Consider the following 121,896-nt stretch of genomic DNA (forward strand, 5'->3'; position numbering starts at 1 on the left):
TAATAAATCGCTTAAAGAAAATTACTTATGAAGCAGCAGAAAAAACAACCATGCCGCCGGTGGGATCCGAACCCACGACCTCCGAATATCGCGTCCGGTGCTCTTACCAACTGAGCTACGGCGACGGCTGTCCAATCTGCTGCTCTCGTGGGTATTTATGTTTACTGGGTGTACGCGAACCTTGAGAGTGTTCACCAGCGCCACCCTCGGGTCTCGGTTCTGGCAGTCTTGATGCCATAGGTAGCATAAGAGGGCTCTCGCACAGTTTCCGCCCTCGCCGTTAGATGACGTTCTACGTCACGCTCGCGGTATTACAGGACGTGCTACGTCCGCCGCTATGGTCGAGGGTGGCGCTGGTGAACACTCTCAAGGTTCGCGTACACCCAGTAAACATAAATACCCACGAGAGCAGCAGATTGGACAGCCGTCGCCGTAGCTCAGTTGGTAAGAGCACCGGACGCGATATTCGGAGGTCGTGGGTTCGGATCCCACCGGCGGCATGGTTGTTTTTTCTGCTGCTTCATAAGTAATTTTCTTTAAGCGATTTATTAACCTAAGTATTATTATCCCACTGATAAGAGTAACACATTAAAAAAAAAAATAACGTTCCCCTATGCACCTTGGTTTCGGTGACTGTTGGCTCCCTTCATAAATTTGTAAAACGGGCCCCTCATTTCCTTTAACTTGTCTGCTAATAGCTTAACGAGGGTCTCGGTTCTGGCAGTCTTGATGCCATAGGTAGCATAAGAGGGCTCTCGCACAGTTTCCGCCCTCGCCGTTAGATGACGTTCTACGTCACGCTCGCGGTATTACAGGACGTGCTACGTCCGCCGCTATGGTCGAGGGTGGCGCTGGTGAACACTCTCAAGGTTCGCGTACACCCAGTAAACATAAATACCCACGAGAGCAGCAGATTGGACAGCCGTCGCCGTAGCTCAGTTGGTAAGAGCACCGGACGCGATATTCGGAGGTCGTGGGTTCGGATCCCACCGGCGGCATGGTTGTTTTTTCTGCTGCTTCATAAGTAATTTTCTTTAAGCGATTTATTAACCTAAGTATTATTATCCCACTGATAAGAGTAACACATTAAAAAAAAAAAATTAACGTTCCCCTATGCACCTTGGTTTCGGTGACTGTTGGCTCCCTTCATAAATATATATATATATATATATATATATATATATTTATATATATATATATATATATATATATATATATTTATATATATATATGTATATATAAATTTTGATGGCCTCGATTACAACAAAAGCGGACGAAATCACAATTTGAACGCGTTCATGTTTACTCACCACGCAAGTGTCGACCATTTTTCCGTCGCTTTCCTTTCCTCGATTAGAGCCTCCTCAGCACACTGCACCTGCTGCACTTGCCAGTGATAGACATGCATGCGCCCAGCATTATGGAAAAAGATGCCGATGCTCAATGACTTCGAAGTTTCAATTTTTCGAACAAAAGCTTTTATACGTATTGTCGCGTCATGGAAGATCATGAGGCCTTGCTGAAAAAAGGCATGCGATGAACAAGGCCGGTCTGAAAAGTATGATATTTCGCGCATCAATACCATTTTCTTGCACATGCGAAATAATGTTTCCTTCGAGAGACGAGAAATTGTAACCAGGCTCGGCGGCGGCTCAGAGATCCACGTCTCCTCCGTAGCGGCTTGTCAAACATTTCAAGTGGTTGAACATGAGGAGCGCAAAATGTTTGATGCCTTGTACGTTATCTCACCGCATGTGGTACGCAATAAATGTACCGGATAGATCGTGGTGGACGCTTGAACAGCGATTGAAGTCCAGAATCCATCAAAGACTCAAAGAAGTTGCTAACAGTTTTTTTGGAATGGGAAAGGAATATACAAAATGTTGGATTGCAAATGCGAAGCACTGATGAAAATCCAAGTAGCTCAGGTCAAAAATGTTGTGGCATCAATAGTGCGACACGTAAAGAGGGCGCAACGGATTTGCCTTTCACCTGCGGTTTATGTCTTCCTTGAAGATACGGTTTGAGGCTCCATTGCCGGGGTTATTGGCTGGGATAAAATTTCATATTTTGGGACAAGTAGCACTCTTAAGCAATCAAAGAGCTTACGCCGAACGCCCATGGTATTCGCAGTCTCCACTTTATTGGTCTCGAGTTTTGCCACAATGCACGCCACCTGGCTGTTCGGCAAAAAAATCGTAGCACTTGATGCGCTGTGTCTGCTGCTAAAATAACCCGCATTACTAAGACTTCGGTGACTTGAACCTACAAAGCTCTAGCTTCCGCCGCCTCATGGTAAGAAATTTGCTCAAAAATGGTGATATAAACTGTACATAGGATCTATTACATGTCGCCTGTGTATGTAACCTAATACGTCTCGTGTGTCTGCAAACAATAGATAATTATTTCTGTGGAGGGGCTATGCCACAGTTCAGCGTCATTATCACACGCGCGTATATATGAAGAATTCAATCCCCGTGTCCGCAGATGTGGTGTTTGAGGCTCTCATCGCTTGAACACACGAATGAACATAAAGTACAGTGAAAGCCCTCAGCTCTTCGATGCGTACGCATGTGACGGTCCAAATGGTATTTCTTTATCGCCCTATAGGAACACACTTCATATTTGAAGCGTTTTTCTCCTGTGTGCGTACGCCTGTGCTGAGATAGGGTGTCACTTCTAGCCGCTGCATAAACACACTTGTCACACTTGTACGGCTTTTCACCTGTGTGAGTATGCTTGTGTTGAGCTAGGGTGTCACATCTAGCCGCTGCATAAAGGCACTTGTCACACTTGTAGGGTTTTTCACCTGTGTGCGTAAGCTTGAGCATTTCTAGGTTGCGACGTGTAATCGCTGCATAAATGCACTCGTCGCACTTGTAAGGTCTTTCTCCAGTGTGGGAACGCTTGTGCTCATCTACCTTGCTACGTGAAACAGCTGCAAAGGGGCACTGGTCACACTTGAATCTTTTCTCCCGAGCGTGACATGACATATGCATTTCAAGGTCGTGGGACGTCTCAAACGCCGTTGTGCACAGGTGGCATTCAAATTTCGCTATTGAGTCGTGCCATTCTATGTGCCTCACAAATTCGTCATAATTCGTAGAAGTGTAGGGACAGAAGACGCATCTGAACGGCTTTTCTGTCAAGTCAGGGCTCATATACCCGACAGAAGTTTCATCATTGGTAGCCAGCGAATGTGCCATTTGCTCCCAATTTCTGTGGTTTACATTTCCGAGTTCAGTGGTCGACGGCGATGGTAGAACAGAATGAACGGGAATGTCCTCGGGACTGGATACAGCCTCTGGAATGAAAGTTGATAACAAAAGCACGTTAGAGAAAATCAGATATTCTGGTTCCTCCGCGTTCGGCAAAATTTTCGTGCATCGGTTCACAAATGCCATACCTTTATGGACATTTCCCTAGAGCAAACTGATGCTAAATAACAAACAGTACATGGAAAATGAGCACATTCACCACATCCATGACTATTTAAACTAACAGAACACTTTTTAATCGAGGACATTGAACCATAAGACGTAGTGTGCGCACGGTCATTGCTGCAATTTGTGCTGCCTTTCTGTCTGACAGCACTCCGAAGCGGCCAGCGGTTTTCGCTACCACGTGTGAAATGGAAACTACCATGTCTGCGGCGGTGTCTGATGTTTGTGATGTTTTTGAATCTGTATGCAGCAGATATGTCCACCACAGCGCTCTAATCCTGTTCTGTGGCCACCCTTAGCTTTAGACCGCACACTATCTACATTGTTTTGAAGCACATCAGTTTTGTTTTGTTCTATGAGGCCTACGTTTCGAACCAAGTCGCGTAATGAGGAACGCCGTAGAGGTAGGCTCCGGATAATGGCGATCGCATGGGCTTCTTTACTCTTTATCGTGCACTGACATCGCGCAATCCAAGGGCCACCATTATTCTGGAACCGTCGAAATCACACCGCCACCGCCGAGATGGAAGCCGCAGCCGATCACCCTAACTAATATGCAAGCGAGGCGGCTTACTTAAGAGAAAGACACTCGCACTTCAGTCTTCTTGAACACTTCAGTTATCAGAGCACCACTTTCTATTTAAATAATGAAATCAGAATGGTATCTGAGCAGATCCATACTTCTAGGCACTTCACACAAAACTAAGGGACGTCCGAAATTCGTATGAAATCCGACGAATACACTAGAGGAAGAAATGGTTTTAAGCTGTGCTTGTAATGCGATCGAAAGATAGCCGCTGCTCTTTAAGGGCAACAGAGTGGATTCTAAGAGAAGGCAAGCGGCAGAGGGGGCGGCTATAATTTAGGTGAACGAATGAGATTAAAAATCTTGCAAGCATTGGGTGGCCGCAGTTGCCAAAGGGTTAATTTGGGAAGCACGAGAGAGAATTTATCCTCCAGTTGGCATAGTCAGGCTGATTATGCTGATAAACATACAACGTCAAAAACATAAAAAAATCATTGGCAGTCAAGGCCCCGTAAAAGCAAACTTGCACGCTGTCAATATGAGTAATATTCAGAATAATAGAGTTTGTGTAGATTTAAATACTATGCAAATCATCACCAATCATACAAGGAAAAGTAAAGACAAGAGTACAGAAAGAATACAGGCGATTTATGTGAGTTCCAAATATACATCCGCCTCATTTAAGTGTCAAATAACAAAGGGTGTGCAAGCTAAACGGCAAGCGTAAGTTTTCTGCGTAAACAGGATAATTAAATTTATTGTATTCTGACAACGTAATTTGCAGATACAACTTTTCTGAAATTTGTGTTTTGTCGGCAAATGCAGGCCTCAATCGAGAACGTAAGCGAGGATGGCGTGGCTGGTTCAACTTAACTGGATGAACGTACATGTCTGATCTGTAATTTTCGTAAATCAAGGATATGACCACAGAAGATATAATATCAGTGGCCGTCATTTCGGATCAGTGAAACTTTCTATTAAAATTGGTTTTTAAGAGAAATGAAGGAATGACTGTCTCACACACCTTGGTGGATACTCTAACCACGCCGTAAAGGAAGGCAATAAATAAGCCAGTGAATGAGCAAAAGAAGGAAGATGTGCCATAGTGGAGGCCTCTGGAATATATGCCTCCACCTGGGGATCTTTAACTTGCACTGACATCTGCTCCACGTTGAGTACAACCGATTCTCTAGGCTCGTAACGGCAATAGATCTGCCTCTCCCCCATCTAACTTCTCACCGTTTGTCACTTGGAGGTCGCAGTCCAGCTGATAGTGCATGGCGTTTCTCTTCTCACACCTGAGGGTCACTATTCCGGTGAAGGGCGGTTGGTTATGTACGCCACCAGTGCGTATGATGGAATTCGGCTATGATCCGTTGTATCCTGGTTATGCGTAGGGGACACCTACAAACAGCCGAAATCACACCAGCAAGAAACGCCATCAGGCCCTCACATGTAGCCTCCACACTCTCCAGTTTTTCACAGTAGTGCTGGTGGTGAATCCTGACAAACAAGTTTTTCAGAAAACAAACACAGCCTTTTGACGGATATACGAACAAAGATTAAAAAAAATAGTTAGCACCTGCATAGGTAATTACAACCGGTTCTGCTAATCTGAATTTGTCTTTAGATACCATTATTTCTGTTCTCTCCCTGGAAGCTCGTAAGTTTTATCATTAGTTTAGAGCCAGATTTTTCCCCTCGGATTTGTTACAGAGGCCTTTTTCCAACTCAGGTCTGCGCTGCGCAGCTAAGAAATGGCTCAGTCTAATGCACCGCCGGAACGCACTTCTGTTCCAGAGCATTCCCCCACAAAAATGCAATCAAAATGTATATAGTCAGCATGAACGCTTATCTCGGGACAGGAGTACTTCCGTAGAGACGTTTAGGATGAGACAACGGCGGATAAGAATAAGAACGAGGAGCTTATAAAAGCCGGCTCTTCTAGCGAGTAGTCTTCACAAGACTGCTGCCGTCGTTTGGGTGTGTGTTCCAACCAGCTCAATTGCTGCTTTTTGATTTCAAAACAAATGCAATATTTCGCTTCCATTTCGCCAACAGCCGCTGTTATTATCTGTATATTATTATATACGATCTCTGTGTTGAACGGCGCACATTATCAATAAAATTGAAGATTTAGGAAAATAAAGAAAATATATTCTCTTTTGTTCCAAATTTAAGTAGCATATATTAGATCAGGTAGGATATTTTGCAAAAGGATCAGGAGGAAGAAATGAATTTGTTCCGAAGCGCTGCCCCACATAAAACTCCTTACAATGCGTTCAGCTATGATTTGAGCTCGTAAACATTTTGTTTGCCAACTAATTACATGGCTGGAAACAATTTTGATAAGATCAATCATCATTCCTTACTGCATTAACCGGAAATAAATGATCATGTCCTCTCATGCCTTGCCGAAATAGGGTAGACGAAGCAGACGTCAAGTCCTGTTGTTACGCTCTGTCTACAGAGTGCACACCCTGGGGGGAAAAAAATGCCGGCGCTTGAAGAAACACTTATAGGTTATGCTGATTGCGAATTTTTTGTGGCGTAAGGATTTTGTGGCCAATGATCGCCAATGATACCCAGTTTTTTTCTTTGTACTCTAGGTGGGGTCAAAGGACTATTTCTCAAGCATTTCAAGCTAAAGGACCCGGGCATCAGACAGGCGAAAGCTTGTACCAGTTCTATTACCAAAAGGTACCCACCGGCATTGGGTACCCATTAGGGATCTCGGGGGTGCGCAAATGTATTGGTACTTGCCATTTTCATGCGTGCTGTTCATCGCCAGTTATAAATTCTTTCTGCTAAGAAGTACCTCATATCTGATGTACGTCACTGCTCATATTACCGACTTTCGGTGCCGATTGGATGGGCAATGTTTCTAAATTTCGGCGAACTATTTATTAGATAACAGTAATGATATGAATATTTTGTATAATTTATTAATGCGCCACGCCGGTTTACTGAAGGTCAATTGGGGCCGACTTAGATATTTTTTTAGCAGCAGTTGGAAGAAGACGAAATAAAAAGACATGACTGTACTCTTGTCAAGCCCCGCTATAGCATCGCACCCGTGTCTTGGAATAAGTGTACGCGCTGACTGTGTCGAAATGAGCAGCCGATACCATAAGCACCGGCATCAAAGTGTTTCCGAACCTCCGTGAGGAACAGTGAGAACGCGTAATATCGTCTCTGATAAGTGATAAACAGGCAACCGAAAAATTTGAACCCAGTAAATTCAAGGTGGGCAAAAAGAGGCGCTCTTTTTGTCGTTATTGTATTTCCTGCGATCGGGATTTCCGCTGTTTAAATTTATAGCTTGAAGAATCGACCTCTGCAGCAAGAATTATTTAAAATCAACCTAAACCCAGTTGAAACATAGATTTTGTTCTGCCTTCCAAAATGCAAAAAAAAATACGAAAGAGGAAGGTAAATTAGTTATGTGAAATTAATCAAGGCTGCCATGGTAATTTTCAGTTGTGTATAGCACCGCGCACATCTTCAAAGTCGGTGGCGCCCGCTGATATTGATGCGGTCAGCAAAAATGATTTGTTTATTGAAATCTCAGTTGGGATGGTTACAATACTGTAGCGCAGAGTGCACGAGATTTATTTCGTATTTTGAAAGCTTTCTGAAATTTCTGTGAACAAAAAACCATAAAGTTTTTTGCCATCGTAAATACTGAATCGATCGTTTCGAAAACACTTCTACAAATTCAATGAACACACTTGGGCATAAAGAAAATACGCTTGGACTTTGTTACAGCAAAGTTGAAGGGAACCAGAAGTTCTGTCTTTTCTTTGTTATATAATTTCGTGGTAAGCTGTTACGTTACATGAGGATCGACTGTAGTACTATCCTCGCGCAGGTATCCTAAGGTAAAGGTACGAACAGGTGGTATTTAAAATTATCTTGGATTGCGTAAGTGGAAGGAATACCGCAACCAGAGACAGCGTATCTCATTTTCTAACACCAGTTCAAGTGACCTGTTAACACGACACATTTGGTACTGAGTCCTATGTGTGTAAACATTTATTGGCACACTGCTAAGCTGTCACGCTTTTGCTGAATCACTTGGCTTTGGATCTGCCAATGCTAGCAGCCCACCGAGTGTTTACGTACCCATTAACACCATTCTCCTCTAATCGTGGTTTGTTTCAGTACAATTTAGGCAAAAGACAGGTCTACATAGCATGAAATTCGCACCTGTCCATCCGCAGCCAGAAGAAAAAAGCACGCGCGTTTATCAAAGGGGAAAAAAATTCGTCGCTTGATGCAGATCACTGAACACCAGCGTCATTAAATGTAATACAAACACTCTTTTTTTTTACTTTCACACTTTGAAACAATGCTGTTGTCAGGTCCACATTGATCACTTATGTTAGAGTGACTGGTCCACTACAAAAATGTAGGCGTTCTTCTCAATCCGTTTTTTTTTGAACAAGACTTAAATTTGTCAGCTTTTAAATCTGGTCGCACACTATTCCCGAAAGATGAAATGATTCAGACAGAAAATTGCTCACGTATCTCACTTGCGAATTACGCGCTTCACAATAGTGGGCGAGCTTTTACTAGTTTGGACGTTGGGAGAGGGCGGTTTGAGCTTTCTAATAATAGCGTGTGCACGCGAAAAATCATAAAGATTTTTTTTTTCACTTGCCACTGCAGGTACAAAGTATGCACGCCTAGGAACCTGCATGCATGCATAGGTCTGGCGGCAGAATACCTCGAACACGAATCAGAACCTCAAACGGGCCGAAATTTTCAGGAGGCTTCCACCGTTTTGTGCAGCCTTTGTCAAGAGCTGTTGCACAGAAATCTTAAATGTGGATGAAATTTCTTGGCACACCAGTGCGGAGCAAAAAGAATGTAGTCAGCCGCAAGTGGAACACGAACGACGCGAAGGATGTGAGCTGTGAATAGCTGCGTTACTCACACGTGGGCTCCTCAAAATTTCTTCCTTGGTGTCCTGATGCCGCCTGGTCCTTAAACTACAAATGAGCGCTGCACGACACGTAAAAGCTGCGCGAGTACGTAATGGCTATTGAGCGGATGGACACTGCTGCAAAAGCGAACGGTTCGAATATGCCACCCTCCCGACATGGCAAGGTCACGCCCATGCGGCGTTGCATTTCATGTGTCGCCACTTAGTGGGGTCTATGTAAACCGAAAGGCGGCGCTGCATGTAAGCCAATTGTGGTTTATCGACGCTGTGGGAAAAGTAGATTTAAGCGGGTAGAAGTAACCCGGCGAAGTTTATCCGATTGGTTGCTGAAATGAAGACAAGAGTAAAATTTCACAAGTCGTGGCTAGGTGGCTTGAACCACCGACCGATTGGAAGTGTGCAGCCGTTTCCGTCCATGCATTCATCCATCTGAATCACACTATTTCCGAAATTCAACAAATGGCCCATCTCTAAAAATCCAGCGCCTCAGTGTGTTCAAAAGACATACATTAGCGGCGTCCGTATTGTTAGCAAAGTTATTTTACATGCTGAGACGTGAATTCTGCCGAGAAATAGTTGACAACATTAGCCTTGAAATTCAGAGTTGATTGCGATTGGGCTGTGCTCTAAATTTGTTTGAACGAAAAAGCTTGTGGCGTTGCATCTTCCACAGAAAAAAAACTTTAAGGTAAATCGCTTTTATAAGCTAGAGTAACGTGGTGTATTCAAACGATTATATTGATTTCTTCAACAATAATGGAAACCAATTTCCGGGCAACTCTTACACAACTAGCTTCATATTCCTAGTGTGAGTGATTTCTTTTCATATACCTGCGGTATTCTCTCGATGTATCTTCTAAATGCCTTGGGTCAAGTGCAAATAATCTCTTTCTTGATAAAATACGCGGCTTGCGATGATTTTATGTAGCACACGTATACCTTGAGTGCAATGCTTAGCACTATACATCAGAAAAACTGCTTTCAATACCATCAGGCGATCCCATAAAGAATTGTATTCCTGATAAAGACTTAAGCTGCTAACGAAAAGATACTCGAGACTGTAGCGTGCATGTATTTATACGTAATTGAATTCATCGATATTAATATCACTGGTAACATCGTTACCTAAGTGCGAACCCCGAGAGAGATCCTTACTTAATAACATTAAACCCAAAGCTTTTCATAAATGTTTTCGTTTCTTGCTGCAGAATTTAGTCGGCTGCCTCTGCATTTGTCCTCTACTAAATGGTAGAAGCTAATGCGGTTTGGAGAGCCAGTTATTTTGCAAGCACAGAGATTAACAGGACGTTTGAAACTGAACTTGCTGCGTTCGAAGCTGGAAGATATCCATCAAAACAGGAGGTGTTAGTTTTCATTAAACTGAAATAACCTTGATGATGATTTTTATTTTAATCTGACCTTTTCAAGACTATATTAAGTAACAGCACGCATTGAAACCCCTGGTCCAGAAGAGGCACGCGATACGGCCGCGTATCAGCGAAGCTGCTAACAAGAGCCCTACAACAGGAGCTGTCGAGCAGGTGGACCTGTTGCCTTTCTTGGCGGTGCATTTTCCAAAAGAATTAGAATGAAGCATTGCTGAGACGGATCGAGGATCTTGCGAAGTGGATTTGCTCTAGTGCCTCATGAGAATAGCTTGTACTTCAGCAGTATCGCAGTGCTTTTTCCGCTCTAACATGTGGTTCAACGCAAGAAGAGGCCGCTATGTACTGGGCGAATTTTTACAGCTTTTCTCGCGCGTGAGTGCGGCCATCCTTCGTAACGTCTGAAAAGGAGGCTGACGAGCAGAGTTTCCAGGCGAACGGCTGTAGGTTCCTTGGGTGGTCTGCTGGCGACGGCCAGTCTGGTACTCTTCAGATAATAAGGATGGCATTTGGTAGTTCAATTATCTTCTGTGCTACGCCCGTCTTCTTCCGTCTGCTTCATGAAATGCAATGGCATAGTGTTGGCCTCCTCACACACAGCGACAGTTCTCTTTGTGAACAGCTTTTCCGGATTACATAGCTTCAGCGTCCGTGTCCTCTCGCGTACTTCTATTGCAAATGACAATTTCAGGGGCAGCAATGGTTAATCAAAGCTGACAAATTGCGACTAAGGAGAGCAAGTGAGGGATATGCTAAAAATAGTGTCGTACGTCATTCAGTGTTCCTAAGTGGTGTCTTGACTGTTGGTCCTTGAAACCTGCACAAAGCTGCCTCTTCCTGCAGATACTCTTATCGCTGGCGAAACGTCGTCTGCGTGGACAGGCGGCAGACTTTGCTCCCAAAATGACTAAAACTGCTTGGGGTAGAGCAACAGCTCAAGCATACCTCCATTTCAGCTGCGAACGTTCACCTATTATTCTTGCATTGCCGCTGTGATAAGAAATTCATTTAGCTTCGTGTGCATCTGCAGTAGTATGGCATGCTTGCAACGATGACATGAACGCTTCATATCGAGCGATAAGATACCGTCGTCGATCAAGCATCATGGCAGCTACTTTCAAAACTGTGCATACAAATGGTAGTAGCCTCGAAGCCCTTTACCGTATATGGCACGGCAGCCAATGTGTCGAGGACAGCCAGTTCGAGTTTGCACACGAAAACATATATACGGCTCAGTCTTGCACTGGAGGGAGCTCCTCTGTAGAGAGCCAGGTTTTTATATAAATTAAAAAAAACGGCGTATGTTTGAATTGTTTATTTTATAATATTCAAGCACATTTTATGAAACCGCTCCTTATCCTTCCAACCAGGCTACAACACCAGATAACAGGATGAACAGTTAGAAATATGCGACGAACGAAAGGGGCTGTAGAACAAGGTGTAGTTGGAGATTAAACTGGCAAGGATCGGGTGTCGAAAGTGGGAGGCTGGGGTATAACAGCGGACGCTGGAGCGTTTTCGACTGTGTTTAACCGCTCCGATCTATTCGATTCGTATGCAGGCGATGGAGGAGTGTGGAGAGGGGAAACAAAATATAGGTTGCAGATGATGATTTTCTTTTTTTATGACGAAAGTGCATCTGCAAGCAAATAGCACCATGATACAAGGTATTTTTGTTTGCTCTAGGTGGGGTCGAAGACTCAATTTCGAAGCAGTTCGCCCTGGTCAAGCCGAGCACCAGGCCAGGGGAAGCTTGCACCCATTGTATCACTGGTGGGTACCCGGCGAGACTGGGGATCGAACCACGCACCTCCGGCATGAAAGGCGGAGGCTCAGCCACTAGGCCGCCGCTGCGGTGCAAGCGATATGTCGCTGGTGGGCCGTCTATCTACTTGATGATGATGATGATGTCCTCAGGCTGAATCTTATCATGCATATGCGTTCTTCTTCGTCCTCTTAAGACATGGCACATACCCATATGGGGGGATTGGCCAAGGAATTGCCTGCTTCTTTTTTCTTCTTATCATTTACATTTTTTCTCATCTGGTACCTGCAACATTTGTGCTTCGCTAGACTGTGTTGTTCAAAGCACACTATGATTGTTTCGCTTACCCAGCCTGCCAAGCGCAATGTCGGGGTTATAAGTTAGGTTTCACACTTATGCATTGGCTGCGAGATCGCGGAACATTCGTTCAAAGATCGTAAAAGTGCACCTTGTGATATCTATATACGCTGATGGCCTGCATTACAAAGAAGCGGCCAAATTGACAATTTTCAGGAGTCCGTGTTCACAACCCGCATAATTTTCCTCCATTTTTCTGTCGCATTCAATCGCTTGATTAGTCACATCAGCACGCAGTGCACCTGCTGCACTCGTCAATGATGCGCATGCACGCGTGCAGCAATTTGAAAAAAGGTGCCGAGGATCGATGACTTGCAAGTTTTAACTGCTTGTCAAAAGTTTTACACGTGTTGTCTCGTGAGGGAAGATCAGGGGGCCTTGCTGAAGAAAGGGATGCGATAAGGAAGGCTGGTCGGACAAGTAGGACATTTAGCGCAGCATTACATTCTTAAGCATTTGCTAAATAATTTTACTCTGATAGATGGAAAAATCTAACGAGGATCTGCGTTGGCTCAAATATGCACGTCTACTCCGCAGCGGATTGCCAAATGTTTCATCTGGTTCAACATCAGGCGAGCGAAATGTTTGATGTGTTGCTGTTAAAATTTGTTACCTCACCGCATGTGGCACGAAATAAATACGCCAGATAGACCGTGCTGGATGCTTGAAGAACGGGGATTGAAATCCGAATTCCAGGAATGATTGATAGAAGTTGCTAAGACGTTCTTTGGATGCGAAAGGAATATACAAAATGTTAAGCTGTAAATGCGAAGCACTGTTGTAAATCTATGTAGCTCAGGTCGAAAATGTTGTGGAATCTTTAGTGCGACATGCAAAGCGGACGCAACGAATTTGCCTTTTACCTTCGGCTTATAAAATGTCGTCTATGAAGGATCGGTTGGAGGCACCCCTGCCGGAGTTTTTTTGGCGAGGATGAACTCCCATGCTTTGCGACAAGTTGCACTCTGCACCAATGGTATGACCAGTCTGCACTTTATTCGTACCAACTCTTGCCAAAATGCACCCTGTCTGCCTGTTCTGGAAAAAAAAAACCGAAGCACGTGATGCGCTGTGTCTACGGCTAAAATTACATGCACTAATATTACGTCAACGACTCGAACCTACAAAGCTCTTGCTTCCAACGCCTCGTGGTAAGAAGGTTGTACAAAAATGCCGGACGTAAACCGTCGATATAATCAAATACATCTCGTGTGTCCACAAAGAATGGATAATTATTTCTGTGGAGCGGCATATGGCAGTGATCAGAGTCATTATCACTCGCGCGTATTTATGAATAATTCACTTCTCGTGTCCGGAGATGGGCTGTTTGAGGCTCTCAGTGCTTGAACACACGAATTAACAGAGTTTATTGAAAGCTCTCAGGCCTTGGATGCGTAAGCAAGTGACGGTCTAAGGTTTCCTTCCGAGCCGCCGAGTAAGAACACACTTCACATTTGTGGGGCCTTTCGCCTGTGTGCGTACGCATGTGCCGAGCTAGGTGGCCGCTTTTAGCCGCTGCCTAAATGCACTTGTCGTACTTGTAGGGTGTTTCGCCTGTCTGTGTACGCTTGTGCTCATATAACTTGCTAAGTGAAACAGCTGCAAAAGGACACAGGTCACACTTGTAGTGTTTTTCACCTGTTCGCGCATCCTTGTGCTGGACTAGGCTGCAAAGTCAAACAGATGCAAAAGAGCAATTTTCGCACTCGTAGGGTTTTTCTCCTTTGTGGGTGGACATATGCCTATTAAGGTTGAAGGACGTAGCAAACGAAGCACAGGAAGCATTAGAATTTCTCTCCAGGGGCGTGCGATTTAATGTGTCTCTTAACATCGGCCCGTTTAGTAGAAGTGACAACCATACTGCTATGTCAGGGTTCTGATACGGAACACAATTTTCTTCATCAGTAGCCAGTGAAGGCTGCTGGACATCCCAGTTTCTAAGGATCAGACATCCCAGCCTTGAGGTCAACGGTGATTGTTGAACAGAACTCGCAGGAGTGTATTTGGGACCGGATACAACATCTGGAATCAAAGTTGATAAAAAGTGTACTTTAGGGAATATCAGTTATGTGCAAACCTCCACATTCGGCAACGTTTGCTAGGAATGGTTGAAAAATGCCACACCATTTGGCACATTTCATTTAAACAAACTGGTGCTAAATTACAAACGTTATTTAGACACACTGAGAAAATGCACCACATCGACGAGTACTCAAACTATCACAAGAATTTTCAAGCGAGGACATTGAATCTTAAGCTTTGCTATGCGCACAATCGATAATGTGGTTTGGGCTGCCCAGCTTTTATATGCAGCTCTGATAACACTGGGAAGTTTAAAGCTTTTTTCGTCCCATTGCGCATAACGCAAAATGGATAGCATTTGGCGTCTGATATTAGCGCACTGTATGTAGCCCCAGGCTATATATTTCCCCTTTAGAATGCGCTAAGTACTTTCTGGCCTCCCTTTAAATATAGACCATACACTGGTTGCGTCGTATGGAAGGCAGTAGTTTTCTTTAGTTTCATCGGGTTTACATGCCGATGCGACTCGGGTGATGAGGGATGACGTAGTGAGGGGTCAGGATAAATTAAATCACCCGGGGGTCATTAACGTGCCCTGCCGTCACACAATCCAATAGCTGGAACCGTTCGCCTACATCGAAACGCAACCGGCGCCGCCGTCATCGAAGCCGCAGCCGAGCTCCACAACTACTGCGCAACCGCCGTGGCACACTTGCATGATAACATTGACCTTCATTCTTATTAAACAGCACATAATTTAGATTGATACTTCCCAAATCAGTATTGTACCTGAGCAGATCAATATGTCTAGGTACTTTGCACAAAACCTAGAGAAGTCAGAAATTCCTATGAAATACTGTAATATACGATCTCAGAAAAAAAAGTACAGCCAAGGCATTCATATACAAATATCTGTACACTCTAAATATAAGTGACAGCCAAAAAATACAGTGTAGTAGTCGTTATAAGAAATATGCATATTGTCACCAATTATGCAAGGAAAAATGAGGACAAAACCGCATACGCAAAGAATACACGTGATTTATATGATTTCGAAATCACACGAGTTTCAGCGAACACTTTCAAAAAGTTTCAGAAACAGGCTTTTCGTAGTAAAATACTGCTTTTCGGGTATATTATTACTAGTATTGGCAGACGCGGGAAAACTGCTCAGTTGTCTTAAGTACTGAGGTGGTTAACTAATTGTTAATAATGAACTTTCTAACTAGTAGAGTTAGGCTCTCATTTCAATTAGATAATTTTTGCCGGTCGTTAGTAGAAGCCATATCAGTTTTTAGAATTTTGAAAACGTGGTTACGCCCACCGCTGTGGCTCTACAAATTTTGGCTGCATCGAACTAGAATACATGTGCTTTCGAAAGCATGCAGGCAAAGCAACCCCTCCAGTGCGCGTAACTGTTTGAAAAAGCCGATTTTTGTCTTCGCGGTACTTCATGGGAGTCCCATGAAGAGAAAAAGCACAGCGCCAAGTGTAATCGCGTTTTAGAAAATCTAAAAACTGATATGGCTCTAATTAGCCACCGGCTAAAAATCTCAAATTGCAACTAGGCGATAGACTACTAGTGAAAAAGGTAATTATTAAAAATTTGTGATCCACCTTCCTGCCTAAAACGACTGTCCAGTTTTCTGGTTTTCGCCAACACTGGTAATACTAGGCTGCAAAAGCCAAATTTTGCGCCAAACAGTCGATTTTTGAAAATATTTGAATTTGTTCGCTGAAGCACACGGTATACATATACATCATTTGAGTGTCAACGAGCGAATGAAGTACGAGCATAAGAGAAAGGTTATGTTTTCTGCGTAAACAGGAGAGCTGCTTTATAGTATTTACACAACAGCATCTCACAAAACAACTGCTCTCAAGTTTGCGTTTTATCAACAAATGCAGGCCTCTGCTTCGTATACATATGTACGAATCGACGACGCCATGGCGAATGGTGTGGCTGATTGGACTGAACTGCATGGACGTATATATACCCGATGTCTAATCTTCGAGAAAGTACGATATGGCCAGAGAAGCTATATTACCCATGGTAGCAATTTCTCGTGAGGTTATGAACATTCTTAAGACTTTTATACAAAGCACCGAAGGCACCGCACAAAAGCACATTCAAGAGTGACTAATTCAGAGACAACATTTTGTATAATATTGCAGAACAGCATCCACAGCTCAGATGGTTGAATGATGGCAAAAAACCCGCTTTATATTCATAAAAAAACCACGGCGCAACATTCCCAAATGGGATCAGAGCAAGAGTTTCCAAGCCAGATGTTGCTGTGATTTTCCTGTGACGGAGATAAAAATTATAACTCTAAGAAAAATCATGATATACACATAAGCTCAGTATACACGTAGTTGGTGCTTAGAACAAAACTCTACCGCACGACTTCCACAGCGACAACGCTGTTCGCGAGCCACGAATGAGCAAGGGAACAGAAGCTAGTCTTCGGGACGGTCACTTCCGCGAACTTTCGGTAGTCGGAATGTCGCAGAGCGCGGTTAAAAAAATTTTGTCCTTTCTTTCTACGCCTCTCTGATTTACTTGTGCAATGTTGATATCTCGTTGTGCTCTACTTTTTCTGAAGTACTGCTTTGCGTGCGTCGCTCTGTTTTGCAGTAATACGAGGAATTTGTAATATCTCTGAATCGCGTCCCTTTTTTAAGAAGTGCCGTTCAGTGAACTTTTCGTTCACTGCGATCGATTATCAAGGTCGGAAGCGGCGAAAGCGACTTCGCCCCAAATTTCTCCTCACCGTTTATACTTGGGGGTTAGTTTCGGGTTGATAGTCCATGGTAGCTCCTGTTAGGGCTTATGGGGGGCTTATGGGAGCCCAAGGGTTACTGGTTAGTTACACCACCCATGCGTATGATGAAAATCAGCGATGATCCCTTGTCTTCAGGTTGCGGCCCGTGAATACCTGCAAAAAATGAAAATGGAATATTCTCAAAGATGCAATTTTCGCGAAGTACATTTGGCGCGAAATGTTTACGCTTAACACGAGTGGGTGAACAACATTTCCTCGCGTTGCCTATGAGGCAGCTTGAAAGACAGCTGGTCGTGTTCCCCCGTTTATGTCTGAGAAGGCGGTTTTTTTTCATGCTTACACGCGAGAGTAGAGATAAAATAATCAATTTCAGGTCTGGCGTGCCCGTACATTTGTGACACCTGGTGTACTTAGTCACAAGAAAACACAACTCCGTTTTCACGTGAGCAACTTTCTCTATTCTTAACGCCATACCATGGGTCCAGCGCAACCGTAGCAGAGCAGTTGTCATTGTACTGTTCAACTGTTGAAAGGCTTTGAAAATAGTGCGCCATTGTTCAACAGTGAAGCCTACCGGTGTAGGCAAATTATAAACGCTCTTTCATGAACTGCAAGTGGCACCGCTTTGAAAGCATCCACAGGGGCACTCTTGCCGAGAAAGCCCATGAACGTATCCAAAAGATACAAATGCCACCAGTCTCTCACAAGTAGCCTCCATATTCTCCACCTCTACACAGTTGCGCTGGTGGCGAATCGCGTCAATAACTATTTTCAGAGAATGGCGAATAGCCTTATCACTGAGCAGCAGTGGGAAGAATAAAATAGTCAGGCACTAGCATAGCGAATTAACATTCTAACCTAGAACTGATTATGTTGGAGGTTACCATTGCTGCCGTTCTCTTTGAAAACGGTCAAAAGTTTTAGCATTATTTTAGAGCCAGGTTTTTCTAATGCGGATTTCTTGCAGTGGCCGTTTTCAGAAAGATCTACTTCGGGCATGTAAGGCACTGCCCACTCCAAGGTATATTTGCAAGGCACTCCTTAATCAACCAATAAATTTTTTTTCTTTTTGCATATAGTTAGCTATGGCGGTTTTGTCGGGACAACAGTACTTCCGTAATGGATTAAGGTCTGAGAACGAGGGATAAACATAGGTAGCAAAAGTTTATATTAGCCGGATCTCCTCGAGAGTGGGCCTCATAAGACTGCAGTCGTGGTTTCGGAGCTTCAACAGCCAAGTCAGTGGCTTTCCCTTGATTTGAAATGGGATGTAATAATTCACCTCTATTGCAACAACTGCCACGCTTTTGCACATTTTTTTATATAAGATTCATTTCTGTTCAACGGCGCACAAAAATTTCAATCTAATATCAGACTTGCGAAATGACACGAAACGTGCCCTCTTTCGCTTCAAGTTTAGGGTTCCGGATATTAGTGCTGGAGGACTTATGGCTGATTACGTCAGGAGGAACAAGTTATCTTGCTCCGAAGCGCTGCGCCACATTCAATTCCCTGTAATGCACCCACCTACAATATGAGTATGCAAGGCGTATACCTCGTGTTCAGTGTTTTTTTTGCGAGCTATAGAAGATGGTTGATAAAGTGGTATCTCAAAATATCAACCATCATTAATCTAGGTACCAACGGCAAAGGAATCAAAATCTGCACTCATGAATCCCAGAAATAGGGTGGGCGCTTGAAAGGGCATGTGCTAGGGTTACCCCCCCTTTTAACAAATGCCACACTCTCAAACAAAGATGGCGCCGCTAGATGAATTATATGAAGGTGATCATACAGTGACGATTCTGTGATGCTGAGAAATACCCACTGCAAAGTGCAAGCAGGTCGTTCGATGTGACCTTCTAATGAGATGAGCGCATCTCACCAGATTCGCTCCTGGACAAAAAATGAGATGCTACCGGCGCTCCGTATGTTCCACTAAATACACCATATTCCATAGGGCCTGGAATCATAGAATAGTGCTGAAAGCGATGTGTCGGAAAAACTAAGGACGAAAGAGAATGAAAGGAGCGAACTAAGAAGTGCTATTTCATCGCCTTCCGCACTTGCCAAGATATAGGCACGAAATGATTTTGCCACAGAAAACGTGTGGAACGATTTCTGCGTGCAGAAAGATGCATGCTGGTCGTAAGAAAGATGAGCTCATACCAAGCTTATGTTTTATTTTGCAGTGCGATGGTATACCTTGACCTGCTTAAAGGCCTTACCGGAATGGCATTATGTGACGCCGAACAGGAATTATCAAGGACACACCAGCTGCAGAATCTTTTGACATCGCAGAAATTTTTTCGGCACTCTCCTACTCTCGACGCCTTAGACTACCTGTAGGCGTGTGCGTCTCTACGAAGCCCGGCGTTGACAGAACGGGCATCTATGTGGACGTGTATTTTGTTTTCATGGGCCACGTGCTTTTCCTCATCTGACAGTTTCGTGCGAGCTGTTCATTGCCGGTTACATTTTGCTTCTGCTAAAAGAAACTCCTCCTTGATATCCTTGACTCCTCATATCTCTGATATTTGAGGCGGATCGGCTGGGCAGCCTTTGAATACCTGGCAAGGTGTCTCATGAAAGAGGAGCGGACCTGTTACTGATGCTTATGAAGTACGATAAGTTAGCTTCTATAATAAATTAGTATGTCTAAATATCGGACACGAAAATACGTTTTTAGACATCGTCATGTTACACAAGCGGAGAAGGGTGTGTTTATGCGCGGGAAAATTTTTGGCATCTGGAGATAAGCTGGAATGTACGGATACTTGATTCCACAGCCGCCAAGCCTCAGCAACATTGGATATTTCCCGTTACGTGAACCATGGTTTATTAAGTTCCTGAAGGTCGTATTGCGCAATACATAATGTTGTTCAATTTCAGGCAATTACTTACTAGCTAAGAATAATCATGCACATATTGTGTCACTTATTTTTGCGCCACGCGCGTTTAGTGAAGTTCTAGTGGGTTATTTAGATGTATTGAGCTTAATGGCGCCGTAGCAACTAAGGCTGTCATACGACCAATTAAAGGTTAGAGATTTCTGTTAAAGGGGAAGCTTTTTTTATACCTAGAGTTTGTTTAAAACATGCCTTTTCCGAGAAACTGAGAATGTATGACAAATCAACAAGTGCTTGATCACCTAAAAAGCAACTTGGTATGTGTACTGAAGTTCTAGACGGGATCCACTCAGTTTGTTTGCTTTTGCTGCAGTTAGATGAACATTCAAAAGTATTGTTGCGGGAAAGAATATATTTACAGCTATGTACACCAGCGAAGGAACAGCTACGAGCGGCACTGAGAACAGAGTCAGAACTTCGTTGTCTTCGTCTTCGTCCACCCGTTCACTTGTTCAGTCTCGTCGTCGTCTTCCCGCTTCAGGACCCCCGGCTGATGAGACGCCGTCTCGGCGTTAGAGTGGCGACGTATGAACGTCGTGATAAGATTTTAGGCGGCAGACATGAACGACGTCGGTGGAGGGGCCGGAGGACGATGGCCAGCTCGCAAGGGGTGCAATTTCATAGTTGACGTCGCTGACACGGCGCACCACACGGTAAGGGCCCCGGTAGTGAGAAAGGAGCTTCTCGGAGAGACCGACGCTGCGTGACGACGTCCAGAGAAGGACGAGTGATCCGGGTTCATATTCGACCGCCCGGTGATGGCGGTCGTAGTCGGACTTCTGGGAAGCTTGTGAGGCACGGAGCCGACTATGGGCTATTTGGCGCGCCAGCGAGGTCTGGGCGATGGCGTCCTGAGCGTAAGCAGTGGCGGCGACTGAAGAAGACGGCATGAGTGCGTCCAAAAGCAAGAGGGGGTGCCGACAAAACAAAAGGTAGAAAGGGGAATAGCCGGTTGTGTCATACCGTGAAGAGTTATACGCAAAAGTCACATAAGGCAAGGCAGCGTCCCAATCTCGGTGGTCTGGCGAGGCGTACATTGCTAACATGCCGGTGAGCGTGCGGTTGAACCGTTCCGTGAGCTCGTTGGTTTGTGGATGGTAAGCTGTCGCGAGCTGGTGCTGCGTGGCACACGAACGAAGAATGTCATTAATTACTCGGGCCAGAAAATAACGACCACGGTCGGTGAGCAGTTGACGAGGGGTGCCATGCTGAAGAATGACGTTTTGGAGAAGAACATCGGCGACATCGGTAGCGCAGCTGGTAGGCAAAGCACGCGTGATAGAGTAACGAGTTGTATAATCAGCTGCGACCGCGATCCACTTGTTGCCGGAGAGGGACGTGGGAAAAGGGCCAAGAAGGTCGAGGCCAACCGAGCGTACCTTCCGGTTCTGAACTTTGGCTCGTCTATCCAACCGCTCCCGCAAGGCATCTCACTCGTCCCGCTCTGCCCGGCTGCCGAATGTGTCATATCAGTCGTTTACACCTGCTTACCTCCTACTCATCAAAGCCTGTTGCCTGCGGCCACATCAACCGAGAAACCAACGGACGACTACGCCGACCTGATCTCTTCTGACCTACCGCCGATGCAAGCTCACGATCTTAGGTGCCTTTTATCATCTTTTCGCGACATCTTCGACTTTGATGCCCGTGTTTTGGCTCGTACCTCCGTAGTGACGCATCGCATAAACACTGCTGATGCCGCTCCTATCCACAGACGTCCGCACCGCGTGTCCAGCGCTGAACGCACCGTCATCAATCACGAGGTGGACAAGATGCTCGCAAAAGACATCATCGAGCCCTCGTCAAGCCCTTGGGCTTCACCAGTTGTCCTGGTAAAAAGGAAGGACGGCAGCTAGCGCTTCTGCGTTGATTACCGGCACCTAAAGCGCATCACTAAAAAGGACGTATATCCTCTCCCGAGGATCGATGATGCATTAGATTGCCTCCACGGCGCCAAATATTTCTCTTCAATTGATCTTCGATCGGGGTACAGGCAAATTGCCGTTGATGAAAAGGACCGCGAAAAGACCGCATTCGTGACGCCCGATGGCTTATACCAATTTAAAGTCATGCCATGCGGACTCTGTAACGCGCCGGCTACCTTTGAACGAATGATGGACTCCCTTCTTCGCGGCTTTAAGTGGTCGACCTGCCTCTGCTACCTTGACGATGTTGTGGTTTTCTCGCATACGTTTACCCCGCACCTCCACCAAATATGTTGCGGGAAAGAATATATTTACAGCTATGTACACCAGCGAAGGAACAGCTACGAGCGGCACTCAGAACACAGTCAGAACTTCGTTGTCGTCTTCGTCCACCCGTTCACTCGCTCAGTCTCGTCGTCGTCTTCCCGCTTCAGTATGAAGAAAAAAAAGCAGAAGTCCATAGCCTCTAGTCCAGGACCGTTACGATGCTGTCAACCGTATCTTTGAAATGCACGCGCTGCGCCAGAATGAGCCGCGGATACTATAAGCATAGCTATCAATGTGTTTCAGCAGCTTCCTCACGTACAATGACAACGCGTGCCGTCGCTACTGATTAGTGATAAGTAGGAGACCTGAAATTTTGAATCCAGGAAACGCAAGTTTCTGGAGAAAATGCAGCCGCTTTTTATCGTCTTTGTATTTCCTGTTATCGTGTCCTTCACTCCGTTCAAATTTATGGCATGAACCAGCTATCCCTACAGCAACAAATACTGCGAGGCAATCTAAAGCCGGCTGAAATAAGATTTTATTCGGTCATCACATATAAAAGAAAGACAGAAGTTAAATGGGTAAAGTGAAGTTGTTCAAGGTAGCCTTAGCAATTCTTTTTGGGTACACCACTGCGCAAATCTTCGAATTGGTGGCGGCCGCTCACAACGACGCGGTTAGCCCACTAGCTTGGTTCGGTTAAAAAGTCAATTGTCCTGGATAGAATACTGCAACGCCGACAACATGTGACTTCCTCCCTATTTTGCAAGCTTTTCTTTAAATTCCAGCGAAAAGAACAGACAGAGTGCGTTACCGCGAGATGTTTCGGTAGCGACCATATTTTCAGTACGTATGCACAGGTAAGCATTGTTCTCCTGTTGGTGAGGGTCGGTTCATTTGCTTCTACGTGAAGGCTATTTATGGGTGATGTTCTGTAAGCACCAGTTGAAAGGCGCAACCCGAGGTTTTGTACTGGATCTAGCTTTTTAAGGTATGATGGCCTCGCAGACCCATACACTATGGATCCATAGTCTAACGAAGAGCGTACTAGAAAGCGATAGATGTGCAATAGGCACCTCCTATCGGATCCCCAACGCTTCCGTGAAAGTACTTTGAGTATATTCAGGGATTGGGTGGCTTTCTTTTTTAGGGTGTTTATATGTGGTAGAAACGTTAGCTTTTTGTCAAAAGTTAAGCCTAAAAATTAGTGTTCTTGTTTTACTGGAAGTGTGGTGTCGTTCAAGCGGAGGGTGGGATCAATCTGCAGTCCTCTCTGCAGCGAGAAAAGAACCGCAACAGTTTTCTGTGGAGAAAACCTAAATCCATTTCTGTCTGCCCAAAGTGCTAATTTGTTTATTGTGAGTTGTAGTTGTCTCTCACAAGTTGCCAGGCTAGAAGATGTGCATGCAATTTGAAGGTCATCAACGTAGACCGAGTACATAATGGACTGTGCAATTATACTGATTAAAGAATTCATTTTTACTATGAACAATCTAGTACTTGAAATGCATCCCTGAGGAACGCCGTTTTCCTGAGTAAAATTATTTGAGAGGGTTGCGCCGAGACGAACTTGCAAAGAACGGTTGGATAAAAAGTCGCTCAAATATTTCAGCATCCTCCCGCGAATACCAAGCTCTGCCAGGTCGCGAAGTATCCCGAACCTCCAGGTCATGTCATATGCCTTCTCCATATCGAAAAAAACTGAAAGGCAGTGTTGCCTGTGTATAAAGGCCTCTCGGATTGTGTTTTCCAGGCGGACTAAATGGCCGACTGTGGAACATGTTTTTTTTTAAACCACATTGGTGGACATCAAGAAGCTCTCGGGATTCTAGAATAAACATTAATCTAATATTTATAACACTCTCAAAAGATTTGGCAAGACAGCTTGTAAGGGTTATAGGCCTGTAAATGTTAGGGGAGGTTGGTGGCTTTCCTGGTTTTAGAAATGGAACAATAACGGCTTTTTTCCAAGCAGCTGGTACTTTCCCTACTACCCATATTTTGTTAAAAAATTTTAACAGAACTTCTACAGATTGCTCAGATAGATGGGACAGCATTTCATAATGAATTTCGTCGGGGCCTGGTGCAGTTTGTTTACCTATAGACAGTACTCTCTGTATTTCTTGAAGTGTAATCAAATTATTGTAAGGCTCGTTTGTGCTGCCTGCCGTAGGGAGCCTTTGTTTTTCGGTTGTGTTTTTTATTTTAAGAATGACTGTGTATAGTGGGAAGAACTAGAAACTATAAAAAAATGTTGCCCCAAAATGTCTGCTTGTTCTTTAATACTTGTCTGAATACCAGGATCCGTTAGTATAGGAAGGGTTAATGGGGAATAGCTGCCATTTACTTTTCTGACCTGCTCCCACAGTTTTTTTTATGTTACCGAGCTGTTTATTGAAGACATATAATTTTGCCAAGGCATTTTTTCCGCGTTCCGCCGTATATATCGGGCTTTAGCTTTTGCCTTTTTGAAAACTATTAGATTTTCGTGAGTAGGATACCTACGAAATACACCCCAGGCCTTATTTTGTCGTTTTTTGGCTTCCCAACATTCTCGCGTCCACCATACCTTGTGGTACTGGCGCACCACGCCTGTGGACAGGGGAATAGCTAGCCGTGCAGCATCAATGATACAATTTGTGAGAATTTCATTGATTTCATCTATGCTAAGTGTTTCTGAGTAAATGTCTTCTAATCTGGCCTTTTCTCTAAACGCCCAATTAGCTAAATGTAGCTTCCATCGCCGTGGTTTGGTTAGGATGACTGCAGGTGAGGATGATAGGCTTATAAAAACTGGTAGGTGATCACTCCCAAAGGGGTTGTCTAAAACGTCCCACTTGAAATCGCTAAAAACAGAAAGTGAACAAAAAGACAGGTCTAAACTGCTCATTTTCCCAGACGTTGGGGAACAGTATGTGGCCTTTTTCGTATTTAAAAGACATACATTATTCGTCAGGATAAAATCTTCGATTATTTGACCTCTAGCGTCACAGCGTTCGCTTCCCCACAGGGTGGAGTGAGCATTAAAATCCCCAAGTAACAGATATGGCTGGAAGTTCTCTGATCAGTTGCAGTAGATCATGTAGTGTTAACGTAAAATGCGGAGGAATGTATACGGAACAGATTGTTAGTGTTTTGTAGCTTACGATACTGACTGCAACCGCCTCAAGTTTTGTTTTGAGTTTAATTTCTTGAGCAGGGACGCAGCTTTGAACGACTATCGCGACGCCTCCTGATAGCCGATTTGCCTGCCCTCGATCGCGCCTAAAAGTTTTATAATGTTTCAGGATATGTACATGTTGTGGACCAAGATTGGTCTCCTGAAGACATAAAGCTGCGCGTAACATTGACCCTAAAATATGTGTTATGTCACTATAATTCCGCATAAGTCCTCTGCAATTCCATTGAATTAAAAAAGCCATGTTTGTGTTTTTGAGAGGAAATGAAAGGGGATTTACTTATGTCGTGGGCCCGTTATGAGGGGCCTGTCTTTTTTTCGCTCAAGAGAGCTGTTCCGCCGCTGTAATGGAGGCGGAGTGGGTGTTGTATCCATCACCTCGACAGAGGTGCTGGAGGACCGCGCAGCCGCGGTTGTGTTAGTTTCAGGTTTCTCCCGACGGGAGGAGGTCCTGCGGGATGCCGACCCATGGATCGGCGGTCCCTGTTTTGGCAATGACAGGGCAGCTTTCGCTGACCCTGCCTGGGGAGTGGATGGCCCTGCCATAGGCTCGGTGGGAGCGGCCTTGGCAGGTGCCGGAGTGCTGTATGGTGCTACGCCCCTGCGCACCACATCAGCGAAGTTTTGTTTTGCTGTGAAGGAGAATGTGTTTGTAAGCGCAAAACGCCTTCTTGCTTCTTTAAAAGAAATGTTTTCTTTTGTCTTTATGGTGATTATCTCTTTTTCTTTCTTCCAGGACGGACACGCCTTGGAGTATGCAGCATGTTCTCCTTCACAGTTTGCACAGCACAGGGCTGCGTCACATACTTCAGACTGGTGATCGTTCGAGGCACATTTTGCGCAAGTTTTGCGACCGCGGTAGCTCTGTGAGCCGTGGCCGAACCTTTGGCAGTTGAAACATCTGCGAGGGTTTGGTATGTATGGTCTTACATTGATTTTCAAATATCCCACGTCGATTGTGTCGGGCAGGGTGCTGGTGTTGAACGTCAGGATCATGTGTTTTGTGTCTATTTCCTTGTTGTCCTTCCGGATTTTGATTCGGTGGACATCTATGACGTCTTGGTCGATGAGCCCTTCCAGCATTTCTTTTTCAGTTATGTGAAGAAAATCATTTTCCGATATTACGCCTCGGATAGTGTTAAGTGAGCGAAGAGGAGTCACGGAGATAGGGATTTCACCTATGGACGTTAGGTTGGAGAGCTTAGATTGTTGGACATTGTCACAGAGCTCGAGCAATAAGTCACCGCTGGCCATTTTTGACAGCTTATAGCCAATGCCTAAGGTTTCAGTCAAGCACTTTGACACAAGGAAGGGGGATATTATTCTTGCCTGTTTATCTTGTTGATCACTTTGGATCACATGATATTTGGGGAAAGTTACTTTTCTTTTTTTGAAAGAAGTTGTCTGCCTCGTTCCGCCCTCTTTTGAGAGAGCGATCTGGTTTTGAAAGTTGGGGAGCCATAAAAAAATTTTGTTTGTCGGTCATGGTGCCAGCCACGCACCACGGAGTCCAACAAGGGGACGGGACAGGAACTTGATAGCAAGTCCTGCCCACGCCAGCTGTACACCTCAACTATAACCAAATATGACGCAACTCAGGGTAGTTGGTCACACAAAGTTAACCCTCGCCGCCAGGAAAAAAGGAAAAACCAAGAAGCGAGTAGGAATTATAGGAGAGTTGTGAGACAGAGATAGGAAACTTAAAGATGGAGAGGAGGATAGGAAAAGGCGACTGCCGATTCCCCCCGGTCGGGTCAGGCCGAAGGTGCCGTCTGCAGGAAGCTGGGGCCAAATTGGTGTGTTGCCTCCGCCAAGGGGTCTTAAGGGTCCAAACGCTCGGCATCGGCTCAACCACCAGGATCCCCTTTTCCCCGGACACGGCGATGCCACGCACGGCGAGGCGCGGGTGCTCGGGTCCGTGGTGATGCACAGTTCACCATCATCCCCTTGCGGGGATGTCCCTGCGGATGCTCGGGAACCCGCGGTGTCGCCACTCACCGTCGCGACGCCTGCAAGCTGCAGGCGCACCCCTGCGGGGTCATTGTCTCACGTTTAACGAAAATATTTTCAAATAATGTTTTGTAATTACAGTTGGCAATTTTCATCTATATTCTAGTGCATTTTTATGGTGTTTGTATTGCCTTCAGTATTGTATATATCTATTGCATATTTATAGAGTAACGTGTATAACGATGACTGCAGTCTGATGCTTGAATTTTAATAACGAATGTTTTGGATACAACCATGCGTCTCCTAACAGGACTAAACTTAGTGATGCAAACAAAGCCTAGCTCCAGAAGGATCGACATCTGAGCTGTGTTGTCTTTTCTACATTCTTGTTCGTCTTGAGTGCACTAAAATTTTCCTTAAAGCCTAGCTTTTGCTGAAAACAGAATGCAGATTAATCACAAAGTGAACATATGTGTTGGTGTTTACAACAGCATGCGTTTCAAACAAGTTTTGTTGTTTTCCTTATAATAATAACAATAATATTAAATACGTTGATCGCACTTCGTTCTTTTTAATTTGGTGGAATTAAAATGAAACATGGCATATTTCCAGTAGCCTAGAAGGTGACGGGGGGTCAGTATAGGAAAAGGGGGCCTGCATGCGCATTAGACCAGGGCCCTCCTTGTTCTTAATCCGGCCCTGTATGGCACATCCAAGAAATGCGTAACGAACGATGCCGAACGTTGACTTGTCTACCCTTTCAACGCGCTCTATTTGTTTCAAAGGCGCTTTTGTTTGGAAATACGAAATTGAAGTTTATAGAAGCAGTAAATGTTGCATACTGAGAGGTTGCAGAATTTACGCAGTAATTTTTTTCTTCTAAATTGGTCTTTTATACGTCTTTCGTAACACTCGACGCTGGCATTTCCCTAACAACCCCCGCCGTGACAGCTTGAACGCCAGCTGATCTTCAATTTGATACAAACAAAAGCTATCCGATATTGCAAGGAAAAAAGAAAGCCTATATGCAAAACGAATCAAACAAAAAACTTAGAAACTGTGCAGAGAGTTCTAAAGAAACTATTTTTCCTGCGTTGATTCAGTCATTTTGTTTGGGAGCTGCTAGAAAGAACCTGCGTGATAGCTGGTCATATTCTGACTCCGGGAGTGTTCGATTTTCTTTGAGCGTAAAGTTACTTTTCTAACTGTTTAGCCGCAGGAATCCAATGAAGCTCCTCGTGGCTCTCAATGGCTCTGGCGAAGCTGTCGGTGACCTCTACTGGGATGATGGCGAAACTATGGGCGAGCTGTTGTTGCATGCATCTCCCTGCAACCAGTCTGTGGAACACATCCCGCAATACGCACTTGAGATAATCATATTCTCATTTGGATTTCTTTCCTGCCGCCTGTTTCTACAGATGCGCAGCTCCGGGATGAATACGTTTACCTAAGTTCCGTGCAGCCAACGTGAGTTCATCTCCTGGGTGCTTTAGTTTCTTTCGCAGAAAGTTTCCGTTTCTTTTTTTCTTCAGGTCTTATGCTCATAGCAATGCAACCTGACGTTTCAGAGCATCTCCCACATCTTTTCCCCTTTTCACATGTTCTTCTGGTGCTCTCGCAGAACTCTCTGGAGATCTGGAGCTACCAGTACAAGAAGCTGTTCAACTCGACCTCCGTCGAGCTGGCCATCATGTCCGTGCGAGTGCTGGGCATCCGCTGGAGGCCCGCCCGCGTCGAACTGGACGGCTACTACCACATCTCACGCATGCAGTAGCGCTGGCACCACAACAAGGTACAGAGTTTACTTCCATAAATGCGGAGGGGGCCTATAAAAAAAATAGAGAAAGACCACCATTGTTCGAACATACCGGGTGGCCCTTTGTCGTCGCATGTTGCTTTCACAAACACGATTAAACGAACCATCCCCGTGACATGTGAAGACGATCACTGAGCTGATACGCTGCGCTTATATTTTTTCACCACCACCTTTTCCTACTCGCAGGTCATGGACTTGAAGCATATCCTAATGCCTCTCAGGAAACACACTACGGTGCGATGGTTTCTGTCCTGACCCAAAGCTTCGTCGCGGCTGACCAAACACACGACGACCGCGTCTGTTGAGAGATGGCGAGGCAGGAGCGGTGCTGCGACATGTGCGTGGTGCGCTGACTCCTCTGGCAGCACCAGGAAGTACGAGTGCACCACGATTGTTCTGTCAAACTTGCAAACTTCAAGTGCTGTGAGAAGGCTGCCCATGCGGGTGGTTAATGTTAACCACTGCTACGAGACAGTGAGGCTGTTGTGTACGATGTATAGAATTGAGGCTGGCTGAATTTGTCCTTCTGGAACCATGACCGCTCACAGGAATGCCAATGCGACAGCGTAGCTTTCGAGCACGAATGCCGCATGGGAGGATATTGTTCCAGATATTCCTGCATGTTGTCCTGGGGGATCTGTCCTGCATTGAGCTGTCCCTTGCGAGTTCTTCTCATCGCATCAAGATTTGCCATGTTTGGTTCGGAATGCTGACCGCCCACTTATGTCGTAACGAAGGAAATTTTTGTTACGCATCGATGCTGCAGGACCGCCTTCTTGTATATGTTTAAGCTTATGTGCGGTAGCATGATGCATCTATAGTTTACAGTACAGAAGAGCGAGGAATACAGACAGTGAATAGCTGAAAGCTAGGACAAGCCAGGAAGCTAACATATTTTGTTCCTTGTTAGCTACCCTGTACTGCACCAGAAGAAAGGGACAGCTCCTAGTTTTTTTCTCTTTATGAGGACTTCATTGATGCATGCCAAGTTGCCAAGGTTGCTGCACAATTTGTCGTGCGAATCAGGCGTTACTGAAGATGCGTCAATGCCCCGACGAGAGCATCACTCATCACGCGGTGGCTGCCGACGAACGGCTTACGGACCTCTCTCTGGTGTGCTCCTCCTTCGCGGGTGACCTGCTCCGAAACGTTGTTTCAGAGCATCTGAGTGGCAAGAATCTGAGTGTAGGCAAACAAAGTGAAGCCCATCACACTAAAGAGTGACATTCATTTCTTTTTTCATTTATTTCCCAGAAAGATTCTGGCAGGTTTACAGGCAAAAAGCTGTTCCAGGCAGCTTGACAGAGCCCATAAAACCAACAGGAAGAAATTGTCCGACAAGTCATTATCATCAGCTGTCATTACCTTGTATGATTCATCTAGCCGGTCCTGTTTAGAAAAGCAACGATGCGTGCAGATGCATGGCAAAAATGAAGTCCAGTGCTGCGAAATGGCTAAGTCACAGCTATTGTTGTAGTGCACTTGAGTGATGCGCACTTGTGTTGATATCGACACGCCTATAAACGCAGGCAGTCACTGCACGCTTACACAACTGCTTCCCCATTTTGCTGATTAGAGATGAGTTATTGAAGAAGGTATTAAGAGTAGAATTATCTGAAAAAATCGAAAGGGGATCAAAGTACTAATATGTGATGGATAACATATGTCCTGTCATTCCCAGAAATTCTGGAGAAGTGAAGTTTTTCAAAGCCGTATATGAATGCCATTTTTTTCGCATTTCGTAAAAATGCACCATAACAATCAATGTAACCACAGATACCTCCTCGGGACGGTTGTAGTTTTCTGTTATTTATTGTCAAAAACACACTTAACTTGTTTTCTATAGAGGCATAACTACTGGGTGCCAGTGAAGAACAAACTTTAAAAGCAAGGTTTTGTCGGAAGATTAAAAACCAGTCGGGTCACTACGTTGATAAGTAATATCCCAAAGTTTCCTCATGGTTATTACCCAAACCCACCCATTGGTTTTCTGTCGTAGTCTTAACTACTCGGTGCGAACACCGGACCTAAGTTGAAAAGCCAGTCTTTGTTACGCATTGGAAGGTTAGACTGTTCTAATCGATGTGTTCATATATTACAATATCCCACAACGGCCTCACATTTAAAATTTTTGACCATGAAAGGTGGACTCGGTTGCATCTGATGAATGTACAATGCATTACCAGCTCTAAGACGAGTGAAATTTCAAGAGTCATGTCTAGGTGGCATCAGCCACCACCCCCGATTTAAAGGGTTCGCCTTTATCCATCAATCCATATACCACATAAAGTTATTGATATATGCCGGTGACATCACTCTTCTAGCAATAGGCGCGAAAGGCCTTCAAGACTTGACAGACATTTGTGGAAAAGAGGCGGAGGCTCTATGACCGACATTTAGGACTGAAAAATTGGGAGACATGGCTTACAATGATGAGCCTGGTACATCAACGCTACGAAACTTGTCTACAGTTAAGGCGTACAAGTACCTTGCTATATGAATAAATGATGGCAGAAAGGGAGAAAATTATAAAGCAAGAAAACGCAGCTGCAGTGAAGAATCGTGCGATCTGGGGATATAACAAATATGAAGTCATTCGGGGAATCTGGAAAGGTGCAATGGTACTGGGCTTGCATTTGCAAAACGCTGTGGAGTGCTTGGTATCTGCCACAAATTCAGCACTTGAAATAAAGCAGAGGTTAGAGAGTATAGGCTTGCCTTCAGGGCACATGGAAACACTGCTAATGAAGCAGCTCAGGTGATACGGGGTGGTCAACAATCGAAGCGCGTGACGCAAAAAGTAAGGTGCAGTATGAAGAACGGTTGAGGCATATGAACAATAAGCGATGGGTGGAATTTTTCAGGTACTTATACCGATGCAGTATCGATACTATCAATACTACACAAAGGCAAAGACCTAAGCGGCTTGCTGATGACTGCAAGTGTCAAAGGGAAGTAACCGGTAGTATAGGACAACTTCAAAACAAAGTACAATCCTCAGAAAGTGCTCACCAGCAAATGATAATGCTGGATAAGCCGACGTTGGACACCTAGAGCCGGGAGGTGACTTGACCACACGTCTTCCAGAGAAAGTCTGGCACTGAGAACGGCCTTTGAAGATCGTGGCGACAAAGGACTCCCCAATAACTGATAGCAGTGACCAGTTTCTTATGCTTCTCTTTGTTCGGTATGACCAGCTGCTTACTGGAACTCCTCATCAAGGCAGAGAAAAAAATAAGAAGTCGAGAGTTGTGTATGATCTGCCACGTATCTGAAGCCCACTGATGAGCTAAATCATTCCTCGTACTTAAAAAGCAGTATACAACACGGGTAGCAAATGAAAAATTGTCGCCTTTGCTGCAGTTCATATCATTTCTGAAATAACCAGACACGGCGTACTCCCAGCCGTGCAGCGATTATGCGACATCGCCATCACTGCTTTCCACTCACCGTGGCCGGATACAGCCTGCAATTTGAGTAGTCGGTTACAGAGAACACGACTTGCAAGCACTGAGATTTGTCATGCCACCTCTGCGTGTCCTCCGTCGCACTACGCGTTGTTTTCTAATCAAATTTATCATTCGGCCGGCAGCCAAAATGTCTTGACGCGGCTGGTGAGGACGTGGTTTTATGCTGCCAATAAATGCAGTCGTCAATTCCATACTGACAATAAAAGGTTGTACAGCGTCAATCAGTAACCATTTGCACTGCCAATGCTTATTTCGGTGTTTTCTTTACATTCTTAACGCAGCAAGATATTTTTTTAATACAAACTCTGCATCCTGCTGCATGGTGCCCGTTGGCTGCATACGAAGTGGGCGGATACGCGAGAGGCTGGGAACCACCGCTGAGGGGTTGCACTGTACGTAGCAAGATATATAGATCTTTCGAGGCAGATAATATGTTCAATACCTGAATACTTTGAAATATAATGAGGAGCGATGCTGACAGCATTACCATACCAGAGTTTATGCAACCAATAAGCAAAATAAGCAAAGTGTGCATGTGCTCACTGTTGGTTCCCAGGCATATGCGAGCAGCTGACGACACTTTAGTGATGATATATTTTATTCAGCCACATTGTAGGATACGGCTTGGCTTAAGCAAATCGGGCCTAAACAATAAAAATACGTGATAAACATAAAACAATAAAATATCTAATACAGGCATAACAAATAAAGGACCGTGCCACAGACTTTGGCGGGCAAAAACAATGACGTGTATGGGCCGCTCACTCGCCCCTGTGCGTCTTCTGGTGCCTCAGCAAGTTATCATTGCGGGAGAAGGTGCGCCCACACCACTCGCACAGGTACAGTCTTTCCCCAGTGTGCTTGCGGTAGTGCCTCGTCAGCGCATCGGAGCGGGCGAACTTCCGGCCGCAGTTTGCCCAGCCGCACTCGTACGGCTTCTCGCCGGTGTGCGAGCGCAGGTGCGCCTCGAAGTGCCTGCGCTTGGTGTGACGCCTGCCGCAATCAGGGTACGGGCAGATGTGGACGGCACCCCCTTTCACGCGTGTCGTCCCCTGCTGTCCACCGGGCTCTTTTCCTTCAGGCACAGCGAGAACTGAGGAGCTGCACCGGGGGCCTGTTTCCAGGTTGGCGGAGCCTATTGCAGTGCTGGCAGACTGGCCCTCTGTAGATGAGCAAAAACGTGTCACCGTGTCCACGTGAGGAGGAGTCTGCTGTTTGATGTGATGCTGCTGGTCTCCATGGAGGTCCCGACACTCCCGATTCTCACACTGGATGGGGTCCAGGCCCTCAGCTGGCTGACGCTGGTCCGAGAACTGCAGGCAGTTTTTTTTATTAGGACACTTTAATGTTTACCAGCGCGCTGATTGAATTATGTAAAAATGTGAAAATTCCAGTGCTCCTTATCTCGCCTCTACTAAGAGGTGTACACTGTCATTCTTTATGACCAAGGAAACACGTGTGGGGATATTTTTTGCAAAATATGCTCCGGCGTGCTCCATAGGTGCATCGTAGTAATTCCTAACAAGGCCGCGCCGAAGGTGTCTATTGGATTAACAAAGTACCCAAGTTTCAAAAGAAATTGCTCCAAAATCGTCGGACATCGCCAAAGCCTTCTGTAGATGTATTGATTCAGCGAGGACGAAATTAGGTTGGCGATGTCGGAGTGCATTACAGAACCCCCATCCGGGTACATCTGTCTTTCGCATGTGTAAGACAGCTTGCTTTAAAGTGATAATTGCTTCGTGAAGTATTATGATGCAGTTTACTGATGAAAAAGTCTGAAAAGCTCGACGATGTGAAAAAAATTTTTCCAAAAACTTGCACTCGAACAACTGCACACCCGCACTTGCAAAAACATACAAGACAGAAGATAAAAGCACACCGAATGGTTTGCTTGGTGGTTCGGTAGCAATCGGCATGCAATAACATATGCTACGCAGGCACACCGTTTTTCATTTGCAGGCACTTCACGTAAGCGGGACATGTATCACGTTGCCCTATCAAGGGTCAAGAACAACATTTTGCTATGCATCGGGAGGTTAGATAATTCGATTAATATGCTCAAACAGTATCTTACAATAAAATTGCCCCACAATCAAAAGTGATGTCCAAGGAAACTGGGCCTGCATTATTTGTCACAGTACATTCAAGGCACTCCTTCTGAAATCATGACAACCACATAACAAACAGCATACTATTTTAGGTGCTCGTAAATTGTGGCTTGTAACGAAGGGAAATCTCGCGAGCTCTGGCTTTTTAATAAAGCCGGGCAAAGAGGAGGCAGTCAAGTTGCGCTCGGCAAGAACACCCACCTGCCCGCTGGTTTCCTGATTCCCCTGTTTGATGAGATGCTGCTGGTCTCCCTGGAGGTCCCGACACTCCCGATTCTCACACTGGATGAGGTCATGCTCGGTATTCATAGGCAACAATTGAGTGGCCGGGACGTTGGCCTCGTGCTGGCTGCCATCGACGATGGAGTCCAGGCCCTCAGCCGGCTGACGCTGGTCCTGCAACTGCAGGCAGTGTTTTTATTAGGATATTTTACTGCTGCACCAGCGCGCCGACTGAATTATGTAAGAATGTGAAAATTCCACAGCTCGTTACCTGACCGCTCCTAAGAGGTGTACACTGAGTCATTATTTCTGACCAAGGAAACAAGTGCGAGGATATTTTTTGCAAATTATGATCTGGCGTGCTCCAAGCAGAATAGGCGCATCGTAGTAATTCCTAACAAAACCACTCCGAAGTTGTCTATTGGATTAACAAAGTGCCCAAGTTTCAAAAGAATTTTCTCCAAAATCGTCGGACATTGCCAAAGCCTTCTTTAGATGTATTGATTCAGCGAAGACGAAATTAGGTTGGCGATAGCGGAGCACGTTACACAACACCCACGCCTCTTGGTACATCAGTCTTTCGCATGTGTAAGCCAACTTGCTTTAGTTTTAATTGTTTGATGAAGTATTATGGTGCAGTTTACAGATGAAAAAGTCTCAAAAGCTTGACAATGTCGAGAAATCTTTTTTTTTCCAAAAAGCTGGGCCTCGTACAACTGCACACCAGTGCTTGTAAAAACATACAAGACAGAAGATAAAAGCACACCGAATGGTTTATTTGGTGGTTCAGTAGCTATCGGCATGCAATAACATATGCTACGCAGGCACACCGTTTTTCATTTGCAGGCACTTCACGTAAGCGGGACATGTATCACGTTGCCCTATCAAGGGTCAAGAACAAGATTTTGCTATGCATCGGAAGGTTAGACAATTCGGTTAATATGCTCAAACAGTATCTTACAATAAAATTGCCTCACAATTAAAAGTGATGTCCAAGGAAGCTGGACCTGCATTATTTGCCACAGTACATTCAAGGCACTCCTTCTGAAATCATGACAACCACATAACAGCACACTATTTTAGGTGCTCGTAAATTGCGGCTTGTAACAAGGGAAATCTCGTGAGCTCTGGCTTTTTAATAAAGCCGGGCAAAGAGGAGGTAGTCAAGTTGCGCTCGGCAAGAACACCCACCTGCCCGCTGGTTTCCTGATTACCCTGTGTAATGTGATGCTGCTGGTCTCCCTGGAGGTCCCGATACTCCCGATTCTCACACTGGATGAGGTCATGCTTGGTATTCATAGGCAACAATTGAGTGGCCGGGACATTGGCCTCGTGCTGGCTGCCATCGACGATGGAGTCCAGGCCCTCAGCCAGCTGACGCTGGTCCTGCAACTGCAGGCAGTGTTTTTATTAGGATATTTTACTGCTGCACCAGCGCCGACTGAATTATGTAAGAATGTGAAAATTCCACAGCTCGTTACCTGACCGCTCCTAAGAGGTGCATACTGTGTCATTATTTCTGACCAAGGAAACACGTGCGAGGATATTTTTTGCAAATTATGATCTGGCGTGCTCCAAGCAGAATAGGCGCATCGTAGTGATTCCTAACAAAACCACTCCGAAGTTGTCTATTAGATTAACAAAGTGCCCAAGTTTCAAAAGAATTTTCTCCAAAATCGTCGGAAATCGCCAAAGCCTTCTTTAGATGTATTGATTCAGTGAAGACAAAATTAGGTTGGCGACGGCAGAGCACATTACACAACACCCCCGCCCCCTTGGTACATCAGTCTTTCGCATGTGTAAGCCAACTTGCTTTAGTTTTAATTGCTTGATGAAGTATGATGCAGTTTACTGATGGAAAAGTCTCAAAAGCTCGATAATGTCGCGAAATCTTTTTTTTTTTACAAAAAGCTGGGCCTCGTACAACTGCTCACCTGCGCTTGTAAAAACATACAAGACAGAAGATAAAAGCACACCGAATGGTTTGTTTGGTGGTTCGGTAGCAATCGGCATGTAACATATGCTACGCAGGCACACCGTTTTTCGTTTTCAGGCACTTGACGTTAGCGGGACATGTATCACGTTGCCCTATCAAGGGTCAAGAACAAGATTTTGCTATGCACCGGAAGGTTACACCATTCCATCCATATGCTCAAACAGTATCTTACAATAAAATTGCCTCACAATTAAAAGTGATGTCCAAGGAAGCTGGACTTGCATTTGCCACAGTGCATTCTAGGCACTCCTTCCGAAATCATCACAACTCCATAACAAACAGCAGACTATTTTAGGTGCCCGGAAATTGCAATGAAGGGAAGTCTTCTCGCGAGCTCTTGCGTTTCGACGAAGCCAGCCAAAGAGAGAGGCAGTCAAGCTGTGCTCAGAAAGAACACCCACCTGCCCGCTGGTTTCCCAATTCTGCGCACACAGGGCGCAGCCACGAGCAGAAACCTTTAGGCTGGCCCCCTAAAGCGAGCCATATGGTCTGCAGCAAGCAACTGCAATGTTCTTAACCTTGGTCTAAGCAGATGGCGTGTAAAAATTGAATAGTAGCATGCCCAACTTTATGGCTTCAACCTGGTAAGAAAAATCAAATTCCTGGTTAAACATAACACTAGTGCATGCCATGAAAACTGCAAATTGCTGTCGGCCACTAATAATTGCACAAAATAAGTCCTGTTTCGTCGTTACTTTTCAGAAATACTAAAATATAAGAGGAACCAGTGGTAAATTACTGAAATACCGGGTGTGTAAGCGAACGCTTCCAAAAATTCCTGAAATATTGTCCAAGGAAGCTGGACTTGCATTTGCCACAGTGCATTCAAGGCATCCCTTCCGAAATCATGACAACCTTCCTCCTCCTTAAAAATGGTGTGCGTATGTATGCGCATTAACCACCGTGACGTGGTTTTCTGCGCATGTTACTGCCCCCCTGCTGCCCCTTCCTCAGTTTGCAGCGGTCTTCATGATGTATTAATTAATATCGCCGTCAGATTCCCAAATTCACCTATATTCCTGCTGGGTGATTTCAACTACTCTAATATAAGTTGGTCCGCCCTCATTCCGTTTGCCTCAGACCAGTCATCTGAAAACCGCAGCGTTTCTAAACGTGTGCGCTGATTGCAACTTCTCCCAAATCATAACGCAACCAACACGAACCACGCCGACTAGTTCCAATATCCTAGACTTGATTCTGACTACTTTCCGCTATGCTGTTCATTCACTCACTTTTATACCGGGTCTCAGTGACCACAGTATTATTCCATTCTCATTTGCAGGAACCGTGAGTCACTCTGCCCAAGCACCAAAGTTATAAGAAATTACAAGAAAGCAAACTTTGCTTCGATAAATAGAGAACTCGGAACATTTTAGGATGAATACCTACCAAATTTTTTTTTGCACGTAACTCGATGAAAACTGGTCTTTGTTAAAAAAAGATTTCGTTAACAGATAATTACATGCCCTGACGTGTCATATCGGGCAGGCAGCGATCCCCGTGGTTCAACATTACCTAAAATGGCTACTAAATAAAAAGAAAAGATTGTTTCGCAAGGCAAAATTTAGCAGTAGGCACGATGACTGGATTGTCTATCAAATAGCTAACTCTCAATACAAAATAGCAATGAAGAGCGCTAAACAAGAATTTTTTTCAAGAGACCCTGCCTTCTTTGCTGATTACAGACTTAAAAATTCTGGAACATTATTAGTGGCTCGAAATACAACATAACTTTATCCAATGAAAATGGCATTGTTATTCTCAGGGAAAAAAGTTGCGTTGCACCTAATGAAGTATTTTCAAGCATCCTTTTGCGACTGCAGTCTGTTTCCTTGCCTGTTATTGATGACATGAATTTTCTTCCAATGGACACTGTACTCATTGACTCAGTCGGTGTGCAAACTTGAGAACTTAAAGCTGTCTTAGTCCTCGGGCATAGATGGTATTAATTCGAAGTTTTTGAAGAGTATGGTTGTATACTCATCCATAATCCTCTCTAACCTGTTTACTCAATCTTTAATTCTTCAGTGTTACCAAACAATTCGAAGGTGGGCTAGGTGGTACCATTGTTCAAGTCTGGTGATGCCCTTTCACCGACTAAATATAGACCAATTTCCTTAAGTAGCGTTCCATGCAAAATACTCGAACATATTGTCACCGAAAAACGTAGCAAGAAGCGGGAAACGCAGCCGTATACTGGGGCGAGGCTTGCCGAACCGCCGCTCTCGTTCGAGACAAAAGACGTTCGGACACGCGCTGGGAGACAGGTTCGGCTACCAGGTGGCGCCGGCAGAATGTCAGCAGTGTGGCATTGCCCCCCTCCCTTCCAAGAGTCATCGACTCGATGCTGCACGCAAGGGGGAAAATACGAAAGGTGGAAGGTAGCAGCGCGAGTGTCTTCACGGAAAGGGGCTAACGGGAGTAATATGGCTTTATTCGCGCCACGTGGACTACTTCGGACGTCTGTTGTCGAGATGACCGGACAGCTCCTTGAGGGAGCACCTCGTAGGTCACCACGCTGAGGCGGCGTAACACCTGGTATGGACCAAAGTAACGGCGAAGAAGCTTCTGAGAGCGGCCTCGCAAACGGATCGGACTCCATACCCAGACTTGGTCACTTGGTGTGTAAATCACCTCCCTGCGGCGGAGGTTGTAGCGCTCGGCGTCGCATTATTGTTGGCACCGGATTCGTTGTCGAGCAACTTGGCAAGCGGCTTCGGCGTCACGAACAAATTGTTAAGCGTCCACGACAGAGGAGGGAGTAGGATCCGGAAACATGGCGTCCAGCATGGTCAAGGCTTCACAACCGTGCACCAAATGGAATCGAGTGAATCGCATCGTTTCGCGAAGCACACTGTTGTACGTGAACGTGATGTAAAGCAGTATCCGGTCCCAGTACGCATGGTCATCGTCGACATACATAGAAAGCATATCGGCAATTGTCTTGTTAAGCACAATAGCCAAACGGGCGAGTTGGTGGTACATATTGGTGGAAAACAGCACAACGACGCGGACAGAGTGGAAGAAAATACAGGACAAGCGCTGACTCACAACTGAAATTTATTTAAGGGAAGCAGTACATCTTATAGAAAAAGTGGCCAACTTATCAGCTATTACATAGACAAAACCCAAGTTTCTACGTGGCATCGAGGAATGCAACCTCACTGTCATATAATGAAATAGATGGCTTACTGACACATAACTTTGTTTTCTTCTTCATGTGATATGCTTCTATAATCTCACGCGTTAATCCAGACGGGTGTTTGTAAAGGATATCACAGTAAGGCAATGAAGGAAAACAAAATTGGCAGTCTCGAACATGGTCAACTAGATGATTAGATTTGTTAGCTTCAAGATTATTTGCATGCTCTTTCAAACGTGTATTGATGCAAAGCCCCGTCTGCCCGATATATATTTGTCCGCATGACATTGGGATTTTGTACACAGCCTCTTCTGCGCATGGCACATACATTGTTTCGTGCTTAACCCCACAAGTTGTTTCAGATTCTTTTCGTTGCTCAGCCTTTCTTTCCAAAACAGCACAAACCCTTTTAAGTTTCTTGGGTGCTGAAAAAACCACCCCTACGCCATACCTTTTTGCCACATTTTTAAGATTATGTGACATATGGTGTACGTATGGGAGGATGGCAAACATTTTCCTTTCCTTCTCTTTTCCCGGACTAGGGACCAAAGATGGATTCCTAAGCTTTTTGGCTACCTTGTTACAGCCCAATAACATAACACCATCCAAGTATCCAGCTTCCTTCAACCTTTTAATTTGTTCGTTGAAGCTGTTGGTTGCCATATGGATACAAGATTTTGATAATGAGGACAAAAGAGATGAGACCACAATTCCTGTTTTAACTGTTTTGGAATGATGCGATTTATAATTTAACAGCGGTTTTCCCGGCCGCTCAGTCAGTCCGTTTGTTTGCGGATGGTAAGCTTTAGTCTTGCGATGGCTGGTGCCACCGAGTCGAAGTACCTCGCTCGTAAGTGCCGACGTAAATGCAGTGCCCTTGTCAGTTAATACGACTGTTGGGGCTCCGTGACGAAGCAGGATGTTGTGAATGAAAAAAATGTGCAACTTCGGTGGCGGTGCCACGGGGAAGGGCCTTAGTCTCACAGTAGCGGTGGCTAAGATAGTGGCAACAGCAATATCTCGGTTACCCATGGAAGACTCCGGAAATGGGCCGAGTAAGTCCATGCCGACTTCTTGAAATGGGAGGCGTGGGGGATCGATAGGCTGCAGGAGCCTGGCTGGTTTAGTCGGCGGCGTCTTACGGCGCTGACACTCATGACAGGTTCGCATGTAGCGGTGGACAACAGCAGCAAGCCTGGGCCAGTAGTACTTGTGGCATATGCGTGCTAACGTGCGGGAAAACTTGAGGTGACCCGAGGGAAGGTAGTCATGGCATGCATGCAGAACTTCGTCATGAAGCGTTGTAGGCACTACAAGCAGACAGACAGTGTCCGTTGGGCCGTAGTTCTTTTTGTAGAGGACACCACCGCGCAAGCAAAACGATGACAGTCCGCACTTGAAGAGTCGAGGTGGTGATAGAGCGGTTACCTCGAGGTACTCAATGAAAGGCAGCAGTTCGGAGTCGTCCCTCTGTTGGCGGGCAAGAGTGGGTGTGGTGACAGCACCGAAAAAGTGGAATTGTCATCAGACTCGTCCGCGGGGCAGGGAATAGGAGCACGGGAGAGACAGTCAGCATCACTGTGTTTCTGGCCGGACTTGTGCACGATGGTGACATCAAATTCTTGTAAGCGAATGCTCCATCGAGCAAGCCGCCCCCGAGGGATCTTTCAGGTTCTCCAGCCAACACAGTGAATGATGGTCGCTCACGACCCGAAACGGGCGGCCATACAAGTACGGTCAAAATTTTGTAACTGCCCACAGCACAGCCAGACATTCCTTTTTCGTGGTGGAATAATTGACTTCGTAACAGGATAAAGTGCGACTGGCGAAAGCGATCACGCGTTCTAGAGCATCCTGCCGCTGAGCAAGGACCGCACAGAGACCAATGTTACTGGCATCAGTGTGCAGTTCTGTGTCGGCCTCTTCGTCGAAGTGACCAAGCATAGGCGCACATTGGAGACGGGATTTGAGTTCCGTGAAGGCTCTATCCTGGTCCTCGCCCCAGAAGGCGGGTCAGAGGCTCTGCTAGCTTGGAGAAATTTGTGAACAAACCGGCGATAGTATGCACAGAGGCCCAAGAAACGATGCAGGCTCCGTTTGTCTGTTGTCTTGGGGAAGGCAGCTACAGCGGCCGTCTTTTCGGGGTCTGGACTAACACCTCGAGCGCTGACAATGTGACCAAGAAACTTCAGCTCATGAAACGCAAAGTGACATTTTTCTGGCTTGAGAGAGAGACCAGCGGAATGCAGTGACACCAATCGGCGTCTGCACCTGTCGCATCCGGACCCGCAGTCTCTTTTACTGGTTCTTTTGCCGTATTACGTGACTGTACGAAATGTCTCATCCTGGGCATAGATTTCCTTCAAGAGTATGGTGCGGTGATCGACCTTAGAGAGCCCATGGTATCTTTTTCGGCACAACGAGCCGTTGACACCAACACCGAGCCCAGCAGAGTAATTTTGCGTGTATATGACGATCGCATAACGATCCCTCCGAGAGCCAGAAAGTTCGTCACAGTCGACTGTAATGACAGCACCGGCACTCTTGGCATCGCTGAAGCGAACGTGTCACTGCTACTCGCTCAGCAAGTTTGTGTCGCTCTAGGCCTAGTAGAACTTGCCAACGGTCGCACCGACATCTTAATCACCAACTTAACCCGTGAACCACAGCATTTTACCAAGACAGCGGTCATCGCTTATTTTGACGAGCTTGGAGAGTGTACCAGGCAGTGCTCTTTGTCGACCACGTCCGACCTCGACGAGACGACGGCTACAGCCATTCCGACTGACATAAACCCGCACCTCTCGGCCAGTCAGAAACGCGTGGAAAACCTCATCTCTTCCTTCCGCGACAGTTTTGCATCGACTTCCAAGGTACAACAGACGCCGCTCACCCAGCACCTCCACCAAATGTCACCGACAAACGTAGCAAGAAGTGGAAAACACAGCCGTTTACTGGGGCGAGGCTTGCCGAACCACCGCGCTCATTCGAGACAAAAAAAGACGTTCGGCCACGCGCTGGGAGACAGGTTCGGCCACCAGGTGACGCCGGCAGAATGTCAGCAGTGTGGCATTATAATCTATTCCAACCTGGTTAATTTTCTTGAAATAACTCATTCTTTACGCCACATCAGCATGAGTTTCGCAAATCTTTTCGTATGAGACACAGCTCACATCTTTCACTGATGACGTTCTTGCTGCCATAGACACTGGATCCTACATCGACTGCATATATATAGATTGCTCCACAACGTTTGATCTTGTTAACCATCAATTACTTTGTTTGAAGCTTAGCAGGCTTAACATTGATCCCAGCCTTTTATCACGGATCGAAAATTTTCTCAACAGAACAGTTCGTATATGCCAATAACTCTGATTCTTCTCCTTCTCCAGTTTACTCCAGCATACCCAAGGGTTCTGTGCTGGGACCATTACTTTTCTTTTTCTACATCAATGACTTGCCTGACCATATTAACTCTTCTATTAGATTGTTCGCCGATGACTGCGTAAATTACAGAGCGATTTCTTCTATCTCTTACTCCGCCCAACTTCAGTCCGACGTTAACAGCATATCCGACTGATGTAACACCTGGAACATGCGCCTTAAAGGGACAGTGAAGAGAACTCTATCAATTTTTTTTGTTAGAAAAATCTGATAGTTCGGCATTTTATAGCTTTGTTGCCGCTTGTCCGGGAGCGAAAGATGCATTTATTTCAAAGAAACTTGGATTCGATGTTGAAAAAGTTCTTCCCGCCGCTCCGATTCAAACTCGAGAACTCTTATGACGTCACAGGACGGAGTGACGTGAAAGGTGACGTAAACGGAGACTCCGTGATTTCTGGCGGCTAGCGGTGCGGTCTAGCAGCTGCCGAAATGAAAGCTAGCGCTGCCGCACGTTGAAGGCATCTATCGGGGGTCGCTACTGTCGCTTCGTTTACGTTTGCATCGGCGTCTTGCCAGCGTTACGATGGATCCCGCTCCCGAAACCGACGACGTAGTTCTCGCAAAAACTCCTGCCTGCATCTCAGCGACCTCAGCCCCACACAGCGTGTGATGCTTTTGAGGGAGCACGGTTAGGTTAGGCGCAGGCGGGTCGTTTCCCCCTTCCTCAGTGAGCAGCCGTTGCAAACCAAATATCATAACCCCAGTGCGGGGAGTCGCGAGGGGCCAGGACAAAGGCCGGCGTCTTGCGCCCATCGGAGGCTGGCCAGGGCTTTGGGGCCAACGGATTGCGATTTCTTGGAACTGCGCGGTTGCACGGTGCAGCAGGCGGTGTCGAGGTCTCCCACGGTTGCAAGGGCCAAGTTATTTTTTGCCACAAAAAAACGGATGGGTGCTCTAGGGCGGCCGCGTTTAAAGTCGGCGGCTTGAAACTAAAGCCGGCGCACGACGCTTCAACGGCTTCCGCTAGATCCAACGGGTCCACTGGATCGGACTCTCTCACCCACTTGCATGTACCTTCAGATATGTACTGTGAATGGATTAAATTAGCTGAGCTCGAAAAGAACAGCTCCGCCCAACTGCCGAAGCTATTGAATTACGTCACAACGCGCACCTCGCCGCGGAGCCGAAGCAGTCTGGCCGGGCCGTTGGCAGCTGGCCAACTCGGTGCGAAATAGAGACATGCTCCAAGTCTCTGCCAGTGCAGTCAGAGTGCGTCGAAGCCGCTGAACGCGTTGGCGGTCAAGTGCAGTTGAAGTATAGAGGGTCTCGGTTTGGCCGATGTGACGTTGCCGTGCAGCGTGCACGCGCGCGTTACGCCGGAGTATAAACATGCCTTAACAGAGCCTGCGCTTAACCACTACTCAACATATTCGGTGGCAGCATCTATGGCGGCACTGAAACCCCCACCCACTCATTGAATAAAAAAAAAACACTGTGCCGAGACTGAATCGCCAGGGCGTGGCACACCGCCACGACGGCTCAAGGTACAATTGTCAATAAAGGCGCATCTAGTGAATGCACTCTTCTGATACAGCAGTCTCCGCACTTTCGCTACCTATATCCTCGCCTAACAATGCTATAGGCCATCTCAGCAATTTTTCTTCACTGCCTTGTACCTTGTCTCCCGTCCCTAATAAACGATTTCCGTTAAGTAGTTTGTGGCACAGCCGGGAAGGTTTCACCGGGCGAGCGTGCAAAGACACAAGTGCTCTTTATACTGCGAACTACCTTGTACGATCACTGACCATCGTGTCATCATAGTTTTTCATCGACCATGGCGGCCATCTGACCAGCATTAACAGGCTCCTTCAAAGGTTGACTAGCACTTGAAGTGGCACTTGAGGAGTTCCTCTGCTGTTCGGCGCTTGTAAATCGAGGCGCGTCAAAAACAAAATCACGGCGGTACGCAAAGCTCATAGACGCGAAGCGCCATAACAAATCGAAACTCACCTGGCCGCCTGTGGCGCCGCCAGGCATCAGTTTTCTTTGCTTCCAACATTCAGGTTGTCTTTTGTCTGTCTTCCTTGTTCGATAAAAGAGCACCATCGGTTTTAAAACAAAACTTACTTCAATATTGAACTTCGCAACCTTCATTTGTAAGCCTGAGATTCGGAGTAAGGAAAATTATAGTCATTGTCTGCTACGCGGCCGTCGCTTTTGACAGGCCTGATGGTCACATCTGCAGGCACTTTTGTGCGTGCGCGCGTGCGTGTGTGCGTGCGCGCACTTGGCGACCAGCTTATCGGGTTGCGTGCAAACTGCCCACCAGGCTAGTGGCAGGTAAATTAATGGTTGATCGCGACGAGAGCTCGCTCGGGAACAGCAACCTGGGTCTAACAAGCCCTACCAATGGCAGGACATGGAGCACATCGCTATATGGAGAACTTCCATCTGTGAACAATGAATCCGAACGCCGGAACCAAAGTGAAAATCGAAGTGCTAGCACACATAATTCACGTTCGGCCTAACTGCTCATATCGAGCGTAAATTTCCTCCTTTTTATCCTGCGGTTGTCTGTCGTGTGACGTATACCTTCGAGCTGTCCATTGAACCCTCCTCCTCCACTCTCCTCTTCTCGCACTCTTTCATCCTCTGCTCCGCTTCGCGGTTACGCCGAGGCACGCGCCGCTCAGCCCGGCAACGGGCACCCAAGAGCTGCACTCTAAAGATTACAGGATTGCTCTAAAGTCTGCTTAAGAGCACAAATGCGAAAGCCTTTCCCGTCCTCTTTCGCCCTGCATATTTATTTTCTTTTATTTTCTGTATTTTCATTTCTCTTTTTGGTTTTATATTGTTTTTATTTTTATTAATTATTTTTTGCATTTTGTTTTTATTTTTTATTACTGGTTTTTATTTCACTACCTTTACGGTTGCTTAATCAATTTTACATTTTTGTTTTATGTACCACACAACAATTTTCGCTTGCACAAAGAAATATCAGTATTTCCCCATTAGTCTTGGCTATAACGGAGTGGAACGCTTTACCTGCTAGCATTGTGGCTATTAACGAATCATCGTCTTTCCGTTCATCGTTAATATTTCTTGAATCAGGCGCAGCATCGTCGTCTCCTTGAACTTGCCGCCTTGTACCTTTGCTTTGCCTTGTACGTGTACATATTTTTGTTTATTGCACACTGCACCATGCACACGATGTATAAACCGACCCAATTTCATAATTGTTCTTTCATTCGTTTTCTCAGTATTATGTACGAAATGAACCCTTGAGTATTTTTGTTATTTGCTGTCCCCCCTATGGAATGCCCAGCCGGGCCCTTAGGGTACTTAAATAAATAAATAAAATAAATAAATTATTGACAGTTCGTGTGGACAACTTCCGTACATGCTACTCATATGAGCCAAGAAAGGCTTTCGCCTTAAAATCAGTGCCGAAGTGGCAGACGAGGAGAATCTTTGAACTTGCCTTGTCTGTCATCTGTCGTTCCATCTTCGTTTATGCGCTGTGCTTCCACAGATCGCCAACTTGCCCAAACTCACTGTCTCCTAAAGGACAATCATTAGTTCTGGTTCCTCATGGCGAGCCTGCCCTAAAGCTAGTGTGCAGCGCTATCATCTGGATGCGCTAAAGATAATCTGCCGATGTCTGCGCCCACTGCTGCGTAGTCTGCGACACGGCAGACAATATCGAGTACATGGTCACTTTCCTGTTCCTAATATCTTTTGTCTCTCACAAGTAGGCGCCAGGTGTCATTCGCACAGCCTGACACCAGTTTATACGGACACAACAAAAAAGAAATAGCGGCCACAGTGGCTGAGTGGTTATGGGGCTCGGCTGCTGGCCCGAAAGACGCGGGTTCGATGCCACGCCGCGGCAGTCGAATTTCAACGGTATCGATCCCGGCCGCAGCAGTTGAATTTCGATGGAGACGAAATTGTCGAGGCCTGTGTACTGTGCAATATAAGTGCTTGTTAAAGAACCTCAGGCGGTCCAAATTTCTGGAGCCCTTCACTACAGCATCTCTCATATACCCTTAGTCTCTTTGGAATGTTAAACCCCAATAGAAACAAAATAAAACCAAATTTATTAAGCATTGAACACCAGCTCAGGCCATCAGGTTTGACTATGCAATGCAGGTCAAGGCAAAAAGGGCAGTGTGAAGATGGAATGCTGTCCTTACCTCACTGGGCTCGACAACCATAGGTTCCTCTTCTCCAGTGGGAACACCTTGGACGAAATGCAGGACATGAATAAGGTGTGGCAGAAACTTAAGGCGCATCATGTAGGATGCTTACACAAAGCCACTTTGCACAAAACACACCCCGTGCATTTATCAGCTATAGTGATGGAATTCGGCCCATCGTGTTACACACGCGTCAAGCGCACCACCAGCTCTTATGGGGTCCAGGTCGTTGCAAGTTTACGGAGCCTTATATGTCATTCCTATATCACGGACGTTGCGGTGGGATTTGTTAGTTGCCAAAGCCTGCCTTCCTGGGGCAGTTTTTAATGCAACAACATTAGAAGCCTGATCGGAAACAAAAATGTGTCGTCGGTCTTAAAGTTCGCTGACTGGCTGGAGTAAAGTGATGTCACCGGGCCAGATATTGGCTTTGGCTGGAGAGAAGTGACGCCACCACACTGAAAAGTATGCCACTGCCGGCAAAGGCATCATTAGCGTCCTTCTAACGCTGTTGCAATATCAACACTTTGAAATTAGGGGTCGCTGTGAAATTTCTTTACGTACAGACATCTTAACCGCGTCCAAGAAGAGAGGGCACAGAACAGAAAGAAACTGTTAACATCTGCCCACACAGCAAGCCCTTGATTAACGGTAAAAAGACCTGCTTACACAATGTAAAGGAGAAGGCGATGTTAAAACATGCACAAAAAATAAAATATAAATATTTTCTTGATGATATTCTTAACAATCTTCTCATCACTCAACTTTTAGAACGAAAATATTTTAATCCCTACGCCTTCATGGAAAATAGCAAAATGAATGATTTTATTGGCCAAAGTATGAGGCTATGCTGTAATTGAGCTGATGGCGAGCGCTTGTGCGTCAGTAAAAACAGAATTAAGCGAGCAGGGGACCTTTGTAGTTTACCATTTATTCACTGATAGCAGGCCAGCTTTACATGAAACACTAATAGGTTTGAGTTTTTGCCATTCATAAATTTGGGAGCGAGTTTGTGACTATTAACCTTAAAGTGCGTCCCTGCACATTTTTCAGTTGAGCTGTTCCCATCTTCTGTGAAGATACAAACCATATAGGGCCACAATTAGGCCAGTCAGAACTCTCCAAACTTTTTTCTTAGAGCATCGGGTGCCCCTTTTTGGTTGAAATAAAGACTGATTTTATCTGATACGATTTGCTTGAATAGCACTGCATTCAATTTTGGGGCATGTAAGAATGGCAAAGCACGTCCTTCTCCCACACTAGCTCCGATGTTTAGAATGGAGGTCTGCACGGAACTAAGTCTCAGAGATAACCAAAACAAACCGCGATAACCCTTCACGTCTTTGTGCTTCAATGCACGGTCGTCTCGTAACTATTGTCACGCGGTTGGCATGACGTTGAGGACGCAGACGTGGATGCCATTAGACAAAAGACTCTCAGTAAACTCAAAATGTTTATGGGGCGAACTCGCATTGGTAAATACAACTCGGTGACAGTGGAGAGCAAGAGTGTGCTCGGAGGTCGACGAAGGTGAGAGTAATCTCCACTCTAGGCTGCGCTGAAATTAAAGAGGCTACTACGAACCTTCGTGATAAGGTCCCTGAAAAGTTTAGGACAATTTTCAACATAATAAAAACACCTTCATGCGACTACAGTTATGTATTTCAGGCGAACCTGATCAACTTTTGCGTAACAAAAAAAAATATGACCACATGCTCGGGGCTGTGAGCACGGAGCATGAAAAATCACCGGTTTTCTATCGTGCTCGCACTGCATTAACCTTCCAGTGCGCATACTATCACGACGGAAAGAAATGCGAACAACGTGGCGCCTACCCGCTGCACAGTTCGAATATCTTTTGATCGCGCTTTTACCTGGGTGGTAAAAAAGGTCGCCACCGTCTGGAAGACGAAGTAGCAAGCATTAGCTGTTTGGTTTACTAGATGAAGAAAGCGAAGAAGAACGCGCCATTCGTCTCGAGAAACGGAATGTAATACCCTTTGAAATGGGGTGGATTGCCACCATGCTTGGCTACGTGTGCACGCACGGAGCCTATCTGAACTGTCGCTGCCTAGCGCCATGTATCAGAGAAATTACGGTGCACGTCTACCCATGGTCGAGTTGCACCCCCTCAAGATACTTTCAAAACAGAATTTGCTTCGTTTGGGGGGTCAAGGTGGGCCTAGAATTCGGCTTGCGGTGCGATATAGTAGAGCTTCAATTAGTAATTGAATGTATACAATGTTTACCTATTATTTAATTGTGGCTTTATTTCTATACCACAACCCATAGGGTTTTATTTGCTTACCAAATTCGGTTTACAACTGTCCCCGGATGGGTGCCCATTGTTGTCGGAATATAATAGCAGAACGAATGTATACATGTATAGTTGCGGTCCTGTAGCAAGTTTTCCTACCTGCTTTAGGATATATTTTGGTGAAGGGGGAAAAGAGATGAGAGGGCACAACCAATTTTAATGGCCGCCATCTTGGATTCGAGAAACCGAAACGTCATACTCCCATAGTTCCAACTCTATCCACCATATTGCACCATGATGTCATCATTAGCATGCGGCAGGTGGTTGTTTCTATAATTCTATAATGCCATTGTAGATGCCACTGCAGGTCTCAATGAGAGATGCGCTGTTTTCTAGTTGCAGCCATGGATGGTGCTTTGATCTCAGGGTGGTAGGAGAGTTCATGAAATCTCGAAACGTGGTGAGTAGCTTCTGCCATAGATGGCACTATGATCAAGGTGGTAGCAGACCACACGGAACCTCAAAACGTGATGAGTAAAAGCTAACGCTCTTAAAAAAAATTGGCAATGGTTTAACTTGGCTAAACCAGGAATTCAGCGAAAAGCAGCAGGCTTGCTAAGCGTCTGAGGCTCATCCATGGCAGCTCCGCTACTCGCTCGTGACAGCCGTTCTGTATACACCCACGCGACCACGTGGCTATGACGTGGTATCACATGGTATTACGACTCCCTCCATCGGATGTTATCACGTGGCTTCACACCACCCATCGGATGTCATTCAGGTCAAAGGTCAACCCAAAGATCACCCATTGCCAAAGGTTAACTCAAAGTCAAAGGTCAACCAAGGTCAGAGGTCAACGGTTTGACACCATAACTGGACCACATATGGTCATACACGGCTAACCTTTTTGGGCTGAAGGTCATTCAATGTCGTCCTCCGGCCTACGCAACTACTGCTTGACCTAGCATAGACACGATTTTCGATTTAAGAAGACGTTAGTGTTGTCTTAGAATGCAGCACGGTCGACTCTAGCGTCTTTCTGCTACCACCGAAATAAAAGCCTAATAAAAAGAAATGCGAGCAGCGGAGCTCCTAGGATCCCCACGGCGTTTTTTCCATGGCCCCTGTACATTTTCCAGCAGTATGTCAATGAGAGGCAGATTATACTCACGTTGCTCGCAACGCAGCCACTCTTCTGAGGCTCCTTCCTGCTCCAGATCTGGCCTGCAGCTCTTGATACCCTTCTCCCACTTGACTAGAATTACAGAATCGGGACTCGAAGGCGGACTCTCGTTGTGGGTCTTGAAAACGACGTCGCATGACTGCGTTAGACGCGCATACAAAAAGTGGCAGCAATCAGTTTGGTGAAGGTCCCATTCTCCGAACCACGAAGATTGATAGGTGAGAGCTGCGCGCTTACAAAGTGGCAAAAGTTTTTTGGGGGGGGCGACAGACCATCCTAGTCGGAAAAAAAATTGGTGGAACTGTGTGAAAAGTACAACAGAATGGTATGTAGTTTCGTCATAATGGGAATCTGTTGTTTTGTAGTCTTTCCTGCAGTAATGAAGCTTTTCTGCTGCTCTTTCCTATTGTCTGTAGCTCTGTAGTACTTTTTCGAATTACACCACGAACTTCTTGTGATCGAAAAAATATTTTGCTTTTGCTAGTGTTTGCGCGAAAGCATTACAAATCTGTTGCGACGGCAGAAACTTTTCTGTTGTGTTTTTCAACAGGTATTAAGGCTGAAAAGTGTGCGACGATAAGATGAGTTGCGCCTTTCACAAGCCACAATGCCGTCTAATCTTGAAGCGTGATTCCAAAGGAGTAATCCTGGTGTTCTGGCTATAGCGGTGCGAACGGTTTGCCTTCTGTGTCGCCAATACTTTGCAGGTTGCATAACGTGTGTTATCCTAGCTGTCTAAATAACGTAGAGAGAGGAGTATACAAAAACCCACTCTAAGTGACAGCGGCATTGTAGTCATGCACATAGAATCTTGGGTAACTGCCACACGCGCCAAAATTTCGTGGTCTATGCAAATGTTTTCTTTAAGTGCCGTATTTACTCGCATCACAGACGCTCTTGCAAAATGAGCGCCCCTCCTTCCTTGGCTATAAAAAATTGCTTTTTTTTATTTCATGTAATAGAGCACCCCTTCTTTTTGTGCACGGCCTGCTGATGGCAGGCCACTTCCAGGGGGCACTTCTACCTGAATGCCAAAAAAACTACGCCGCACTACAAAAGGCGTATCTTTCGATTGTTGAGGCTGTCATACCTCACTTTATCGGACAATCAGCCAGTACAAATGCCCCGCGAGGGATAAGTGAACTCTTAGAAACAACGCCTGGTGACGCAGGGTTGCCCTTGGCCATCTGCCTTACTGCGTAGTATAGCAACTTGTTGCCATTGGGCTTCGTGTTTAGTACTGCGAGTTGTGCTAAAGTGAACTCTAGTTCCACTGTCCTGGAGCTTCTTTATCGGCATCCACATGAGTTAATAGGCTCAGTTTTAATATATAAGTAGCCGACTACGCTCCTGACTAAAGAAGCCAGGCTGTTTATTCTGAAGCTGTCGTGCCAGATGAAGTGCATATTCCACCAACTCCGCTCAGCTTTTATCGCTTCCAATTTTGTTTCTGACTATAGTGCTCGACGTAATATATGCAAATGCCTAAAATTTTCAGATATTTTTCCAGAAAAAAATTATGCGAGTAAATATGACATACAAGCAACTACGAAGTAGCCCCCTGCCCAAACACAAAGTCATAAAGCTTACAATAGAGACCGAGTTGAAACTATACGGATGAAGTGATGTGTTTATGTTTCACAGCAGAGGTTTTTATCGAAAGCACTCTTCTTCGTTTTTTCTTCCCGCACTTTAAACAGAAATGAGATAACCATTCATGGAGCCAGTTGCAGCGATGCCCAAGGCATCACTATCAAATTCGCCATGTCCTATGCCCTAAGATTTCGGTATTTCGGTACACCTCCACGAAGGGTAGCTGGTTGAAGGTGAATTCGTATTATTAAACTAACGTATCGTGCCTCATAGCTTATTGTTTTTGTCAACTGAAACTTTATTTATTTTACCAATTACCCATTATCTCTTACGGCCAGGTAGGCGCATGACACGTACCGCGAGGGCAAGGCGATAGGAGTGCAGAATGCAATCCTTACCGAACTGTCATCCAGTACCACAATCTCTGGCTCGTCACTGGATGGACCTGGAACAAAGTGTGAATGCACATGAATCAGGAGAGGTGAAAAGAGGAGACTCGTCCTAAAAATTCTGAATACTTTCAGGTACAGTGTCAACTGTTCAATAACCAAGCGGGTGGGGCCTTGCTCAAATGTCCCATCCAGAAAAGTTGGACACTCTGTACTAGCTCTTTCCTGAGTCAGTGGACACCTCAGCAGCTCTTTGTGGCACAAGGAGGTGGTGTTCACCTACCACGTTAGGCGTTACACAGCTGCCGTCGTTCCGCTTAAATTGCTTTTACTAAATCGCTTGTATAAAGTCATTATAGCTTTCACTGTAAAAAATTTTGATCTGCACTTAAATCTGTACATGCAGAAATGTGAAAGCTTTGAGAGTTCCATTGCATCCCCTGTTACTTAGTAATGTAATTAATTATTAATGGTTATTGTTTCTCGATTCGTTGAGATTTTTCTGTCAGTCAATCAATAACACAAAAGTTGTTTTTATCAACTTTCATGAATTACTTTATTGATCATTCAAGTAATCAAATAATTAATTTATTACCTAGTAACCAGTCAATTACATTACAACTTTTGGTCTTTGCTCAGTTGCAGGAATTACTAGTAATTCAGTAATTTCGTGCATTACATGGAGTAATTAGCAAAAATAATTTGGCCATTATTTATTCAATATTTCGATCCAGTAATTTGGTCATTTACACTTTTAATCAAATTTACATTAATCATTACAAATCATAATTACACGCTTACCAGACGATTGACAGTTCATGAGGACACGCTCTGTCCACCGGCCGTGGTGACGCATCCTGTCCACGCTACTCATGAGACAAGAAATGCTTTCGGATTAAAAAAATGGCTGGGGTTCAACGAGGCTTGAATGTAGTTATACGGGTGACAGCTGTATTAAATATTGTCTCCAGTGTCTCAAAGCAAAGCTCAAGGTACGCAATGGTCATAGTCATATGACGCATGGTCATACTACCATAGTTAGGGCCATATCACCACATAGTTAAGTCTCTTCCATATCGAAATCGGACGCTGTACCCCCTAGGAGCACAACTCTCGCTCTAAAACTCGGCTACCATGGGTGCGGCCTGTCAGCAGCGTTGAGCTGCGGGGGCTCAGGAAGCTCCGCCAGAGATGAAACACGAGCAGACACACGGGCGAACGCGGCTATGCGCGCATGCAAGAAACACCGCACACGCGCGCTCAAACGCTATTTACAGACAAACTAAAACAACAAGGATACGAGGACTGCACATGTTCACAAAGCTGCCCACATAACGTTACACTCTACGGATGCCGTTGTACCCCCTAAATGGCTTATATCAAAGCTATTTCAGCTTTCGCCGTAAAAAGGGTTTCATAACGCAAGAGCATGCTTACCTAATTTGGCCGCTGGAGCGTAACCTGGACACCGTTTTCTGAGGAAGGGTCTATTGGTAGTCGCTTCTGAAAGCAAACGTGCCAGAACAGCCAAAATATTTAGGAATGAAAGGGAGGAAATGCATCGGGTGCTTCTTTCATCAACAGTGACGAGCTATGTATTGGCCTGCTACTTAACGCGATGTTACACTTGTCTGGGCCTGCAAGCTGGTCTATCTGAAGCGCAGACGCATATTCAAAATGAAGGGGCCCAGTGTAGCCGTAAGAGAGGCACTAAGATTTACAAAACGCAGCCTTTTTTTTTACTGAAGTGTTGCGCAGTGATCGCATGCGTTAGTCACCACAGAGCGTGTAATCAAAGCAGTTTCGTGTAACAGTTAACTGGTAAGAATTTAAAACAAGAATCATGACTCGCTTGCGCAAAGCAAATTAGGCAGTCAAGATCCCAGTGCTGCCTCTGCGATTCACTCAAAGGGATATCAGGCACTTCCAAAAGATCGACCGTCCTAAGGAATCTAGTTCACCCTGCTAAACCCAATTGGGAAGCGAAAAGAAGACTCAAGACGCATCGCCCACACCTGCCCTGGGGATGAAGAAGCCTTACTGAAAGCCGTGAAAGACAAATACATCGGGAAAAACGGCACAACCATTCCGCCCTAAACATTACCTTATACCGTACGGACTAACCGAGAGCTGGACGCCCCCAAACTGAATCCGAAGTCTACGCGGCAAAATGCGCATGTACCAAGAACACCGCAGCCGGTGCTCACAAAACCATCAATGCCGTGATTCGAAACCTAAGTACCGAGCAAATCCAACAGCTCACTGATTTAACTACCGAGTCCTTATGACTGTAAAACACAATGCCCTAGGAGTGAAAGCATGCTTATACCATTGCCACACCCAAACCAGGGAAACAACCGACGATCGAGGCACTACGCCCCATACCTCTAACATCATGACTGGGGAAACTACGAATGAATAAACCAGACAAGACTAAAGAGCTACATCGAGCGCAACAACCTCTTCCATCCATCTATGATTGGCTTCAGAGTGGGCTTGCCCACACAAGCCGCTCTCCTTCTCCTCAAGGAAGAAGTCTTAACTCACATCCCAAGAGGAGGAGAGCACTTAATCATGGCACTCGACCTCAAAGAGCCTTCGATAACTTATCGCACCAAGCAATATTAGAAGAGCTCTCCACCATCAACTGCGGCAAACGGTCTTACGAATATGCCTGAATGTTCTCATCGAACCACATGGCCCCCGTAAGAATAGGGGAGACGACCGGATTCACAAGCCATGCCGAACAGAGCCACGCCTCAAGGTTCGATTATCTCAACCCTCCTATTAAACATCGCGATGACGATGGTCGCCAGGGAATTACAGTTTATACAAAACATTGGACTCGCTATGTATGCCGACGACATCACTAAGTCGACAAGAACAATTCCTCCAACAAGCCGCCGCCTGCGTAGAGCATATCGCCAGGCAACGTGGCTCAGTGCTCTCCGCAGAAATCCGAAGGCATCCGCATGAAAGGATACAACTACTCCACAAAAGAACCAAAAAATTCTAGTTCAAGGGGCACAAATCAGAAGACTCAGTCATCAGAATCCTGAGAATCTGTCTTCAGACCGATCGCAGAGCGCCACACGCCTTCAAACTTCTGAACACATCAACCACCCAACTATCGAGGATGATACCCCGTGTAGCAAGAACACGGAAGGGAGTGCGGAAAAAGGACACTATGCGACCCGTACAAGTGCTGATCATAAGCAGAGTTTCTTACAACCTCCCCAGCTTTCTGCTCCTCAAAGGTGAACGCAACGGAATTGACGCCGTCATCCATTCAGCAGTCAGGAATGCGCTCAGCCTGCCACCATACACTGCCAACGATAAGCTCAATGCATTGGGCTTCCACAACACCTTTGAACAAATTCAAGAGGCTGTTCTCCTATCCCAAAGAGAATGTCTGGTCACAACAGAAACGGGCAGACAAATCATACAAAGAGTCGGATACAGTCCACTACAACCCTCATTCCCCTGACAAATAGAGCTCACATGCACGTAGCTCCAATACCCAAGAACGTATCCGCCTACTCCCATATAGGCCGAAGAACAGCCATAGTGCATTACATAAGACGAATCACACGGAGGAGCGGTAGGGCAGTCTACGTAGACGGAGCCCTATATCCCTCTCCACGTGGGAACGCAGCTGTAGCTATCTTAAAATGACCCAACTACCAAGAACTCGTCAGCCTTTCCATACAGAACTGCACCATACTGGAAGCTGAAGTGGCTGCGATATCGCTGGCTTTACAGTATGGGAATGCTACCGGCCTGCTACCACGCCGTGACAGACTCACAGGCGGTTTGTCGGCTGCTACTTGCAGGGAGAATAAAGAAGATTGCTCCTGCTAGTTACAAGCATCTCCGAGTCAAATGCATCCATCAAAAATAACTTGGACCCCCGCCGGGAATGAGGTGGCGGATGGCCCATCTCGAGGTTACACAAACCGAGCGGGCCTTAAACCGATCTCCCCAACCATTTGCTAACCCAACCCATGTCCACGATCTACATCACCCATTTCTCCACCAGCAACACCTCATGCGTCTATTCCTACCACTAACTTACAATCAACTGACAGCGCAGAAAGCTATGGACTGGAGGCAATTCGGGACCAAAACCTTCCCCAGTCTACACAAATACATTATATTCCCACAACGGTACCAATAAGTTGCTCCGCAAAGGTCTTGGTAAGCGATTAAACGTTATCACCTTTCAACAAGAAACATAGCAGACTTGGGTGCCAGATTTTTGTCTAAGTGGAGGAAAAAACACTATACTCATCCAAAAATAATTGTACGCCCACTTTCTTCCTATTATCTCAAGCCAGGACTTTCTGACAGGCTCCAATGAACAATCTACGCTTACAGAATTGGGCGTTTAAACATTGTACATCAGCGCACAAAAGAGGAGGAGGCCGAGAAGAGCTTTACTTTTACCCATGATCGTGCCTATATCTACGAGCCTATATCTACATCCTCCTTGATGTTCAAACGCCGCGTCATGGTTTCTTAAGAGAGCTCAGGCCACCCTTCGTTCGTGAAGTACAAAGACTTCCTATTGCAGCGTGCCTCGGCGATTGTGTCTTCCACGAAAAGAAAAACGAAAGGTTGTAAAAGCCAGGACACTGACGCAACTGCTTGACATGCCCGATGATCTGTTTGTGTCTAAAAATTCTGCAGAGATACTTAAGAATGCTTACGTGTGGGACTGCGAAAGCATTACTGTGCCTGGGTGCTATGTTTACACGCAATGTTAATACATGTAATAAAGTTCCTTATTACGAGTTTGTGTTTTCCTGCACACAGAGGCGTGCATCTGAGACAGGCCCAGGAACTCTGCACGGTGAGCGCTAGCACCACAATTGTGATACGAAAGTCTGGGAAGGCATACTATTGAAGGCTATTACATCATAGGTTCAAATCATCGTCGCAAGCTCGACTCCAAATTGACTAGCACATGCAAGAAGTCATATGACACCATACAAAACGCTGTATGACAAATGGTTGCGTAATAATTTGTGCACGAACCGCAGCAAAACTAGCGCCTGATGGTGGTCGGCCAGAGGCGAGTATATATATATAGGCGAACGACATGTATAGAATTCTCTGAAGTGGCGGTGCTCGGCTGGCTGTGTGCGTCTTACGGCCGCTTGATGACATCACCCTAATATTCTTTCCATCGCTGAGATTTTGCACACACATACGTCACATTATTTTATCGTAGTGGTACTAGTAACAATATTTTCGCATTGAAATGGCGCACGCAGTATTTAGTAAGCGAACCCTTGCTTTTCAGCGCCGCTATTCGCTGGCCACCCAATGTCTGCCCATCGTAACACATGGTGGTAGAGATGAAGCTGTGCATCATCCACTTCGGATTACCGTGAAAGGGCAGCTATACTCCATTTCACACATCCGGTGCAATGCTGCCAAATGTAGTGCTCTTGTTCGCACTTATCTCCTTCCTCTTTCACTCCCATCTGACTCTTTCTTTCTGGCGAGGTTCAGTTGCCTACCGAGAAGTTATAAAGTTACTGTGCCTTTGCTTTCCTGAAAACTAGTTTGTCATGAGCATTAATAAATTATATCTTATTGCTGACGACACGCTGTCGCTTTCTCGTCCCTTAGACCACTCGACCATAACACAAACGCGAAGTAACACGCCTCCCTTTATAATGTCATGGCGTCTTCTTCCGTATTTTTCACAGCATTGCACCTGATGTATGAAACGAAGTATAGACGAGGATATGATACTCTCGCACCATCACCGGTTCACACGTACTCTCAGGCCCAGGCATAAGCAGCCATCTTCCATCTCAGAACTATTGTATTAGAGTGGAAGTTATGGGTGCGAGACAACCACTCCACTCATACTGAGCAATTCTGGGCAAGAGCATTTTTGAGCAGGAAACTGTTCATGAACACAGTTTTTTCGTATAATGTAAGATTTTACTAAAACAATCAATATATCCGCAGATTAAACGACGGCAGTCTTGTATTATTTTTTAGTATTGAGATTTTTGCAGTTGTCAAAAGCGTTCCCCACTGGTTTTCTAAGGCAGTCTTATCTGTTCGATGCAGTCACTGGAAACACTTTGAAAGAAATGTTTTGCTACATAGCAGAATAATGAACTGTTAACTGCAATACTTCCAAAACAATGTCTTACAATTTTCCAAGTTTCAAAATGTTTGCCCGAGAAAGCTGGACTAGTGTGTGGCTGGCTCGTGAAACAGGAAGTTCGCTGCATTTTACGCTTTCTTGATTTTCAAGACGAATGAACCCCTGGTGCTGGGATGCTTGATGCTTCTCAAATCATTGCGAGATAACTACCATTCTTATCAATACCCTACCGTCAAAAAACTTCTCGTCTTGCGAGACTGCCATCCAAGTCCAGGGGCGCAGTTTCTACATAAAGAAAACGTGTCCATCTTTGCAGTCCATTGTTGAAGCCGTACAGGAAGGGGCAAACAGGAAGACTCACGAGACGTAGTGCGGCTGAATGTGATAGGCGCGGAGTCAAGGTGACCGCGCCACTGCGGACGCAGCTCGGCAAGGAAAACTGTTGCCGCTCTTCGATATCTCCGCTCAGAGAACACGATCGTCATTCTTACTGCGAACAAGAATCACGCGACCGTTCTCCTTGACAGCGAGGTCTACTTCCACAAAGTTACGGCTCTTCTGTACGAGAGGATCAAAAAAGACGCAACGTCTGAGTGATTGAGGCAAAAATAAACAATCTGCCTTAATGAACATTCTTGCCTCACATAAGCTCTAGAGGGCTCTACCTGAAGCTTGTATGCACGAATGGCTGGGCACCTAAATTTTCTCTCCCCCCCAAAGTGTACAAGCCCCGCCTGCCTCTGCGACCGCGAACATGTGCTCGTTGTCAACGGCACCCACACCCTAAGCACGAATAACCCTATATGTGTGTAAAACAGAAGAAAGAAGTCCGCTAGCTCATTTCTACAGGCACAGTATGCTGCCCGAGTTCTGGAGTAGATTTTGATCTCCAAATATAGGCAACGAAAGCTTTTGGCAACGGAGCTATATTTGCGCTGCAAAGCATAGTTAATTCGTTGAGTTAGCAATGGACAGCTGCTTTTAAACGCAGCACTGGAAATTCTGAGGTTAGCAGGTATTTAGAGGTCGAGATCTCGGTTAAAATTTTTGTAACTGCTAGAACTTTGCATCTGTAAAAGTGGGAATTTGTTTCCGTTGAAAATCGTAAATAGTTGATATATTTAGTAGTGAAAAATGGGCCAGATTCTACAACCTGCTCATTTTAAAATGGCCATTTCACGTTCGTCTGATCCTCTGTCATTGGTGACTCAGCTATACCCGTGGTTTTCAAGCATCTGTGGATGGCAACCTAGCCATTAGATAGTGGGAAACCGGACCCCACCATTAACTAGCATCGAATGCGATGTGCAGCTTCTCATGATGTGCACCTCAGCACTCTGTCAAGATGAGATGACCGGTACTGCCCACTAGCTACGATATGCACCCAACGGTAAGGACCGGTCGCATTCTACCCAATGGTCGGGTCGCTTTCCAACGGCGCTTGAAAGCCGTTTGTATACCTCCGTGACCAACCACAGATTACTTCAGGAACGCAAAATGGCTACATTAAATTGGACAGCTGAGAGACACGGCCACAGGGCTTGGGCAGAATATTATGCTCCTTGAAGGGAGGACAGCTTACTCCCTATTCACTTGTTTCGTGCTTAGAGTGCAGAGCTCTGTCGAGTTACCTGCAGCATGTTTTATCACGACTGAGTGGAAGAACGCCCGCCTGTGTATGAAACAAACGACGTTTGGCCATACTTCTCTTGCAAGAGACAGTCAGCTCAGATGAGGCATTGGTCTCGTTTGACGTCGCTGTTTGGCACCGTTCCGGCACCTCTAGGAGTGAGCGCAGCAAGGATAGGGCTCAAAGCAGATGACCGACTTGCCGAAAGGGAGTGCCTCAGTGTAGATGATAAACTTCTGCGCTAAAGAAGAATTTTTCAGGCAAGCCGCTGTAACCGCGATGTGAGCGGCAGTATCGGTGACGCTGCGAAGCAGACGATGGAGGTATGACCAAATATTCGGTACACATTCATAAGTTGGAGCAGTGCAAAGGAAAACTGGGTTCCTGATGATGGATGCCTGGCTTTTCTCCTATTAAGTGATGACCTCTTCCCATCGCTCGGAAGCAGCAGCTTTGGGTCAGAAGAAGATTTACAGGTGCGGCGCACGCTGCAGCTGACGGATGTCTAGCAGCGGTGGCCAGCTGATGGAGAAGTTTACCTCCAAAGCGCTCCCGCACAACTTCCAGATAAACACCACTGATGCCCAGCTATGAACTGGCAAGGGAGCGCGCGGCAGTCTTCAGGATGGCCGCATCGTGATCCTGTGGTCGACAGACTGATTTAGTACTCGCTGAACAAACTGTTTCTTTTGCTATCCTCTCCAGTGCATTGGATCACTCTTCGTGCAACATCTCTCTTTGTGCAGTAGCATCTGTTTAGTGCTTTGCAAGCGTTGCATTCATTTTTTCTATGAGTACTAAATAATTAGCCGGTATTATCTCTTGGCTGTACAAAGCTTTATTTTGTTTATGAACCTTTTGATTCCGGCCAATTCTCCAGGTTCCAACAGCCAAACGCTGCACAATAAAGGGACACCCCTTTGCCATTTGGTGGCTAGATTCTACTGAGCTTCTCGCGTTGAGTTAAGGGCATCTCCTGAGCGACCGCAACAGCTACTCTCTCACTGGCTAAGTGCGACTGGGGATGCTAACAACCACTGCCTATGCGACAAGATGATCTAGTAACCAGCCCCAAGTTTTTGACGAATCGACCCACGTTATACCATGAATGACTGTCTTGCCATCCTGGAGGGGGGAAATCCGACTGTGCGGCCTGCTCGTGGCCCCCTCTGCCACCGGATACGGGCCGGTGTAGTTTCGTCTACTAGGCTTTGTTCCGGTGCAACGCCAGCGGTGGGGATGGGCTTGCCGGGGCTCGTCCTCTGGGGATGCAAAAACCCCATGGGAGTGGCAGCGACTCCCAAGCGACTGAGTGGGCCAGTCGCGCACGTGAGGTTCGATGCCTGTGCGGAGGCAGGCCTGGTTTCATAATCAGGTTGGACTCACGAAATTGGGCTCGAAAAGTGCTCGAAAATCAAAGGCCTCTGCACGCGGGGGCGTGCGTGGCTACCGGCTGGCGCGTCGGTTTCTGGTCACGGAGAGGCCAGGTCCGCGCGGGTGTTTGCAGCAGAAGGGCTGCTTGGGAGCGATGTCCTCGGGGAAGCAGCCAGGGATGGCTGACCGTGGGGCCGTGAGGCTAGAGTGCGGGACGCCGAGGTACGGGGGACCTTAGTACGGCCGATGCGAAAACCGTCGATGTTGTGGAGTAGCGGTGGAGTAGGCCCGGGTTATCTCACCCTCGGCCAGGTTCTTGGCTTGTGGCCCGGTCAGCCCGGCCCTGAACACTCCCTCCTCAGTAGGTGTGGAGCAAGCTAGGGGAGGAAATAAGTGCAAGGCTGGTTGGTTGGAAGCACAGGTGGGTCCCCGGGGGTCTAATTCCATTGGCTGGATGCACCACACATACTTCCGGAGTCTGAAAAGCCGCGAAAAACACTTGACGGTTAGTAGCTGGGCAGCGATTCGCAAGTCCAAACCGGACTCCTAAAAGTCGTGGAGGAGCCCGAGGCAGCTGCCCCGGGTTAGGATTTCCTGTCTCCGAGTCGGAGCTATTGCGTCGTTGGGTGGTCGGGCATCCCGTGAGTGGAGCCGCACCATTGGTCAACATCGACGCCCTCCCTGTCCTGGCCAGACAGGAGTCGAGCAATGATAAAATGAGGGTCAATGTCTCGCTGTCCCCATTTTCATCACATTACCCATAACCCTTCCCTCAGTCCCATTCCCACATCCTACGTCCCACCCCCTCCGCTACGTCCTAGGGGAGATCAGGGGAGTCTCCCCGGACCCGCTCCCCCGGCTGTGGGTCGCTTTGTAGCAGTACCCCCTCATTTTTTTTTATTTTCCCACCTACGGGTGGCAAAAGCACAACATTGCCTTCGGGCCTTTTCATTTATATCACATTGGGTTAAGCCTGTTATACTTAGTGGCACAGGCAGGGGCCTATTGGTTTACATTCCTTTTCTGGTTGCCCCACCATACGTTTTGTCTTGCCATCCTGAAGAAATCCGCAGAAGACATTCTTGTATACTTATACAAACGAGGCAATTGCAGTGAACAGGACCATAATTGGCATTCCCTGTTTAAAACAAACCCACTTATTCTGGGTGATTTCTGAAATTGCGATCCAAATATTCGACAACACGCAAAGAAACCATGGCCTCATTCCGCAGACGAAAGCTAAGAAAAAATTACTGCTCAGACATGGGACCAAAGCTAGAGAAAAAAGCATCTTGGGTGATTTCTGCCGCAACGATCACATGAACTTGTGACTATGGATGTTTGACGCCTTAACTGCAAGCTGAAAAGAGAGCAAACTACCCAGGCCTCCAAACCAAGCCACATCACTGTTTCTTACGTCAAAGGCAGCAGTGAAATGCCGTGGCGCCTCTTTCAAGAGCAGGAAATGCAGGTTTGTCACACGTCCTTTTAAAACCTCGGGAGCTTCAAGCCTCGGCCAATATGCACCAATGCCGAATTTCATTCTCTGTGCTCTCATGGAGTATTCCAACAACTTGGATCATCCAGCCGATTTTGAGAATTCGAGGATCGCTAACTCAAAGGCCAACGCCACTGGTGCGATAGATTTAAGAGCCTTGGAGTCTGCAAACACGCCAGGCATCGTAAATAAATCTGCAGGCTGCCTTCCATCACTGTACACCACGAAGCTGCGAAAAGCCCTCTCGCACCCCATCCCGTCAAACCTGAAGATGCTAAGTCAGCCCCGAAAGGTGAGTTCTCTCTTCAAGTGACATTGGATGGAGTGCCACGCTCCTTTCTTTCTAAACTGAATATGAACGCATTTCTGTCTTTAAGGCGGAGAGACTGCCTGTTGTTAGCTCTCCTTCATATCCTTCTCTTCATAAGCACATCATTTTATACTATAATTGCTAAATGGCTCGTTGTTTGTACACCATGAAGTTACTTTGAATGGCACTGAGACAAAAGTAGAAAGAAAGGAAATCAGAGATAACGCGACAGTGCAGAGCAGACATTCAGAAGAAAAGCCGTGCGCATTGTCGCAATAATTAAGGATTGGTCCACAGCATTCTGAAGGTCACACCGTTCACCTGTGGAATGGAAACGACCAAAAACCCTATTTAGATTTGTCTCTGAGGTCTTAGCATGCCTGAAATGTAATAACACGTAGGAATTTAAATTAACTATACTTTACTAAACTGCTGCAATATACTGGAAATCGAAGCCATGACCTATGGGTTGCAAGTCAGATACGCTATCCCTATGCCAAAGAGGCACTTTCGTTCTTGGTCAACGAAAGACTTCCGAGTGACTTCTTGTGTTTCACATGTTCTAGTGTGCCTGCTTAAGTATGATAATGAGTATGTGTGATTAGAAAGAGGTGTTATTACGAAATAATGGCGCAAATAACCATTAACACTTTGGCGTCATACCCTTAAGGCATAGCTTAAGTGTCCCCCTAATTTTTTAGCACATTGCTTACAGGGTCCATTCGGCAGTGCCAGTTTCCTAATTACCAAAAATTATGCGACGACCGACTGCCACTGGGTCGGAAGCGCCAAGGCAGAATGATAGCTTCGCCTTACGGCACTTGGACACGACAAGTCGCAGTAGCGGAAATACTGATGTCCGAAACCACAAAATCTGAACCAGCGCTGGAGGTGCCAATTTTAGACGTGTTCGCTATGTATGCTTCCCATTCGAAACTTCCAGCATAGAGTCTTATTAACAACTTACACATATACCTGCTCAGATGTTTCCCCAAGGTGGAGTATATTTGTAATAAGGGTACATTACTCACTGGCATTCACCCACACGCAGCCATACGACTACAAAGGAAAGCTATACAGCTTTCTCAGGAACTTCGCGGTTGAAGAAAAATTCGTCCTGGTCCGGGGTACGAACCCGGGACCACAGATTAAGCGGAGAGTCACTCTATTACTCCCGTTTCGAGCATGTCGAATCCCCCAGTCCCCACTTCTCGCTACCTCTTGCTCCCGCCTCCGCTTCGGGCCTTCCCCAGTGCTTCCTACTGCACCACTACTCGTGGCTGGCAGAAGTGATGACGGAGAAACGTTTCCTCCTGCTTCCAACCTTAGCATACTAGATGCCGAGCCACCGAGCTACAGCCAGCGTCAGCAACACAAGTCGCCGGACCTTATCGCACTCTTTTGTGGCATAAGTTTTCGGAGCATACAATGTCTGGTCACATAGCATCTCCAAGCCGAGTGCCACAACTAGGCTTCCTGTCGGCAAAAGCATACAAAACCAAAAACCACGCATTTCAAGAAGTATAAACACAGCCAACTGTTCTCCAGTTTCTGTATTGGCATGCTAGAAATTTGATGCTATTCAACTACCCCACAATAAAAATGATGCCTGCACTGCACGCTTGATTTTACAAATCTTACAATGATGATACAGCTCTCCACAAATCAGTCGTACGCTAATGCAAATAAGGTTCTAGCAGCGATGAGAAATTATAATTAACACGATTTAACTTTTAAAGCGAGTACAAACTTACGTTTCCTTTCCTTAATTGATCCATCTTTTCGGACAGTCGTGTAGCGCTTCTTGATGTCGTCCAATAGTTTACGCCATGTCTCATCCGAGAAGTATGCAGGCTTCCAGCAATAGTACCCTTTGGTGGCCATTTCTGCAAACAAAATGAATTCAAAAGAAGAGCATTGATAAATGTCGCACACGAGATTAAGTATTTCCTTAAATTACAAAAAATACGCATGCAATGCGGCCCTCATGATGAGCCGTGCCACTGCTTCCTGGCAGCTACAGTTTCTCAGTCAACAGTGAACCGACGCCACTGCAGTGAAGCAAAGTAGAGTCCAAGCGGGAGTCTCTATTGAATATCCAAGCAAATGCAGCATTTTTCACATGGAACACACCTGTGCGCATATATCGCCGTGCACAGCCCAATGCTTTAAAGGACACGAGCTCACATGACAGTTCCTGCAATGATGATGATAGCAGCATGGTAAGGGGTTCCCTGAGGAGAGGAGGTTACGAAAGGAGGCAAGCCGTTTTAATCGTTGGCACCTGCGTCTACCCTGCGATCGTTTGAAGGAAAAAAGTATTGAATATGGGAGCACTACAATATCTGAGAAACTCATCATGCACACCTTAGGACGTATGTCCTGGTAACGCTCGCACTAGTCATCTTTCAAGTGGCTGCTGTCGACGTACAAAAATTTGGAGCGTAAATCGCGTCAATTGGATCTAGCTGCAATGATGGAACTTTCAGAGATAAAGTATACTGTCTGTGCACTGTTTACAGCTAAGGAAGCTCTCTTTTGATGCATGGAGTGTGGATTGTTATAAATTAATAGGCCTCGTGGAGAGAATGGTAATTCTAGGCCTCACTGTTCTGAAAAATTGGACTTCAAAAGACGCTACAAAAGCCCCTCTACAAAGATTAAAAGCAGACCCCATGTGCTCTAAAATTTGGACAAAGGCTGTACCGGTATCATCGCCACATCGCCACCATTACCTCTCCGCCGCTTGCTCGTGCCCGCACCGGTTTCTGCTGCAATTCGCCGTTTAGATTGAATACAGTTCAAACCTGGCGTTCGCCTTATTTGGCTCGAGCCCCGATGCCCTAGCCCCACGTGTAGGAACCAAGTGTAGTCTCTTACGTACCTAATGCATGGTGCATGTCGGTAGCACTTCTCATAAGCTCATGCCGAACACAATCAAGGGAGGAGACACGAAGAGGGCAAGAGAAACAAGTGCCCCGCCTTTGCCACATGCCGCGAGCTACTGGGAGCAGCTTTTCCGGGAAGCAGACAAAGCGATGATGTCGATGATTACAATGGTTATTAATGTCAATAAATATCAAGAAGATAACAGCACTTCTCAATCATGATGACATGTATTGATAGATGAGTACCTGTGCAAAGAGGTTCAGAATGCGATTTCGCAGCGATAGCATTTAGTGCCAATTCTCTCATTTCGTGGCATGTAGAAGTGTCCTCATAGCAAGACATATGAAATCATTTAAAAAGCGGCAATACTGTTAGAGGCACAACAGGCGATTTTCAGGTTCGATATAAAAGCAAGCTTTAACTGCGCATCGTCTAATGTTATCGACATGCTTCAATGCTCCTCTTGACTGAAACAATATATCGGGTAAACCGGGCAAACAATGAGCGCCAGACTAAATGGTCATCGAAAGGCGAAACAATTTATTCATCATCATCAGCCTGACAACACCCACTGCAGGGCAAAGGCATCTCCCATGTTTCTCCAATTAACCCTGCTCTTTGCGAGCTGCATCCACCCTTTGCCTGCAAAATTTTTAAACTCATCTGCCCACCTAGCCTTCTGCCGACCACTGCTAAGCTTACTTTCTCTTTGAATCCACTCCGTTACCCTTAAGGACCGGTGCTTATCTTGACTTTGCACTACATGCCGTGTCCAAACCCAATTCTTAAATCTTGATTTCGACCAGGATGCCATTAACCAGCGTTGTGTTCCCTCACCCACTCTGCCCGCTTCCGGTCTCTTAATGTTTCTTATTGTTACACCTATCATTTTTATTTCCATGGCTCGCTGCGTTCTCCTTAACTTAAGCTGAATCCTTTTCATTAGCCTCCATGTTTCTGCCTTGTAGGTGACTACCGGTAAGATGCAGCCGTGTACACTTTTTTCTTGAGGGATATTGGTAAATTGCCATTCACGATCTGGGAGAACCTACCATATATATGCGCTCTAGCCCATTCTTATTCTAGTTATTTCCCTCTCATGATCCGGATCAGCTATCACTACCTGCCCTAAGTAGACCTTTACCACTTCTAGCCCCTCGTTGCCAATTGTGAACTCCTGTTTCCTTCCTAGACTGTTGACATTACTTTGGTTTTCTCCATCTTAATTTTTAGACCCAGCATTCTGCTCTGCCTGTCTAAATCATTGAGGATGCTGTAGAAGCTTGGGCAAGTTGGTGTGACATGGTTTTTCAGCAGCGCAGGGGACAAAAGACGTGACAAGTGCACAGACACGGCGCTGTCAGCGCCGTGTCTGTGCACTTGTCACGTCCTTTGTCCCCTGCGCTGCTGAAAAACCATTGAGGATGATTTGCAGTTCACCTCCTGAGTGACTCATCAAGGCAATGTCGTCAGGGAATCGCAGATCATTTAGGTATTCTCCATTAACTCTTATCCAAAAATGTTCCCTACTCAGGCTTCGTAATGCCTCCTGTAAACAGGAGGCGAATAGCAATGGCGAGATGCGTCTCCTTGCTTGACGCCTTTCGTTATTGGAATTTTATTGTTCACTTTATGCAGGACTATGGTAGCTGTGCAGTTGCTATATGTATGTTCCAGTACTTTGACATAAGGCTCTTCTACACACTGATTACGCAATGCCTGTATGACTGCTGAGGTTTCCACTGAGTCGAATGCTTTCTCGTAATCAATGAAGGCTATATATAGAGGTTGGTTATACTGTGCTCATCTCTCTATCAATTGATTGTTAGTGTGAATATGATCTATTGTGGAATATCTTTTACAAAAGGCTGCCTGACGATTTGGTTGATTAAAGCCTAAGTTTGTCCTGACTCTATTACTGATTACCTTAGTAAATGCCTTGTAGGCAATGGATAGTAAGCTGATCGGTCTGTAACTTTTCAAGTCCTTGGCGTCTCCATTCTTGTGAATTCATATAATGTTTGCATTCTTCCAAGCTACTTGTATGGTCGAGGTCATAAAGCATTGTGTATACAGGGTGGCTAGTTTTTCAAGCACGATCTCCCCTCCGTCCTTCAAGTGATCACCTGTTACCTGATCCTCCCCAGCTGGTTTTCTCCTTTACATTGCTCTTAAGGCTTTCTGTACCTCCTCTTTCGCTACTGGCGGGTGACGCATTGCTGTGCGCTACCGTCTCTCTCAATAACGTTCTGATTACACTGACTACTGTACAGATTTGGGTAGAACACTTCGGCTAGTTTGACTATCTTATCCATATTGCCAATTACATTGCCCTCCTTGTTTCTTAGCGCATACACTTGGTTTTTACCTATGCCTAGTTTCCGCTTCACCGCTTTTAGGGCACCTCCGTTCTTTAGAGCATGCTTTATTCTCTCCATATTAACCTTTCTTATGTCGGCTGCCTTCCTTTTATTTATTAACTTCTATATCTCTGCCAGTTCTATTCGTCGGCAGGGTTAGACACCCTTAAGTTTTGGCGTTTTTAATCAGATCTTTCGTCACCTGAGAAAACTTGCCGGTTTCCTGTCGAACCGTGCTACCGGCTACTTCAACTGCGCACTCCGTAATGATAGCTGTCAGATTATCATTCATTGCATGAACATCAAGATCGTCTTTCTCAGTTAAAGCCGAATATACCAAGCCACCTGACGGCACATGAAGCCACCTGACGCAGCCGGACACACAGCCTACCAATCCCACACTATCTCTCCATGCTCCACACCACAGGATTCCTTTCTCCTGAGCTGTCCTTCTCCTTTCTACAGTTTTGCAGGTCAGCTGGTTAATCGACTTGTGCAGCCATCATGCCTCGACAAGATTAACCCTCCCCATCTTAACGCCATTCCAACTTCATACCTTCCTCCTCCACCTTTCACACTGCGAAACCTCGAAGAACTGCTGTCAAAAGTTTCACATGAGCCTGGCACCTAATTGGCACTGGCGTTAAATTGATCGAAGTGAAAAATTGCACATTTGAAGTAATTTATTGTGCGTACAGTGGTCAGCATTTTTGCAAAGCCTCCGCATGTATACCGCATCCAAGGTAGAATACACGTTTTCGGCCGAACACTAGCGAAGGCAGATTATAAGCCTCGTCTTCTGGCATTCTCTACAAGGATGAAGCACTGCTCAAGAAATTCACGCAGACAGTGGTGTGAGTTCTCAATGTAGCCATCAGAGCGGAACTCTAGAGCGCTATGTATAATATACGGCGAAACATGGCGTCTGCCGTTTGACCTCCAGTCCTTCGCTTTCGTGTACATTTTTGTCAGGATGTACCCTTAGTATCGCATGCAAACGAAACGAAACTTTGTTCATTCAAAACAGCTTGTAAGGGCAAGAGTCTGCTTTTCCGATTTAAAATGCAACGTTTTAAATTAACCTGCCCGACTCGCCGAGAGGGTGCAATATAATCAATGCGCGCTGTTTGTTCCTATGCTTGGCACAGCTCTTTTTGCCGGTTTCATGCATTCAGTGTTTCAAAGCAATGAAATATTGAATACAATGCTAAAAAAACACCAATTTCTTCTCAAGTGAATGACAGGCGTTTGATCCAGTGTCCTTGTATTGCGGTCTCTTACAAGATGTCTAGTGTTTTCAGTGGCTAGGTGCGAAATAAGGGGAGGCAAGGGGACCACGACACGTTTCTGCTTAGTCATCAGCATATTTGTGTGCTTTTTGTACGAACGAGCATGCCTAGGTTTTTCTTACATTCGCCTTCAGGCAGAGCTTAAATGTCCTCCGATTTAGGGTGTCTCCTGAAGTGTCCCTGTCCAGCCCAATCACGAGAGCTACAAAGCATACCTGACCGCAACGGAGCGTGTTTGGCACCAGGAAAACGTATTGTAGTTTGGGAGCATTCGACCCTCACAACGCGATGAAAAGAGGGAGATACAATTATGTCAGCCTGCTCTCAAGCATCACACGTAACATTATCCGACACTTTGCAATTATAGAATGAATGCGTAAAAATCACCACAACTGCACATTTTGTTTCTTCCTTGGCCAACCAGTCAAAAGACGACGAAGTGCTCCTTTTTTGCAGCGGTCGGCGGAAAGACTGTTCATGATATTATGCTGCTTGAGTTGGGGGAACTAATCTTGTGTTGTTAATGTAGCACTCTCTGTAAGAGTGCATTTCTACCTTTTTGGGTGCTAAAACACACTTCACCAAAGTGCTGAATACTTCAATGAGCCGCGGTTGCCAGAGACAGTCGGCACGCGGCTGGGTCTCAGCTGCATCATCCTCGACATACTGTATCTCGGCCTCGCCTCAGCGAATTTCATTTGTTTCTTGGGCTGGTTGGTATAGCATACCGAATGCCGAAACCACAGGTGAGGACAGAGACTAAGGAAGTTGAAATGACAAGTTGTATCCGTCCATAGATTCACTCAGGCAATTTGTCGGTTAACAACCCGCCTGCAGGGTCACAGTCAGCATCGACTTGCACAACCTAGTCACCAAAAGCAGAGCAAAAAGAGATAAAATTGCGGACATACAACCTACAGCGCTTTTGGATGTTTTGTTTTCACTGCACGCATGGTGCCGTAATGGATTTTGATTATGCTCGGTGCTGCCAAGAGGAAACAATGAGGCATTTTCCGGATACGCCTGGTCCGGACATGAGTGATATCCATCTCAACACGAACCGGAAGGTTACTCAGCGAGGATTTCGAAGTTGTCAAGCTGTTGACAATATAAATCATGGATTCACCTGTTATGGGGTGTGCGAGATGCTTGAAGGTTGCGCTACCCATGGCCGAACCTGGCAGGTTTAATTTACGCCACAAGTATGCCCCGTTGCTTTGTGTTCAGCACGCCTTCACTCTCCTGCGCTATACCCCTGGGAACTTTCGTTAAAAAAAGTTTAAGTTCATCGGCAGTATTCTACCGCAGCTATTGCTGCACTTGAAGCAGCCACATTCCACGCACACACACATACTGACATCCCCCAACTGACGTCTCTGGAAGCTATGTACTGGTATTGCAAACGCAGAAAGATATGTGGGGAAAAAAGCTGCAGGCACTGCTATGGGTCACATTCTATAGGTAATGGCGCATAGGAAGGACGTTGTATTGGTACCAACGACTGTTACCGCTTATTCCAGTTTTGGTCGTCTTTAACAAGAGCAAATTTTCACGCGGTTCGTGCACATTAAAAGACGTCGCTTGGTTCCAGCGATTATCCACACAACTAGCCGCTTGTCTCAGGTCGGGCTGTCAGCTCACTATGTTCGTGATGCTGTATGTTGTGTGCCAGGAGATGCATTAGAGCGTCCCGGTCATCTTAGGGCGGGTTCCTCACGACAGCTTTGAAAGAAAGAATGAAAGTATTTCCCAACAACAATAAAAAGAAAGGTTCGAGGACAGCCACAGCCTCGCACACTGCTTCTTACAATAGCTGCCGTGTGAATAACAGCTAGTATATATTTCTTAACGCGAGCATCTCTGCCAGTCCAAAACAAATTGCTGATGGTTTAGCTCTGGTTAATCCTGGTCGAAAGCGAAAAGCTCCATCTCCCTGGTTACGTTTGTGGCCGATAAACTTGCGGTCTCTACGGCAGGTGCCGCGTCGCACACACATAGCTTTAGGTTGAACGCATAAAAGTTCACCGGTGTTTTATGCAGAACAAACTTTGATGCCCTGCGCATGAGATTCCACACCCTGCTTTCCAGTTTCACTCGGTCAAGGTGTGTGACGTTACGCAGGGAGTAGGCAGCATACCTTGGATGCCTACTTTCCTCCCCTACGTAACGCGGTGATGGAGCGCACTTCTACCGCTCTCTACGGCAGGAGTGGCATCGATCACGCCTAGCGTTCCGCTGAACGTATCAAAGTGCAGCAGCGTTTTACGCAGAATCCACTTTCATGACCTGCGCATGCGATGCCGGCAGATGCTTTCCCTCTTTTCCGCTTGACCGAAGCTCAAGGTCAAAGGTCAAAGTCGAGATCAAAGGTCAAAGTCGAAATAGATGGTGCAACAGAAGCTAGTGTCGCCTGCTGTAGCTGACGTCATGTGTCGAATCTGACTACCACCAGTTTTGCTCATGGTTTCACCTCTAGCTATATTCAAGGTGAAGCTTTCGGCCTGCTGACAGCTCTAAAAGTTGGCGCTGTGAAGCTTTTTGCTCGAAAAAAAAAATACGCAGATACTCACCTTCCTCGAAGCGCAACACTTGTTGCGAGGCTGGTTCCACTGCACGGTGCGGTCTTCCGTTGCCAGGGACTCTACTGCTCTCGTTCCTTGCTGCAGCTCCGGGCATCTGAAATTCACGGGTGTACATAAAATAGGGTCGAAGTTATTTTTCTAGCTGGAATCTGATCGCGTATAAGGCGATGCGGCGCCATAAGAGGAGTGAGTTTAGCATCGCAAACAAGGCTCCAGAAAGCCGTCTGACCACGTGCGTGTTCCCAAGCTTTCAGAAGCACACGGTTTAAGACCCCTAACTACCAACGAGTTCCGAGTTGGGGAGTTGCACTAGGCCATTGGGCCCTTCTGAATTCAGGGAGCGAGAAAGAATTGTGTGTGGGCTCTCGATGATTTGAAATGATGTACAAGCCTGCTGTTACCACCGTCTAAAACAAGCTGGCACTAGGAACTGAGTAAAAAGATTGAAACCATCAATTGTCTCCCATAAATCACGCATCCTAGGTAATTTCTATTTTTAAGGGGAGGTGGTAAGTACCGAGAATTGCCACTAGCTTTCTCCCCTGAACATCTGTCTTCATACCATACATAGCAGAAATGTTCCAGAAGCTGGGAAAACATTACATAGATTATCCTCACTTCATTAAGTTCAAATGCCTTTCTCAATAATATTGTTTTTTTTCATGTCTTAGGGGAATCGCTATGTCACATAAACATGAAATTTAAAAACCTAGTATTTGCTGATCAATAACGTTCGGTGCCAAAGAGAGCATCCCAATTCTTCCATCGCCATCCTGCATGTTCCAATTTCCCCACAACCACACGTTAATCTGAAACATATTCTTTATTCCTGCCATGCAGCAATTTAATCCCCTTTAATCTGCACTCCACACCCCCATTCAAGCGCGCCTGGCTGACATTGGACCAGCTGACGGACAAACTGGCCTTGGTGACTCTGGCGTAGCATGTACTCGACGCTTAGTGCTTTCTTTGAAGCTTTCTCTTCCTCCCTGTCCACAAAAAGTGTATAGAGCTACATAGCATAAAGCCGCAACACGCTTGTGTTATGGCACTTCCTAACGTTTCTTCCTAATGTTTCCATTGAAAGTGTATGCTTGATTTGGGTGGAACATGAACCGCGTAAATAACCACTAATAGACATCAAATGCAAGAATGTACGATCCCTCACAGTATGAAGAAAGCTTGACGAACAGAGTGCCAAGACAGTGTGATCCATCGAAGAAAAAAAAAATGTCCGAGAATGACAGATGCTTGAGAAAATATAGAGCATTGATAACATGCAGTAAGTCATAACCACACCTTGATTGTGCTCCACTTGCCCTCTCATTTGCATGTCGAAGTCGCCTATCCAGAGATAGGCTATTCTCAAAAACACCCCCTCCCTCCTAATCAGCGCGTCCAATATAAGACTCAGGCACCCACACAGCTTAACCCGAAGAACGTGCTGTCCATTGCTGTCACTCTGTCACCATAAAAAAAGCTGGCCTTTAACTTAGATTCTGGACATTTTGCAGGAATTCCTTTTCGGAAAGTCATTCATTCTATGCGCAGTCATCGAATGGAACCATATGCCATCAAACATAGGTACCGAATTGGACACAACTAAATTTCAAGAGCTAATCCGTGGTTTTAATGACAAGTTACTTAACCCACAGTCCTAATGGTGTCACCCTTTCTTAGAATTTTTTTATATGAAGACGCGCCTGTTGTGATGAATCATAATGCGCCCCAAAATTTTGCGCCCATTCATTTGTTTAACTTCAGCGATTTACCTGTACTTATCATTTCATAGTGTAGTGATAATACTAGCGTTGTAAATTTTTTTGCACAATTATGCAGAATATTGCGCGTATGTTTTTATTTAGTTATTCTTGTTTGTTTTTGTCTGCTTTTTTTCAGTATTATGTTGCGACTAATATTTGCTTTTTACCACCCCCCCTCTTATGTAAAACCCTCGAAAGAGGGACTTGAACTGCATTTTGAATCAATAAATAAACACACGCTAATGCCACTCTAGCAGAGTCGTGGCGGCGCCGACATGCTGAGTGGAAATTCCCGCCATCATGTCCTACCCCGGGTAATGGCTGCTGCATTTCAATGCATGCAGTGTAGGAACTGCAAGCATCTTAAAATTTCTGTGCATGACAATTACCCCGAGTGAACGCTGTAAATACCGATTCACCTTTATAACGTGTCTGACAGGTCACACTGCTCTTTTTGGGTGCAAATGGTATTAGGCACGAACAATATTCATCGACTGTTAACTTTGCACGTGACAAGCAAAAGGCAATAGGAGTGCTTGTGGGCGATGCAAGGTCCGTACCTGAAAGGGCTTGATTACCTCAATGACCCAGCGAGAAGAAGCAACCGGCTCTGAAAAAAAAATGTACGCAGTTATGAAAGCAGGCGGCACATTTTTCTATTACGTGGAATTTGTAGAACAAACGAGTCAAGCAATTCCTAGACAACCCAATAGAGCATTGTACAAAGTCCGCTCTTCCCCGTTGATATTCATGGCAAGACAGGTGGCATAAATAAAGAAGACAAAAACTGAGCACTTCTCACGTATCAAGTAAAAGCCTTTCAATTGCCTAACTAAGGCCGAAGGGATGGCGTTCAATAGATTCTGGCCTGAAATTCTAGAGGTGGGAAGTTGTACCCTGTGTGTTGATAGGCTCTTTGAGATAGAATGATTCTTTTAGGATCACAGCAACGGAATTGGCGGACGTCTTAATTCATTTGTACGCTAAGACACTTAGGTCAGTGAACTCTTATATATTGACTTTTAGGCTGTTGTTTGCATTTAGTGAATTGGAGCTATCCATCAAGGCATCTGATATCAATTATCAGGTGTGCAGAAATATAAAACTGCCCTTAGTACAGTGGCTCGAGTAATTTCAGCTGCTCAGACGTATCTAAGGGACACATAAGCAGAGCGCAGCCACATCTACCTCTCTCCGGCCCTGCCAGAGCATTCCTCGCATACTGCCACTCGAACCAGAAGGAAAGTGCGAAAGGAGCGTGATGCATCCGCTCTGACCAATGTCACTTTGTGGGGGTGACTATGTGGGCTCTGCAGCCGGCCAGCGCCCCTTGGGTCCATCTGCAGGGCCGAAATTCCAAGCGTCGTAGAGCCACAAGAAATTACATCTTTACACATCTAATTAGCACCAGCTGCCCTGATGGTCCGCTACAATTCTCTACTTGCTGCCAAGCACCGAACTGTTAAAATTTAAACGTCAATTAGAAAATCTTAGTCACATACTGTAAAGTCAACTTCTATCACAACCGTTTCGACGCCCATAAATGCTGTTGCCATGATCGCGAAAGAATCATGACTCGTACCTAAAAATGGCTGTTTTTCTAAAAAAAATCACTTTTCTAGTAGGCAACCTGTACTTCTTTGCTGTTCTGAACGGTTCCAAGGAAACTGAATGCCTCATTAGGCCTAGACGCGCAGTGATCGAGTGCGTATCTAAATCAGAGCGCACAGTTGTAGCTTGCACTTTGCTGCCAGTGCAACGCTGGCCATAGCGAACGTCATCACCAGTTGTTACGGAAAGCGCAGATGCGCTTTGTGCGTGTGTCATTGGGTTTTCCTCCCTCTCTGTCTTCTTTGAGCAGTTTTACAAATGATGAAAGACACGAGTACAACACACAAAAAGGCGCTATAATTCTGCTCGTACAAAAGTGCGCATTTATGTTTTCAGGAAAACACTTCGGCAACTGGGGGAATCTGTATTTATAAAAGCATTGCATGTTTAATATGTCTTCTCATGTCCTGTGTACATGTATGTGCGGCTCCACTGCTTGTCTGGCTCGGCCACTGAAGCCCTATAGAGCTTTTGAAGGTCAGATGTCTGTGCATTGTGTTTATGTTTGGCGCAGTGATGTATTATTATCAGCATATTATTATCCGCACATGACATACCGATTAGTGGCAGTCAGAGAATGTCCAGATAGGATTTAAATTTACAGCCGCAGCTGTTTAGCAGAAGATAGTGGGAAACACACTGCATCATTTCGCGCCGAAAGCGCCCCTGATCATGTTACTAACCTTGTCCTCATAGCCATAGCTGCGTGCTTCCCGCTTAGTGATTATCAGGCGGGGCGTGTGGTCGCATTAAGCCGGTGTCAAGTGCCTCGAAACGCCCTTCAACATTACATCCTTAAACAACTGCATGGCGCGGCATGGGCAGCAGCAGCTGCCACTGTTATAACCATTATGAGATCACTGCGGCACCCACATTGGAGGAATGCGTAAGTATTGATGCCTCCTCCCCCTCTTTTCCCCTGTTTGCCTAAATTAATCAAGTTCCATCATTGCCAATTTTGAGTTTTCAAACTTGGCGCCAAGCTTCGTCTTCAAATTTGGCGGCACCACACCTCCGGTTTTTCCTTCATGCTATATCTCTTTCTGAATACTCTGGTGATCATTCTAGCAACCAATCAGGTGGCTAGAATGAAATATCAGCAGAGTATCCAGAAAGAGATATGGCATGAAGGAGGCGGACACTCGAGCTAATGAAAAGCCTCGTGGTCAACAGGGTGACATACAGCCTACTATACCACAATTGTAACAGAGGCGAAATACAACAAATCGACACCATCCTAAGGAACACCCCGAAAACGGCGCTGCAGCTACCACAATCAACAGCGACAGAGAAACTGTTGCCGCAGCCACAGTTGCCGCAACCCGGGTGAGTAGCCGAGCGCCCTAACCCCTAAGCCACCGCATCGGGTTCCACACCAAACCAAGGAAAAAAAATGGAGGATGCTTATAAGCTTCGTCTTTAAGAGTGAGACGCGACAGCGTGCCGCGGTGTTGCCGAGGGGTACATGGAACGCCATCGCCCGTTCAGCGCGACGCGTGGCCCGTTGGGCAATTAAAGGAAAGGACGCCTGTCTCACATATATCGGCGGACACCCGAACCGGGCCGTAAGGGAAGGAAAATGAAATGAACAATTGCTTTTAAGGAAAGGAAATGACGCCTGTCGCACATTTCTCGCTGTACACACGGATCGCGCCGTAAGGGAATGGAAAAATCGATCGACCGATCGATCAATCAATCCTTAACGCTGTGGCGTTAAAATCCCTTCCCTTACGGCGCGGATCAGGTGTCCACTGAGATGCGCCATTTTTCGCTCACGGCCAAAGATGCCTACGACACCGGCTTTTCTGCGACACGAGCTCCTTAAAGCTGTCGCGTTAAAATTGCCAGGACATTCGCGATGAAAGCACTTAAGGCGCAAAGGCCCCGTGCAGGACCCTCAGCTAGGGATGCTGCGCATAAGGAACACGCACAGGTTGGCGTCTCTGCGACGGCAAAGAGGGTTCGTTGATAGCACGTCCTTTACGGCGTTCTTGAATTACAACGTTCAAAGCGAGCAAACAACACCTCGGCGTCGATAGGAAACAGGCAACGCCAGGACCTCGAAGTTGGTTTATGGGGGCTTAACATCCCAAAGAGTCAGGCTATGAGGGACGCCGTAGTGGAGGGCTCCGGGAATTTCGACCACCTGTGCAACTAGCACTGACATCGCACACTACGGGCCTCTACAATTTCATGTCGCATTTCGATGGAAATTCTGTAGGCCCGTTCGCGCTTGACACAAAGCATAGATGGGATCGATGTGCGTCAATATCCCGAGGTTCTATCACGCAAATGTGATGCAATAAAATTCATTCAGCATCCCACAAACACGGGCAAAAACAGTCTACAGAAACCGCTAGCCCTCACATTTGTAGCTTCAGGGTTTAGAACTGGTCGCATTTTACCCAAAAAATAATTCTAAAAAATTTCCTCCGCGTAATCTAGCGACGAAGTCTGCCAAGCCTGCCTGACGTACAGAAGCGCGCTTTTTTCGCTATCCGCCAAACGCTTAGGTATCGGTTTTTAGTGCGGCTGGTCTGCAACAACCTGCAATAAGCCTTTGTTTGGGGACGACTCAGGCAGAGCTGTTCCCCTACGTTCCAAGAAGAAGTAAGGTTCCCGGTGCAGCCAGCGCGCAATTATATGCATGGCGTCCAGCAAAGTAGTTACGCAATCATGCCTTCCTGTAGCCGTGAGCAGTACTACTGAACAGCTAACGCTTAAAAAGAACTAGAAGAACAGGTGCAGACTTACCATTTGTTGCCGTTAGAGCGCAATGCTCCTCGAAGTTCAAGAGGCGCATTTTGAAGTGGTCTTGAATGCGCATCTTTAAATTCGGATATCCAGAAGAACGCTCGTCGTACTGCACACCACCTAAACGCGTCAACTGCGAGAAAAAGTGTGAGGACGCGTCCACACGTGCGTATTGGCCTGGGAGAGGCTTGGACGCTACCAAGACGATTCTCTGAGGGGGTGACTTGCGAGACTTGGACGCTACCAATATGATTCTCTGAGGGGGGAGACAGGTACTGAAATAATAATAATTGGTTTTTTTGGGGGAAAGGAAATGGCGCAGTATCTGTATCATATATCGTTTGACACCTGAACCGCGCCGTAAGGGAAGGAATAAGAGAGGGAGCGAAAGAAACGAAGAATTAGGTGCCGTAGTGGAGGGCTCCGGAATAATTTCGACCACCTGGGGATCTTTAACGTGCACTGACATCGCAGTGAGAACACGAACGGAACCAACACGAGAAAACACTCGTGCGATTAGAGGTTGAGGCGACTTGGCGCATTTAGACGTCTGCCACTGCGCGTGTGGTAGGTGCGAGTATCAGGCGTGGATGCATTTTCCTCCCTGGTGGAAACCGCTGCCCTGGGACGAGGCACTCTTGTATGGGTTCCAGGCGACGGGATGGAGGTGGGTGTCATGGACTGCGTTTCCATGTACGCAGGTTTAAGTCTGTCCAACGAGACAACTTCCCGCCGCCCCCGCATTTCGATAGTGAACGTCTTCCGCCCACGGCGGAGAACCTTGAATGGCCCATCGTACGGTGCTTGTAGTGGCCGTCGTACAGCGTCGTTCCGCAGAAAGACGTGACTACATGACTCAAGCTCGTTGCTCACATGTGTCCTCCTCTCTGCGGGCTGTCGTGGAGGTGTAGCTCGGAGCTTGTTCATGATGTCGCGAAGGCGAGATGCGTAGTCGCTGGCGGAAATGCGAGCTCGCTGTTGGTCAGATGCAAAGAAATCACCAGGCAGACGTAGAGTCGTGCCGTAGACAAGTTCCGCAGCGCTGCAGCCGATATCTGCCTCGCACGCTGTGCGTGTGCCCAAGAGCACGATAGGCAATGCTTCCACCCAAGAGTCGTGTTCACTTGCCATGAGTGCTGCTTTCAGCTGCCGGTGAGAGGCTTGTGATCAGTCATTATAAAGAATTCCGTCCCTTCTAAGTAATGACGAAAGTGCCGGATTGCTGCGTAGACGGCCAACAGCTCGCGTCCGAAAGTGCTGTAACGCTGCTCGGTGGGTGTCAATTTCCGAGAAAAGAAAGCGATCGGTTGCCATACTCCTTTGTTAAGTTGTTGAAGGACAGCCCCCACAGCTGCGTCCGAGGCGTCGACCGTGACGCACTGTGGGACTCCCGGTTGCGGGTAGGCGAGAAGTGTGGCGTCGGCGAGGTGTCTCTTGATCTCTTGAAAAGCCGCTTCGGCGTCGTCCGTCCAGAGCAGCTCCCTAGCAGCACCTTCGTGTGTCGACAGCAAAAGGTGGAGAGGGTGCAGAACGGCCACGCACCGAGGTACGAAACGTCGGTAGTAATTTACAAGGCCAAGGAACTCGCGCAGCTGGCGCTTAGTGGTGGGTCGTGGAAACTTCTCGACAGCTTTAACCTTGTCTGGATGAGGTTGAATGTCAGAGCTTGAAACAACATGGCCAAGAAAAGTCGGCTTCTCGGCACCCAGCTCGCACTTGTCCGTGTTAACCAGGATGCCATGCTCCGCCAGGCGCTGAAACACTGATCGCAGATGCGCCTCATGCTCGTCCGATGAAGTGCTTGCGATGAGTAGGTCGTCGAGGTATGCATGGCAGAAGTCGAGGCCATGCAAAACGCCGTTGATAAAACGCTGGAATGTCTGTCCGGAGTTTCGCAGGCCGAACGGCATGCGCAGAAACTCGAACAGGCCGAAGGGCGTGGTTATCGCCGTCTTCGATACGTCCTCTGGAGCCACGGGGATCTGATGGTACGCCCGCACGAGGTCGATCTTGGAGAAAATCGCCACACCATGTAGGCTGCACGTCACATCATGAATGTGAGGTACCGGATAGCGGTCTGGCACGGTTGCTCGATTGAGGGCTCGATAGTCGCCGCAGGGTCGCCAGTCTCCTGGTGTTGACTTCGGCACCATGTGCAGTGGAGACGCCCATGGGCTAGCGGACGGGCGGATTATGCCGAGCTCGAGCATGTGGTCGAATTCCTGTCGAGCTGCTTGCAGCTTTTGCGGGGACAAGCGGCGTGGGCGTGCGTAAACTGGTGGGCCTGTGGTGGCATACATTGTGTTTGACGGCCGCGCTGGCCTGTGGTGGCCGCGTCAGTTCGGGGAATTCGCCGAGGATGCCGGTGAATCGTGTAGCGCCCGGCGGTGCTACGAGCGTGGGGCTGAGGGGAGGATGCCTGGATGGCTTCCCGCGCACTTCTGCGTGTGACAGGGGGTCCTGTAAACGCCGGTTGCGGACATCGACAAGCAGCCCGAAGTTGCGCAAAAAGTCCGCTCCCAGGATGGCAAATTTTACGTCAGCCACGACGAAAATCCACCGAAATGTCCTCTTGAGGCCCAGGTCCAGCGAGAGAGAGCGTTGCCCGTACGTCGGTATCGTCGTATTGTTGACAGCTTGCAACGGTGCTGCGCACGGTCGTTTGCGATCGGCTGGCGACGCTGGCACGACACTAACTTCCGCCCCTGTGTCGACTAGGAAACGAGCACCTCTTTCGCGATCGGTCAGGAAGAATACCGATGGGCGACTGTCCGGCAGGGCGGGGGCACTGGTCACCCTCAGCGCTGGCCCGGGGCGTTTCCCGAATTTTCACAGGGCGGCACACAGTTCCGTGCAGCGTTGCCGAATTTGCGGTGGTACCAGCACACCCTGCGTTGTTGTGGTTGTGATGCGGTACGCTGTCGTGGTCGCTGGTTGCCGCTCGAGTGCAGCGCTGCGACGGTGTCTGCGAGGCGAGAAATTTCCTCTCGCATCTCTTGCAGGGAATTGGCGGACGGTGCGTCTGCGTGCACCGACGCGACTGTGGGCACGGCGACAGCCATGAGTTTGTCGGCGAGCTCGGCCATCTTGGCAAGGTCTGTCTCGCCCGACGCCGTGAGGCCTATCCGTACGCTTGTGGGAAGCCTTTGCAGGAACAGTTCCCGCACCAAACGGCCGTCGCTTGCTGTCGTGCCGCCGGCCAGTTGTTGCATGTGGCGTAGCAATTGGCTGGGCCGGCGGTCGCCAAGTTCGGCCTCCCGCAGTAGCTGCTGGAGACGCTCCGGCTCTGTAGGTGTGACACGGCGAATCAGTGTCTCTTTTAGCGTCTGGTAGGCGTTCTCTGCCGGTGGTGTTAGCAGTAGGTCCCGCACCTCGCTGGCTGTCGCAGGCGGAAGGCTGCCCACCACGTGGTGGTATTTAGTACTGTCAGCAGTGATGCGGCGTGCAGCGAACTGCGACTCAACTTGCACGAACCAAAGTTCCGGGTCGCCAGTCCAAAACGGAGGTAGCTTCACGTCAAGTACGGCTACCGTAGGACTGCCGGCGTCGCTTGGCTGGTTCATGGCTATCACGTCCGGGTCGCGTATTTTTTGCGGCTGGACACGAATGCGCCGCGAGAAGGAAAGCACTGAAACGAGGTGGAGAGACGCTGCCTGGTTGGCTGAGCGATTCTCGCGGCCGGCTGTTACCAGCAGCGGGCAGCATCCCCCGCGCTGCCTGTCGCTTGCGCGGCAGCGGCGGGGCGCGCGTGCGTTTGCTTGACGCCGCGGCTGCTGCGGCCACGCGGGTTACGCATGTTAGCTACCGCGGCAGCAGCGGGGTGCGTGCGTTTTCTGCGGCCACGCGGGGTACGCATGTTTGCTACCCCGTAGGTAATCTGGGTAACACATGGTGCAGCCCTAAAACCACTATCATTGATCTCAGTTAGAAAATTTACCTAGCCCAGCCTCTAAAGCCTGTATGTTATAATGAACATGGGAAGTGGGGCCAAATCATCGAAGCTGTTAAAATCATCTGTGGCTTTTAACAGCTATTGTCCATAGGTGACATGCGCAGACAAACTGCTGTATGGATGCTGGATATTTTTTCGATAGATGGCTCTTGAGTGTATCTGTTCCATTTTGATTTTTATAATGCAGCAGATATGGCTGTCAAAGGCAGATAATTCTCATTTTGTCAAGCATCATTTGTCAAGAACAGTCTTGCATATTGCACACATTTGCAAAAATCCATTTTTTTGTGGAACAGATTCCTAACAGTTCTATGTAATAATAGTAACAATACTGTATTGCTCCACAGTAATAATACATCTATTTGTTGAGTCAGCCCAAACTGCAATTTCTTGTAATGGTGTGTACCCAGCAGTCAGTACAAAATAGTTGCAATAGAAATCAGTTAAGCAATTCAGAATGAATGAAGCATGGTCAGTGGATGATCATGATAATAATGGATTTCTACGGCCAAAGAGTGCCATGGCACAAGGTATTTTTCATTTCTCAAGGTGGGGTCAAAGACCCATTTCCCAAGCATTTCACCCTAAATAAGCCGAGCACTAGACCAGGGAAAAGCTTGTACCCACTGTATCACCAGTGGGTACCCGACGGCACTGGGGATAGAACCCCGCACCTCCCACATGCGAGGCGAATGCTCAACCACCATGGTCAATGGAGGTTTTGTTTTTACCTAGAATGCTTTCAGTGAACTATTCAAGTGCACAGACAATCTATTAGTTGGAAAAGACAAAATTCTGGAGACAGAATTTGGAACAAGAAAAGCAAAACAAAACACCATTTGATGGAAAGATTTGGGATGTCTTAATGAGTGTGCAGGTATGTGACGTGTTAAGTTTTCTTGACCCATAAATGAGCGGTTACCACTGCATTATCTGTTCAAAATTTCTGGTTGTTTGCTAAAACAGAAGACCGGGCTTCTTGGTAATTCATCTTCTATGGAACCGGGCAGAAAAGGACACGGATGCAGAAAAGAACACGATGCCAAGTGTTTGAAACAGGTCATTTCTCAGCAATGTGCAAGAAGCAAGGAAGTTGCTAAATTTGTCACACTTTCACATTGCTGGACTGTGAATTTGTGGCATACCTTTTCCATTACTGTCCATGCAGCCTTTAGGGAACTGCACTATGTGTTACTGGTACCATATGGACAAATTGTCCATGTGAATGAGAACGCGTGCGGTCATTCCGCAGTCACTAGAGTATTTGGCTGCTCCTCTTCCTCAGATGCACAGTCATCTTCGCATGAGCACATCAATTCTCAATGTAGCCCCTAGCAACAGGAGTACACTTCCACCACTTGTGCATTAAAAGCATAAGAGCACGTGCTTTGCTTCACCCACCCTATGCTCAGACCTTGTGCCAATGGGCTTTCGTCTGCTTCCCCAGGATGAAGGAAAATTTGAAGGCTACGAACTTTTCATCTTATGAATAGGTCACCTATGCAGTGTGCACTTAGTGTAGTCAACAGATGCACTAGTAACAGTAGTTACTACCACTAGTGGAGACTGCCGAAAAGTTGGGAATAAATTCATTGCAAACTTACTTTTAAGTGTAACTTCCTTCAATTTTTTCAACTAGTAAGTTGCAAGGCAAGAAGCGAAATTTATTGATTACACCTTGTATTATCAACACGTCTTTAATTTGCAGTTAAAAAGGTGTTTTCCACAAATGGCCAGTGGCTGATAAGGTCATAGCAAACATCCTTGTTCTGTCAAGACGCACAAAGGACGGACCTTTTCCATAGGCACAGTGAAGAACATGATGGGCTTTTGTGCTTTCTATGTTGCCAGAGAGCATCAGTTGGTGCCAGCATATGCACTACATCCGGGGTTTATGTAATCAAGTGCTGGTTCTGACTATTCCACAGAGAGCTTCCGCAGATATATACCTGTATCTTTTCACTTTGACATAAAGGCGCAGGCACAATTTCACTTCTTTAAAAATGAAACTGTCAAGAACCACCCCCTTCCAGTTTCACTTCACTTGAATAACACGATAGCCAGCAAGCTCTGGTGTCCTTCTTTCAGGAATAGATTTGAATAGAATAGAAGCTTTATTGTCCGCAATTTTACATACAGATTTTTCTGCCGCACCTAAACACCTTGGTGCTTGTGGGTGGGCCGGCAGAAGCAGTGCACACCATACACCGGACAACGAAACGCTCACAAATATACTAAGTTGACTCATAAATCAACACTATTAAAAAAAAACGGGCAAGTATATCCTCAAAAAAGTGATGCCACACTCTTGTACAGAGTTCAAAGACGTAACAATATGCAGAAGTACAGGAATAAACCATCACGAAAGTAGTGACAATTTTCACACGCAGTTCTGCCGAGTAATAGAGCCAGAAAGCAGAAAACAACGATACACTGCCCCTTAAATGCAACAAATTCCATAAGTGCACTTTTCATTTTCTAAGTAACTGAAGACAGTCATGCTCATGAGGCTGATAAGGAAAATGAAATAAACGAATAAAATAAGTACAAAAGAGCAACATAAAAAGATTGGCAACGCTTTAAGAAACACGATTATGGCAAGCAGGAGTGAAAGAGAAAAAAAAGTAAAAGGAAAAATCCCGTTATAAAAGCACCCAGTTTCTTAACGGGAATTTTTATTTTTTTCTGTCGCTGATACACAGGAGCTCGTCAGGTAAGCTGTTAAACTGTGGTAAATAATACCTATGAGTTCTTTTCCCATAATTAGTATAAACTCGTGGCACCAAAAGTCTTTCCTTTGGCCTTAGTGTTCTTTGCTCACAGGTTCTTTGGAAACTTATGTCATAATAATTTGTTGTTAGAATTACATACTAATATCTGTCTTAAATTCAATAGGCTTAAATTATTCATGATGTCTTCATTCTGTCTATTATTGAGTTGTGTCACGTACACACTATTTCTGGAAATCTTACGCAGCAGTTCATTAACTTTTGTTTGCCGAGTAACAGAGCAGCTGCCGTAGATTGTTACAGCAGATCATAGGATGCTTCCGCCTACAGACTGAAATACATTGTAACATGTTTTAACAGTTGCTCCTCGTAATTTGTATATATATGCCTCAACTTGCCTTAACCATTTACAAATGTATGACATGTTCATCCCAGGTAAAGAACTCATCTATGCGCAGACCCAGATATTCGACAGGGTGGGTATAAGGAACTGGGATGCAACAATTGTCACATCGCAGTCCATGAAGCCTTAATTCGCCATTAAGTTCGACGCACTTGTGAGGATTCCTAATGCACATGAATGCACATGTTGAAATCGCCTGCTAGACACTAAATTGTCCCTATGGTCAAGTTTTCCCAGAAGTTTTTCAAACTCGAACAAGAACTCACCTATCGGCCCGCTAGGCAGATGGTAAGCTGCACAGATGACAAAGGTGTGTTCATCAGACGTTATATTTACAATCACTGTTTCCATGTGTTGTGTAGGTATGGCGGTGCGTTCAGTATTCCATTCGTTTCTAATGTACAGCAGAATGCCGCCTCCTTGACCAGTTTCACGGCAAAAGTAATATGACTGATAAGCTGACAACTCATGTTTCACATGTGGGTTCATCCGCATTCATTTCTGTCAACGCTATTACATCTGTTTGCTCTGGCTTCTCAGATAAATGTAAAAGAAATTCATTCCAATGCTTACGAATACTTCTTATATTGACATGAAGTAAATCGACGCCTTTCTTATACCCTTCTTCAAACGCAAACTGCTTTGCATACACGTGCCATCCGTATAGGTCTGTAAAATTTGTGCACCCATTACACTTCCTCGAAGTCATCAATGAATGAATTCGAATGACTTTGTCTCCCTCTTTCTTTCTCATGAAGACCTTGCCGTTTCTTGTCCACGTGAATTTGAAATCTTTCACGCACTTTTGATTTTGCAGCCCACCACAACTGCCGAACATGACGATTCATGTTGTCGATGATGTAGATGTCTTCAGATTTTAATTAATCTCTATTCGCGGCCCATGAATTGCGAACATTTCGATCATTTAAGCGGACCAATACTGGAATTTTTTCTTCTTTAGCTTTTAGCCTGTGAGCAGCATCGACACTCTCGGAATATGGTGTGGGCAAACCAATCTCTTGTGAAAGGAATGCCCAAACACTGAAGATATCTTCATTTTCCCTGAAAGGGATGCCGTGTATATTTCAATGTTCTTGCGCCATGAATACTGTTTAACATCATTTACAGCTATCTTTAGTTGTTTCGTCTCATGGCCACTTTTATCCAGTTGTTCGTGAAGTTTGCACATGTGTTTACAAAGCTCTGCAATTTTTTTTGTTCATTTTCTGTAGTTTTTTCCATGATGTAATCGTACTGCCCTGATAAAAATTTCATCGATTCTTCTATGCTGGCAACTGTTACAGCTTGCTCTTGTGCCGTTTCTAAGATATCGTATTGTCTTGAACTGTGAATGCTCTATCGACTCCATCCTGTTGAGAATGTCAGCAAGTTTCTGCAATGTCTCTGTTCCGTGTTGCACAAGGAGTTGAATATTGTCAGCTTCTGTCTGACTGACCTGTTCTCTGGTTCGGTAAACAATGGTCCTCTGTACTGTTGTTATTGTCAGGCAGAAGACTATGGTACGGTTACTGTGTCAGTAAGGGTGAAAAAAAGGTACAAAATTCTTAGCATAGTGAAGCTATTATTTAGAGAATAAACAATATTGGAACATTTGCACCTCACAACATTGTTGATTTATGTCGTGCCCCATCTTTGTTGTCAATTTAAAGCACAGCAAAAAGTACAACAGCATGAAATGTGGACCGCATATATATAAGGCGGCTTTTTCGGTACCTGTTGCAAGTTTATTCTCAGTGACTCATGAATATAGGGCATTAAAAAATAGTTGCTGTCACGCGAGGACACCAGGGTCAAAACGGTTAAATGGCTCCGATACTTTCTTGCATGTTCTGCAACCTGTGGGCACAAAATATAAATCAGTCTTTTTGTGCTGGGAAAGCTGCATAAGAAAAGCAACGCGCCATATCTTTTTCTTTCTAGTGCTGCACCAAAGCCAGGAGGGCCCTTTATACCATCCTGGGCAGAATTTCTGCAAATAATTTCCTGACTCGGGGTGTAGGCAGCTTAGTGTGGTAAGGTTGAAAGGGCCCCCTGCATTACTTTGGAATGTCTGTTGGGTTCGTTGGTAGCCAACGGTTGTGATGGGGCACCATCAAGAGTGTTGCTGGCTGGTGTTGATGGAGAGTTCTGGGAATCTTCAACGCCATTCTCAGGAGTTTTGCAAGGGCTGCAATCACCCTCTCCTTGGTAGGACACCTCTCCTGTTGGCTGCTTGACTTGGGACACCTGATGATCTACAGCATAAACACCATTGGCGCAGCATGCCTACAGCTGCTTCTCTTGACAGTTCATGTGATCTAGACCTTGTCAAATACACACGGAGTATGTGACGCATGAGTCATATGCATTACAGAGTTGTCCTCAGTATGATATTGTCAAGCATCCAGAACCTGCATGCTTCCCAGCACTCTACCTGTCTCTCAATCTGTAAGCACGCCAACAACTGAATTTTAAACATGCAATTTTTCTCATCACAATGGAAAACGTGTTTCTAAGGTACTCAATTTCACAACACTTGTCAGAAACACTGTAGAAGATTGTAATTGAAAGCTTTTTGATCACCGAATACCAGTTTTTATGTATCCTGAAGAAGCTGGAAACCATGATCAGTGAGTGAAGATCACAACTGCCAGACAGTAATTTTACCATTTTCTTCTATAGAACAGCATCCATTTCAGTTTCCGTACCAAAAGCTGTTATGGCGCAGTGATGTGCGCCTTGTCGACAAAACTTTTTTTACTGCTTCAACTAACAAATGCAGAACACTTTAGCGGCATCTGGTGACAAAAGCTTGAAGCACCTCATTGGCAGTGCGAAGGGAGGGTTCCTTTCCATCGAAGGACGCAATCGAGAGAGCGTAAACTAAAATAAAATATGACGAACACTCCCGAGAGAGAAAACAAGTTCTACGCTCAACAAATATAATATTTTACTGAGATATGGTCACATCGTGGGATACACTGATATAGCGGCAAGGTCTCGCTGCAAGTGGCATTTGTTTGTTTTATGCAATTTTCAACAAAAAATTAAAATTATAAATCTTTGTTTCATATTGCAAAGCTCAATTCTACTACATGAGGCAACACATCATTTTCACCACAACCTCAAGACACGTTTTGGTAAGTCTTCAGTCCCTTTAATGTGAATTATGCAGAAACTACCCATAAATCTTTCACCTACTCGCTCTTTTGTGGCTCTACTAAACACAAATGCAATAATGCAAAGCTTATTCGGCTCGCAACTGCAGCTGTGTGTTTCCTTCTTTCGAATGATGCACCAAACATTAGTGTATATGGATCACCATGTGGTGTTTGCCTATGACTGCTATATAATATATAATTGATTTTCTTCTGACATGGGTTCAATCCCTGCTGCGGTGGTCACATTTCGATGGTGGTAAAATGCTAGAGGTCCATGTACTGTGCAATGTTTCTGCACGTCAATGAACTCCAGGTGGTTGAAATTATTCGGTGCCCTCTACCACAGAGACCCTCATGGCCTGATTAGCTTTGGGATGCTAAAACCTATAAAACCAAACTAAAACCACATTAAATTTCTACTCTCATCTGTTTCGGTTTCACTGCCGCGATGGCTCAGTGGTTATGGTGCTCTGCTGCTAACCCAAAAGATGTGGGTTTGATCCCGGCAGTGGCGGTAGCATTTCAAGACAAAACGCTACACTCGTGTACTGTGCAATGTCGGTGCCCGTTAAAGAGCCCCAGGTGGTCGAAATTATCCACAGCCCTCCACTATGGTGTCTCTCATAGCCTGAGTCGCTTTGGGCTGTTAAACCCCACAGTCCAAACCAGCGCAGCTAAGCATCTCAGCTGCCGTAAGCAGGCAAGGCACCCATCGTCTTAGCAGCAAACGCGGGAGTAGTCATGCATAACATTGGTTCGGGCCATGGAAGATGCGTGACAAGTGACCACTTCATTCGAGCGTCAAAACTGTGAAAATTGGACAAGGAACCTGGCAGCCCTGGGCGGCTCACCACCACATCTGTGCAACCCAGGCTACGCTAAGGGACTTCAAGTAATGCAGAAAGTTGAGCGAGTAGGTGATTCATTATTAAGCTTGGCACCAGCTTGAGTAAAAAGACACAGAAGAGGCACACAGGTCAGCGATTGTCCTGCGTGCCTCTTCTGTGTCTTGTCTTCCACTTACGCTGGTGCCAAGCTTAATGATGCTAGGCGAGCCACGTGCGTCGTCGGCCGCGGCAATAATCTCATCTCTTCCATTGTCAGCAAACAACGAAACAGCCAACGAACGTAAATGTCTGAGAGCAGATGTGAACATGAGTACGTAAGTAGATGTTAAGGCAGGTAGCCGTGAAAGCGAGTGAGCTGAGTGAGTGAAAGGACCGGGGTTGAAATCCCTGTGCCGCGCAATTCTCGATCGGTTTTTTTTTTTTTTAAATTCCGCGTGTCGATGGAATTGCATTATCAGTCGTGGGGTGCGGCCTGACCTCGGTGACCAGAACCGACAATGCACTCCATCACCAGAATAGGATTTCGCCACCCTGGTGCAGTATTTGTCCACAACCTCCCATATGAACAAACCAATTGAAGGCAAGCACAGCAGGGGGCGGCAGAAAGTTAGGTGGGCGAATGAGATTAAGAAGCTTGCGTGGATAGGAACCGTGACCACAGTTTGCACAGGACAGGGTTAATTGGAGAGATATGGGAGAAGCATTTGTCCTGCTGTGGGCGTAGTCAGGCTGAGGATGAGCGATTGTAAGTGGACAAGAGTCTGAGTGAGTGAGCCACTTCTCATGATGCCGTGGTATGTGGGAAATACAAAGTCGATGGAACTGCCATATAATGACAGCATTAGAAATGTTAGGTTCATTGGATACATTTTACTCCCGCAGTGGGCCTTTGCTAAATTTCCGGTTTATTGACTAGATACGCTGAATCGTCGCTGAGGTATAACTCGTTCTCTGAATTAACAAGCCTCTAGATTTTGACCTTTAACATGCAGGAAAGTTAGACGAAAAAATAGATTTGAACAGTTCAGTCAGCAGCGTAAAATTCAAGCTTACCTCGAGCGAGTAGCCACGATAGCAAATGGTTTCGATGTGCTCATCGTCAGCTTTCTGTCTGCGAATTTTGAAATGCAGCTTTTCAAGACTTGCTCAAACCCATGGCAGCATTCGCGCGTCCGCTAAGTGTCGCCAAGAAAGAAAGTCGCAGACATGTAAAAAAAAAGCACAATCCCCTTCTTCCAGCACAGCGGGTACCTTCAGAAAGGTTGGGTTATCTACAGTCTCGTCAGCAGACGTGTTGAGTCATGAGCAACGCCGATGTCCCAAGCGATGGGCCATCTTTCGTTCTCGCTGTGTGGAGCGCATCGGGCCCACGCTGCTCGTTATTTTCGTGTTCCCTTCGGAGACTCGAGCCATGATCCACTGCCGAGGTTTGAAGAGTCTCTGAATGTTGAAATTGCTGGCTCTATATCTGTAATATTAATCCTGAGCGAAGTTTCTGCCAATGCAGGCCGCCATGCTGCTGTTGTCACTGCTACTGCCGCTGCCTCATTAACTGTGAGACAAGTGTTGATTTATCTTGCGCGACATAATTATTTACTTTCAAATTTTTTAAATTTGTTTTATTGTTAACTTCTTATAGCACACTACACAAGATGAATGACTGCTTTTAGTGCGTTTCGGCAAAGTTGCACATGACTAAATTCGGCGGATTTTATTTTTTTGATCAAGCGTTAGTTTTTAAGATGGCCGCGCCCAGAAGATGCGTTTGTCCGTGGAGCTGTGGACCAGGCGATGGTCTAGTTCGGGAAGGTTTGGTTTACTTCTCCCGAAGACGCTATTCTTTGAAATTGGTGTCGGTATAGCTGTGCTACACGTTAACATTTGTTTAGCAATGTTTCTTAGTAGCAGTGCTGGTCTTCTGATGCCAACTTTTTATTTGAAATGTCCGATTACAGGACAGACATATGACGGAAGCAACAAGCACTGAAACCAAGGCGCATAGGGGAGTGTTTCTATTTGTTTTAAAAATGAATTTGTGGTGCTGGCCAATGAGAGAATAATAATGTATTCCATCGCTGTAAGGTAATCATAAGAAATCAGAAGAAAAAAAGCCACATGCCGCCGGTGGGATCCAAACCCACGATCTACGAATTTCGCGTCCGGTGCTCTACCAAGTTCGGTTAGTTCACTTTTTTAGCCATTTCTTCAAACCTACGAGGCGTTTCGTCACAAATGTGCTTGAAATTAGCCTCCGCATGCTTTTGTACTCTTAGAAACGCACCACTGAGATTTGTATTCTGAACGCATATTGATTTCACAGACGTGGTCCGTTGCTGCCGCTAGACTCGGTTCTGGCTAGAAGCCAAATTTTGCGCCGAGCGTTTCTTCAGGTCTGTCCAGTGTGGCTGTGCTAGTTCCGCAAAGTTGGTGCCGCGAAATGTGGAGCTCTGGTTAAGGTGAGGCTGCTTCGACCTTTGAGCACCCATGCTTATCACTTGGTAGAGAGAGGTTGGTCAGATGGTTCTTGATAGTCACAAAGTGAACACGGGAGGAAAACCTCACGGTGCTTGCCAGTGTTTCAACAAGAGGACTGTTATTAGTGACTTTCTTATGTTTCCTTATAATTTGGTATCTATGTACAAGCGGCGACTTACATCAACAAAAGGTATTGAACATCATTGTGAGATTGCTCATGCCCTTCATTTTTTTTTGCTCTGGAGGCGAAACCCAGTTGAAGTCAGTGGGCTAATGTGTAGTTGAAACAATTTTTAGGCAACAAAACGTGCAAATTCTTAACAGGAGAGGTGCAAGAAAAAGTTGAACATCTACATGTTACTTCAGGTTTCAAATCTTGCTCAACATGAAGCCATTGCAAAGATGCGCACATGGTGTTGGAAAGCACGATCTTGCATACTGCACAAACCAAAGCCAGCTGCTAACTGCTGGTCATAATAAATGTGCTCACACCAGTTCAGACAGAGGATGGTTGAGGTCATCAAAGGGCACATTGCAGTACACATGCTTCCTGCCGGCTTTTGAAAAACCTACTTACTATGCATCTTATTTGATGTTTCATTTGTCGCATACAGCAGGAGCTAATGCTATCCACATGTGGCTATGAGGGTAATGCCAGAAGTAAGCTGACGTGCAAACACTAGGGAAAACTCTGTCCAGTAATAAACCAAGGTGGCTGCTCTGTGATGCACTTTGTGTGTATATGTTAATGCAGGCCAACATTACAACTCTGTATGCAACCCATGTACAACCGATAAACAACTTGGTGTCAAAAGTCTCTCTGCCAGCAGTGAGCATATTGTTACGTGACGGCAAGCCAATGAAAACAGGACTACATGAAAGATGGCGATGGAATGATTTAATGGCGGTGGGCCTAGCGCGAGTGCTCCGTGCTGCGCCACTGCCCACTTTGTCGTCTAGTCCATGACACTACCCAGGGCTCCCGAGCGATCGTCCCGATTCTGCGAACTACAACCTTTGTCCGTAAAGTCCCGAAACTGAGTGATTAAAAAAAATGCATTTAACATTGAAATCATTTGTGCAGCACCTCTTCGACATAATCTCTCTTGCAGTCTATACAGAGCTTCCAACGCTTCTTGAGATCTTGGAAGCAGTTGGAAAACGCTTCTTTTGGCAGGGCTGTCAGCTCCTTTGTCGTCGCGTGTCGAATGGCCTCCACGCTCCCCATCCAGCGACCTTTTAGGGCTCTCTTCACACGAGGAAACAGGAAAAAATCATATGGGAAGAGGTCAGGCGAGTATGGTGGATGGGGAAGTACAGTAATGCTGTGCTTGCTGAGAAATTGTCACGCTGAGAGCAGTGTGCGGCCTTGCGTTATCGTGGAGAAGGCTTCATTGTCCAGATGCCCATAAGTCAGGGTGACGGTGTCGCAGTGCATCACGCATGTGTTGGAGCACGCGGATTTCAAACTCCTGATTCACCGTCCGCCCTTGTGGGACGAACTCATGGTGTATGACATTTCTGGCATTGAAAAAAAACTGTCAGCATCGTCGTTTTGGTCTTCTAAACTATCAGCATCGTCTTTGTTTTGGTCTTCTGTCGCCGCACCTTCCTCGACGCCGGAGAGCTTCTGGACTGTCATTCGGCGCTCTGCCTTTTTGTTTGAGGATCGTTTTGAAAACACCATGTTTCATCTTCTGCAGTGATGCTCTCGACGAATGCAGCATCTTTCTCTACCTCGGAGAATAAATCAGCGCTCACTGATGCCCGCGTGTTCGTCTACGTAGTCCTGTGTGAGGGAGTGTGGCACAAGTCTGGCATTCAGCTTTCGTTTCCCCAAGTTCTCACCAAAATTTGGTGTCATGTTGTCTTACTAATGTCGAGAGCATCTGACAGCATGCGGACTGTAATGATGCAGTCTTCCTGTACGATTTCCCTGATCCGAGCCACGTTGTTTACATTCCATGAGGTTGAAGGGCACCCCTGCCTTGTGTCATCTTCCACCGATGTTCTCCCCAAAACAAACCTCTTGTGCCACTCGAAAACTTGTGCCCGCGATAATCTCTCGTTGCCGTAAGCGTCACGAAGGAGCTCATACGTCTGTGTGGCTGTCTTGCCAAGCTTCACACAGAATTTTATGTTTAAATGCTGTTCGAGGTGGACGTCCATCTCTCCACATTCACTCACAGTAGAATGCACAGACTAGCGACAACGTATTTTTCTACATGTAGTGCCATCTAGTGGCCGCCACAGCAACTAACATAAATAGCTCAGGTTAGCCCAAAAAGATGGCGCTACACATACGCATCAACATTTGTTTTGAGGAATCATTTATAGAGAAAATAAACGAGTCTCGAAACTTTACGGACAAAGGTTGTAAAATACAGTGGCGATGAAACGTAAGACGTGGCGATGGGCGTGGTAGAAAGGATGAACAGAATCCGTGAGAATATTTTGTATGAAGTAGCCAAAACAATTTGTGCCGTTCTTGACGCCGCATGAAAAAGTTAACACTGATTAGGAAATAAATGACTTATGTGCAGTAAGAAATGGGAACATTGGCTGTGCCAGATGCATGCATGTTGCATCCCCGCTGCAGCCATAGCTTGAGCAGTGGCAAAGGGAAATGGAGCTGACAAAACAGCTTATTTGGGGTCATCCATTCTTTGACTTCCTTTTAAGATACAGCGGTGAGCAGGTAAATCAAGGCACAGAATGTCAAGTGTTTGGGAATAATGCTCTGATTAAATGTACTGCCAGGCTCTGGGTTCAAAAATTCAGCTTGGGAGGTATGCTTCTTCATTGCGCATCCCACTCACTGGACACATGTTGGATGACGCAATACTAAATGTGCCCATAGAAAAAGACAACTTCTCATGTCACTTTGCCATACATTTCCGGATTTCTGGGTAAACTGCAAGATTTTGCCCCCACTGCATTGGAAAGGCATTCAGGTTGAGAAAGTGAGTATTCCACACACCGTCACATGCCAACAAGCAATGAGTACAGCAGCCTCTGTCGTTTCTCTTCCGTCACTGCAATGGTTTCATATTCGGTTGTATTAGCCACGGTCTGTGTTTCTGCATGCACCCCAGGCACATTTTCAGCACACGAGTCAGTTATTTCCATATCAGTGCTCATTTTTGTAGCGAGATGTCAAGAACAGTAAAAACTTTTCTGGTTACCTTGTGCAATGGTGGTGCATCTGTCACCAGTTCAGTTATTTTGGTCAAGCTTCAGCAGTGGTGGATTTTCGAAACAAAGGTACAGCATCTACAAGCGAGTGACAGGGTACAAGAACAAAGATAAAACTCGGAGCCAGATAGCTCTGCTGTTACTAGTTAGACAGCTGGAACTCCAACAAAAGTATGAGACCTTCACACTTCTGTGCCGCAACAAAAAATCTAAGACGTCCTGAATCGCTTCGATCAGCATTTCACAAGGGACTGCAGTACAACATATGCATCGAAGTATTGCACCACATGAAGTAATGACAAGCCAAGCTTTTGACAGATTCGTGCAAGCTGTTAACGTACAAGAGGGTCAAATCAGCACTATGCACAACAAGATGATTACGAACCGTGTAGGCATGGAATCGGTGACACCGCACTCTGCGAATGTTTTTTTGCATGAAAAGACACTTGTCCTATGGAAAGCAATCAGCCACTGCATGGGAGCACAACTATGTTGTACGTCAAAGAAATGCAAGCACCCAGGTCGGAGGATCTCGCACCACATTGTAACCGACCAAAAGCTTCTGACCTCATGCTAGGCGAAAACTCCGAATGTGTGCTTGCTTGCTGCCAACCGTTTGAAAGTGTCCTCATCGACAGAGGCCCACATCAGTGCCAGCTTTCAAAGACCAATGCAACACGTGTGGTACACCCAGCTGTTACACTGTGTAACAACGAAAATTTGTCAACGCGGTAGTGGCAGTGCTATCGCTGAGCATGCGCTACTGGCTGGCTCTAGAACAACCGCCGACGGCCAGAAGAACACCGTTCAGTGCCTGGTTCTTTCAGGGCCATTAAACCCCTTTTCAACTGCATCATGTTGCTAGCCCTTGAACATTTGCATATGGTGTGAACATTGTTCAAAGGTGCACCCCCCTTCGTTAGATGCATTCAGTTTGTACTCTCCGTCACTTGTTATGGCAGCAAACCAAAATGAATGCACGTGGTGCCACTTTGGAACTGGAAAAATAATCAGACGTCAGCCTCCTTTCTTCTGATGAGATTCAAAAGCAGTCCTACCTGCCAGTGCTAATTAGCCTTAATGACAGTGCAATTACTTGAACTGATGCAGTAGAACGATTGCAGGGAGAGTTCTTTCTAGTGGATTTCACCGGGTGCATCAAGACTGAATTCTTTGTTGTTAGTCTGCCAAGTGCAGTAACTTTTGGGTAATGTGACTCCCAGAGACTGAAGTTCATCCCACACCTCGACAAACTTCACTGCAGGTCAGCTGATTTGAAAGCCAGAAATGAAGAGTTGGCAAGCATAATTGAGCATTACAGCGATGTACATGTTGAAGGGACAGGTCTTCTGCATGAAGAGTACACAGTAGCACTGGACAAAAGTTCGGAATATTCATTTTGGTGCCATATGGATTCTCATCAGACATGAATGGTGAGTTAAATCAAGAAATGCAAACCCAAGGAAAAAAACAAGTGTTCACACAAGTTGCTGAACCAGCCCATTGGCAATTCTGAATAAAAAAAGATGGTTGTGTTCAGATCTACCTTGACCCATGAAATCTGAATGAGGCAAACATCCATAAACATCCATACATCTGAATGCTGACATTTCATACCTTGCTGTCAAATTTAAATGGTGGATCAGCGTTACTCAGATAAGCTGAAGTTAGCAGGGACCGGCTACACTGGCTCAGAGGCTTCGGCATTTGGCTGCTGGCTTAAATGGATGTATTTCAATGAAGGCAAAATACAAAAGCACCTGTGTGCTGTGCAATGTGCGAGAACAAAAGAACCCCAGTTGCTCCAAATTAATCCGGAGCTCTGCACTATGGCTTCCCTTATTGTCCGTGTGACACTTCGGGACATTAAACCCCACAATCTGCAATTTGAAGCCAGCAATGGCGAAGATCGGTTACCTTGGCCATGTGGTGTCTGCTGATGGAGTCAAAGCAGATACAACAAAGGTCAAACCTTTCATGCAAAACATTTAGCCAACTGGCCAACAAGACCTACAGTGCTTTCTGGGCATGGCTAACTTCTTGACAAAGCTTACACCACAAGGAGACCTCTAGTTTGGGCTAGTTGGTTCATGATTCACAAAGAAAACGGCGCGAAATACGGGGACAAAAGAGAAACAAATATGACGGGACCATCGCCAATGCGGCGAGTTGGGCGTGTTGGTACATGGTTTTCTGGAAAAGCAGCGCTGAACAGACGAGGACAGAGACGAGGCGACAACTGAGTTTTATTTCGCGTAAAACCTGCCTTTTTATAAGCCAACACGCCGTAACAACCGTGCACTCACGCATTCGCAAAGTCACGAAGCCAACTCACGCCGTACAACAGATCACTGAAAGGGATCTAATACATGAAGCAGGATAAGTAACCAAGTAACATTTTATCATGGCCATCTGGAAGAAAAACCCAAGGGACGTGAAGAAAAATATAACAAACAGCTCTGCACAAGTATGAACATCAAACGATCATGATTACGCAAACCCTTAACAACCGAAAACTATACAACTACATGAGGAGTGACACCAGATGACCAACAGGACATGTGGAAAAGAATGAAAATTTAAGACCAAAGCTGCGTCAAAGGTAAAAAAGACGGCGAAAGTCGTGATGAGTGCGAAAACCTTTAACATTTGGAGCCGGTCAACCGGCAACCTTATGAATGATATCTGATGGCCAACAAGAACATGGATAAAAGTGAAGAAAGTCAAAAACAGGTTCAGACCAAAGTCTGCGTGAAAGGCACAAAAAGCAGACAGGAATTTGCGCAAACAACGGCACTTCGTCAGAAAGAATAGCACCCAATGCTGTAGGGAGTGCACGACAAAACAAACCTACAAAATTCCTTCTAGCAAAGTGAACTCCTCGTTGCTAAGCGTAATGGATGGCTTGCTGACGCATCTGCTCCCTTCTTTCCTGATATAAAAGGCTTCCATCACCTCTCTCTACTCTGTCCTTTCCACTCCTCAAGAAGATAGTTTTCTCGAACTCAGGACGGCAATTCCTGCAAGCTTTGCAGGGATCCACTGGGAAGCTTCCTTCATTATTTCGCAGGTTTCGGCAGTGCTCGCTGGCACGCTCATTGAAGCATCGACCTGTTTGGCCAATGTATATGAGCCCGCAGCATAAGGGAATCTGGTAAACAACCAGAGTTCTGCACTGTGTGAACTTGTTTTGTTGTTTCACAGTACAAGCCGGTTGTTTTTCTCGGTTATTCATGGCGCAAAGCCTAGAAAGTTTTCACGGGGCTGAGAATGTGACCTGAACGTTATGTCTGCCTGCTACTTTAAGGTTGTGCAAAACCTTGTGGATGTACGGTATTACAGCCACACGACGAAATCGGATCTCTGCTTTCAGTACCTTGCTTCAACTTCTGCAGAATGGCTTCACACACGGAAGAAACCACACAAGAAGGGTACCCTGCTTCTTTTAACTGCTGAACTTGAGCGCTGAAACTTGACGAGGTCATATGGGGCATGATTTGTTCAAAGCCGCTTGTAAGGAGTTCGAAACAATCGCCGTTTCACAAGCTTCGAATGAGCACTGTTAAAAAGGGAGCAAACCTTTCTTTGAATGTGGACTATACATCCAACACAAGTCATCTTAAGAAACCGTATCCTAAGATCGAAGAACTGGAGTTCACCATTTGTCGGGACCTCTTTTGTCACGGTTGTTACGGCGTGTTGGCTTACAAAAGGGCAAGTTTTACGCAAAATAAAATTCAGTTGTAAGTTGGCGCTGGTCCTGTCGTGTTTGTTCCTCTTTTGTACCCATATTTCGTGCTGTTTTCTTTGTGATTTACACCACAGCTAGCCCAACAAACCCAATTCAAGTGGCTGTTGGAACCCTTTTGTTCAGTGTCCAGTTCCATGCGATTTTGCATGAGGAACCGCATCCTTGACACTCAGATGCAAGCTGTGAAGGCGTTTTGTTTTCCTGCTGCCAGCTGTTTTCAAAGGCCGACCGGCATGAACTCTAGCTGCGCCTCGTGTGACACCTGGACGGCGCCTTGCTAGTCCAGTTGGTTGCACCTTGATGATGCGGCCGCGCCTCAGTGAACTTGCTTTTGCTGCTGTTGAAGCAAGATGCATCGCAACTACTTGAGGCTCTGTGCGCGCTCTCTTCAACAGTGCCAGGTCTCTTTGGAGCAGGGTGAGATAAAATGGGTTATCTGCAGCCAAACTGTATTGCCGCCACAGCTCTTCTGTGATGTTCTTGAGTACCTCAGCAGCATCCTGTGAAAAACCCAAAATAGCTCAGAGATCTGTGAAGTGAGGCACTAAAGTACCAACTGTAATGACTTTTGCAATGTACCTCTAGCACCCCACTCACTTTTCTGTACTTTTTGTCCTTTCATCTTATTGTTTACAGCTGCCCTTGGTTATAATGGCCATGTGTTTAGGTTATTCCGATATGGGCACTATAATTTACAAAGCAAATTGCACTGTGGAAGTTTGCAAGGTGCCAACATGATGGATTGTGGAAAAGTAGAACATCAATGCACTGCATCAAGTGAGAGCGTGGGAAGGTTGATAAGCTGGAGCATATCTTGCAATAAACCTGCATCCTCATATACTTGGCACTACTAACGATGCTCATGTCATGAAAGTTATATTACATACATCAAGTACATAAATGTTTAATGCGCAAACACAGAGAAGTAAGCTGTTTGTCAATCATTTTTACAAATAAACAGTTTTTTGGACTCGCTGAATTATTCAACATGCCTGTAAGGCACGGTACCACAGAAAACTTCCAATAAGAAGCAAGAAATACTAAAACAGCTATGCACTCTGGTTACGAAGAAAGTTTCACATTACACTTGTACTCTGTGACCAATGCTGCCTTTGAAAGCTCTGTTCATTGCTGAAATCGGTGTAGTAGCATAGTGAGAGGGTTGGTTACTGCGAGTCCAGTTACAGTTTTGAGCAGGACAGAGAGAGGTTTCAGCTCCTCTTAAATGAGAACCTTGCAAACTGCTTTAGGGAACTGCCATGCAGCCAGACTTGAAACTCATATATTGTAATGCACAAAAAAAAGAATGTGCCCCAGACCTCACGGCATTGATGATTGGAACTTGGCCCTGCAACAGCAAGCTGCTCCTCAACTTCCATTGTGTCTTGGGGCAAGCTTGTAGCATCTTGCACCAAAGGCTGTGGCTGTGGCTGGACAGGTTCATTGCCTGGCTCGCCTGAGCTGCTCCCTGGCTGGTCCCATGCAGACTCACGGAAGTCACGGAAAAAGGCAGGATTTTGACACTTGTCACCTAGGGCAAGCCATGCGAGCTGGTGGCGGTCTTGAGTGCTAAGTACAGGAGCATTTGGGAATCCTCCCCCATAGGTGCTGTGAACAAGTGCCTGGTGCTTGCAGAACGCCCCCTGCTGGCCAGCTCGGCAGGTGCAAGTGCCGACATCCTGCCACACTTCATAGAGTTTGCCATCCTCTTTGCAGCTGGGAACTTCAAACAGATTGCTGCCAAGGGTGCGGATGCTTGCAGCAGCATTTTCAGGCATCCTTTCGAGGAGTTTGTCGTATAGGAGCTTGTGGCTTGGTACACGGTTGTAAGCGTGCTTCAGCAGCCTCTTCTGCAGGTGACCTTCCCATAAGCTTGTGATAAGGTCCACAAGGGCGACAACATTAAATGCTTTATGCCTGCCCAGAACCACATCCTTAAGGACCCGTATGGATGCTTCAGCGAAATTATTGGTGTTGTGGCCCCTTGTGAGCATTCCAGAGCGGTACAGAAGCACCCATTCTGCCTTGCGCTCCAGGAAGCCAAGAACACGTGCTACGTAGCCCTTATGAGACTTGGCCTTCATTTCCGCTATGGCAGTATTCAGGTCATTAGCAGTTGATGCATACATAATCTGCAAAGGAGATTATAAAACACATGTCGAATGCACACCAATATTTGCCTCCTGTAATGGCACTATTTGTGCATAAAAATTTATATTAAGTGATCTGTCTCTGTGTCATCTGCGACTTATGCTTCTGATGTTGCAAGGTAACTAACATTTCTGACGCTACTCAATATCGGGCTGCTAAACACGTAGCAATGACAATTTTCTATGAACTATCACCTTGTCCCAAATATTTCACCAAAGTGGTGTTTCCATTCTCATATTCTGAGTTTGTTTGCCCCCTTTTATGCTATAGGAGATGTGACTTAACTATCTGATATGTTAATGATCGTATGTTGCATTTTTTACAATGTCTAAGATTGTGTGGGTGTTTTTGGCGCTTTACATCCAAACCTCACTGTTACCTTCAAACTGCACACGACTGAGAACAGCAGGTATTTTCAATCCATATTAAACACACTTGTTGCCATTATAGCTATTGATTCATTATTTATTTGTGGGCACAAGTTTGCCTAATCAACAGTTTTCCGCCAAAGCTTTCTTTCACCTTTCTCCTTGCCACCACCGCGTGACAATTTTATATTAACAATAGCCTGCATGGCCCCATTTTAGAATGTAAATACTTTAATACCTATGCTACTAATAACCTTTTCTGGAAAACTTATGTTAACTACATAACATAGCACCATATGCTCGCTATTAACGACACAATTGCTCACATCAACATCACTCAAAACAATGACAGCTATAGTATATACTGCGTCCAACCCTGTTTAGAATCCTCTTTCTAAAAGTTACGCAAGCAGATTTTCACTCACTAAAGCTGGAGTGAACACACAGAATCAATTACTTTAATGTGTGTAATTAGCAGCATAGCAGAAACATTACAAATATGCAACAAACTCTAAACATTGTATGTCACTATGTACGTTTTTCTCACGTTTTTCTTAATATCAATCTTTTCAGAAGATTTCTCACTCTATTAAAAGCACCTAAAGGTACCACTGATCGCTCATGGCACTTGCATTCATGTAATGTTCATCATCCTCACAAACTTGATGTACCTCTTCAATTAATAACACGTATACAGTTATTTCTGTCAGAGACATTCCGTACTTGGAACTGCTTGCCAGGCACATTAGCCACTATCTCCAAACACACTAGCTATTATTCATTTCAGTATGCACTGAATTTAAGATGGGTGTTGTGTTCAATGTGTTGCGTCCGATTTTATTGCTCTGGTAGTTCAAAGAGCATGTAGTTATTGATTTCATTTAATTCTACTTGCAGCACGGTTTGTATTATACTCGGTGTTTTTGACTTGCCTCTTCTCTTGCCAACCCAGTGGCTTTGGCTGTCAAACGTAAGCTTGCAGGCTTGATCATAGCCGCAGTGCCTTCCGCATAGGGATGACCGACACCCCAACCTGTGACCACTGCGGCCATGAAGAATCAATTGGCCATATATTGTGCTCCTGCCCGCAGTACAGTCCACAGAGGGCATGCCTTAGCCACGAACTTGACCAACTGGACGACCAACCGCTATCCGAAAAAAGAATTCTACAACATCGAAAGGACCTACCGTCGCAGAAGAAGGCCGTGCAAGCGCTTTTGCGCTTCTTACAATCTACCGGCCTGTGTGGAAGACTAACTGGAACGCCTAGTGTGTGTGTGTCTCCATATGTGCATGTTCCTTTTTTTTGTGCGTTTTCCTCTCTGTCATCCTTCTAACCGCTATCCCCCATCCCCAGTGTAGGGTAGCAAACTGGAGACTCACATCTGGTTAACCTCCCTGCGTTTCCTTCTCTCCCTCTCTCTCAATGGAAGTGAAATACAAAAATACCCATGTACTATATGATGTCAGTGCATATCAAAGAACTCTCAGGCGGTATGAAATAACGTGGAGGCCTCCACTGCAGTGCCCCTTGTAGTCCATGTGTCACTTCAGGACATCCAGTACCACGATTTACATTTTTCTTCTCATCTCTGCGTCTTTGTGACATTTGACCAATTTTATGCATTCTTTTCCCTCCTCTCCGCAATGCTTCTTGTAAGCTGTGACGGTGAACTAAATAGGCATGCAAGCTTGCATTTGTAATGAGTGCAGATAATCATTATTTTATGACTACATAACAGAACACAATGCTTGAATGCTTGACAAGTCAGCCTTAATTATAGGCCGGACATCCCAGCCCAAACTTTTGGCAGGATGATGAAAAAGTCGCAGAATGTTTGCTACCTTCTTGTTACATATTTTAGTTTATGTGGTACTGTGCTCAAATAATCCATTTGTTACCGCACTGCCATTGTTTACGAGCTCTGCCTATCCCAAATGTAGTAGGGATTTGATGGATTACCCTTGTAAAGTAGAAATTTAAAACTTGTTTATGCAACTATGACATGGAAGCCATCATCACTTCAGTGCAACTGTTTCATTACTTGGATATAGTATACCAGTTTCCTCTATTATAAAATTGCATTGTGGCAGCTAGGTTTGTTTGTTGGTATGGTAGCTGCTGACAGTTGTAACCCTCCTCAGTGAAGTATGAACAGAGAGCAGTGGTAACAACTGAAAATACTTTATAATAATTTCACATCATAGTGATATGTGCAAGAAGGGCACGTGGCTAAGAAAATGGGGTTCTTTGGTACCGTTCCTTTGGTGCATGAAAAAAAAATCCACAATATTCGCTACATCTACAGCATGTTTTCACGGCAGTCACAATCATTCAGGCGCACATGATTGCGAGAGCATGCTCATTTAATTTAATGAAATGATTTTCCTCTAGGGGCACAAAGAAATGAGACAACGGCCCAGTGCCCTAGAAAATCTGCTTCGTTCTTATGCTTTTAAACCCTGCCCCCATGCCATGAAATGATGCTATACTACTTCTGCTGCAGATCTGTCACTGATTTCAGCACAATAGCGTGCTTAATTTCATCTTTGATATCATGAACCACAATGCTAATGCCAGAAATTTATGAACTTGCCTTGCCTTCAGAGTTTATAGCCATCAATTCTACAATTCCACCATCTCTCTATGCCTTAGCAAACCAAAAAAGTATGAGTCGAATTCTTTTAACTTCACTCTGTGATTGACATCATGTTTATATTACGTTGCAATCCACTTGCACAGACCACAGAAATGTTTTTTTTCTGGGTTTTTAAAAAAAATCTGTGTAGAAGGGAAAGAAAAACTTGCCATGTGTTAGTGTTCCAGAAGCCTAACACCCTACAGTGTTGCAGATAAAATGTGCAACTATTTCATACTGTTTCAGAGGGATCATTGGCACGAACATGTGCTCTTTGAAGCTCCCATGATGCAGTCATGTGTTGCTTTGAAGGCACCCACCGAAGTACCTTCACTGGTTCTCTGAGCCATTCATGCACATTCCTTTAATACTCGTTACTGGACATTATATGTCTGACATAGTTCATGTTATTTTATTGTAAGAATTCAAACAGCCGGCATTTTGCATCACTCATCACTGACCAATTATTTTCTAGAAGAAATTGACAAAACTAAAAGTAATGCATGCTTCATTTGCGTTCACCTTCTGAAATGTAGTCATCAAATCTCGCTTGTCATCCCTGCTGGTGTCGCGTGATGCATGTAGCCAGCGCCACTCGGCTTGGGCCACATGAAAGTGGCAAAGGAGCTGCTTGCCTTGAGGCCATGTTGCTTGCAAAGCAGCTTTCTCAGCTGCCGAATTATCCGTCATAAATGCTTGCGGTGCCTGCAGAATATAAGAAGCAATATTTTGCACCTTTGTTGCTGTAAGTAAACAACTTTATTATTCATTCTAAATGGTATGAAGACTCTACATTGCTTTTCATTTGAGGCTTTTGTGTTGCAAAGTTTGAGGTGCAAAGGACACAGAGACTTTCTGTAAAAATTGAATTTGACTGCCCAGATGCCCCTTCTCAAGATTTTATTAAACTATATGCCTAAAATATTAGCACAGCGGTAAACTGGAAAAGTAAGATTTCTTATGCATTTTTTATTGATGAAGCTTTTAAAAAGGTGGCATGAAAATGTGGTGCTAATATTTCATTATGCCAGCAGAAAGAGCAAGACGTTTAGTGGTCATAGCTTATGCTTAAGACACCATTCCTTTTGTCCTTGACTGGGGAGCAAACAGCCATTCATCTTATGTGCGGCAAAAACACTGACAAGTAGTTGGGCTTTGAATGGTGTAATGAATCGGCATTTTTGAAACTGAGCAACAATGACAACTAAGAGACACTAATGTTTGTGCTTTTATCCTCTCCTATCGAGCCATAAATCAAGCGGCCAAATATCGCAGTAGAAATGATAATGAATAAATATCAATATTTTTATTCTTGAACCTTAACATAGCACTCTATTGATATGGACATGACCTTGATGCTTTAACTTTTGTTGTGCCATCTGAAGTAACATTATTTTATGATTTATTCTATTAATTATGCACATGGGCAAATGACAGCTTTAACATGTGGCCAATGGGAACAAAAGCATGCAAATGTCATTCTGCCCCCCCCCCCACCCTTTTACCAAAGATGCCCCTATGTGAATACAACAGAAGGCGTAAACAAAATGCATGTGATGGGCCACTCTTGTTTATATCCACTGCTGTAATTATAATTTGTTAGCTCATGAATGTCCTGAGTATTATTCTTTACTTACATGAGTGCCACCAAAGCAGGTTGGGTAGCTCAGCTTCAGCAGACCAAATGCAGCTTTGTAGCTCTCGCTGCTCTGAGAACTATGTAGTAGTACAGCAAGAGGCATTGCGCCAACTGCAGTTGCTGTAAGTACCACCGTAAGACTGCTTTGTGACTCATCACATGAGGCTGTAGAGTCTACAAATATTATCTCCTTAGCAGCACTCAGTCCTTGCGTCCTTTTCATGACCTGCGTCACCACAAGAACTGCCCAGCAGGTACCATCCTCTGACCTTGTGGTTCTCACATCGGCCCCTGCAAAAGGCAATATAGGACTCCTACTTATAGCGGCATTAAGCAGAGAAGCAATGGTAAATAAGGGGCCTGTTAAGATATACATTTAAAAGTTGCCAGCAGTCAAAGCAAATCGGAAATTTCAAAAGATAAGTTTCATGTTCTTATTCATCAGATTAGGAGCAGCAGAATCATTTGTTAGATGTTAGATAATTCAACGCAACGCAACGTAGGAGAAAAGGCAGCTACATGCCTCCAATGGAATCTGAATCAAAGACCTCCACGTGTTGCAGATGGTGCTCGACCAACCGAGCTATGGCACTATTACTATTAAGTGTACCTCTGCTAGCGTGCACTTCGCATGTTGAACCTTTTTATGCCTGTTTATGGCATCAAGGGTGCCAAACTAGATACCTTCTTTATGCTTTTTAGCAAGCAAGGGAAGGGAAATGATTTGTTCATTAATATGTACACAAGAAACGATCAATAAAGTCCAGGAAAGCATAGGAGAATACTGTTCTAGTAATTCTTTTAATGTTGTAAACTGTATCGAGAAATTACTGACAGCGTAATTATTTTTTGGATGTAGGATAACTGCGTAACGTAACATGACAGAACGCACGAGGAAAGACAAGCACATGCTGCCGATGGGGTCCAAGTAGGTTGCACCTGCATGCCCATGTCTGTAATGCTATGCTTCGGGCTTAGGGTGAGGCAAATGTATCACTGGGCAGAGTAATGTTGGCATGTATGGATATTAAATCTCGATATTACAGATAATGAAAAGTAGACACTGTAGCATACTCACTGTTTCACAATGCAGGAAGTATTCATCATGGATGGGATTTTTGTTGTAAACCACACAGCTTTAGCAATGCAGACCAGAGAAGGTTGCTGTAAGCTGATTTAGACATGCATATGGCTTTTCATCCTGCTCTATTTTCACCGAAAAGGGGGCTACTGTGGCTTGAATGAATATACTCTAAAGCCTCAGGTGGTCCCTCTAAGGGGAAAGAAAAACTACTGCTAGCCGAGAGGTTACCTCTGTTGGCAGCATGATGTGCTACAACATTTGGTGATAATTCTGGTGAAGCAAAAGGTAAATATTTATGAAATACCTAGACCACAAAAATAAAAATAATCACACAGATATGTGCAAATGCAAACAGTTAAACACCCAAAAAACCTTTGCAGTTCAGTCTTTTCAAAAAGTCGCAGGAATTTCAAAGAAAAGAAACTACACTGCTCAGGTATATTGCAGCTTACCCTTGTCAAGATAGCATGGCGCTTTCTCTGAAAGTTTGCTGACAGGGTCCACTGCGCTGCCGTAATGATGATCCCGCCACAGCCGGTACCAGTAATAAACAGTGCCTGCGCTTGGATTCACGGCACCACTGGCAAGCTTCTCGGCAGCGTCATCTTCAGCTTCTAGCTTCTGCTGGTGCATAGCTATGGCCTGTGCTGGTGTGAGGCCATCATGAAAATAGGTATGGAACACAGCTCGAGTGTCAGCTGTGGTGCGCAGGAGACGTAAGGCATCGGCACAGTCTAGCGCATGATTATGGTCATCCCTGACCTTCACAATGGCACGCAACGGCGTAGCCCTCTTCAGGAATGGGTCCCGCTTCCTTGTGTCTCTAGTAACGTTTTTTATTTTGATGTCCACAAAGGCTGGGCAGTTGGTGGCCGTTTGGCCAGTAATCTTATTCCTGTTGGAGTGCTGGCATTTCCACTTCTTGTGGAATGCGATCCTAGTAAAAAACAAATGCAAATGATTTTTCTTAGAATGACACTCATATTTTTGCTTAAGAATATTTTACATTAGAGAGACACTAGTAACAATAATGTAAATATTGTGCAGTGCTCTGTAAGACATTGCTTCCGTGCGGTGAAGCCAGCCTTACAAAACTGATAATTGGAATCTGTCACAATGCAAATGATTTCACTTCTCAGAATAACGCTCATCTTTTCGCTTTAGTCTATTTTACATTAGAAAAACACTGGTAACAATAATGTAATTATTGCGTAATTCTCTGCACTACATTACTGCCATGCGGTGAAGCCAGCATAGCAAAAAGCTGAAAAATCGGAATGTCACAGTCCACAGTTATATATTTTTTCCATGACAGGCTTCAGAACTTGCACACAGCACCCTGAAGCGCGTGAATAGCTGTGATACGAGAAGCAAAGTACGTTCGGCTTCAGCGCCGTGCGCCTATGTACTTTTTTCACAGGTGGCCTCACATTGCGAAACAATTATGAATAGACGACCGCTCTTTCGAGTAATACATCAAGTGCATGGGTGAATAAAATGCAAAATCTCCCATACCTTTTAGGCTTTGCAACTTCCCAGTCAACGATCCACGTGGTTCTCGTCGCAACACCGTAGCTGGTGAGCCACTCGTACGCGTCTCCGTCGGTGTTCAGAGCCACACGAAAACAACTCACGTTCTCGACGCAATTGTCACTGTCCAACTCGCATTCGAACGGCAGCGATGATGCCGCCATAATTCACGGATGGAACACGCTACTCGAATAAAAAAAGTCCAAAGCAGCCGCGGCGGACTCAAAACTTCTTTTATGGGCGGTAATGTGGAGAAAAGGAAAGGCGGGAGGGGGCGGAAAAGGGGATGCTTCCCACTGTATGTAACAGCCGACCGCGAGAATCGCGCAGCCAATCAGGCAGCGTCCTCTCCTCCTCGCTTCAGTGCTTTCTCTCTCGCGGCGCATTCGTGTCCAGGCGCCAAAAATACGCGTCCGGGTCACCAATTATTGCCGTTGTCAGATGAGAAGGGGAGTTGGCACAGTACAGTGCCTCGTCCCAGGGTCACACATAACCCATCAACTCATCATCATTCATCCGACACCCCCGGCAAGGCCCCCTCCCCCTCCATAAATGGGGGGGAGAGTTTTTTGTTTTGGGGCGAAGGTCCTACCCGGACAAGGGCCGCAACGCGCCACGAAGGCGGTTACGGTCGCGGGGCGGCTGCCCCGCTATCCCCGTCTTCATCCGAGTCCGAGCTGTACGTGTTGTCGCTCAGGATGCTGCAGTCGCAGTTGGTGATGGCACTGCAGGACTCGCACCAACGGCTCGCCTCGCCCTCGGACTGCCCGGAATCGTCCCCTGTGAGAGAAGAGACGCGCTGCGGGGCGCGCCGTTTGAGTTTCGCGGGCGCACCACAGTGCGCGGAGCTGCCCTCAGATGGCGCGGCGGTCCCGCCGGCCGGACTGGTTCCCCGTCCTCCTCGTCGTCGCTTCCTCCGCGCCACGACGGTGAAGCCCTCCTCCTCGCCCGGCGGGGTCGTTGGCTCGTTCTCCTCGTCCCCGTGCTGCCCCGGCAGGCCGGCTGGCTCAGGCAGGCCGGTCGGCTCCTCGATATCATCCTGGCTGTTCTCTGCAGCTGCTGGGCCGCTGGAGACAGCATCCTCGGTGGCGGGAACAGGGTCCGAAGTCTTTTCTGGCGCGACAGGAACCTGCGATGCAGCGGCAGCTGCAGCGGCAACCATCGCGCGCTTCGCAACAGACGCGAAGGTGCGCGTCGCGCATTTCGCGACAGCGTGGTCGCCGCCGCACTGGGGACAAGGCAGCTCGCACGTGGCGTGGCCGAACACGCCGCAGCGCGCGCACAAAGGCACGTCGCACGCCGCCCGCACGTGGTCGCGAGAACCACAGCGCCGGCAGACACGTGCGACACCCTCGTACTCGCACTGCACCGTGAACTCGGCCACCTGCAGGAAATTGGGCAGCGCGGACTTCATTTCCATCCGCACGCGCCTGGTTCCACTCGGCACACCATCAAAACCAGGCACGTATTCGAGGGCGATGCTCTCCACGGGTCCATACTGCTCCAGGGCTCCGCGCAGCTCGGCGACGTCGATGTCCACTGGAAAACCAAACACTCGAACGACGGTGCTCAGCGTCCCGCGGTACGCAAAGCGCACCGCGGTGCCTCGCACCTCGATTACAGGGTCCGACAGAAATCGTTGAACGGCAGGCTTGGACTTGAAAGTGACCTCGAATCGGCCACCCCCAAAGTCCTGCACGCCGCTCAGCTCATTCTTCGAAAATCTAGTTACTAACACTTTACAAATGTCGACATTGCACACGCCTTGCGGCACGCGGCCGAAAAACGTGTGCGGCACGCGCGAGGAAAGCAGAGACGAGGCGTGGGGCTTGGAGTCTCGGTGCCAACTAGTTTTATTCTTTCTTTTTGCGCCGGCCCTCTCTCGGTGGCCCGCTGGCTACGGTCGACTACGGTCGGCTACGTTCCGCGCTGGCAGCACCGCGGCTTATCCGCGGCATATTTATGTTCACCACACGTCTGCTCAGGCGCTGGGTATGGGTATTGCAGCCAGAACGAAGACTGGCGCACAGTTCTGACAAGATGCCCAGCCAGATCCTGGTTCACTCTACTTGTCATCAGGTAACTGAAACCTGCACATTCTGTTAGGTACATCAACAGTGACAATTAACACGCTAAACTGTGTCACACGCAGTCATGTAGCTGTCGGCTTGCTCATAAAAGCCTAGCATTCTATTAGTCTGGTTTTACCGTGCACTCAGGTGCGACAAAAATAAATGAAGCTTGTCAACAAATGCTGAATCGGGACCTAGAACACCAGCAGTGAGGCGCGAATAAGCAAGTGTTGAGCCGTTCCTACTGCCCGGCCAGCACGGCGGCAGAGGCGCGGAGCTAGTAAAAGGCGCGGTAGCGCCCCTTGCGGCGAGGAGAGGCGTTTTGCTTCAGCCGCTCCGCTGCCTCGCGCCTCCGTTCGCGCCACTAGGCCAGAATTACAGTTCACTATACCACAAGGTAACAGGCCGTCGTCTGTGGCTTGCGATTGCGTGCAAAGAGTGCGTTTGTGAAAGGCGACGTCTCGCGCTCATAGCTTCCACTGCATATCCATAGAAAACAGTTAATGAGCGCAGATGCACGCCTCGGTAAAAGACACGGACGCCACCGGATTCTCACAGCCGGCAGCACATTGGTGTTGGTAAAACTTTATTGGATGCACTCGGACGGGTTTTACAGGAGAGTGGAGAGTTTCACCGCTCCCTTTCCTGGGTGGTAGTCCTCAACGCGGGACGCGTGTTTCTTTTTCAGCGCAAACCCAGTCAGGCCACTGCTCATTGGCTCACTCTACTGTATACGTCACTTCCGTTGCAGACGACGCGGCGAAGCGCTCCAGCAGACGACGCCAGCGGCCAAATACATCCACGTGGTCGCGCAGCCCGCGGTCCGAGAAATACCTGCGGTGGTGTCCGAGAAAACACGCTTTTCGTTTTGTTTTCTTCGGCCTTGTGTGCTTCGTTGATTTTTGTGCCATACTCGTCCCAACCAGCCCCTACCAACGTTGCTGTAATGCAGACAACAAAGCTGGGCTGGCTCGCGTACAGAGGAGACATACACGAATATACACATAAACGAGATCGTCAACATATACGAGACCCGGAAGTCTGAAATGACCACTGAATTCGTCAACGCACTTCGCATTCCTTTGGTGTTTTTCGCCCATTTTCGATCCCAGAGAGTGCGAGAAGCAGCTTGTCGAAGTGTCATTCTCTGCTGACTACTGTACATAGAGACATCTACGTGCTGCTCTTGGCAACGTGTGTGTCACACATATATATGGAGTACTCGGAGGCCCTTGATGCCTCTACTCCCTGCACCACATTATCCGGGATTTCGGGTGCCGGCGTGATGCTGCCCAATACATCCACTACAGGGCTGCGTAGAAGACGGCTGCGCGTCTAGATCCATATACAGTATTGTGCGTTTTTATCGTGAAGACTTCCAAAAGTTTCCCCGTCTCAACCGCTGGCTCATTTGCGATGAAGCTGCACACAGAGGTTGCATATCATGGTAACTTTTGTATCGTAGCAAGTTTGACAACGGTACTTACTTAGTTGAGCCGTGCATGATGTGAAGACGTAATCGTCTACGTAGAGGTCGGCGAACCAAAACCCGCAGACATTTTTTTTTCGCTGAATGGCGGCAGTGCGCCATCTGTTTTCGGCAGTGGAAAGCGTCCCGTCAAAGCCGCCGAAGCGAGCGTTGCAAGCCCGGGCCCTTTGAATATGTCGTTCCGGCCGTTTTGTCTGCTTCAACTGAAGCGCTTACAACATTTTCGGCTAACTGCGCGGAAAAAAATATCAGAACAACTGATTTAACGAGGCTTTACCTTTCAAAGAATATTGTTTGCAACGCTCGCCTCGGCGGCCTGGTAGTGACGCTTTCCACTGCCGAAAACAGATGGCGCCACTGCCGCCCTTCAGCGAAAAAAAAACGTCGTCTGCGGGTTTTGGTTCGCCGATGTCTACGTAGACGATTACGTTTTCGCATCACGCACGGCTCAACTAAGTAAGTACCGTTGTTAAACTTGCTACGATACAAAATTTACCATGATATGCAAGCTCTGTGTGCAGTTTCATCGCAAATGAGCCAGCGGTTGAGGCGGGGAAATTTTTGAGTCTTCACGATAAAAACGCACAATACTGTATGTTAACCCCTCGGGCTTCCGCCCTGCACACCGGCAGCCTGGAGTGCGAAGAGGACACCGCACGCGTCTACTACGGACGTAAAGGTTTTGCGAATGAATGTGTTCGACGCTGCAGAGGGGTGGATGGAGCGCTACAGCGCACAGACTAAAACCCCGTGGATTGTGCAAAACGCCCAGTACAAATGAACAAAGTAAGATCATTTAATCACCCATTCTAGTTTTATTCCACTGCGTAATGGTTTTAGTCAGTTCATAGAGTGCTTATTATTCCTGTATGTGCCGGAATATGCTTATCATGAATTAAGCACAATGCATTACGAGCCCATTATTTTCCTAATTGTAAATATGCAGCACTGAGTAATCAGACACAAGCAGACAACAGTTGGGAATTAATTGAGGGGTACGCGCGTCTTATGCAGCCAATTAAGTCATACTGAAAAAAAAAACACGATAGCGGAATGTTTTACGGCGAGAGACGTTATACGGAGCCCCCCGAGCCGAGCTTCACCGCAATCTGACGACAGAGCGGGCGAGACACGCCCGAGCCATATGGATCGCACGGCCCTAGAAACGAGAAAACCGAGATGGTAAGATGGCTGCACCGCATCGCACTGGTGTACTTAAGAGAATGGGTACGCTAGACCGACAACTATATGGAGATGCTCATATATGGTGGGAGCAATACTTTGCGTGACGAGAGAACTTCCACGCGGTCTGATGCTGGACACATATCGAACGCCTTAACAAGATAAACAAGAGAAGCTCAGAGCTAGAGCTGCAGTGTGACGCCAGAACGTTCGCTCAGCCTAAAATGAGCATGCAGATTAATGAGATATATCTTAAAAGTGATTACACTACAAAATTTTTATTGATGAACATCAAAAAATTGTACAGCTAAGCTTACGGGCTCAGCGCATAATCAATGAAAGCTACTATTGCTCTGGTTTACCCATTTGGGCACCCTTCCCACCCATTCCCGCTTGTCGCTCTAACACTTTCTCTATCCCTTCTCTCCCCTAAAATGTCGAACAAGATTTACGTCTCTCCACTTTGCCACCTGCCACTTAACTGAATTAAAATGAATAATGTGTAATGAAGTATGTGTCTCAAAGTAATTATAGCTGCTACCTGCCATGGTTGGCACATAGCGGCCATTGGATTTAATTTTATTCGGTCATCTGCCAAAATTCACTGCAATGGCTGCCATCTATAGCGTAATTCAATTCAATGAACTAAGTGACAATAAATTTAATTACAAAGTAATCAATGTCTTCCAGATGAAGTTGTGTAGATTTCATGTAGCATGCAGGGCTACAGCAGCTCGAACAATCCTATAACAGCTTTCGTAATAAAACAATCCCTGTGCCTTCATACTGTAGGCTTCCCTCATATACAAAAAACACAAAGTTTCATAAGCTACACTGAGAACATTTATTATGAGATGCTCATACATTCTTGATTTCCATTCAGGAGAAAGTGAAACAGTTGTTGCCACAAGAACACAACACTGGACAGCATGTGCGTGCATCCGAATATTTAATAAGGAGATTGCAATATCGGTATAAGTATGATATGTCATTTTATATTTCTACATGCAGTGGTCCCAAAGTGTTTAATATTGACATTGTTTTACATACGTGAAAAGTTCAAGTGCTGTTGTAGAGCTGTTATATAAACATGGTGAAGGGCAAGAGGTATTTTTTTGCACTGCCTATCATTGCACTTAAGATTCACATGTATGAGTAACACATCTGCAAGCGATATGTGATGCATTTGTACTTTGTTCAAGATGCGAAATAATATTTATGAAATCATTTTTCTTATTCAAGGATGGTCTTTCACAAAGTCTGGCATTGCCAGCACAATCAATGCAACAAAACTGCAACAAGGTACAACACCAACTGCCTGGCCAAAGTGGACTTTAATATCAAGACAGTCAGCAGGGACACAAGAAAAAATGAGTTCTTGCGCAGGCCAGTCCCCTTTGCAGGTGTGGTTAAACTTACTGATAAACACAATCACAGCACTGAATCTGCTGATGCCCGGTGCATGCTTTGTGCCACAGCCACGGGACAAAGGACTTTTCTTAAATACTTTGAAGCTGGCTTAGCACCTCCCGAAGCAATGCGGCATCATGAAAGGCTTTTCGCTGCTAAGCCTGATGGCCCTGTACTACTTGCCAATGGCAGCATTAACTCAATCCAGGGTTGTGTACACCGCTGGCACCAAGAATGGCGGGCTTCTAAGTACGGTCCATCAGGGAACCCCACATCGAAGCTTCAGAAGGTAGCAGAGTATGCAGCCCAGGGTAAGCTCAGTCATTAAATATAAAGCTAAACACAGTGTCTTAGTATACAGTTGAGCAATACACCACTATTTTCACAGCAATCTTGCTACGCATTCACCGCTAAGCAAAGCATACCTTAGCTGTCTGAAATAATAAGTAATTTTTCATTTCCTAGAAAGCAGCTGCAGTAAAAACTAAAACAGAACTAAACCTTAGCCTAAAGATAGTGTTCTGATAAGTGGAGATGTCTTCGCATGAAAGGCAAGTAACAATTTGAGACGGAAAAAATAATAGCACATAAAGGTAGACAAACACAAGTAAGAGACGCAGGACAAGTGCTGACTTCATCTAACTTTATTTGCTGCCAAGCCAGCCAATATAAAGAAAATCCAAGGCATGCGCAGAAAACAGGAAGCACGAGGCGTCAACTGAATTGTTCAAGATACGAGATCTCAGTCTTGAAAAGGGGGACCGAAGTATTGCTCACATATTCTTTTTCGCTCTTTTTTATCTGGAACGCTTCCAAAACCTTCCATGCCTTCATATCTCTACTCCTGCCCAGAATCTTCTTCTCTGGAAGTCGTGGTTCACATTTCTTGCAGGGCATGCATCTTTTTTCCCTCGGCGCATATCTGATGCTCGGTCACAGACAACGCATTCTGCGCAGTGCTGTGAAAGATGCGCACCTGATTCTGCGAAAGAATTAGGATATGCGCATCTTTCACAGCATTGCGCAGAATGCGTTGTGTGACCGAGCGGCAGAACATGCGCCGAGGGGAAAAAAGATGCATGCCCTGCAAGAAATGTGAACCACGACTTCCAGAGAAGAAGATTCTGGGCAGGAGTAGAGATAAGAAGGCACGGAAGGTTTTGGAAGTATTCCACATAATCATATATAAGAATCGTATATACTCTGCGATGCACTAGATCACCTCTTTCTAGGTATATCAGTTTCTCAACAGTTTAGAGGGAAAAGTTCTAAATTTTGCCTCCAGGTCAGGTAATCAAACAAGACAAACACACCAAACTAAGAAAACAATTTAACAAAATAGGTCACTTAGGTTAATACTACATTGTTACGATAAATATGCAAATTAAGCCCAAATTTTTGCTGTATGTTTTTGCTTACGAATGTTGCGCACAACGTAATAAACATGAACCATTATGTGAAATTTGCCTACACTCAGTACCCAACTTACAAGTGAATTTATTCTTCTATACTTTGCCGTGTTTTTGAATGTGTATGTGTCTGTTTTTTGTTTTTTCCAAGTTGTTCTTGAGCCGCTGTGTCTTTATTAGTGTTGATGCTTGTAATGATGTTAATGTTTAACAAGAACCCTGCACTTTGTATTGATTTTTGTTGTAGCATTGTATATGTAACGACTACTCCCCCCCTTATGTAATGCCCTAAACCAAGGGCCTTTAAGGGTAAATAAATGATGATGATGATGATGATGTTGTTTCGGTTCTATCTTCAGGCATTGAAATATAGCTGCAACGTCACAAGTGAGCACCAGGTCATGTGCGGCACGCAAAACTGCAATATAATAGCTCTTTGTTTACCTCCTGCCATTCAAGATTCTGGAGCAGTTTAGCATAAAAGTTTGAATTAAAATGAGGAAACAACGGTTGCACTGTAGTTCTTCTGTCTGACGTGATCTCACACTCAATTGTGACGCCGCAAACATTGTCTGGCAATTGAAACTGCAATTGAAGCTATAGTGGAAAGAAAAATTCAATGACAAATTATTTAATGAGCACTGATGGATTCCATGTGCTGGTCCATGTTTACTAGTGTTGTACGCATGATTCCAAAGCAGAAACACACTGCGAAAAATTGTGTGTCCCCACTCCTTTCTGTGACAGGCATAGTATCGGTTGTCTTACATATTAAATTTAAACATGCTCATTAATTATGAAAGCTTCTTGACAGAACAGTACCAGTTATCTGTTAAAAACAGACACCTCCTTCAAAAGCAATGATGACTTCACTGCAACACCATCATACCTATTTTAACTGGTTATTACCACTCTCAACCAAATTAAGAAAAGAGGAATAGTAGGCCTTTTTTTTCTGACTGGCTTGGATAAGTCACAAGTGTTAAAGAAAATAAGAATATCATGTTACAGTTCACTCACCATAGAAGATAAACACAAAACATTTACTTTCACACATATTAAGATCAAGAGAAACTAGGCAGAGGCAAAAATCAGATGCAAGCCCTAAGAGACAAAGAGGGCAGTGTCATTAACAATACGGACAAGATTGGTAATGTAGCCGTAAGTTTTCAACACAAATCTATATAGTAGCTAATCAGAACATTAATGAGAGATGCAGTAGCGCACAGCAATGGGACATCCCGCCAGTAACGAAAGAGGAAGTAAAAAATATCTTAGGAGCAATGCAAATGGGGAAAGCAGCTTGTGAGGATCAGGTATCAGCAGGTCTCTTGAAGGACGGAGGGGAGATTGTGCTAGAAAAACTAGCCACTCTATAGACACAACGCCTTATGACATCGCGTGTACCAGAAGCTTGGAAGAACGCTAACATTATCTTAATCCATAACAAAGGGATTGTCAAGAAGTTGAAAAATTAGACCGATCAATTTACTATCCGTTGCCTACAAATTACTAAGGTAATCGCTAATAGAGCCGAAATGCCATTACACTGCAATAAACCAAAAGATCAGGCAGGCTTTGGTAAATGCTACTCAAAAATAGACCATATTCACACAATAAATCTGCCACCGCGGTGGCTGAGTGGTTATGGTGCTCAGCTGCTGGTCCCAAAGATGCGGGTTCGATCCCGGCCACAGTGGTCGAATTTCGATGGAGGTGAAATTCTAGAGGCCCGTTTACTGTGCGATGTCAGTGCGCGTCAAAGAAACCCAGGTGGTCGAAATTTCCGGAGCCCTTCACTACGGCGTCTCTCATAGCCTGAGTCGCTTTGGGATGTTAAACCCGCATAAACCAAACCAAACACAATAAATCAGGTAATGCAGAAATGGGAAGACTACAACCAACCCCTGTGTATATCGTTCATAGATTACAAGAAGGCATTTGACTCAATAGAAGCTTCAGCAGTGATGCAGGCATTATGGAATCAGGGTGTAGAAGAGCCTCATGTAAAAGTACTGGAAGATATCTATAACGGCTCCATAGCCACCACAGTCCTCCATAAAGTCAGCAGTAAAATTCCAATAAGGAAAGGTATCAGGCAGGGAGACAGGATCTCGTCAATGCTATTCACTGCTTGTTTACAGGAGATATTCTGAGGCCTGAATTGGGAACAGTTGGTGATAAGAATTATGAAGAATACCTAAGTAATCTCCAATTCGCTGATGACATTTGCTTGCTAAGTCAATTAGGAGGTGAACAGAAAATCATGATCAATAAGTTAGACAGGCAGAGCAGAACATTGGGTCTAAAAATTAACATACAGAAAACCAAAGTAATATTCAACACTCTGGCAAGGGAACAGCAATTCACAATTGGCAGTGAGGTGCTGGAAGTGGTAAAGGAATATGTCTACTTGGGGCAGGTAGTGACAGCTGATCCAGATCATGAGAGGGAAATAACTAGAAGGATAAGAATGTGGGGGAGCGCATATGGCAGGTTCTCTCAAATCATGAATGGCAGTTTACCAATATCCCTCAAGAGAAAAGTGTACAACAGCTGTATCTTACCAGCACTCACCTACGGGGTAGAAATATGGAGGCTAACGAAAAGGGCTCAACTTAAATTAAGGGGAACATAGCGAACTATGGAAAGGAAAATGATGTGTAGTGTTAAGAGACAGGAAGGGGGCAGAGTGGGTGAGAGAACAAACGCTGGTGAATAACATCTTAGTCTAATTCAAGAGGAAAAAATGGGCTTGGGCAGGGCATGTAAGGCGAAGGCATGATAACCGCTGGTCCTGAAAGGCAACGGAGTGGATTCCAAGAGAAGGAAAGCGTAGCAGGGGGCATCAAAAGGTTAGTTTGGCGAATGATAATAATTAGCTTGCAGGGAAAGGCTGGCTGCGGCTGGCACAGGACACGGCGTAGTAAGGCTGCTGTTGCTCATGATGATGATGATAAGATATTTTAAATTCAGGCAAAGTGATGATTATGGATTTTTATGGCGCAAGGGCATCTATGGCCAAAGGGTGCCATGGCACAAGGTTTTTTCTTCTACTCATGGTGGGGTCAAAGACCCATTTCCCAAGAATTTCACCCTAAATAAGCCGAGCACCAGGCCAGGGGAAAGCTTGTACCCATTGTATCAGCGGTGGGTACCCGGCGGCCCTGGGGATAGAGCTCTGCACCTCCCGCATGCGAGGCAGATGCTGAACCACTCGGCCACCGCTGCGGTCAAATTCAGGCAAAGTGGAAATCATAATAAGATAATATGGTGCATACTCTTAGCAACATGTAAACAAAGCATAGTAGTAAGCAGGCAAATCAAAATCCAGCATTCAATTTGAGTGCAGGCTATATGCAGAGTAATGCTGGCCCTAAATGCCTTTTCTCTTATTCTGCTCGAATGGCACCCATTAATACTTTCATGTGGTGTCATATCTGTGTATGCATTATGGGAACCTGGAATATAAATAATAGACCATAAAAAAGTTGTTGAACAGTGACTGATACATGACTGCATATTTATGCGCCTGTTTCAGATCCTATATGCCAAAGAGGAGAACAAATTGGAGGAGGCTACAGTACACATGCAGTCTGTTAATTATGCAAGCTATGTAAGAAGAGTGGAAATGTTCTTGCAGCATAAAGAGGAGTGGGCACTCCTGTATCGTCAAAGTACCACCACATGCAGACAGAACACAAATAACTACTTGGAGGCATCTGTCCGAATACTCAAAGATGTCATTCTTAGCCGCACAAAGGCATACAATGCTGTTGCGCTAACAAAATTTATTATAGGAAATTGGGAAACATATTTGCAGACATGACTTCTGCGCCACGCACACCACAGAGAGCTCTCACATAGAATAAGTTTCGAGAATGTTCTGGAAAAAGCCCAAGAGCATCAATCAGGGTCTATCACTAAACTGGACGAAGCCATGCACAATGTGCAAAACACTACAGGAACAGAGGTATATGAGGTACAGGCTCACATTGGTGTATGTAGCTGCTGGGTAGGAAGGCAAGGGGCGTCCTGCAAGCATCAGGCCCTTGTGCAGAAGGCCTTTGGCGGCTCGTTCCCTAATAGCCCTGAACTATAACACCCATTGACTGCACCCAGTTAGGCTATCTGGTACTTGGGGACAGATGCCTTCCACGCGGGTTTTTCATGCCCATGACCACAGTAGATGAGCAACCCACTCATTCTAGTGGAACGAACCTCCTCCCTCCCAGTGAAATGGTTACACAGCCAGAAAACTGCAGCTCCATTGCGTCACAAGGACCGTCATCAACCGACTGGCATCAAAAGGAAGAGGTATGATACTGTTTCATTCCCCTTTCTTCCAATAAAGTATCAAAAACAGAGTCCAGGACAGCTAAGACAAATATAAGTCAAGGAAAGATGTGAGAGACTCTCATTTTATGTTACTTTGCAGCATGTTACCTGACTTGTCAGAGGCTGTCAGGTGCCGGCACATGCCACCTGTAACTGCAGAACTGGCAGATAATTAGGGGTTTGGGTTTTTGGTTGTCATTTTCTTTTGATTCAGCAGACATTTTTGGTGTTTGCTTTGGAACAGCACTCATGTATTTTTTTGTTCATCGAATAATTACCTTCTTTTTTGGTGATATAAGTGCGGCTGCTTGCAGACAAAAGTCACATGCAGTCTATCTTGGATTACTTGTTAGTGGAAGCAGTTCATGTAATCATTGCAAAAAAAGGTTAGGTTTCATGGTTTCAATATGGAATGCTGTCATTGTAGAAAAAATAACAGTGCAGGAGTTAAGTGATTAGGTTGGTTGGGAAAATCTACTTTGCACCAAAACTGGACAAATGAGAAAAAAAAAAGCAACAGTAACAGGTCAACAACACACATATACAGCTCCCTCACTTAATTAGGCATGCAGAACCAGGCCTCTCTTTCTAGCTGCCTTCATGCTGCAATAACTTTACCTGATTGCAAAAAATGCGAGTGTATTTTATGCTTGCAACA

General features: G+C 45.8%; 3 protein-coding genes and 1 long non-coding RNA gene across 6 annotated transcripts; all 4 read right to left on the reverse strand.

The window, feature by feature from the left end:
* Positions 1 to 33,327: 33,327 nt before the first annotated feature.
* Positions 33,328 to 80,029, reverse strand: LOC144112566 (uncharacterized). 2 transcript variants are annotated; one of them, XM_077645375.1, is made up of 11 exons: positions 79,414 to 80,029; positions 75,609 to 75,658; positions 73,274 to 73,379; positions 65,920 to 66,051; positions 54,661 to 54,726; positions 53,233 to 53,279; positions 51,230 to 51,380; positions 47,799 to 47,845; positions 36,272 to 36,472; positions 35,060 to 35,260; positions 33,328 to 34,060 (listed from the first exon to the last, which is right to left on the reverse strand). In XM_077645375.1, the coding sequence occupies exons 1-11, from the start codon at positions 79,880 to 79,882 to the stop codon at positions 33,509 to 33,511; spliced, it is 2,022 nt and encodes a 673-aa protein (XP_077501501.1). In that variant the 5' UTR covers positions 79,883 to 80,029; the 3' UTR covers positions 33,328 to 33,508. The 2 variants fall into 2 exon arrangements, with proteins under 2 accessions (XP_077501501.1, XP_077501504.1); XM_077645378.1 differs by lacking the exon at positions 35,060 to 35,260.
* LOC144126062 (uncharacterized) lies at positions 79,930 to 82,976 on the reverse strand. Its single transcript, XM_077660008.1, has 4 exons — positions 82,259 to 82,976; positions 81,712 to 82,217; positions 80,730 to 81,653; positions 79,930 to 80,559 (listed from the first exon to the last, which is right to left on the reverse strand). The coding sequence occupies exons 1-4, from the start codon at positions 82,974 to 82,976 to the stop codon at positions 79,930 to 79,932; spliced, it is 2,778 nt and encodes a 925-aa protein (XP_077516134.1).
* Positions 82,977 to 85,435: 2,459 nt separating this feature from the next.
* On the reverse strand, positions 85,436 to 92,039 carry LOC144112577 (uncharacterized). 2 transcript variants are annotated; one of them, XR_013310335.1, is made up of 3 exons: positions 91,758 to 92,039; positions 91,560 to 91,681; positions 85,436 to 88,752 (listed from the first exon to the last, which is right to left on the reverse strand). It is a non-coding gene; the product is annotated as an uncharacterized LOC144112577 (long non-coding RNA). The 2 variants fall into 2 exon arrangements; XR_013310331.1 differs by having other exon boundaries at positions 85,458 to 88,354.
* A 323-nt stretch (positions 92,040 to 92,362) lies between these two features.
* Positions 92,363 to 109,521, reverse strand: LOC144112584 (uncharacterized). Its single transcript, XM_077645385.1, has 6 exons — positions 109,324 to 109,521; positions 108,261 to 108,745; positions 106,723 to 107,015; positions 105,608 to 105,790; positions 101,247 to 102,059; positions 92,363 to 100,427 (listed from the first exon to the last, which is right to left on the reverse strand). The coding sequence occupies exons 1-6, from the start codon at positions 109,500 to 109,502 to the stop codon at positions 100,047 to 100,049; spliced, it is 2,334 nt and encodes a 777-aa protein (XP_077501511.1). The 5' UTR covers positions 109,503 to 109,521; the 3' UTR covers positions 92,363 to 100,046.
* Positions 109,522 to 121,896: the final 12,375 nt, after the last annotated feature.

The sequence above is a fragment of the Amblyomma americanum genome, chromosome 1, assembly GCF_052857255.1.
Source record: "Amblyomma americanum isolate KBUSLIRL-KWMA chromosome 1, ASM5285725v1, whole genome shotgun sequence".
Classification (NCBI taxonomy): domain Eukaryota; kingdom Metazoa; phylum Arthropoda; class Arachnida; order Ixodida; family Ixodidae; genus Amblyomma; species Amblyomma americanum.

What these genes read in the sequence shown, in the direction of transcription:
- LOC144126062 (XM_077660008.1), bottom strand. Translation starts at nt 82,976, where the DNA reads ATGAACCAGCCAAGCGACGCCGGCAGTCCTACGGTAGCCGTACTTGAC. An exon ending in CGGCAACGCTGCACGGAACT is followed by an intron (nt 82,218 to 82,258) that starts GTGTGCCGCCCT and finishes GCCCCGGGCCAG; the next exon opens with CGCTGAGGGTGACCAGTGCC. An exon ending in GCGCGGCCGTCAAACACAAT is followed by an intron (nt 81,654 to 81,711) that starts GTATGCCACCAC and finishes TCCCCGCAAAAG; the next exon opens with CTGCAAGCAGCTCGACAGGA.
- LOC144112566 (XM_077645375.1), bottom strand. Translation starts at nt 79,882, where the DNA reads ATGTCAGTGCACGTTAAAGATCCCCAGGTGGTCGAAATTATTCCGGAG. An exon ending in TGGTACTGGATGACAGTTCG is followed by an intron (nt 51,381 to 53,232) that starts GTAAGGATTGCA and finishes CGTCTAACGCAG; the next exon opens with TCATGCGACGTCGTTTTCAA. An exon ending in ATCAGGAAACCAGCGGGCAG is followed by an intron (nt 35,261 to 36,271) that starts GTGGGTGTTCTT and finishes CACTGCCTGCAG; the next exon opens with TTGCAGGACCAGCGTCAGCC.
- LOC144112584 (XM_077645385.1), bottom strand. Translation starts at nt 109,502, where the DNA reads ATGGCGGCATCATCGCTGCCGTTCGAATGCGAGTTGGACAGTGACAAT. An exon ending in CCTGCTTTGGTGGCACTCAT is followed by an intron (nt 105,791 to 106,722) that starts GTAAGTAAAGAA and finishes TATATTCTGCAG; the next exon opens with GCACCGCAAGCATTTATGAC. An exon ending in CCAATCATCAATGCCGTGAG is followed by an intron (nt 100,428 to 101,246) that starts GTCTGGGGCACA and finishes GGTTTTTCACAG; the next exon opens with GATGCTGCTGAGGTACTCAA.